We start from the raw sequence: 144,179 nt of genomic DNA on the forward strand, positions 1-144,179 counted from the left end.
TGGGATTTGAACTCAGGTCTCCTTCTAGGCCCTAGTCTTTCTTGATTTGCTAACCTACAGCAACTTTATAATCTTATCTAGTGATGCTTCTGTCAATAATTATTATCAGCAATTATTACTACTATTCTAACGTGGTGTAGTGGTTAGAGTGCTGGACTAGGACCGGGGAGACCCGAGTTCAAATCCCCATTCAGCCATGATACTAGCTGGGTGACTCTGGGCCAGTCACTTCTCTCTCAGCCTAACCTACTTCACAGGGTTGTTGTGAAAGAGAAACTTAAGTATGTAGTGCATTGCTCTGGGCTCCTTGGAGGAAGAGCGGGATATAAAATGTAATAATAATAATAATAATAATTACTAGTAATCAAAGTAATGACACTTAGAATAACAGTAATACTTATGGATAAATGTGTCATTAGATAAACTGGAAATTGAGACAGAGAACCTGCTGCTACTTCCCTGGATGTTTAGGTGTCTGTGAGGGTTTTTGATTGATTGCCGTCAAGTCAGTGTCGACTCTTAGCGACCACATAGCTACATAGATAGATTCTCTTCAGGATGATCTGTCTGCAACTTGGCCTTTAAGGTCTCTCAGTGGTGCAGTCATTGCTGTCGTCATTGAGTCCACCCACCTTGCTGCAGGTTGTCCTCTTCCTTCTCTTCAACTTTCCCCAGCATTATGGACTTCTTAAGGGAGCTGGGTCTTCACATGTGTCTGAAGTATGATAGTTGGAGCCTGGTCATTTGTGCTTCAAGTGAAAATTCTGAATTGATTTGTTCTATGATCCATTTGGTTGTTTTCCTGGCTGTCCATGGTATCCTCAAAAGTCTTCTCCAGCACCAAAGTTGGAGGGTTGGGGGTTCTCAAAATAACTCCCATCATTCAAACCTTTGGCCATTGTAGCTGGAGATGATGAGAGTTGTTGTAGTCCAACAACATCTGGGCACCTAAGTTTGAAAACACCCGGCACAGGTGGAGGCTACAGCCAATCACCTGTTTGTAAGTAGCTACTACTTAGCTTCCAGTTGTCTGAATCCTTCTTTCATAGATGGGGTGGGGATGGAGGAATCTTACAAGAAAGTATTGCTAGTCCAATGTCTCTCCCCTACCCCATTCTTAGGTGGCAAAAGGAAGACCACTTTGGGTGATTTTAGGGTGTGGCGGGGGGCAGGACCCACTGGTGGCTGCCATTTCCCCCTAGAAGTCCCTCGGACTCTCCCTCACACGTTCTGGGAGTGGGAGTGGTAAATCATGGCCACTGGTGGCTGAGAACAGTACCACAGCACATTGCATTCCTAGTCTAAAGCACAGATCTGACTCCCTGCATCAATTCCCATCAAACTGCACCTGGATCGAGAGCACTCTACAAATCAGTGTTATTCAAATGGCACAGCAGGCAAGGCAGATGATGATGATCTTTGGGGCATCAGTCTGTTGTGCCATTCCATGGGAGCTTATGGCAAGTGAGACCCATGTTATAGACCAAGAATGTAATGTAACAAAGTGCATTTTTTGACAGCTTAGGAATGATAGTTGGTGGGGAAACTGATGGAAGATGGGGTAAGGATTCCAAGCCCGAGTACGGAAAAGCTCACCTGTGCTACAATGGCACATTGTCACATTTCATTTTTGCCCCTCACTATCCCACAGTGAGTATTTGTGTTTCCCATATTGGCCATCTCCCTCTTTCCCCTGTGTAGGGACATAGAAAGCGGCCCTCTGCGGAATCATTCTAGTTCAGCACTGCTGGCTGGTAGCAGCCCTCCAGTTTCATATGGGTATTTCCTGGCCCTACCTTTTGCATGGTATTAGTTAGGGCAGGGATTGAACCTGGGACTGTCTGCATATAAAGCAGATACTCTTCTACTATGCTACAGTCTTTGCCAATCAGGCCAAGGCTGCTGCTGGTTTGGCATGTAGCCAACAAGATGCTTCCACGGAAGCCTACAAACTAGGAATCAAGGCAATGGCTTTCTCCAGCTGTCAATCCCCAACCTATCAATTATTCTGCCTTTGTACAGAGGAACTAGCTCCCATAGCCAACAGCCATATTTATTTTTACACAATACTTTGTACTGTTGCACACTTCTAAACAGTGGGCACAAAAAGAAAACCTTAGCTGCTCTTCTAGCGTTGCTTCTTTTCTTATGTGGATGCATCTTTCTCTAGTGGTCTCCCAACTGTCCAGCTTTCAAAAGCATATCCTTTCAAAGAGGTGGGCACACATGGTGTAGTGATATGAGGGATTTGAGGGAGGACTAGGCCTCATTTAGAGCAACTGCTGGGAGGGTCTTTCCTAATATGGGGGAAAGCCTGGGGAAATCAGAACAGATGGACTGATCCCAAGGAATGGGCAGGAACTTCACATACAGCCATCAGCAGAAGAGGAGAAAGCTTTGTTCTGTTTGTTTGTTCTGTCCCAAGAGTGCCCTGAAGAAGCAGCAAGCTGAGAAGCTGCTGGGAAAATGGGAGGCCACAGCATGGAGATCACTGCCTGTGAGTAATAAGATAGGGACCAGTTCAGTTAGACATGTGAGGGAAGTTTTTTTCCTTTATTGTATTGCTTGAATCTGAGTTGCCAGGTTAATGAGGAACTTCTCTCTCTCTTACAACGTGCTTTGTGAAGAGACTATTGTTCTTATTGCACACTTATTTTTCTTTTAAACCCTTGTTGGCAATGTGTACTACTCTTCATTTTAGGTCTGCCTTGGTCAGAAACCTTGCGAGTGGTTTGTCCCAGATTAAAATAAAGTGGATGGTGCCAGCCTACTGTGAATCCCTTACAGTCAAGGATTCGCCCCAGTGAACTCCACCCTCCCTCCTCTGGGACGAGCTTTGACACATGGCATAAGGACAAATGATGGGATAGTACAGCTGGATATCCTTCAAGCACAGCTGTAGTTCCATGGCAAAGCCCATACTCCTGAGTTAAACATCTGGTATTTTGGGAGGTGGACTCCTCTGAGCAATGAAAATACCACATGAAGAAGAGCTTCTGCCAACCAAAGTAACCAGTGCTGGGCAAGAGGGGTCAATGCTCATCACTCTAGCTAGGATTCCTGTACCAAACTGACTAAAAGAGGTTGTGTGGATTGTCCAGGCAGTAACAGAGAAGAAAGACATAAATAACAGCTTATGGTTGGACAGCCATGCTGAAGTGCAAAGAGTGGCCATAGCTGTCCTCTTTCCTATGTACTGGTGCTGGTGGGTTGAGTGGCTAAATGTCTGATGGTCAACACAGGAAACTGCCTTATACCGAGTCAGAACCTTGGTCCATCTAGCTCAGTATTGTCTACACAGACTGGTAGTGGCTTCTCCAAGGCTGCAGGAAGGAGTCTCTCTCAGCCCTATCTTGGAGAGGCCAGGAAGGGAACTTGGAACCTTCTATTTGCAAGCAGAAAAAAAAAAAAAGGGTGTGTGTGTGTGGGTGGGGTTGAGAAGCACTAACTTGAGAGCTTGCCATCCAATCCTTAGATTTTATTTATTGTTAGACTGCCCCACCCCAACAGTTTGGAATGGATAACAATAAATTAAGAAACAAAGAATACAATATCCAGTTAAGTTTTGATTAACACATCTACAAAGTAACAGATGCTAAAAATTCGGCACGCCACTGGAGGTTCTTCATTTCCATTCCCCAAAATGTCAGCCCAAATCAAAAGGCCTTACAATGCTTCCAAAAAATTATGCAGCTTTGGGCGAGTCTCCAGCATGAAGGAGTTCCCATAGATGTAGGGCAGCCATTAGGAATGCCTCTGCAAGGACCAATCGATACCCAGAAGGGAACCTCCAGAGGGCACTCTTGGTCAACGTTAGAGAGACTGATTATCCACATGAAAGGAGGCAGTCTCTTAGGTGTGTCGTGCCCAAACCCAGTGAAGTTTAGGCAAGACACTGATTTTTCTTTTTTTAAATAACGTTTCTGTACAGGAGCAGAAATCACTATCCTACATTAAAATAACTTCAGAAATATATATATAAATATATTACATGACACCCAAAGGCACTGATTTGCACTGGGGCTCAGCTCCTAATTCCCAGTTATATTGGAAACAAGCAAATGAAATTTTGGGCAAACTGTACAGAGCACAGTAGCCAAAAACTAATTAAAACCGCCTGCTCCATAAATTTAAAAACATCTGTCAATAAGGATGGGAAAGAAATCCTAGTCATGTGGACCCCTAATTCTATAGTAAAACAAAATGGTACACAGATGAACCATGTGAAATAAAATAGCTGGGATTTCATTTGCTTTAAAAAACATTTACAGGAGATCTACTAAAAGATCCACAACCTTGGTCATATTAGCAATGTCTACTGTAAGAATTGTAATCCAGTCCCAGTCAAGCACTTCTAAATCCCACTGATTTCTGTGGGAACTTTAAACATGTACTTAAGTATATCCCACTGAAATCAATGGGACTTAGGAGAGTACTTAACTTTGGATGGAACTTGTCCATCAATTTTAATCAAATAGTTCAAGTGTCAATAGCATTTGTGAAGCTCTTAAAATGGAGAATAATGGATGGGATTGGGTCTTAATTTTTTTTTTTTACTAGAAAGATACAGCTCTTTCAAAATAGCTGGTAGATACAGAAAGCATAAATATACAATAAAGTTTAGACACCGATTGTACTAAATGCAACAATACAAATAAGCAAACAGGGACACAAATGGTAACACAATAAAACTGTATTACATTTGTGCTTCAAATATTACAATACTTTATATACATTAGTCCAAAATAAGCATCTCATGCCAAATGACACAAAGAGGAAAAAAGAGAGAGAACCCAACAGCAAGCAAGAAAAAAAACCTCCAGCAGTATGTACATTATCTTTTAATAAACATTCAACTGTGAACTGGTGCAATTTCCACTACATATAGTTGCAGTCCGCCTTTTATTCCACATGACCATCCTGTCTCCCTATATCTACGCTATTCAGTAGGTTCCGCCATCATTTCTTATATACATGTTGAGCCAAGGGGGGGGGGGAGAATAAAAATGTAGTGCTTCGGTATTCTTAGTGATGAGGCATTGGATCAGCGAACCTGGGGTGCGTAACCTTCTTTCATTAAACCCTCCTCATAGTCTGTCTGGCACAGAATCATGTTGTTCTTTAGGAAAAATTTGTCTCCCACGCAAAATCTGGAAATGGAAGGAAAAACAACATGCAGAGCATTTAATGGACGTTTTGCATCTTATTAAACACACACACACAAACACACACAAACACCCCAATCAGAGAAGGGGTCTTGAACAATTGGACGGTTGTAATGAAATAATCTGCCTAGAATGCATCATTTGCCCCTTTTTGGACAGCTATTCCCACATTTTCAGTGAACAGGAAAGGGGAGAGGGGGTTTCCTGGGAGGTTCAAAATTGTATATGGATGCCTAGATTTAGACTTTGTGTGGCTAGTTAATTAAATATCTTTTATTCCTTATATGAATTATTACTACTTTTGTATCTTTCTTACGAATGGGGTTTTTTTTCTTGGATGGATAAGATCTTGTTTGTAAATATGTATTTTTGTTGGAATCTCAGAGATGTAACACTTTCTGTTTTTACTTATAATACTAATAAAAGCATTTTTTAAATCTAAAAATTAAAAAAAAGGAAAGGGGAGAGGGATCGCACCTGCTAGCCACATCATCTCTCACCAATGTGCCCACCTGGCCGTGTCCCCAGATTGCCCCATGTCCAGCATTTGTCTGCAAGGGGCTCTCCATGAGTACAAGTGTACACATGGAGCAATCCTCCCTCCCACTCAGAACCCTCACCACCCCAAGTTTCCAAATTGCTGAAAGGAGCCCTCTCCACATGCGGTTATATGTTCAGAAACAAAATGGCAAATGCACAACTACATCAGGTGCTACTTAATGCCCGCCCGCCCCAAACGCATTTTCTGAATGGGGGTGGGTGGGGCTGTTTGAACAGTGCGGTGGTGTGTCCTGCATCATGTATGTGTCATTTACAAGTTCTGACATCTGTGTAAGCCGAGGATCGTCATCGTTGCTTACCAATATTTGGACCATGCCACAAGTACTCAAGGGAAACTTGGTAAATAAGAGTCAGCAGCATGGTGTAATGGTTAGAGTATTGGGCTAGGGTCAGGGAAACCCCAGTTGAAATCCTCATTCGGACACAAAACTCACTAGCTGACTCTGGGCCAGTCACTCACTTCTCAGCCTGACCCACCTCACAGGTTTGTTGTGAGGATAAATATAACCATGTATACCACTCTGGGCTCCTTGGAGGAAGAGCAGGATATAAATGCAAATAAATTTTATTTTTAAAATAGCTATACCACCATCTGTATTGCACTCGGAAGCACAGCGGCACAATTCCGAGCAGCTATGAGGTCTTCGCGCGCTAGCATGACTTTGTTCGTGCTCAAGTGCAGCGTTTGGATTTCGGCCAGTTTTTATATTGTATATAATCTATTATTTACTAATAAATCCATGTGGCAACGTAGACTGCACTGAGATCGAGCCACTACTGACCATCACTCTTGACGGAAGCGTATGTATTCATTCCTTAGGAGCAATTATATCCCACCTTTTAGCTTCAGTTTAGTAGAATGATATAAGAGACTACAAGGCTCTGTGCCACCACAAAGGATTCATCACACTCTTCTCCACCATTCCACATTTCGGGGCCCCTTACAGGGTCATGTGAATCAGCCCTAATGTGCAGCCAAACTAATTTCACACTAAGTGTGGCATGATGGTGTCTACAATGGGTTCATTTTTTAAAAAAGGGAGACTTCTCTTTAATCGCAGCTTGGAGAAGGGGGTGGGTGGGTGGAGAACACACCAAGGGGTCTGCTGGCATACAGAAGAGTTTCACTAATGAACCATTTTGCTTTGGGGGTCATACTCTGTTTGTGGTGAACACTCCATCTATAAAACATATTGGGAGGAGCTATCCTCAGCCTTCCAATTAAACCAAAGAGTAACCCAAATGAACTTCTTAGCATTGATGCGGACAGATGAAAACTAGTTCCTCTCGGCTAATTATCCACTTTACTCCAGAAAGTATTGTTTAATTCAGTAATGGATTACAATGTTTTTTTCGCTGTACAATTTCCAAGCAGCGACATCTTGGACACAATTAGGAGCTGAAATAAATGCGTGCGTTGTTTACGGTAGATTTAACAACAGAGTAGCTGTGGGAATAGGCTGTATATGTATTTAATTGTAACTATTTAACCTTCAGATAGCAGTGTCTGGTGTAGCTGACCCCGTAAAAGTACATATAATTGCATACATCGACCCCCCCTGACCTTTGATAGCAGACCCCACTGCCCCTCTTTTTATCAGTCAGTCAGTTTCCAATGATGTTTGAAGCTGAAATCTGAGGGAATTGTCACAGAGTAGATTGTGTATTGAAAGGAGGCCTTTAATGTTTTGTGAAGTTGTGAGGTTTTAAATAGAACCGCAGTTGGACTGATTTACATTTGTAAAGATTGGAATGCTAGACAAACAGCGAACCCATTTATTTTTCAACTGGGTAGCTTTGGAAATTTATCCTTATGCTCACTAAATAGAGTGAGGGAAAATAGTGTAATAAAAAAAGTGGATTGAAAAGAATTAGCTTTGCTCCTGAAGGAAAATTGGGTTGTTTATTTGTTCGTTCTCTCTCTCTCTCCACACCCGCCTCCATTCCCTTCTGTCTCTCCCCCACCTCTGGATTAACGCCCACTGACAGTGTCTGACTGAAAATACAGATTATGAAATGGGACTGAAACACTGAAGTTATTTACGGTCAAGCCAGCTTCACACAAACACACACTTCCAGATTCCCCCACGCTCCCAGCGTATTTTTATATTTCATTATATTCCACCTACATCTTACTGAATGGAGCAAATGGAAGGCTGAAGAAGCAAGAAAAGTTATTTTAGCCCCAGAATAGTTGCTGCAAAAATAAGAGCTCGAGAGCTTTTTGCAAAGTTACACAATATTTGTACCATTCCTCCTCCAAGTGTACACATCACTAATTAAATTAAAAGGTATGAAAGCATTTCATGTGAAACACACTGAATGTGTGTGCCATTTGGGAAGAGGTGTTTTTTTTAAAGAGCTTTGGTTCATCTCCACCTGGACTCTAGCTCTTGATCTCCTCCTCACTTTCCTCTGTCAGTGCTACCTTGAGTAGAGATGGCCCCATGCTTCTTTTCTCAGCACTAGCTCTACTGTTGCACAAGAATGGGAAAGGTGCTTCTCTTTTCACTTGAGATAGTAGCTGTGGCAATGCTGTTGACAGGGCAGCCCTAGGCGATATACACTCTAAGATTATCTATTGCAGAGAGGTTAGACAGGCCTTCCCTAGCCTGGGGAACATCCCCTGTTTTAACTCTGAATCGAGTTGAGGAGCTCTGGAAAAAATTGAGGAACTCAGATCACCGTTCAGTTGTTTTTCCAAGCCAAAATGAGGCTCCGAAAAATGTGATCCATCCCTGGCAATTCTGAAGACCTCCCAGTCTCCACCCCTTTGATGTACTAGGTAGCAATGCACTGGGATGCAAAGCTCAGGGTAGCATGGGAGATGGAGTTCTCACTTGGGCAACTGCTTCTCTCCTGGAAGTAATATCAACTGATGCCAATGGGAAGATCTTCCCATTGTCAAACAGCGGCCAAGGGTGGTGGTGGAATTCAAAAAGGTGAGAGGATGATTAAAAATTACTTTCATATTCTTCTGCTGCAGTTCAAATTCTTGGGGCAGGATCTGATCCAGCTGCTATTTTTAGAAGCATTACACCCATCAGTACTTGCAATAGGCTTAATGAAGCACAGAGAGGAAGTCACTGAGCTAATCTATCCTCTTCTTTTCCCCCATCACCATTCACCCACCCTCTACATGCAGAGTCTAGATCACAGTAACTGGCTGACATCCCGCTTAAATGAAAGCTCAAGAGTTCTGTAGGACTCACATTTAGGGCGTTCTGTCGGACACCCAGAGATGCAAGTTTTGGGCGGTATGAAAATATGTTAATTTTTATTTTTTTTACAAATGTAAGGGCGATCTTGAAACAAATGGTGGATATAGTATTCTTACTCAGCTGGGGGAAAAAAATCAAGTTTGGGTTTGGGGATTTAGTTAGCTCCGACTTGAAACCAAGCATACCCAACATTATTCTGTAGCAAACAACTGCATTTTATCTAAGAGAAAGAGATCTATACTATAAGCCTCAAACCTATAGACCTGTGTTATAAAAATAGCTCTTTTCTACTGTAAAGCAAATGAGACTCCATTCAGTCTTAGCCTGCTAATAATCTCCATTATACCAACCTTGCATATCTTCTACAAATGCATTATGTGAGCAGCCTTTTGGAACTTGTCATTGCAGTTCTCGTCTTGAAACTTCTACCATGACCTAAGAAGATCTCAGCATGGATTGAACCCTTTCTTATGATCCGTGAGAAGGGCTCGAAGGGGCAAGGGGTGGAAGCCTTGAAGAGCTTATCTCCTCACAGAAGATCCTCTTGTTGTTGGGTGGCTGGATTGGCTGCCCAGACTATTGCAGGCTTCTGCCGGTAGCTCCAAGGGTTGGGGTGCCGGGATGCATCACCCTGCCCCCTGGAACCCTCATAATGCAGTGTTCAAGTGCGTGATGCATTATGGAGATCCCTTCCCCAAAGCCAGCCAGGAGCCCCGTTGTCTGCCAGTCCCAGCTGGGACTGGCAGATGATCAGTAAAATGGGATTAGGAGAGTGCTTGCTCTCCTAACCACATTTAAGAAGACGGCTCTGGATTTGCTGCTGAGGTCGGGCACAATCCCGGTGGTACACATGCACAGGCAAAACCGGGCTGGGCTTCCTTAGCCCAGTTTTACCTGCGCATGTGAATAGCTCCATTGTCACTTTTCCTCTCTACAGTAGAGAAGAAGTAGAGATGCTCACAGGTAGGGAGAGAAGACAGCAGTTCTGTTATTGCAACCTGAAGAGTCAAGAATTCCAGGTTCTGACCAATCGTCTCCTGATCAATTCTAAGGGCAGCTTCACACAACATGCTGAAAGTGGAACCGCCAGTTCCCGGTGAATGCACGCTCCCAGCATGAGCTGGCTCCATCCACCCCCAGCACAGTACCTCTAGTGACTGTTGCTGGTGTCTATCTTAGGTTTCTTTTTAGATTGTGAGCCCTTTTGGGACAGGGTTCCATCTTATTTATTTATTATTTCTCTGTGTAAACCTCCCTGAGACATTTTTGGAAGGGCGGTATAGAAATCGAATGAATGAATGAATGAATGAATGAATGAATAAAATACATACATACATTCCAGACATAAGAACAGCCCAGCCCAGCTTGATCAGGCCGAAGGCCTATCTAGTCCAGCATCCTGTTTCACAAAGTAGCCCACCAGATGCCTCTGAGAAGCCATAAGAACATAAGTCCCGGGATATCATCTGAGCCTGCCACGTTGGGTTGACAATGTTGATTGATTGATGTTGGGCTCCCCACTCCACCGATCATGCACTGCCTAACTTCAAGTGTAGGCTGCAGATGTCTGATGGCAGAGGGAACCCAACCCTGGCAAGTCTGGATGACACACTGGGACTTGCAGCTCATGCCAGGAGCGCGTACTCATCAGGAACCAGCAGTTCTGTTTTGCTGTGCAGAGCTGCCCTGTTATTTGTTACACTGGTTTCCTTCCCTCCAAGGAGGTGAGAGTGTTATTCATAGGTATTACTAGGCCTGTGCACCATGGCAGGTGTCAGATCCAAACTGAACAGACTCAGCAAGGAAGCTGTTGGGAGGACTGACACAGTCCCCCCAAAACTGGTTGGTCATTCAGCTCAGGTCAGAATTCCGGATGTTCTGTTGGTGTTTTTGAGAAGCTGAGCTGCAAGGTGGAAATTGGATCCTATGGGGGCTCTGGGGGAAAGTTAAAGTTTTGTTAAAATTCACCCACCTGCCCATTTCTTTTGTGGGTTGGGTGGTAGGCAGCACTCACTATGCCCTACCACCAACTCACTATTGTGTCCCTAGAAGCTACCCATGGGGAACAATGGGGTGTTTTGAGTTTTCCCATTGTTCCCTATGGCCGAAACACGCAAAATGTTTCAAGTTTTGTTTCATTGAAAAAACCAAAACAGCATCGTACGATTGCTGTTTCGATTAAACATTTCAGCCATTTTTGTTTCAAGCTAGAAACAAAATACTAGGGATGTTTACAAAACAGACTTTGCGAGTTGTGTGTAGTACTTAAGCCCCTGTTAACAACCAGTTTGGGATAGCATCTAGCTTTACCTCTAGAATGTAGTCCAAAATGTCTCCATTTGGAAGTAATGGAAATCATTTATGTACATATTGATACGACTATATTTAAACCTTACCTCAGTAGCAGGTAAGATCACAGCAATGGCTACTTAACATCTTGGTAGTTTGGAGGGCAAGAATATATTCACCCATCAGACCAGGTTCTGTCAACCATCCAGAAAAAGAAACCCACCACTGTGGGTAACAGAAATAATCTGCCTTGCTTGACTGATAAAGATTAGCTGACTTCTCGCATTAAAGAAGTTTGTCTTGTACGGGATGAAGTGACAAGACAATAACTAAGTGCTAATTGTGCATAACCAATGCTAAAGATATGCAGCCCCATTACGGCACGCGATAAATGAAGCGAACAACAAGAACGTATTAGGCACTATTAATGCCACTGGAATTGCTCCAAAACACTGGAACAGTGGCTTGGAGCAATAGGGATGGGGAAGGCTGTAGAGTTTCAATTCAGGAGTGTTCAATTATTTCTTACTTGAATGGATTCTACTGGTAGGGTGAGACTGACCTTATTTTCAATGCAGACGCTTTAGTTCTGCACCAAAACAAGGCTGATGTATGGGAACTGCAAATGGCCCTGTAACTTCTAATTGCTTAGCATTATTATATAGCTTAAACAGTGGTTATTACTTGTCTGATATTTTAATTTTCGGCACAACATGATGAAAAAGGTCAATTTGGCTTTGTTTTAGAATGTAATTGTAGAAAGCTATAATTATGGCAGCTGCACAATCCGCATTGCATTAAGGACGCTCCACTGTAAAAAAAAAAAAAAGTTATACTACAATGCTACCGAACAAAGGAGAACAGTAAGGGGCCTCAGCAAAGACGGCTTCTCCCACTATTCCCACACATTCTAACCATTCACAAGACAAATGCCCGAGCTACATATTACATGTAGCATGGGACTGCCGAAGAAAACTGCTGCTCCTCTGTGAAGTTACAGAGGCACTCAGGAAGCGGCCTTATGTCCATCTAGCTCAGTATTGAGCTACACCAGTGATTTTTCAAGCACGAGCCACTCTGTCAAAAAACCTTCAATGCGAGAGCCATTTCCCACTGTGCTGACATCTGCACAATACTATGCCTTTCTCAGTGCTGGAGAAGCCCTTTGAGAGATATGGAGTCCTCTCTCAAGAGCTCTAGGCAGCAAGTACTGGGAAAGGCTACACTGCCCAGCACTCTGTTCATGCCTTCCAGGATGGTGGAGGGGCTCAAGAGGGCTCCTTTAAAAGAGCCCCCCAAACCCGGTACTGGGCAAAGCTTTCACTGCACAGCGAGAATGATAGGCTCTGCATGGTGCCAGGGGGACTGTGCAGAGTGCTCAGGTTTGGCTGAAGCTTCTCACAGGCTCAAAAGTTAGTTAGGGAGCCACACGTAGGCCTTTTGGGAACCACTGGCCCCCCAAGACTTACAATGAAGTACACTGCTCTACACAGACTCGCAGCAGTTCTTCAAGATTTCTATCCAATAGGAGTCTATTTAAGACTCCTATCTTAAAAGATCTACACTGGCTGCCGACAGGTTTCCGGTACAAGTAGAAGGTTTTGGTTATAACCTATAAAGCCCTAAACAACTTGGGCCCTGGGTATTTAAGGGAATGCCTTCTTCGGCATGAACCCCACCGCCCACTGAGATCTGCTGGAGAGGTCCGTCTGCAGCTGCCACCGGCTTGTCTGGTGGCCACTCAGGGACGGGCCTTCTCCGCTGCTGCCCCGAGGCTTTGGAATGTGCTCTCTAGTGAAATAAGAATCTCCCCATTTCTTACAACCTTTAAGAAGGCTGTCAAGACATTTGTTCACCCAGGCTTTTAATTAGATATTGTTTTAATTGTGTTTTAATATTTTTAACGTTTTAAATGTTAATTGTTGAAATGTTTTAATCTTTTTGTTGGTTGTTTATTGTCAGTCCTGCATGCAAAGCAAATACTATACCTTTGAGCTATAGCCTCATCCCCTCTCCTCTGTAACATGGAGGGATGTTCCATGCTGAGATGTCCTCATGCAAGTTTTCCTGCTGCTGTGTCACCAGTTGGCAGGGAAACTCAGAGCATGATGCCATCCAATCGTCATGTTCCTCATGAGGGGAGGAGATATACCTTAATGGTAGAGCACTTGCTTTGCAAGCAGAGGCTCATTCCAGGCATCTCCAGTTGATGGAATTTGGGTAGTAGGGCTAAGAAAGGCTCTTGGCCAAGGCCTTGGAAGAGCTGCTAGCACCAGTCAATAGGGATGTACACGAACCAGTGGACTAGTTTGGACGTCCAGAAATGGACCTCTGAGCTGGTTTGTGCACATCCCTAACCAGTCAGATTAAGACCAATCATCTGCGACATGAGATGATGGACCAATGGTCTGACTTGACACAAGGCAGCTTCATGAGGAAAAGGGGGAGAATTCAACACAGGGATGCCATATTCAGCAACATGCTCACGACATCGGAATATGTAGTTTTGACCTATGTTTGTAGCACCTGGGGATAAGGAATCTCAGCCTTTGCAAGCCATCTGCGTGCATGCAATGCCAAGTGGCTGAAAGCAGTTTGCAAATCACCCTATAAATTAGTGAATGCACACCAAAAGCCAAATCTGGGTTGATTTAAGACCATGACAGTGAACACAGACTATCAAGTGGACAGAGAGAAATTCTTCTCCCTCTTACATATCACTAGAACCAGGGGTCATCCCATGAAATTGATTGTCATGAAATTTAGGACCAACATATGGAAGTACTTTTTCACACAATGCATAATCAACTTGTGGAATTCTCTGCCCCAGGATGTGGTGACAGCCAACAACCTGGATGGCTTTAAGAGGGGTTTGGATAACTTCATGGAGGAAAGGTCTATCAACAGCTACTAGTTGGAGGCCTATAGGCCACCTCCAGCCTCAGAGGCAGGGTGCTGCTGAATACCAGTTGCAGGGGAGTAACAGCAAGAGAGAGGGCATGCCTTCAACTCCTGCGTGTAGGCTTCCAGCAGCATCTGGAGGACCACTGTGTGAAACAGGATGCTGGACTAGATGGGCCTTGGGCATGATCCAGCAGGACTGTTCTTATTTTCTAACTTGGCACAGACTGAAAAAGCAGCAAGGTGACTGGCTTTTGCCCATGGTTGTCATGGGCAAAGATCCTTGGGTGAATCAGTCCCCAAATTCATGTTGGAAAGCAAGCTGAAGAGACTTGAACTAGTAGTTTGTGAATTGTCAGATGCAGAGTTTACTTAGCATATGGAGAGAGAGAGAGAGAAACAGACTCAAGCCCGGCTATTCACAAAGTACCTTTCCAACATTTTTACCAACATCATATCTTAACATGCATCAGGAAGAGTGAGAAACAGTCCCAGCTAAGACAAACTGAGTGTAAAAAGCGTAGAATCACCTTTGGGCTGCAATGAACTTGGTTGGTCAAAACCTGTTTAGTATAACATTCAGCCAACCAGCAAGCCATATATTGTGGTCTGTTGGGTGCTTAACAATTGCCCCTGTTTTTTGCAGTCCCAGGGCGGTGGTAGCAGCAAAAGATTTGCTGAGTCCCTAGCAAGACAGTGTTCATAGCTGGTGGACTGCATTTAGCTTGTTAGTTCACAATTTTTGTAGCCCCGCACTGATGTGGGCAACCAGAAGAGGGTAACCAACTGATGTACTATTGTGCTGATTGAACAGGAATCCTGACCAATCGCTTCTTGAAGTGAGTTGAAAGGTTTCTATTTAGTTTATTTTATGGCTACATCCACGGCAAGGAGAAGGGAAACCAGTTTATAAGAACCTCTGGGAATTCCAGCAGATGCCAGAGAATCCTATATTAGGGTTTTAAAGATGTTTCTAGACCTCATGACTGATCATTTTGGAGTGAAATAGTGATTAATTTTGGACTCTGCTCCATACAGGTGACAGCCAGGTAGGTACTAAACCCACACCAAGTTCTATAAAAATTGATAATGCCATTTAAAAATGGCCAGGAATCTTTCAGTTCAATTTCCCATTGCTTTCAGTGCTGTCCTAATGATTTCAGACACTGCTCTACTTGAGTTTTCCATACATATCTGATTAAGCCACTTGAAATACTGCATCCAGTTCTGGGCCCTCGCAGTTTAAGGATACTGATAAACTGAAATGGGTTCAGAGGAGTGTAAGCAAGATGGTGAGGGGTGTGGAAACCAAGTCCTCTGAGGAATGGTCAAAGGAGATGGGTATGTTTAGCCTGGAGAAGAGAAGACCAAGAAGAGATATGACAGCCCTCTTCAAACATCTGAAGGCCTATCACATAGAAGGGGGAGTGGACTTCTTTGTTGCCCCCAAGGGCAAGACTAGAACCAATGCATTGAAACCAATGTGGCCACTGCGTGCAGTTCTGCTCACCATATCTTAAGACGGACATTGTAGAACTGGAAAAGGTGCAGAAGAGGGCAACCAAGATGATCAGGGGCCTAGAGCACCTTCCTCATGAAGCAAGGCTACAACACCTGGGGTTTTTTAGTTTAGAAAAAAAAGACGACTGACGGGAAACATGATAGAGGTCTGTAAAATCATGCATGGTGTGGAGAAAGCTGATGGAATTTTTTCTCCCTTTCACATAACACTCAAACCAAGGGCCATCCCATAGAACAGATTGCCAAGCAATTTCGGACTGACAAAAGGAAGTACCTTTTCACACAATGCATAATTAACCTATGGAATTCTCTGCGATGAGATGTGGTGATAGCCAGCAGCCTGGATGGCTTTAAGAGAGGCTTAGATAAATTCATTGAGGACAGGGCTACCAATGGCTACTGGCCTGAGGGCTATAGGCCACCTCCAGGCTTAGAGGCAAGGTGCCTCTGAATGCCAGTTGCAGGGGAGCAGCAGCAGGAGAGAGGGCATGCCCTCAGCTCTTGCCTGTGGGCTTCCCAGAGGCATCTGGTGGGCAGGATGCTGGACTAGATGGGCCTTGGGCCTGATCTTGAGGGCTTTTCTTATGTTAAAATTACAAGGAAGCAGATTTAGCTAGATGCTAGGAAGCATTTTCTAACTGTACAAGCTGTCTGCCTCATGCAGTGGTGGCCTCTTCGCTGGAGGTTTTCAAGCAGAGGCTGAACATCTGTCTGTCAGGAAGGCTGCTGCAGTTTCTTGCAGTGAGTACCAGGCCGGGCCAGAAGACCTCCAAGGTCCCTTCCAACTCTACGATTTTAAGTTCTGCCACTTCCAGTCCCACTTTGTCTTCACAAGCCCTTTAATTCAGGAATATCTCAGATATTACATTCCACTGCAGAAAGTACTTTCATGCAGGAAATACTATTCAATCATGTGCACAAAGAGCAAAACATCTCTGTGTAATTAACACAGATGATTACTTTCGCCTAGCTTATGTGGCTTTTCCCAAAGAAAAGCAATTTCTGTAAGGAAAGAGAATAGAAGCATTCCCCACTGAATTTGTTGCGAATGAGAGAAAAATCCATGATGTGCTCGATTATTTGAACTTACTTTAGAAAGCAGACAGCTGGATGCAAAAAGGCAGAAATGGCAAAGAGCCCCGAGAACATGTGGAAGTTTCTTTGTTTATTTGATTTCTATACTGCCCTTCCAAAAATGACTCAGGACAGTTTACACAGAGAAGTAATAAATAAATAAGATGGATCCCTGTTCCCAAAGGGCTCACAATCTAAAAAGATAAGATAGACACCAGCAACAGTCACTGGAGGTACTGTGCTGGGGGTGGATAGGGCCAGTTATTCTTCCCTTGCTAAATAAAGAGAATCATCATGTTAAAAGTTTACCAGTATCCAAGCACCTCAAGGCTGAGCTTGGGGCCTGACGACAGATCATTGGCTTCTGGCTTGTTTTGAATTGGGTGTATGTGTGAGAAACTGTTTATCAGAGACCTGACCATTGTTCTCCAGGCAGAAGGAAAGAGATGTGAAGTGGATACTACTGTGGCGTGAAAACATCTAGGATGGAGAAGTCAACATGGAAAGCTTTTTAGTAAGCCCGGGGTGGGTGGGAGCATTTCATTCTGAGGCTTGCCTTTTGTATTTGTTCCTGTTCAATTTGCTAACTTGCTTCTGTACTTTGAAACTGCATACCTCTACTCAAGTATGTGCCTTAACTTTATGTCAATAACTGTGTTCTGCTTTAAAAAAAAATTCCTTTTTATTATTAGCAATAAAAGAGATATTAGGGGAGACAAGAATTCTTCTTTTCATTTTTTACTTGTCAGAACAATCATAAGAACAGCCCTGCTGGATCAGGCTCAAGGCCCATCTGGTCCAGCATCCTGTTTCGCACAGTAGCCCACCAGATGCCACTGGAAGCCTACAGGCAGGAGTTGAGGGCATACCCTCTCTCCTGTTGTTACTCCCCTGCAACTGGTATTCAGAGGCATATTGCCTTTGAGGCTGGAGGTGGCCTACAGCCCTCCAACTAGTAGCCATTGATAGACTGCTCCTCCATGAAGTTATCCAAACCCCTCTTAAAGCCACCCAGGTTGTTGGCCTAGCGACAGCCTAGCACCATAGGGTTTCCTTGGCTGGGCGGGAGGCCTGACGGGGATATGATATAAATCTCCCACAAGCTTATACCTCTCCCTCGAGGGGTGTCATATACATGACACGTCAACTATGCCTATAGTTCTCACTAAAGGAAGCCCAGGGTGTTCTTTTTGATTCTGTACCAAAGATAAGAATACAGAGTCTCTTCTCTTATGTTGGCAATCAGGGTGGAATTCACATTCCTATCAGTTGGGTCATCTGGACCCCAGTTCTCCTCTTTCGCCCCTAACGGTAAAGTGTGCTGTCGAGTCGATGTTGACCCCTGGGGGCCACAGAGCCCTGTGGTTTTTCTTTGGTAGAATACAAGAGGGGTTGACCATTGCCATCTCCTGCACTAGCATGCCTGAAAACTGAGCAAGTTCTTCACATGGGACATCACGATTCCTCTCTTTTTACTACACCATAGAAAAGATGCACTAAAGCCCTCCTCCTTCCTTTTTGTCTTTTTTCATGAGGGGCGGGGAAGACTACATAATCCTACTCTTTTTTTCTACTTTTAGAATTAGCTCAGTGGCATAACACAAGCTTTGCATGCTAGAAGAACCCAGGTTCAATTGCTGGCATCTCCAGGTACGGCTGGAAAATATTCCTATCTGAAACCCTGGAGGGCTTCTATCATTCAGTAAAGACAGTACCAATTACCAATTCAGGTGGACTGTCTTGGAACAAAGCAGCTTGAGATATATATATATATATATATATATATATATATATATATATATATACACATACATATATATATATATATATATATATATATATATATATATATATATGTGTGTGTGTGTGTGTGTGTGTGTGTGTGTGTGTGTGTGTGTCCCATTAAAGAGACTGTTAAAATGTTGAAAAATACACAGTATTAATTTCTTCAGTCCTGTACCAATTGTAGTTCACAGACCTGTTGATTAAAATTTGCATGGATTTTTATATAGATAAACACAACAGTCCTGAAGCAAGCAGCATACTTTATTTTTAGAAGGCACACACAGATACAGACATGGTCGTGGAAGAAGCATCCTACAGGAGAGAAAAAGCAAGGATGCCTCTTAAGATGGTGCTTGCTGTCTTCAGTTTAAGTACATTACTGTGTATAATAAACATATATATATAATGTTTATTATACACAGTAATGTACTTAAACTGAAGACAGCAAGCACCATCTTAAGAGGCATCCTTGCTTTTTCTCTCCTGTAGGATGCTTCTTCCACGACCATGTCTGTATCTGTGTGTGCCTTCTAAAAATAAAGTATGCTGCTTGCTTCAGGACTGTTGTGTTTATCTATATAAAAATCCATGCAAATTTTAATCAACAGGTCTGTGAACTACAATTGGTACAGGACTGAAGAAATTAATACTGTGTATTTTTCAACATTTTAACAGTCTCTTTAATGGGACACACACACACACACACACACACACACACACACACACACACACACACATATATATATATATATATATATATATATATAAAACTTGCCGCCTAATTAAAGGTATTTATTTATTTAGATTTATATGTTGCCCTACTCCCATAGGACTCAGGGGCACTTCTTCTTTTTAGTCGTTAATGGATTGCCCTAGCCCTACTTCTAGATGTGGTACTCAAGCCATTTAAAGCTCATATTGATCAGAGTTAGCCTCCTGTCCAGAGAATGGTAGGAAAGTCCTCTTGTTGTAGACCAGTGCCAAGTTGGAAGGAAACCAAGAAACCCGCTTACCTCTGATTACAAAGTTGACACGCAAAGCAGTCCAGGTGGTAAACATTGTCCTTGGCTCTCATGACCATTTCAAAAGCAGGAATGAGTTTGCTGCAGGCGGCACAGTTCCCCGTTACTCCAAATAACCTACAGAAAAACAAAGAGGTGGAGGCAAAAATTCTAGAAGAGGGTTGGTTTCGGGGGGGGTGGGGGGAGCCATTGCACTGAACAATTACACCTGCATTCCACGCTTCCCAGTAGTTCCCAGACTTATAAACTATATTTAATGTCACAATGAAATATCCCTTGGAAATACTTGGGCGAGGGTGATGGTGGGAGAGAATTAAGAGCCTCTTCTATACTCTGCATTTAAGCATTCTACAGTTGTAAAGCTTTCTACAATGACTCCTGGGAAGTAATTTATTATGTGTCTCCCCCTCTCCCTAGAAATACAGGAGGCCCTCTTTATTCACGGGGGTTCTGTAGCCGCCAAATAGCGTGAACATGGAAACCGCAAATAAGGAAACCTTATCCTATGGGACTCCATAGGAAAATGGGAATCCATTTTTTTAAACTCTTTAAAAAAAAAGTCAAAAAAGCAGGAGGGGAGCAGAAATAAGGGTAGAAAAGCATAGTACCTTGTTCTTCAGGAATGCCCCCTCCCCCAAATCCTCTTATATTTCATTTCATTTTTTAAAAAAACAAAGAGAGCCAAAAAATGGCATCCGGAAATGACACCAGAAGTCATTTCTGGCCACTCAGGAACCACAGACAGGCGAAAATCGCCTATATTTCCTGCCATGGATAAAGAAACTGGGTCTGACACTCATCCACAAGTACATGAAACGGCGATCTGCGGATAATGAGGGTCTCCTGTATACATAACTAGTTTTTAGTACACAAGTCTCCTTTGATCTTTCTTGACGAAACGGGGGGGTGGGGCGGGGGGAGAAGAGACACTCTCCTTCTTGCAAAGATAAATAAAAAGGAATTGCAACCACGTTAGCACAATGTTACGTAACGGCATGGATTTTAAGGGGTCGAAAGAGCAGTATGAAAATGGCTTCTTGGATCCCACTGTAAACACCAGAAAGCCATAAAACCTTGGCCTCGATACTATTTATTTATAACACACATACTTTAGCGCACAAGGAAATAATGCTGTGGCGGTGGGGAAAGCGACTACTCTAGTCATTTTTGACACCTAGTGCTAAAAGCTTTACCATTATTAAAGAACATTTTATGAAGAAGTCATTTAAAGCGTCAGAAAGCATTAGCGGTTCATGCACCTTACAACCCTACACCATGCTTATAGCTATGATTATGTTATTCAAGTAGCCCATTAAAGTAAATGAGGCAGTCAACTATATATAGCCACATTAAGAGTGCAGGTATATTATACTGTAGGAACAATTTCAAATCTCTTCTAAAATGTTTTAACTTTGATGTTAGAAAGTTTCTCGTTAAACACATGCAGCCCCCACCCCCCAGCTCCCAAGATTGTGGTCGTTTCCAAGCTGGTATTTTACAAACAGCAATAAAAAAATAAATCCTACATACATCTAGGCAGGAATTTAATTTTAGTATGAGAAGATTATAACTTTTGTTTTTGGCTGCACACACCACCGATCTTTGAAACCAACTTTAATGTAAAGCTACTTAATACATGCAAATGGATTTGTAAAAAAAAGAAAAAAGCCCCACATACGCTCTTCTCTGTGGATAGCAGTTAATGCCATTTTAAAGTATGATACAAAATAGATGAAAATGCCACATCTGCCGCTTTCCTTTTTGCTCTTCAACATCAGGCTGACAGCAGAAAAATATAATGGCTCTCAAGGGAAACACCAAATTAAAAGCAGTTCTAAGCTAATGAATCCAAAGGTGCTACAGCAGAAAACTTGGTTTGGCAACACACACACACACACACACACACACACACACACACACACACACACACGAATGCAAACCCTTCCATTCTGTAGGGCTGCAACACCTTTTATACACCCTGTACACCAGCTCAACATGCACATTTTGCATAATACATGCGGCCTGTTCATTTTTAAAGATCTAAACAGTTTCCCACTTATTGTCTGATGTCTTGGTTTATCCCAATTTTTTTTTTAAAAAAAGTTTTCGTAGATAAACAAAACCCAACAACAAAGCTTAATCATCAGCATCCCCGTGTTCATCAACTCATGTTAGATTTATTATTCAAGCTCATTTCAACTTCATTTTGCTAATTGTGAAGGCTGATGATTAAAATTATATGTATATGCATGTGCGTGCACACAGAACTGGGTCTCTATGCACTCCCTTCCCCAAATATCCCATACCTGCCATGATCAGGTCATGTGCTGTTGCAACAAGCTTCCTACATCAGAAACCAAATGGCTTCAAGTAGCCCCAGAAGCACTTAGTGGCCTGATCCTGCAACAGGTCAGGTTGCCACCATTGCTCATGAAGATCTTAATGGCGGTACAGAAATGTGTGCATTATATTTGGCACTGGGGCTCAACCCCAATCCAATCTTGGCCTTGGTGACACTAGGCAACACAGATGTGCAGTGATACTTGTGTGTGGTCTACTAGAGATGTGTATGAACCGGTTCGCAGGCCATGTTGGAGGCCTGGAAACTGGTTCGCTTGTCCAGCAGCCTGATGAACCGCCGGAGGGTGTGTGTGTGTTGCTTTAAGGGTGGTGGTGGGGGGTTGTAATTACCCCTCCCGCCACTTTCCCCCCTCCGGCGCTCCAGTTTCGGCAAAATCTTTGGGGCGGCAGCATTCCTCCCTGCCGCCTCTGCCCCCTTGTTGTTGGCCAAATCCAGAAGTAACATGGGCGCATGCACCCGCCACCGCATGGCTACTGTCTACTACCTTGTATAGCATCCTATGGGTCTTTAGAGCCCATACTGTAGGCATCAGAAAATGGGCCAAATCTGGCTCCCCAGTTGCCAATATAGAGTAGGGCTGTCGCCCGATTAAAACAACGTAGTTGATCGATTAAATTTGCATAAATCTACATAAAACCAATGGTTTAGGGGAAACTTACTTACTGCACCAGGCAATTTGGAAGCAAGTCCCACTGATTTTAATGGGGCTGCTGCCAAAGGCAATCTGTAGATTTGCAGCATTAGTGCCTGCTTAGAAGTGCCTAGGGTGGTGATGGTGGAGGACAGATTGATCTCCTTTTTTCCTTGCTGAGTTGACTTCTCCAAGAGACGAGGAGAGCTACTCTTATTCCCCTTAGGGGCTGGGACCACAGCTCAGTAGGAGAGCATCTGCTTGCATGCAGAAAGTTCCGGATTCACTCCCTGGAATCTCCAGGAAGTGCTGGAAGAGATCCGTCTGGAACCTTGGAGAGCTGCTGCCAGTCAATGTACTGCGCCAGATAGACCAATGGTCTGACCTCGTATAAGGCAGCTCCCCACGTGCTAAGGTGAGAACCAGCAGTGGCGCTGAAGAGCTCTTGTGTTCCTCCACTTAAGTCCAACAAGGTTTGAATGTCAATGGAGTTGTGGAGGAGGAGAAGGTGGATGGGAAAGAGAGATAAAAGGAAGTTCATCTAAAATTAAAAGTGGGTCCTAATTGCAGGCAGAAGCTAAAAGGGGGCTCTGGAGGTCAAAAGACTGCAGAGCACTGCAACCGACTGAGGTTCTTCTCATGCACAGGGAAAGCCAGGCGAAGGCAGCCAAGCCTGGTCTTGGCTGCATGTGAGAACCCATCGGAGTAGACGGGCTGCGGGCAGTGCTGCTGCAGCAGCAAACCTGCCTGTGGAGCCTGGCTCTTAAACAGAGTGCCCTGTTTTTGTGTGCAGCGCCAGCTGCTTTTAGCTTGTGCTGTAGCAGTGACGGCTGCCCGCCTGTCACCGTAGGGATCACCACAATGCACAGCACACGTGTGGGATTTCCGAGGGCCAGGATGACATATCCCGGCCCCGGACCCTCCACAACATTGAAGTCCTGGGGGCAGCCGGTGTCCATCTGGGTGGGTGAGCTGCGTGCCCAGCACAGACCCAACGACAGTCTGCGGAGGAGGTAAGCTCCTCTAGCCTTCCTCCCCGTACGCTCTCAAGCCCTTCTGGCTGAGTGCGAGAAAGGAGTCACTGTGTGCCACATCTATGTTGCTGTTTACTACACAAATTTTATTCACCTTACATCAATGCTGTTCACATTAGCTAAAACCTCGCCTTCCAATCCCTAAGGGCTGCTAAAATAACTCAACAAAAACAGGGTCAAGTAGGTAGGCAGAGCAGATGTCTTACGATACAGGGGCATCGAGGTCATATCGCATCACACACTAGGTCAGAGTGGGCTCTCCAGCTGCTGTTGAACTACAACTCCCATCATCCCCAGCCACAATGAATAAATGGTGCAAGAGACAATGGGCCCGGCAGCTATATACAAAGCCAAAGCTCTCAACTTCTTCAGACCAGAGGCACATGCACACAAGCCCTCCTGGCCAGGCAGAGGATGTGTTATGGGTGTCTTGCGTGGCAACAGCATGTGCTGAAGTCAATCTGAACAAACAGCTTTTCTTATACCATCACAGAGGCTCAAATAGCTATTCTATGCAAAAGCAACGCTTTGGGTTCAGTCCCTGGCATCTCCAGGCAGAGCCGAGGAAGATCCTGGCTTGAACCCCCGGGAGAGCAGCTGCCATTCAGTGTTGACCAACCAGTGGTCTGGGTCCGTACAAGGCATGTGTTCATATATGTTTAATCCAGGCAGGCTTGAGCACATGCTGCTGCATACATACAGCCAGCTCAGGTGTGCAACAGGCAGCCCCAAACCAGAAACTGGCCGGCTAAAAACTAAAGCCACTGAGCAGCACTGAGAGACTTTTGATGGGCTCCAGTGAGGAGACACACTGGGCGGCGGGGATGAAGCATGGCTCTGATCCATCACATGCAGTATTGAATGGCCTTGCTGTAGCAGATTCCTGTAGTGACCAGGGGGGAGTGGACAAGAAGACCTCCAGGGTTGCTTCCAACTCTTAACATTTCATGATCTTACCAATGGATTCGAGCCCTTGCTTTTTATTATATTATATTATTTATTTGATCTCTATATAGCTCTTCCAAAAGTGGCTCAGGGCAGTTTACATAATACTCTGAGAGTGTTTGTTTTTGCTAACCTAAACTACCCTTAGTTTTGTGACCGACTGGATAGGATTGTATTTTCCATCTTCAGAACAAAAAGTGCAGAATTAGACTCCAGCTAGACAAATATGGGTTCAAGTAGGTTTCACTTCAGCCTGGCCTTGTGGTAGCAAGCACAAATTGTCCCCTTAACTAAGCAGGGTGCATCCTGGTTTGCATTTGAATGGGAAACATGTGTGAGCACTGTAAGATATTCCCCTCAGGAGATGGGGCCACTCTGGGAAGAGCATCTGTCTGCAGAAGGTTCCATGTTCCCTCCCTGACACCCTCAAAATAGGGCTGAGAGACACTCCTGCCTGCAACCTTGGAGAAGCCGCTGCCAGCCTGGGTAGACAATGGTGAGCTAGATGGACCAGTGGTCTGAATCAGTATAAGGCAGCTGCCTATGTCCCATCATCACTAAAGGAACCTCTGATCTGAAAGAGTGGTATATTTCTCAGTCATGAAGGCCTGGGCAAGTTGCCCTGCCTCTCCCACCAACTTTGCAGGACTGTGGCAGAGATATGCTCCTTGGAAGAAGGGCAAGACACAAATGTAATACGTAAAATCCTGTCCAGAAAGAGATCGACTAGGTTAAGGTTTGAGAACTTCTGCACAATTCCACTTCAGTGTTGCCCTTAAAAGATAGCTGACCAATACATATTGGAATCACACTAGTTGCTGCAAGGAGCAATTGATTCCCCCCCCCCCCGCCATTACCAAGGTCTCTCCACTTTTGCATGGTGGACAACAGAAGTCCGTGGTGAGAAGATCCGGTGGATTCAATGGCTTATCTGTGGATATGCAAGAAGTGCATTAAACAGAGTCAGAATACTCAGACCGTCTATTCCAGGGATGGGGAACCTTGGCACTCCAGCTGTTTTTGGACTACAACTCCCATAATCCCCAGCCACAGAGGCCAATAGCTAGGGATTATGGGAATTGTACGCCAACATCTGCAGGAGTGCCAAGGTTCCCCATCCCTATTCCCTTGAACAGGGAGCTCTCCAAGCCTCGTCCTTCCTAGCCCTGTTACCAGAGATACCAAAGACGTTCTATATGCAGAACATATGCTCTGTTGCTAAACTATGGCTGCGCCAACCAGGTTATAAGGACCTGGGAAACAGCAAGTTGCATTTTTAAAAGGCAAAGGCCGTAGACAAGCGCTATGACAGCCTGGCATTTCGTTCGGGATAGACAGTGATTTATTGTCTCAGGGTGGCCCGAGGTGTTGTGGCGCAAAATGCCACTTTGCCCCATGTGGGGGCCACCCTCTTTTCAACACGAACCCGTGCAAGCTTTGAAAGTGGGGCAGGGCAGGGCGGGAAGGAGGGAAGGTTGCCAGCAGGCTCCTTTGCTCTCCTTGTGCTTCTCTCAGGTTTTGTGAGCAGTGCAAGGAGAGGTGCTCTTTGGGAGGAGCTTGCAAGGGTCAGTTCAGTCCTCAAGAGCTGCTCCAATGGCGGTGGTGGTGAGGGAACAGAGGAACCTGCAATTTACTGAGTCAGACCATTGGCCCATCTAGCTCAGTATTGTCTTCACAGACTGGCAGCAGCTTCTCCAAGGTTGCAGGCAGGAATCTCTCTGGGCCCTATCTTGGAGATGCTGCCAGGGAGGGAACTTGGAACCTTCTGCTCTTCCCAGAGCGGCTCCATCCCGAGGGGAATATCTTCCAGTGCTCACACTTCTAGACTCCCTTTCATATGCAACCAGGGCAGACCCTGCTTAGCAAAGAGGACAAGTCATGCTTGCTACCACAAGACCAGCTCTCCATCTTACTGCCTTGTGGGTACCCCATTAATGGGCCACCGGAGCCAACTGCCTCTCCTCATGGAAGAACCACTCCCAGTACTGTCCATGAGCAATACCCTCCTGCATCTGACTAAACAAGTTCACCTAGCCTAGAATTCTTTTTCCAGCAGTGGCCAGTCTGATAGCCTAGAAGTCTCATAGAGCAGAGAGGCAATAGCTGCACCAGGCTGATCCCCATCATCTGGTCTTGAATGTATGCAGCCTTGGACTTGGAGCTTCCATTTCTTTGTTAGCCACTCACAGCCCTAGCTTCAATGAATTCATCAAGGGGCCTCCCCCTTGGGTCCCCAGAGGCTGTTGGACTACAACTCCCATCATCCCCAGTCAAAGTGTCTTCAATGGAAGATGGGAGTTGTAGTCCAACATAATCTGGGGGGCCCAGGTTAGGAACTCGGGGCTTCAAGCCTTCTAAAGACACTGGCCATACAAGAGGCCACCCTTCCTCACTGAGACAGGGAAGGATACAGATGACTAAAATATTTTACCCAGCATGGCAAAACTTCCACAAACTATTGCTTCACTTATGCAGCCTGCTCAAAAGCAAACTTTAGCTGTTTTAAGGCTCGGCAAAAATTCTTGTGGGGCTATGATCCAACTGCAGATACGTACCATAGCTTAACATTAGCTGCTATTAATTCTAGATAAAGCCTTTTGTTTATATAAAGAACATCATTTCCCTAACAACAACAGTAATAATCCCCACAACCCCATGTTGAAATTCTCAACCTAGTTTTCCTCTTCTACCTTCCCCAATTTCAACTGCTTTCTTTCCCTGAGCATTTATCAGCTACCTGATTAGAATTTGTTTCCACACAAACCATTGATCATCAGCCTATTACTAGGCAAATGACAGTTAATTACCCACTACATTAACCACTGGGACCCGAGACCTGCTTCTCCTGCCATCAGTCAACATGATAAATGTGGCAAGTTCAGTAATGCATGGCCAGCCCCGAGCTGCCTGCTATAGTGTGAACAACCCTCAATCTCACTTCCAGGCCCAGGAAAATCTATGGCAATCTGCATAATTACAAGCTCTGGGTTAATAACAGACAAATGATTTGTTGCATCTAAACAAAGTCCTTGGAACGGGCCTGGTCTCCTGTGGCTTCCCCGGGCCGGTTATGCTCCTCCATCGGTGCACTTTCCAGCACATTGTGCATTTATAAAAAAGGAAGAGCGCGAGAAAGAAACATCTCCCGATGCTATACCTTTCCCAATTTGTTGCTCTCCAATTTATGGATTCTGCATATGTGATTTTTAATCATTAAAGAACTCTTGGAGCAATATTATCTTAATTATTCTCTGCTGTAACCAGGGAATTAGGCTTCAGATAAAATTTTCTTCTTCCGTGCACTTTCCCTGCCTCGCTGGAGGCTCCATCAGTTTTCATCTGCACCTGGACTCTGAAATCCTAATGATGAATTATTGCCCCTTTTCCTAAGAGGGTGAACCTTACAAGGGAACATTTTACTGAACTGTCAAGCTCACAGACCGAGTGCGGAGATGCGGAAATCTGATCTAATTTACTGCAAAACGATGCACTTGTTAGACTTTCTCCCTCAGTTTTGTCCCAAGGATCAAGAGATCAGTCAGTAGCCACCACTGCCTACTCCTCTGCTGCAGAGCGCGGGGCGGGGGTGGCATCTCTTGCCTTCTTCCAGGCAGCTCAAGTTAATGGAAACTGAAAACCAGTTTTTGTTTTCTTGGACAGAAAGAACAATTCTACTTAAAATAAGCAAGTTTTCCTCCCAACAGGCTTATGCTTGGAGTTCTTCCGATGCAAAGGCATGTATCTAGCAATCCTCAATTTTGCCTCACTAGTCTACTCCTTTTATCGGCCCCTTTCTTTCGTCTCCACCTCCAACTTGCCTAGGGTTGCCAGTTTTTGATTTTGCAAATGAGAAGTCTGGGGGATGGAGCCAGAGTAGAAAGTGGCGATTCTCTCTATGGAGCAGCGGGAGAGCAATTGGCCCTATCCATCCCGAGCACAGCATCCCTCCAGTGGCGGTTGCTAGTGTGTCTCTTATGTTTCTGTTTTATGAGCCCTTTGGGGACAGGGAGACATTTATTTATTTCTATGTAAACTGCTTTGGGAACTTTTGTTGAAAAGCAGCATATAAAAAATCACCATATTTGTAGAAACCAACTGGGAAGGAGCCTGGAGGAATCTGGCAGGTCATCACGGGTGGGGCCTGAACACAATTTGACAAATCAGGGACAGAGCAGAAGTTGGTTATGAGTGAGGGCTGGCAGGATCTAGAACTGGAGTAGGTACCCTTTGGCACTCCAGTTACTGTTGAACTTTAAACTCTCACCACTGCCAGCCACAATTTATTGGAGTACCAAAGGTCACCTACCCCTGATCTAAACCATTTTCTTCCTAAGGCATTGGGGAAGGGATCTAACACACTCCACATGTATACAAAGAGCCTCTAACGTCTTCAAATGTTCCAGAGCAGAGTCATCATGTCTTTGAAAAGAGATTCTGGGATAGTGAAGTTGGTATTTTACTCTAGTGGAAGAGTGTATGCGATGTACTAGGGCTGTGCAAGTCCAGATCAGGGTGATTGGAAATGCTCTGATTTGGGCCACGCTGGAGATAACCCAAACCCGACTTTGGAAGCCTAGGTCAGTTACGAGTTCCCCAATGTGCTTCGATAAATTCTGGAGCATTTCAGAGCTTCAAATGGCAGCAGAAGTCGACCTTTTTTTCTGCCGCTGATCGTGGCTTGGTTAAAAAAGACATCTTTGGGCCTTTTTATCTACCCATCCACTTCCTTGTCTGCCTGCCTATGCATTTGTGTTCTAATTTTTTTAAAATTTGAAGCCTGTTTTTAAACTTACAGTTAAAAAAAAGACACAAAACAGCTGATTTCCGGGCTTCTCCTGTGGTTCTCTGATTCACTTCCCCTTAGATTTTCTGATATTACATCACTTTCCCTGCGATTCTCTGGTGTTATGTTGCTTTTCTTCCGTGTTTCACAGTGAGTATCCTGATTACTTAGAAAATTAAAATGAAGGCTAGTTGGGAAAATACCTGACCCCGACATTCAGAAGGCTCCAAAGGACCCTGAACCAACATTTGTGGGACTGGGTCAGATTGGGTTGGACCCCATCCTGACATTTGTGACCGTTCACAGCCCTATCATGCATGCCTAATAGCTGGGCAAAGAGGCACCTTTTAAAGTGTTAGCTCTTATATCTAGTTGGGAAGAAGAGCAACTATACCCACCTAGCTTGGGCCCTGGGTATTTAGGAGAACATCTTCTTTGCTATGAACCACACCGCCCACTGAGATCATCTGGAGAGGTTCGTCTGCAGTTGCCACTGGCTTGTCTGGTGGCTACTCAGGGGCGGGCCTTCTCCATTGCTGCCCCGAGGCTTTGGAACACACTTCTTGCTGAAATAAGAGCCTCCCCATTTCTTACAACTTTTAAAAGGCAGTCAAGAAACATTTGTTCACCCAGGCTTTTAATTAGATACTGTTTTAATTGTGTTTTAATAGTTTTAACTTTTTAAATTTTAATTGTTGAAATGTTTTGATGTTTTTATTGGTTGTTTTTATTTTCTTGTAAACTGCCCAGAGAACTTGCATTTTGGGCGGTATAACAATTTGTTAAATAAAATAAAATAAAATAAAATAAAATAAAATAAAATAAAATAAAAATATTCCTCTTTACCCCAGCAGCTGTTACTGTGTTCTCTCCCTCTTTCCATTGTGAGCCCTTGGGGGAAAAGGAACATTTTCTCATTCCCTTTATTATATAACCCAGACATAGTCCATTATATTAATAAAATAAAATAATAATAATTAATAATAATAATAATAATAATACATACATGAGAAATGTAATGAAAACGAGAGAGAGAGAGAGAGAGAGAGAGAGAGAGAGAGAGAGAGAGGTGTAGGCAACAGATAAGAAGGTTTTCCAGCCAACACAGCAATATTGCATACCATCCCAATATACAATCTGAGCACGCAAGAGGAACTAATAGCACCTTCACAGCCTCACACCACATCTACAAATTAAACTGTGTACTCAATAGGGTGTGTTCAATATCTTTCATCAATACTGATTAACTGCCACCATGTCTTCTTGGCCCATAATAAGCAGGAGAATGGCTTGGGTTTAAACGCATGGCTAGAACCCAGGATTTAGATCACTCTACTTGAGCACTGGATGGAACAGAAGCAACAGCAGGAAGTGAATGGGATCCTTCACATCCCAATTGACTCCAAGCACCTAGTGGCTGAGCTGGGAATCTGGGTGGGGCTATCCCTGCTGCTGCAAGCCTACTGCACAGAGAAAACTGCTGCAAAGTAAGAGGACAGGGATTCTCAAGGCAGGGATTCTCAACGTTGGGTCCCCAGATGTTACTGGACTTCAGCTCCCAGAATCCCCTGCCCCAGTGGCCTTTAGTTGGGGATTATGGGAGCTGAAGTCCAATAACATCTGGGGACCCAACATTGAGAATCCCTGATCTAAGGAACTAGGCACACAAGGGAAGGGAAGGAGTGGAAGAAGGCAGAGGAGGAAGATGAATTTGAGAATGCAAGATGTGTTGGAAGTTTCTTCATCAGCCCTGGGACTCTCAACTGGGCATCCAAAGTTGGCAAGAGACAGAAGACACCCATGACAACCTGCATTATTGTTTTCTGTAGTTCCAGGTAGAGTCTTAATGTTAGAATCACAACCTTTTTGCTTGCCTTGGAACTCTGCTGATGTCCTTCACTCAAGTAGGAAAGTCCAAATTAATCTCAGCATTTCACTTGAGGAAAAAAAAATGCAGTGACAACTTTAGTTGTACCACAAAAAGACTGGGGCTGAGGAAGAGAGTTATTCTGTTGGTTCATTTATTTTACCCAACCAGACACCCCAACCAAAAAAATAAATTATCCAAACAGCTTACATAGAAAAAGAAAATGATGGTTTTCTGTCCCCCAAGGGGCTCATTGATCCCTGCTAACTGAGCAAAGAGGCCCCTTTTAAACGGGTGATTCTCTTATATTTAGGAGGGGAGAGAGGGGACAATCAACCCCAGCTCAGCATCCCTCCAATGGTTGTTGCTGGTGTCTAGCTTATGCTTCTTTTTAGATTGAAAGCCCTTTGGGGACAGGGGACCATCTTATGTTTCTATGTGAACCACTTTGAGCAACTGTTGAAAAGCAATACAGAAATATCCATAGGAGTAAGCAGCAGCAGGTCACAGTCTAAACAGAAGTACAAGGCAGACGACACCATCAACAGCCACGGAGAGAGGGCCGAACAGGGCCAGATGCTCTTCCCTTGCTAAATATAAAAGAGAATCACCACTTTGAAAGGTGTCTCTGTGTGCATGCATACACACACACTTAAAGAACACCCCCAAATAAGTGTTGTGCTCAGCATTCTGCAAACATTTACTCTGTTAATATAAGGAAGTTACCAATGATTTCTAGATGCTTGAGGTTTGGCTTTGCTCTACCACTCATGCGCCCAAGGGATCTTTAAAACCTCTGTGGATAAAGTCAATATCAATATCCCATCCATTTTCATGCACTTCCTCCATTCTGGCTTCCTCCTCCTACTCATGAACATTACACCAGATCGTGCACATCTATCTGTACACAGGGAAAGCATTGCAGGAGCTGGAGACAGTCAACCAGCGTATTTAAATGGTCAAATTAGGGTACTGAAAATGTCAAGATGAGGGGCTAGTGACTGGTTACAACATGGCCAGCAAATATCTGAGCTCTGGCTACTCAAAACCATTTAGGGCAGGGTTGACTCACTGCACTGGCCCCAAGGAGTATATGGTTTAAGCTGCAACTGCCATACTGCAAGCAGCCCGCAAAACCCACTCCTCGCATCAAGCATGAATGACAAGGACACACGGGGATATTTCAGGCGCTGCTTCTATGCCTCTAGGAATGCCTCTCTCTAAAGCCCAAAATCCAGGCACAGACATGGGCAGTAGAAGCCACTGAGCAGGAACCAAGCACAGGTATGTGGGTGGTTAAAGTTCTGTTAATGGTCAGTTTTACTGATTCCTACCATGCAGGTAGCCACATCAATGCTGGAGCTTCCATTAATAAGGCAAAAGGTGAAGAGATGGGAAAGACCCTGGAAGGCCATGATTGCATAGTGGGCAGGTTCAGACCATCTGTTGCAAGTAAGCAGAAGGGAACCAGAGGTTCGCGGTGAGTGCACACCCAGCACCAAGCTGGTATTTCCATCCTTTTTTGTGGTGTTTGAACTCATCAATGTAGAGAGGAAACATTCATCTCACTCACTGCCGGAGGCAAGGAGAGCTGGTCTTGTGGTAGCAAGCATGACTTGTCCCATTTGCTAAGCAGGGTCTGCCCTGGCTGCATATGAACGTTGCATATTTCCCTTAGGGCATGGAGCCGTGATCATCTGCATGCGGAAGGTTCCAAGGTTCCTCCCTTGCATATCCAAGATAGGGCTAAGAGAGACTCCTGCCTGCAACCTTGGAGAAGCCGCTGCTGCCAGTCTGTGTAGACAATACTGAGCTAGAACAACCAATGGTCTGACTCAGTATATGGCAGCTTCCTATGTTCCGATGACATTCTCCACCCAATTTCAACTCTTGGTTGTGAATAGGGGACAGTGGAGGGAACCCACTTGACATTGGCAGGTTCAGATGACATGGAAAGGGCCAGAAGTACTGGCTTGGTACCAGGAAGGTGTGCTTGCCAGAAACCTCTGCTTCCCTCCTACATACTTGTAGCAGTTCTGACCCTGCCCAGAGAAACATGGCTACAGTACCAGGAGCTGGCCAGACTCTCCGTTGACACAGTGGGGAGACCTCAAGTCTCTAGTCAGCCTTCAAATCTGCCAGCTGACCTTGGGCCACTCACAATCTCTTAGCTTGCCCTGCCTTACAGGACTGCTCTGGCGATAAACTGGAAGCAGCAGTTCATAGGCACCACCCTGAGCTCCTTAGATACAATGAAGGACACCAAAAGGTGATAAATGATGCCAGCTACATTGTTCTACAACAGCCCGAGCATGGAGGCCTTAAAGATCTACGGTTGGAGACAGGGGTGAGGAAGAGTCAAATTAAGATAAATTACTTACCTAATTAGCTAACTGAGGAGTGAAAGAGGAAAGCCATTTTTCATGCATCCCAGGAACCAAGAAGAGTAGAGAGCCACAGGAGAGATCTCTACAGTGGTTATGAAGTGAACTCCTCTTGAAGCAGGAGGGAGGTGGTGCGGTGGGTTAAACCCTTATTCTATGCCTAACTCCAGTTGTGACTGCAAAGACTGTCACTGCTGAAATCTCTCCCCTTGGTATAACAGCCGGGACGGCTGCTAGGCTCTGAAATAAATTATGCCATGCTTTATTAAATGGTAAACAGCTGTTTCAGCCACAATACAGCACATGCTAATTGAAGAATGCCTTGAGCAGGTCTCTGCTAATAAAGGGCTTTTAAAGAGCTCGAGGAGGAGGGCGGGGGGGGGGAATATGTACCACGTACAAAATTACTTTCATAGATTCCCTTACTTTGACTTTAAAACACAAAGGTCATTCTAGGTGTGAAGTACATTTTGAAAGGCGATCTCCAGTAATGAATGTTCAGTAATCATTAGCAGCTTCAAGGCCCACGGTGTCAGGGATAAAGGCACGCCCCTGTAGCAGAAGGAAGAGTGGCACGACTCCGCTCTCATCACACTTCTGAGGCTCGGCTCGGCTCAAGGAGACGGATTTGTCAGCAAGAGCTGAGCCAAGGTGGAGCTGCCACCGGCCAGGCCACAGTTTCCCCTCTCACTCCCAGGAATCACACCAGAGATCTCGCCCAATTAGGAACATAGGAAGCTGCCATATACTGAGTCAGAGGATAGGTCCATCTTGTTCAGTATTGTCTACACAGACAGGCAGTGGCTTCTCCAAGGTTGGAGGCAGGAATCGCTCTTTAATACATTGCTTTCACACAACCGAAGATTGGGAGCACATACAGCTCCCAAACCTGGGCAGAACAGAGTTTCTGATTGTGTGAATGAGCTCCTTGTCTTCCCTTTGACAAGCTTACCTTATCAAAATGCATTCTGAATTTCCTTCCGGGGTTTGCAACTGAGAGTTGCATTGGTGCATTTGTAACACTATCCGATATGCAAACAAGGATGATTTTTGATGGCGGTGGCATAATGCCAAACTAGTTGGGCTTTTAAGCCTCATCTGTTGTCTACAGCCTCTAAGGTTATACCTCCTGCCATTAGAAGCCAACTGTTTCAAAGCTTCTATGAATGAGCATTCAAGGACTAACTTGAGATACCACCCTACATAAATCCAGGACTGCGCTGACCTGACTTAATTTTGCTAAATCTCAAAATAGTTTCCATAACAGGATTTATACAGTCCAGGGGTTCCCAACCTGTGGTACTCCAGATGTTAAACTACACCTCCCACCAACCCCAGCTACAATTTATTGTACATCTGGAGTACCACAGGTTGGGAACCCCTGGGTCATTGCAACATCCAGAGATCCAAAACCTGGTATGGGACTACAGTGTGTGCGTCTGTGTGTGTGTGTGCGCGTGCGCAACCACACGGACAAATGCGGAGTCGTGCGAGATCCAAAAGCTGTTGGGTCATGCAAGCTCCAAACGCTGATATGGGAGACAGACAAATGCGGAAACCCATCCAGAATCAGGTCTTCCATTGGTTGACGAAGAAAAGGGCATTTCTTCTCTTATGGCATGTGCTAAGTATCACAGAAGAAGTCTTTTAATCATCCTATCTCTTTCAAGCATATTTCCGCGTTAGTGAGGTGTGGATTCTTAGCTGCACTGCTGCAGGTGTGGAATCAGGGACTTTACATTCTCATGGATTAGCACACAGGGCTAGTTTGCATACACAAGCAGGCTAAGTATTTTCTCCTCTGAGCTGAAGACACAAGATGGATCATGGAGAACAGGGTTGCACAACTTTGGCCCTCCAGCTGTTGAGCAGTACAACTCCCATCATCCCTGACTATTGGGTACCGTGACTGGGGATGATGTGAGTTGTATTCCAAGAACAGCTGGAGGGGCAAAGCTGTGCAGTCCCACTACAGAGAAATCTTAGGAGGAGCCAGGCTGAATGCAGGCAGAGGATGGATTACAGTTAAATTCCTCGTCTGCATGTATGAACCAGAATACAAGGTGTTAGGGTTGCAGTGAGCAGATTCCAAAAGTTTTCCTAGACATAAATACAAAGAGGCACTTTTTAACGTGGTGATTCTCTTTTATTTAGCAGGTGGAGAGTAACTGGCCCTATCTACCCCCAGCACAGTATCTCCAGAGACTGTTGCTGGTGTCTATCTTTTTTTTTTTTTTTTTTAAAGATTGTGAGCCCTGTGGGGACAGGGAACCATCTTATCTTCTTATTTATTATTTCTCTGTGTAAACCGCCCTGAGCCATTTTTATAAGGGCGGTATAGAAATTGAATGAATGAATGAATGAAATGACTAAGGGAAAATGTTGCTATGAGTACCAGATCTGATTCACATCCATAGCTGAAAAAGAAAATCTTTACACTATCTCTGTATTATGAAAGTCCCCAAACTTTTGGCATTTTGGGTATCAAATGCTCAAGTCCCAGTTTTGTCAAGAAACCTGGAACAGCAGAAGTAGGATTTGTATGGCTGTCAAAAAAGGTACAGAATTTTTTTTTTTTTACAAAGGCAACATTATGCTGGCGGATTATTATGCCATAATTTTATTATGCAGCAGATTATTATGCCAGCGGAAAACTAGCTGCACTACGCTCGTCTGGAACAACACTGTTCCAGACTAGTGTTGTGCAACTGTGGCATGCCTCATTAGTGTTCATGGGAACTTTTGAGCAATTATGCTATAGCACAATGGCAGTCTTCTGCAAATCCCCGTTTTCGCACAACTAAGACATCCTCTTTCTTGCACGGGTGCAACAGTGCTCATTCCTCACGTGACACACTGCTCTGTATTAGAGATGTGCATGGAACTAGTATGGCTGGTTTGGTTCGAATTTGAACAGAATTCAAACCCACCCGGACCGATTCTGGCTGAACCGGTCCTAGTCCGGTCCAATGCTTGTAAAGGGGTATCTGCTGAAGATTCCCCTTTACAAGCACAGGGGGATTCACTAAGGGTGGGGGAAGAGGGGAGCTTCCCAGTGGTGGCGAGATGGTGGCGGTGGGATGGTGGGGAGCTCCTCTAACCACCAGGTTGTCAGACTCCTCAATGGTAGTCCGGGCCAAACCTGCAGTCTGGTTCAGGCCCCGTGAGGTAACTGGAAAGCGCGCAGCAGGCCTCCATGCACACTTGTGCAAGAGCACTGGGCTACAAATTCTAAGGGCCTTCGCGCATGCTTGGAGGCCTACTGCATGCTCTATAGTTACCACACAGAGGCCTGAACCAGGCTGCAGCCGCTAGCCTAGGCTGCTACTGCAGAGGCCGGCAGGGGGGTTTAGAGGAGCCACTGCTGCCGTTGTCCCACCGGTGGCAAGAAGGTAAGCTCCCCGCTTGCCCCCCTGCCCTGAGGGAATTCCCCTTTCCTTGTAAAGGGGAATCCTCAGTGGATCGCCCTTTACAAGCATTGCCCTGAACTGGTTCTGTTCGAACCGGGGCCGGTCTGAACAAGGGGTGTGCACGGACCTGTTCCGTGTTCTATTCTTAGAACGCCGAATGGGTTCAGAACCCCCGTGTTCGAACCAGTTCGAATGTGGGGGTGGGTTGGCTTTAGGGGTGTGGGAGGGTGCTCCGATTCCCGCCGCACCACGCTCTGTGTAGAAATAGTCCCACGGGGTGGCAGTGCACCTCCTGGCCGCCCCGTTGGTTCAGTGACTGGAAGTCACCAGAAGTGCGGTGCCTGGGGGGGAGGGGATAAGTGCAGCAGCGGGGGGGGGGGAGGGATACGTGCAGCAGCGGGGGGAGGGATAAGTGAGGCAGTGGGGGGGGGGTAATTGCACCCTCCCCCCTCCTTAAAGCCAGCCCCACCCCGCCATTTGCTCAAAGGGAGCCGGTTCCATGCACATCCCTAGTCTGAACTTAGACTGGTCAAACTGGGCCAGTTTGACTCGAACCAGGGTTTGAGTTGAACCAGTTCACACACCCCTACTCTGTATGTAAGCCACTGTCTTCATCTGTTCTCCTAAACTGTGGCAGGGATTGCATCTAAAGTTGCCAGCTTCAATTTTGCATGTGTGGCTTCAGCTCCATGTATCTTTTGAACACTGCATAGCACCCAGTATTTTTAAACCAGTATAACCCAACCATAATCTTGTTATGGTTCTAATCAGAATTTTTTCCCTAGCCCCCTCCAGCAATATACAGTGTGGCCCCAAGCAACAGCTCTGCCCCTCCGAACATTGAAAGGTTAAACTTCTAAAGATGGTGCCACTTAAGAGGTACTTTACAAGACTGAAGACCTAATTAAGACTAAAGCCAGATCTACTTTCAGACACATAGTGCCAAAGATTCCCCCGCACCCACCAAATAGCTACCCAACAGATGCTCTTTGCACAGGTAGAAACAGGGCAATGCTTTACATGTAGATGGAATCTTGCATCAAATTAAAAATAGATTCAAGAACAAAGAGCAGACATGAATTTGTTATGACACCCTATAATTACATCCAACACAGTCTGAAATGTCCCAGCCTCTTTTGTAGAAATTTTCAAGGAAACCAGATTCTTAACACTGCCTTGCAATGGAACAAAACCCAGGAAAATGGGAATTCTCTTTGGGTTGCTCTCTAAAATTCTTCCAGCAAAGCTGTTTCTTAATACAACTTGCTATTTTCATAGGGAAAGTCCCCCCACCCGCCACCAAATCTTTGGTCTGCGCACGCCTGCTTTTATAAATAAAAGCAGTAGCAGCATCCAAGGTATTGCCTTTGTTGTGTCACCTTTAGGACTTGCTGTTTGAAGCTACACTACACAGGCTGTTCAGAATTTTAAGCAAAACCTTAAACAGTTACAAAGATCAAAGCATAGGGCTATTCTGAAGAAGTGCACCCACACAGAATACAGGATGCCTATCGATAGAGGATCCATCTGCTGATAGGATCGTTGCTATTAAGTACAGACACACTGATGTTAACCTTGGAATATAGTAATTCCAAGAATGAAATAACATACGTTATGAGGTGAGATTTGAAAATTATTTTGAAACAGCTATATTAAGTACTGTATTAACCTGAATCCAAGACTAGATTTTTTCCAGATTCTTTGATGTTAGAAATTGGGGGCTCATCTTAAATTAAGAGTGCTGCTTCTTCTAACTTCTATTTTGTAAGGGGGTCCTCTTAAATTCAGGGTCATCTTCTATTTGGATAAATATGGTACCAAATGGAACAGAAATGACCCTCAAGTTACAGAATTGCTTCAAGGAACTAAATCTGAACTGGCAACTTATTTGACTGGGGGAAGGTTGGAAAACAAATCTGGAATCCACATAGGAGTATTCCAGGCCAACCTTGCATTTTACATCAAACTGATGTGTGTCAAAGACAATCTTATTGATACAATTGGGTTTTTTTGATAATTATGTGGACGGCGATATTGTACACCGGATTTTATTTTTAATCTCTACACTTTTATGATGGATAGTCACTACAAAATTGAAATCTGTCATCCCCAGTTTCGTTAACTGATTTAAATATGTCCTAGAATTATGTCGGTTTCTTTATGTAATAAAGTTGTAGAGCCACACGAGACCAGAGGTACATTTTCAAATACGTATCTGAAATACGAAAGAACAGCAAAGAGTCTGGTAATGGTAACATCTGGAAGGCTAACCAATTCAGCATAGTATAAGCTTTCATGGACTAGAATGAAACTTTTTGTCAGTTGTAGCAAACATGGCTATCCTTCTAAAAGCCAATACAGAGTAGGCAACTTCCTTTCTCCGCTGTCTAGCAAAATACAGAACAAAATAAATATTCCTTACATAAGGTGTAATGAAGTGTTGTTCTCCTATTAAATGGTTATGGAGATTGTTGTGGAAGTGTATTGAGCAAACCTAGGTGAATGGAATATCATACCAAAAAAACCCCAGACACACACACGCACACACAGCGCCAGCCCGATACATACATTAGTAAACATCTCAATTATTACATCCATAAAGGCACCTTTTAAAAATAATTATTAAAAAGCAGGTGTCACTTTGACATATATTCCTCATTTTTAAAAGGTGCTATTTCTATGTGGCTTGCAATTCTTCACATGTATGAATATTAGTAACACATTGCAGGAAAGAAAAAACCCTCGAGATTTCATGCTGTTTGAATATTTAATGTAACAATAGCTGGATTCTGAACAGAAGAAAGGAAATTTGGGAGCACAAGATAGGCACTTTACGCACCTACCTTTGCTGGTTTGCTTTTTATATTTAACACTGCCAGCCTCTCAATAGCTCAGTTTGTTTGCAAACCTCAAGAATAATCGCCCGCATGGACAACATGAAGCTGACTGCACTTCCCCCACTCCAAGAAAGAGCCAAGATGCATTGCTATTTATCTAGTGTCCATGTAGGTAGTGCTTTGGAGACTAAGATTACTTTTGCACTTGAGAGACAAGTTGCTGCCCCATAGCTGGATTCTCTGCTGATAGTGAGCACAGTAAGAAAACGGCCAGGTACCAAAGTGATACGCCACCTAATGGTGCAGCGGGAAATGACTTGACTAGCAAGCCAGAGGTTGCGGGTTCGAATCCCCACTGCTATGTTTCCCAGACTATGGGAAATTCCTATATCGGGCAGCAGCAATATAGGAAGGTGCTGAAAGGCATCATCTGATACTGGGCAGGAGATGACCATGGTAAACCCCTCCTGTATTCTAACAAAGACAACCACAGGGGTTTGCGGTCACCAGGAGTCAACACCAACTCGACGGCACACTTTACCTTTTACCAAAGTAACAAAATGGGCAATTCAAGAGAAGATACTGATGCCCCAAGCTTCTTCATGTGCCAAGCAGGAGACACAAGAACAGCCCAGATCAGGCTTGAGGTCTATCTAGTGCAGAATTCCACCAGATGTCTCTGGGAAGTCCACAGTCAGGAGATGAAGGCATGCCCTCTCTCCTGCTGTTGCGGGCCTTCAAGAGAGGGATCCAGACTCTCAGCCTAGGAGTAGCCTAGAATTATCAAGACTAGCAGCCACTGATAGACCTCCACCCTCCACAAATTTATCTAAGCCCCTTTGAAAGCCATCCAAGCTAGTGGCCATCACCACATTCTGTGGCAGAGAATTCCATATATTAATTATGCGCTGTGTGAGAAAGTACTTCCCTTTGTCAGTCCTCAGTTTCCTGGCAATCGGTTTCATGGGATGACCCCTGGTTCTAGCGTTGTGAGAGAGGGAGAAAACGTTCGGAGGGCTATAGGCCACCTCCAGCCTCAAAGGCAGGATGCCTCTGAGTACCAGTTGCAGGGGAGTAACAGCAGGAGAGAGGGCACGCCCTCAACTCCTGCCTGTGGGCATTCGAGAGGCATCTGGTGGGCCACTGTGTGAAACAGGATGCTAGACTAGATGGGCCTTGGGCCTGATCCAGCAGGGCTGTTCTTATGCGCTCTCTCTCTCTCTCTCTCTCCACATCATGCATAATTTTATAAACCTCTATCATGTCTCTCCTTCATCGCCTTTTTTCTAAAGTAAAAAGCCCCAGATGTTGTAGACCCATGGAAGGAAATAACTTGGGGGGGGGTTATTAGGAAATCTCATCTTTCTGTCCCCCCCCACTCCCCCAGTACTAGAGTTCTCTCACCCTAATCTCTCTCACACACACACACACACACACACACACACACACACACACACACCCCTCCATGAAAACAGCCCAGAGGGATTGTGGAACAAGGCCGTTACACAAGGCAGCTTGCTAATTGGGAAGTTGATCAGGGGTAGAGGGATCCTGCTTTACCACGTTAAGCGTTGAAATCAAGCATGACTGGATTGACGCCGCCAAATCGCCGTCTGGAGGCCACTCCATGCCAGGAGCAGCCGGGCTTTTCACACCTGATAGGCCCTCACTCCATCTACATCAAGTCACATTAAGAAAGGAATGGATTACAGGACTGGAACTCCTGCCCCTAAACAGCGTGTCTTGGACAGGCTTAATTGCTGCTCCTTAAGTCCCTGAGAAGTATCAAATCCCACTCAAGCGTCAGAATGATGCCATTATCTATTCCACTTACTGACGCCACCTTGGTCCTTTGCCCTTAACAAGGAGAACTTCACAGCTCAAGAGGGGAAAAGGAGGAACTTGGGCAAAAACATGTTATATTCCACATTGGTACGCATGCCGATCAGTAATAACCCCTGGGATTTAACATCGTCTCCAATGTGACTAGCAAGCCAGAGGTTGCCGGTTCAAATCCCCGCTGGTATGTTTCCCAGACTATATCAGTCAGCAGTGATATAGGAAGATGCTGAAAGGCATCATCTCACACTGCGTGGGAGAGGGCAATGGTAAACCCCTCCTGTATTCTACCAAAGACAACTACAGGGCTCTGTGATTGCCAGGAGTTGACACTAACGCGACAGCACACTTTGCCTTACCAACGTTTCACAGATACCGAAACAGTCAAAATATTCTTCTGCTCTCAAAACACCCATATTCCGAACCACCCACTCCACACCTTACACACAGTTGTAGGTTCTTTGCTTGCTGTTCGCCATATTTGTTTACTTTGCAAAAGCCTGTCCTGCCTTGGCTTCTGAAGTGATGCAAACACTCTACTACTACTACGGATATTATTTATATACTGCTCGTCAACCAAAGTTCTCAAAGAGGTTTGCATAGCAAAATACATACATAAATAAGATGGACCCTGTCCACAAAGGGCTGACATTCTAAAAAAGAAACACAAGGCAGATACTAGCAACTGCCACTGGAGGGATGCTCTGCTGGGGTTGGATAGGGCCAGTTGTTCTCTCCCTGCTAAATGTAAGAGAATCGCTACTTTAAAAGGTGTGTCTCTGCTCAGTTAGCAGAGGGGTCTGGTGCATAGCTGGCCCTAGCACTGATGAAATTGGTCTTAGCTGCTGGAGGGGGCAAGAAGCTGGTTTCCTCTCCTCCCAATTGGGTTACTATGTGGAGAGAGGACCTAGCCACCACCATCTCTTCAGTTCATTACATCCAATCACCACTCTCTGAAGGAAGTGCTCCTAAATCACATATCCAGCTAGATATGCGCCCCAGCATCTCTATAGCAAGCACTACTTGGATGGAAAAGGAGAGACCAAAACATACCACCATCAACAGGCCCTGGAAAAACTTCCATTGGACCTAGGAGCCAGCCCCCAAATTTAAGTTTCAGACAATGGACACTCCTGTTGTGGGGAAGGGTCAACAAGCGTCTCTTTATCCCCTTTACTAGTAACATATTTAAAACAGGAACAGGGATGCATAGGGCATAGGAAGCTGCCATATACTGAGTCAGACCACTGGTCCATCTAGCTAAGTATTGTCCACACAGACTGGCAGCAGCTTCTCCAAGGTTACAGGCAGCCCTATCTTGGAGATGCCAGGGAGGGAACTTGGAACCTTCTGCTCTTCCCAGAGCAGCTCCATCCCCTGAGGGAAATATCTTACAATGCTCACTCATCAAGTCTCCCATTCAAATGCAACCAGGACAGATCCTGCTTAGCTAAGCAGACAAGTCATGCTTGCTATCACAAGACCAGCTCTTCTCTCTTGAGAGATGGTCTTGAGACAAACACACTCTATTAAACAAATATCTCCATCTCCGATTGCTTTAAAGGAAGACCCTTAAGACACATCTGTTTTCTCAAGCTTTTAACTGAAATTTTAAACTGTTTAATTGATTTTATCTCATGAAATTGTTTTAATGTTTTTATTCTGTGAAATTGTTTTGTTTCTACTGTGTTATATTTGTTGTGATTTAAATTGTGTACAGAGATGCATATATCAGCTGGTATAGAAATATAATAAATATAACAAACATCATAGTTGCTCAAATTTCTAGGCACCAGGGTTCCCTGTTGCCTGGGACTTGCCAAGCCCAGACCAACACTCTCTCTCCTCTCAATGGCACATTCACTTCTCCAGGTTTCCTCTCTCGCAAGTTGGTGAGTAGATTTTCAGAAAGTATTTTGCATTCCTGTGCAAATATATTAGCAAACTGACACGGCAGCTTCCTTACAAAAACAAAAGAGACCCTTCATATTCCATAGAATACTTATTCTTCCAGTGGAGCTGGTTGTGCTTGCTACAAGTTGAGCTGCAATTGAAACACATTCCGCAGTTTTAAGAACCCCTACACTGCCTTTCTGTTCTAAAGTCTTCTAGATAACATATAAAACTCACTGAAGCCAAATAAAGTTGCCAACAAAGGTTCAAACAAATTTGCATGCTATACAGAAATTAAGAAGAGCAGTACCTCTAGACTAAAAGCAAATACAGCTAATAGCCTTTGGTGTGTTGGAAACATCAATGGCAGTGAGATTATTCCCAGCCAGGAACAAAAGGGTTAATCCTACCTTGGACCTGAAGAAGGTGCAGAAATTCATATGTAAAATGGATTCTCTGTAGAACTGCTTTGTATACCGTTGACACACACAGACTTCTCTCTCTATCCGGGACATGTATCTTAGCTAAGTTTTTCTTCTTTTAAAGTAAAGTTTCTTATAGTTATGAATTATGGTTCCGAGTGGTTCTTCAGAACCCACCTCTGCTAACAAGGTCAGGAACATGGCATCTAAAAGCTAGTCAAGATAGAAGCAGGTGGATTTGCCTGTGGAAAGAATTCCACAACCATGACACCACTACAGAGAAGGCCCTACTTAGCTACCAACCTAACCTCTGCAGCAGGGGAATCCAGAAGCGCCTCTCAGGTGAATAGCAGGGTCACAAAGGGAAGTGGTGGCTCGGAATGGGCAATTATGCTCGAAAGAAGTGGTGGTGTGCTGGAATGCATATATTTATAAGTATATATTTGCACATATGTATACTCGAGTTACAATGTATATCTACATAGTCACTCACAGACCTGCTAGTGCCCAGATTCCAAAACAGAAATTTAACATCCAGATCTCCAGATCAGTACAGGGGGTAAGGGGAGAACAGAAACAACTACTAGAGTTGTGTTTTGCCAAGGTTTTAATACCCATTGAGAAGCAGACCCCCATTTTTGACCATTTTTCCAAAGGGGAGCCACAAAGAAAGAGAATGTGTGTGCAATTGGGATGGGGGGTGGGGTGGGAGGATGTGTCCCCATTGCCAAGTAACACTCTCCGATTTGTTGCACTGGGGCCAATGAAACTGCCCACAGCACCGCATAGGAAGGCAGAGAGGGCCAGCATCCCTCATTCTAAGTAATGGTGCAATGCTTACCCTTGCTGACGACAACACCATATAGTCAAATCTGATCAGGTACAGAGCACTGCAAGATTTCTTGCTTACTGTTGGGTCCTCCATTAGACCCTGCTTAGCAAAGAGGACAATTCATGCCTGCCACCACAAGACCAGCTTTCCTCCCTGTAAGGCCTAGGAATAAGAGGATTTATTCTCCTAACTTAGATTAGTAATACTAAATTAGCACTTTACCCTACATAAGGACCACACCCCCTCAAACGTTTAAAATCTAGGTATATCAAACATTAGAAGAATAGGCACAGATGCATCCATGGATGTTGGCCAAGCATGGGAAAAGGGAGCACACACAAAACGGGGGGGGGGGGGGAGGGAGGAGAAACAGAAGTGTGCAAGCACGGTCCATGTCTGAAAATCAAGTTCTTAGCAAAGTAATTGTACCTAGCCAAGAAAATGGGACTAAATAGGGCATGTTAAACTGTATGACTCTACAACCAACTCATGGAGGAAAAATGAAGACAGATCACGGGCATTTAGATTGGGAATTTATATATTTTGGATTTTTAAAATAATCTTGCACCATTTTAGGCCCTAAATACATGACAAACTTAAACCAATATACAAAAACCAATATGGTTTCCCTCAGTGAACCCTAATTATCTTAGGCCACATTCTGTGGCAGATTCCTAGCCCTTCCTATTCACAGAAGTGCAGTCCCCAGGGTTTTCTAGAAAGAAGAAAATACTGTTAAGCCGGGTTAAATCTGTATCGGAGACAACCTTTGGCAATACAGAGATAATTGTATTCCCAGGAGATAAATTCTGGGAGCTGATTTTGGGAGAACACACAGAAAGGAAAAAAATGCTTAATGATGACAATATGGAAGTAAACTGTTACGGGTTCTCCCCTCTGCCAATTGCCTTCTCAAGGGTTGCAGTATTTCACGGGGCAAGAGGTAGCCACTGTCCATACTGGTCATTTTGACCAAGCCATAGGTTTTAGGCCAGTTTAAAAAGAAAAAGAAAAAAAGGCAACAGCATCCACTGGGGGCGGGGGGAACAGGAAAAAGAGAGCAACTCAGAAACGTGGAAACACACAGGGGCTGTTCACCAGTGTTCTCTCTAACAGAGATGTTGTTCACTACAAGTCCCAGCATCCCTAGCTGCAATGGCCTTTGGCTGGGGATTAAGGGAGTGGCAGTCAACAACATCTGGGAATCCCTGCTAGAGGGAACACTGCTGTTCACATGTGCAGCCAAGCCCACTCTTGCCTCTGTGTGTGTGTGTGTGTAGCTGCCACGGTAGCTGAGTGGCTGTAACGTGCCTGTGCAGCCACCCTCTTAAATGAGATTAAGGGAGCGCCTGCTCCCTTAACCCCCATTTGCTCGTGAACAGCACCGGCTGCTTTTAGCTGGCGTTGCAGCAGGGATGGGCGCCCACCCATCACTGCTGGGATACCCATAATGCACCGCACACTTGCACAGCACTTTATGGGAGTTTGAAGGGCCGGGAAGATGCATCCCGTCCAATTCTCCGCGCTGCTGGGGGCTGCCAGTGGGCGCTCTGCCTGCCCACGGAACCACAAGGGATTGTCTGCGGGGAAGGAAATTTGAGCAGCCTTCCCCGCCTCCCTCCACCAAGCCCTTCTCACTGATCGTAAGAAAGGGCTCACAGAAGTGGTCGAGGTGATCCCCATCCTTTGGTAGGGCAATGCAGACAACTGGGAAAGGAATTTGAGGTTCTGGTCCTTGCGCTCTACACCATCCTTGGAGAGAAGACCACAGACTTTCCCAGCCAACACACATTTTTGCTAATTCACTTGAGTTTGTCATCTGCAATATAAAATGATGGCCTAAGAGAAAACCAGCCAACCAACTCTTCCAGGCATAATGATTTTTTAGAGCTGGTGGTAATAAATTTCCAAGCCTGCACTAGGGCTGCAGAGCTTTTCAAATGTAATTATGGGCGGGGGTGGGGGGAGAGAAACGGGACGGGACTAACTTTTCCCTAGTGCTTGAATTACCGGGGGGGGGGGGGGGGAGGCGTCCTCAGCTTTTTCAGTCTTCTTAGCTACGCCTTCCAGAAACAGGAAGCTGCCTTATACCAAGTCAGACATTGGTCCATCTAGATCAATGTTGTCTACACTGACTGGCAGCAACTCTCCAAGGTTTCAGGCAGGAGTCTTTGACAGCCCTATCTGGTGTTGCCAGGGAGTGAACCTGGGACTTTCTGCATAAAAAGCAGATGCGCTACCATTGAGTGATGGCCCAGTGAAGGGCCCAGTTATGGCCACTGCTAAAAGGGAGTCACAATTTGGCTAAAATTGGGAGAAGCTAGGGATGGGGCTTGTGGATGTCAAGGATCTCCTAGTTCTTCCCACACTAATTTAAGCATTGCTATTTCCCTCTCAAAACACTGCCACCAGCACTGTTCATTCACACAAACCTTCTAAAAATGGGAACAAATCAACCAGGTATCCACGAGTACTTCACAGACTTGGTGCTAATTATTTTCAAGACATGAGATGTTGGGAGGCAGGATGGGAGGGAAACCTACCGTGCCCTCCCCCCGCTTTAGATCTGGTTCTCTGAAATGTGAAGTTATTTTAGTGCTGAGATTGGGTTTGATTTCCAAGATGAAAAGAGAATCATGTTCATCATCGGCAGTCACATAAAGGGAGGGGGGGGAGAAGAGAGAGATGCAGAATCTGCTCACACTACATTTTAATTGACACTCAAGAGGTTCTAATCAGGGGGCAGACAAGCATTTAGGACAATCAGCTTCCATTCAGATACATGCTGATGCTCTGAAGTACTTATGCCATTGCAATGGCGCAAATGTTTCAAGAAAGCTGTTGTGAACTGAAAAGACCTGCCCGTGCCATGAGAACCAGTGAACAGATTTCTCTCTACACTCTTACATATTGCAGAACCCCTGACTTACTGAAAGGAGCCCTATAACAGAAGTGTGTGTATGGGTATCCATTTATTAGTCCATCACCATCATCATCATCACACTTTTTGCTGATGCCATTTTGCTTAGCATCCATTACCAGTAGCTTCATTGCATGTATGCAGGGCAAGAGCAGCTGGGGGACAATTTGATGGGGGGGGGAGGCAGGTGAGGAGAGGCATAAACAGACCCTCTTCCTCTGATCTAGTCTATCATCAGTCCACCCCCAGAATATACATTTTCCATAAACAAAAGCTCTTACTAGTATTTAAACACCACAAATTTGTGCAAGAACCTCCGAGTATTGCTCGCTACACCTTGACCATTTTTTAAAAAAATCTAGGTGCCCAAAAATTTAAGAGCCAGACAAATGACACTTGACAAAATTCCTGGACTTAGTGATGGACAAGATGGAGTGGGAGGGGAAATGGGCTTTTCTTTAACCCATTTGCAAGAAGTATACTTAAAAAGAGAAACAGGGATGCCTGGGATAAATAAAGGTAGAATTATTTAATTATACTAATTCTAAATATCCTAACACTATCCTAGCCTAGGTGCCATGGTTCTCTGGTGCCTGGGATTTGTCAAGGTCTGGCTCAGTATAATCACAGAATCAGAGCTGGGCATCCAATTCCTCTCCCGACATTAAAAAAAGAGACCCATTCATAAATCCATCCCTCATTGATTAAACCACACAATACAGTCTAGTCTATCACAGGCAGCACACAGATGCAGTGCTTTAAAGGTGCCAACAGTACTAAACAAAATTACTTAAAATGAATGAACACTCCCTTTAAAGAAAGACAAAACAAGATCACGCAACCTCCAGAATCACTAGGTGGCTTTACATGGAAGAAAAATCTTTCATGCTCCCAAATACGATGATCAGTCAGGCTCCAGAGGCAAATCAAATCCATGCACCAAGTATCTCTATATGAAATATCTGGAAAGGAATTAAGAGATTTTCAGAGGTAAACAACAGAAGACCCCTACCCCATCACAAACTTTTGAGCAAATATTCTAGAACTTCCTTGGGAAATGGTTTTAAATGAGACAACCAATTAAGCACCGACTGAAAAATCCTAAACAAGTTGAACAAAACCCTCATGCCAAGAGTAGTAAAGTTAACTTATTCAGAGAATTTGCATTCACAGAGTTTCCCGTAGCTTGTTTCAGAAACTGCAGTCTGTTCTTTGCTGCTTGAGAGAGGTGGAGGTATCTGAAGGCATTTGTTATGAATCACTTTCTCAGCGCAACGATCAAGTGGGGAAAAACGGCAAATACCAGGCAGTTGTTAAAATAAATAAATCTCGTTGGCTGCTTTCTGCAGAGGTTGCCAGCGACCCTCGCAAATGCAGGCTGCCACTTAACATGACAAAACACAGATGAGCGGTTCACACAGACGACTTTCAAACGTGTCAGCAATATAATCCAACCAGTGGTTCTGCCCTGCCTCTTACACAGGTCAGGGGAAGTGCAACATGATTACAGCATCACATTTCCCTTGATGTACATCACCAGCAAGTCAAAACTGCTGCTTGGATTACATTGCTAATGCACCAGGAGAAAGCCCGGGCGGCTGGCATTTGCCATGTCAAGAGGCAACCTCTATTACTTTAATATGGATTGTCAGAAGGATAGAGAGCAGCACCCTTTCAATAGGGTCGCAAGGACAAAGACGGCAGAGCCACCTTCAATACAAAATACTTTATTATGGCAGGGGATTTCGGAGCCAACAGTCTACGCTAGGCCGATTCATGAAGCAGGCTGAAAATATGGAAGGTGCAGTTTTTAAATTTATAAACGACCCTTAACAAAACACTGCAACACTGCCACACAATTAATATGCAGTAGCCAGAAATGCATTATTAAAACAATACTAAACCTAGACCGATTTCTGGTCACCAGGCCCTCCCTCTCAGGGGTTCAGAGAGGCCCTGCTACTCCAGCTTTTGAGGGCCCTAGCCATAATAAAAACTAAAAATGATCAAGCACAAAAACAAAACAAGGCACCAAAAACAAACCATACTTTGAATATTTTTAAAGAAATGCTTTCCCAGCCTTTTTCGGTGCCAAAAAATTAACAAGGGTCTAAATTTAGAGGCCCACTAAGGACAAACCAAAGGGCCCCCTCTTGCCCACCCAGCCCCTCTGTTTGGCCCTGTTGGTCACCACGAAACAATGATCCATACTTTGTAAACACAAACGGGTGGGTTTGCAACACAAGCAGGAGCTGACTCCTGCTAAATGAGCAGAGAAGGTGCCATTTATAGTAGTGACACTGCCGCTAGTATCTGCCTTATGTCCCCTTTTAGACTGAGAGTCCTTTTGGGAAAGGGGACCATCTTTTTTTAACATTTTATGTAATCTGCTTATTGTATCCTATCTGATAAGCAGTGCTGTTATTTAGAAGCTTTGAGAACCTTCTGTTGAAAAATAGTGCATTATTTTTATGAATATTTAAAATATGGATGAGGACAAGAGACCTATGCATTGCATTAGCTCTAAAAGGTTCATATGTCTAAAAGGCTGCTGGTATTTATATCAGAGTACAAAAAGAAAAAGATGTGTGCATCAAGCTTCCACACCTGCCCAGAAGAGAAAAGCTATATATTACCTTTAGAAGATGCTCTGCTGAATCTGTCTCTGCCTTCATTGTTCGAACTTGGTATTAAAAAGACACCTGCCAACATCATTTCAGTAGTGAGGGCTAGATTCTCAGATTTAAAATGCTGATCTTGGATATAACCAAGATTATAGACGAAGGAACTATTATTGTAAGATTATCAATATAGATTTCTTAAAAATAAAAATAAACTATATCTAGTAAACAGGCCCATTTAATTGTTTATTGGCACCAGGGAATGGTTCGCGGGCATGCAATACACCCACTTTGCTGAACCTAAGCAGCCCTAGTGCCTGGATGGATGACTGTGTGGGAATCCCATGGACTCTGGGATTCCCAGCATAGAACACAGGAAGCTGCCTTATCAAGTCAGGCCACTGGTCCATCTAGCTCAGTATTGTCTACACTGCAGTGGTAGCAGTTGCCTTTTGGGGCTGGGAGGGAGAGGGGGCAGAGGTAAGCACAGGTGGGGCTAATAGCAGACAAGTCCAACCCCAAGCTAGAGAGAACCAGCCCATGGTTTTCTCCATCTGTAAAGTTGTTTAATTGTCTCAACCAAAATCTCCGTAATTCACACCAGGAAGTTCTACGCACAGCAGTTTTACCGCGAGGTTTTTGCTTTTAGCTCACACCTCCTCCAGAACGGAGGGTACAAGTACACATATCGGCCAGATTTCCCCTAAAGTCCCTGCGAGTTATCAGAGAGCAGTCCACACGTACAATTCAGGTTTTCCACTGCACCCGAGTGTGGCCTGATTGATCTCTGGAGTAAAAAAGTCCACTATTTTCAGCGGGTTTTTGAGACAGCTGTAAGTTCACAGTAAACCCTCCCGGTAAAATCTGCTGTGCGTAAAACCTCCAGGACTTGGCAGCTGGCTGTTTTAGCACTAATTTAGTGCTAAATTAACCCCTTGGTCGGTTTTGAGCAAAGGAATCCTGCCCTTAGAATGATTCATTGTAGGTGTCCCTGCGAAAAGTAGCAATGCCTTCTGCCTCTCTCTCAGGTCCCCATGCCTCTTCTTCTCCCACTCAGTAGCTCCATCCCTCCTTCCATCAGCATTGCCTCCACTTCTCCCCTTCCTTGCAATCTCAGCCCTCTCCTCCTCACCCCATGCAGGACTAGGCTAAGAAGATCAACTGAAGGGGCGGGGTGTGTGTGTGTGTAGTCTTGAGTGCCTACTTGCAGGCAGCACCTGCATACACACGTTTCACACTGTTTGAAAATACTGCAGGGTATTTGGCTGCACGCAGAGCCCACGAGTTTCTTTTCTTCTCACAAATATACACACACGGTACATACTTAAATAAAAAACAAGCCTTATTTCCTCCTCTCTCAAAATGTAAATATTTCTGGGATATATCCTTGGGCTGCAGTCCAATGCACACACCAGTTACCTGAGAGTTAGCTCCAATGGCTTCATTAATGCTTTACTTGGGGGGGGGGGGGACTGTATAGAACTGGCTGCAGTTCTATGTAGCATTTACTTGAGAGAATCCTTTATCAGATTTGAAAATTAAGCCATCTAAAACAAAAAACCTGTCCAAAGAACTTGCGCTGAGGACCTCCCCTTTCAATACGACTATCACTCAACCCCACGCCCCCTAAAGGAAAGGTCACACACACACACACACACACACCAACAGCTAACAAAAACTGGAGTAAGGGCTGTTGAATGGTGGAGCTACTTTATATGGGATTGGCCTGGTTTCCAAGGTGTGCCTGTTAAGTTGCCTATGAAGAGAAGGCAGCTATCTCAGAATTCTTAAAAAACAAAAACAAACATTTCTGCCTTTAAGACATACACATTTCAAACAGGATAAGTCTGACATTATCCACTTAGTAATTTCAGCTAAAATGCCTTGTTTTCTTTGGAAGTCATAATCCCCTCCCTCTCCTTCACCCCTGAGAGAGGAGAGATGAAGGAGACTAAAAGAAAGATAAGGGAGCCAGCAAGAGGCTCTGTTTCCCAGAACAAGAGGGAAGGCGCATGGGGTGGGCGGGTCTCTGCTTGCTTGCTTGGACTCGTACTACAAAGTCCCAGTCCACCATATCTCCCACTTGTCCCCTCATCACTGAATGTTGCCAAGATTTTCAAGTGGCATTTCCCCCCCCCCCCAAGAAAAGGATCTCCAAGCAAATAATGATGAAACCCAATGCCTGCCGAGGGCTTCGTTGGGATGCTGAGTGTGGAGAAAAAGGCTGGCTTCCCTCTGGAGAAGGGAAGGCTGGAGGAAGATAGGCAGGACTCCTACCTTCTGAACTCCATTCGTTTGCAGACCAAGTGCTCCCATTTTGCACACAGATCTCCAGAGAGTCTGCTCAACCTGCCCAGAAGGATCTTGGGAAATCCGAAGACAGGGTTGGGCCTTGTTTGCTGGCTATTGGTCTGAATAGGCCCACCACGTTTTGCACCAATCTGACTTCTGATTGGTTGGGGGCAGGACTAGACCCTGCCCACCCTTGGTGGGGAGGGGAAGAAAAGAAATGCACAAACTGATTGGTGCTGGGGCACTAAATATACAATTTGGGTAGTGACTCAGTATGGTAATTACTTCATTTGGGGGCAATGGATCTCACTGAATACCCTAAGAGGAAGGGAATGGATTTACAAAAGAATTCAGAAAAAAGACCAACAGCCAGGGCCATCTACTGGCAAGCAGTGGAAATGCAAGAGCAACATTCAAGCAGGGGAGAGAGAGAGAGAGAGAGAGAGAGAGATTGAGAGAGAGGTGGTATGTTTGGTGAGAGAATGGGGGGCTGGCAAGAAGGATGGGCAAACCCCCGCTGCCCCAAATGAGGAGCCTCCATTGCTGCAATGACTGGAAGTGGCTCTTCAAGGTTTCAGGGAAGAGCCTTTTCCAAACCTACCTGGATATGGCAGGGATTAAACCTGGGAACTTCTGTATGCAAAACAGATGCTCTACCACTGGACAACAGACCCATCCCCTAAGGGGAATGTCTTACAGCAGACAGTGATCACATGCAGGCACCCATCCAAATGCAAACCAAGGCAAATCCTGCTTATCAAAGGGGACAAATAGCACCCACAACTAATTGTGTTATGAAGGCAATGCCTAGCAACCTCTTTGTTGCCTGGGCAATCCACCTCTATCAGGATGGAAGCCACCACGTTTTGCACCAGTGAACATTTCTAGACAGTCAAGGGCATCCTTTGTACAATGCTTTAAACTAGCCTAAGAGTCAAATCAACACACAATGCATGATTGCGTCCAGGATCCACAAACTGGAGCAGAGGAAACCACTGCTCTCTAGCCCACATCTCTGACAGATGACAAGCTACATGCCAGGAAACCATAGCAGTTAGGGATATGCCCCAACTACTGTGGCTTGCTAATGGCACGTGGAGAGGGGCAGCAGGTAGCATCTGCTCTCCTTTGTCTTAAAGTGCCCTTGCTAATTTCCTTAAAAGTACTCAAACTGCGGTCCGAGCACATCCCTAACAGCTGTGTCGGTGAAATTTCGGTGAAACACACAAGAATCCAACATTTATTTGAAAAACACACAAAGCAGGCTTCCAGTGTCCATGGGTCCAGATGAAAAGTTACAGCTTAGAGTCTGAAGCACATTTCTCAAGTGGGAAGCAATTCCTACTAAGGAAGATTGATAAGGGACAATATTTCATACTCTCATCCCCTCTGCCTATGCTTGCAGGCCTATTCTCTTTTCTTTGCATTTCCCCCACTAACTGGGTGAAGAAAGAATTTTTAATGTGGCGGCACTCCTGTTTAGGAGAGGGTCAGCAATTGTCCCTATACCACCCAGCATATAGCATCCATCCCAGTCTCACTTGCATTTCTGTTTAAATGGTAAGCCCTTTGGGCAGGGAACCATCTCCGCAATCTTTATGCTGTACAAACCACCTTGATAGCCTCTTTGTTGAAAAGTACACAAGTATTCTAAAATAAATATTTGGAAGAAAATGCCTACTCCCAATTCACTTTTTATGAGCAGTGGACCCAGAAGAGTAAACACTGGCTTGATCATGGAGTAAGAGCCCTTTATATTTGCATGGAAGACCTATGCCTGATATCAGCCCTTAAATGTGTTTTTGGCTTCAGCTGGTTTAAGGCATCAGGTGGCTGACTAAAAAGGGGGGTTTGTTTTATTTGTTCCACATTGCTAGTTCTAGGGGACCTACCTAATTACTACTACAGCAGATTATATGGAAACATGCCTACCTAGAGGAAGTCCCATAAAACCACTTGCTAACTCTCAAGAGATTATCTTTGATTCTATACTATAAACTTCAACTGATCTGACATGATCAACCCTGGAGAATTCTGGAATTCTGAAGCCCCCTGCTAACTGAGCAAAGAGGCCCCTTTTTAAAATGGCGATTCTCTTTAATTAGCAGGGGGAGAGCAACTGGTCCTATCCATCCCCAGCACAGTATCCCTCCAGTGGCTGTTGCTGGTGGTTTGGTTTGGTATGTTGGTTGGTCTCTTTTTCCCTTTTCTTTTCAGATTATGAGCCCTTTGGGGGTGGGGAACCATTTATGTATGTATGTATGTGTATCTGGGTAAGCCGCTTTGGAAACTTTCACTGGAAAGCAGTATATAAATATTTGTTGTATTGTATTGAAGCAAAATCATGACAGCTAAACCCAATTTAACAGGTTCATGTTATGATTCGAATAGCAAATGACACAAGTAGTAATGTATACATTAAGAGGAGAGAGGAGAGTAGAGCTGGTCATGTGGTAGCAAGCATGACTTGTCCCCTTAGCTAAGCAGGGTCCACCCTGGTTGCATATGAATGGGAGACTAGAAGGGTGAGCACTGTAAGATATTCCCCTCAGGGGATGGAGCCGCTCTGGGAAGAGCAGAAGGTTTCAAGTTCCCTCCCTGGCTTCTCCAAGATAGGGCTGAGAGAGATTCCTGCCTGCAACCTTGGAGAAGCCGCTCCAGTCTGTGAAGACAATACTGAGCTAGATAGACCAAGGGTCTATCTAAATAAAGCCTATGCTTGTATTTACTCAAAAGGAACGGGACTCTGAATTTAAGATGGCCCTCTGACTTCTAACATTAAAGAGCTTGGAGAATACCTAGTCCTGGATTCAGGCAACAGATGAAGTGTCTTGTGCTGAGCCTGCCTGTCTAGGCCACGGTGGTCCATTCTGGCAAAGATCTTTCCCCGTCCTACTACCAGAGGTGCTTTGAACAGAGATGGCAGCGAGGTTGCGCCCGGAACCTTCGTCAAGCAAAGCATGTGCGCCAACGTTAAGCGATGGGCCCTCCTCCATTCTGCCTACCCATCTGAATCAAGGCGCTGTGTGTGTCTGGCATTCAACAGTTTAGGAATTAGAGGGATATAATCCTTTGAACGACAGCGCTTTCTGAACATTTCAGTGAAAGGTTCCTGCAATAAATCCTTCCTGAACTGCTGTTTTCACTAATTTCCCTACAGGTGAAAGTTTGAGTCTCTGAGTTCTTTTTTATTTTAAAAGTTCTCCTGCTAGCAGCAATGCAATTGCGCACACACTTTTCTTTTCAATAAAAACCCTGGCCTTGAGTTTTTGGCCCCTTAATAGTAGCCTACATGGTTGACTACCCTTGGCATTAAATTTTCTTAAATTGTATTTTCTGTCAGTATATCATTTTTTTTAAAGCAATAGACCCTATCACAGCAAGCACTGTTCTGTCAGGAGTACATTTTAACAGCATGACACAAGTATTTTTCACTACAGGAGACAAACAATGATATGTATTACATGCAGTAAACATTGCCTTTGGTACACAGGGTTCTCATAGCATTCATCTGTCTAAAAAATCTCATTGCGTCCTGGACGGGGCAGGGGGAACCTTGCCTCATTAATGATTGCCGAAGGCTGGAGCTTTGTAAAGTGTCAACAATGCATTGTCACATTTTTCACAAAACAAGAGCTTGATTGACTATTATGTGAGACTGCAGGAAAACTCAAGCAAGGTGGATTAGGGTATATTTAAAATGCTGGGGAAGGGGAAAAAGAAAAGGAAAATAAATCCTGTATGCCTTCTCACCAATAAGCATACCAAGTAATTCAAGGGGTGGGGGGAAAGAGTGGGGTGGGGAACAGGAATATAAGTCCAATGGATAAAATGTAGAGGAAAATAAGGAGTCCACAATCCGGTTCAGACAGGCCAACAATTCATGGTTCCTTGGAATGCAAGTGAGCAGTCAATCAACATGCTCATCGCTCTCCTTATGCACTTAGCTGGGAGGGAGAAATCCTTGCTAGTTACATTACAGTCCCATATGACGCCGAAACCTAGATGTGGTTTAATGCTGGTTTAAAAACCAGGATATGAAATTTGGATTAGATCCGAATTGCAGACCCTGGTTGCTAACCCTTTGTTAAACCACACTGCTGGGTTGAGGCAACATGTGGAGCTGTGATGCAAGTGCCACACCTCCATCACTGCTGGGTTTGCGAGGCAGGAGAAAGGAGGAGGTATATAGGTGCAGGCTTGGAGCTCCTTAGGCCCACAATACAGCAAACCATGAATCGTGTGAACCAGGCCTATCGCCAAAGGTTCCATCTCCTGTGTTACTTCCAAATGTGCGTCACTGGGAACATGTAGCCGTGTAGTATCCTTTTTGCAAGGTTAAAAATCATGTTAGACAAATTCATGATCATGGCAGGTAGGTCTAATCAATGGCTACTAGCAGCAATGACTAAATGCAACCTCCACCTTCTGAGGAAGCATGCCACTGAATACCAGTTGTTGAGGGGCAACAGAGTAGGAGAGCTATTGCCTTCGTGTGATTTCATGCATCGCTTTTGGGCTTCTTAGAGGCATCTGGTTGACAAGGCAGTGGACTAAATGGCTATGTGGTCTCATCCTATAGAGGACACCACATAACTAGGTTCCTATAGACATCAATACTGGCAGCACTCCAAGGATTAACTTCTGGGCTCCCGCTGTCTGGCCAGGCTACATTGTATGGGAATCACAGTGGGTGGGCGAGTCTTGAATACAGGGAAGACTCCTGATGAATTACACAGCTTTGCTCTCTTTCAGGTGCTGAGTTACCCTCTGCATTCTTTGTTTTCTTTGGGGTGAATGAACTCTCAGCCTGCTCTCTGGAAGCTTCTGGCCTCCCTTGAAATTTCTGGAATGTTATACCATGTCCATAAAATCTGCACACCATCCTTCTCCCTTTCATGCCTCCTTGCTATCAAGATGGCATGAATACAGAATAATATTGGGAGACTACATGCAGTGAACACTACAAGATATTGCCCTTAGGGGATGGGGCCACTCTGGGAAGAGCACCTGCATGCTTGTATGAAGAAGGTTCCAAGTTCCCTCATCTGGCAACTCCAGGTAGGGCTGGGAGAAACTCCTTCCTGAAACCTCGGAGAAGCCGCTGCCAGTCTGTGTAGACAATACTGAGCTAAATGGACCAATGGCGTCTCAGTATAAGGCGGCTTCCTATATTGAGCTAGCCTTGGTCCTGTTCCTCTGTCAGTTTCCAAAGGAAAACCTGTTAACATTGCCATCTCCTTTTTAAGCTACATTCCTTTACCAGTCTGGATGTTGCTGCTATTGCCTCCATCGATGTATACAAGATTCTGGAAAACTAGACCCTACCTTTGTTGTAGGTTGTGGGCATATCCCATTTTCTTCACGGCAGTTCACAGCCAACTAGCCTGCCCTTGAAAAGTGTTATACGAAGTGTTGTACAATATACTGCTTTGCAGATGAAGGGTTGTGAGTGCAATGAAAAATCACTCAAACCACAGACCAGTTTCTGTATCTCAAAGGGCCAAAATTATTCTTGTCTTGTAAGTCTGCCCCTGTCCAAACCTGCCCATGGCTTTGTGATCTGGCGAGATCCTTTCTCCAGGCCTTTTCTGCAGGGTCACCCTGCTTGCAGACTTCTCTCCCTAGATCTGTGCAGCTGGCACCTAAGTTTCCAGCACAAGGGTAATATTACTATTATGAATATTTATATACCGCTCTTCAACCAAAGTTCTCAAAGCGGTTTACATAGAAAAAAATAATACATAAACAAGATGGTCCCCTGTCCCCAAAGGGATCACAAGCTACAAAGAAAACATAAGGCAGATACCAACAACAGCCACTGGAGGGATGTTGTGCTGGGGTTGGATAGGATTGGATAAGATTTGACTGACCAACCTTGGGGTTCCCAGATGATGTTGTCGATGCTTCCCCAATTTAGTTGTTGCTGCTACTTTTAAGGTTTGGGAGTTTTTGCAACGTTCCTCTGCCACTGCATTACTTGTAGTACAGTTTTGCTGCTGCTATTTTTATTCTATTTTATTATTGTTTATTATTATGTTTATTATTTATTCATTATAAGCCATTCTGAGACAGTTTTTGAAAAGGCAGGAAATGTATTAAATAAACGATCAGGGGGGCTATAGAAGAGACTGCAGAATATTAATCTGTGAACATAGTGCAAATTGATGCATATAATCTTGCTGAGCAAGGAGGCACCTTTTATGTGATGGTTCCCTCATATTTAGCTGGGAGAGAGCAGTAGTCTCTCTTCATCCCAGCACAGCATCCTTCTCAGTGGCTTTTGCAGATGTCTTTTTAAAAAACACACACACAGAAACCTTTGTGAACTTTTGTTGAACACAAAATTTGTTTATAGAACATGTTGTTTATCTTTCTATTGGTATTGTACATTTCTCAAATAAGTAAGCTTGGTCAAAACACAAAACAATTGGACATAAAAAGTATGGACAATTCAGTACAGAAGGTTGTCTAGAAGCTTGCCAATGAGCATTTTAGAGATAAGTAACCAATTCTTGATCCTCTTCGAAAATTACACCCATTAGGCAACAGGAAAGAGCAATCTTAGGATTAAGAGATCCCTATACCTCAGCTGAGATTCTATAAGCCCCCTTCCTCCCAATAAAATGCCTCACACCAGGGTTTCGCTTTCCATTAAAAACGTATCTATGATCATTGCAGTTCATAAGAGCCATCACCGTAAAACCTACATGAGGTTATCAATATGCCCATATCTATTAAAATCAAAATAACCCTTTGCCCAAAGCAAAAGCCTCTCTTTCAGTACGTATTCCTCACCTAGTCCTATATCTGGCCACTTTTGCTTCAACTCAGCCAGAAGGCACCTGCACAAAAGTTTGCCCCAAGTTTTCATAGCTTACACTGACATTAGCAAGAAGTCCAGAACATGCATGGAAATCTTTTACTAGGCTATGTGTACTTTGTGCAGAATTTTAACCTTTCAGTTCCCCACCACATACAGAATTCAAATTCCATCTCCTGTGCCAATAATGAAAAAGCAAAGTTTTGCTAGCCATCATCAGGCCCAGAAAACAAAATGAAAGCAGAGACTCTTTGGGAAGCCAAATCCTCAACCTAGAATCACATTCTGTGCTCCTCCTCTATCTACAGGGAACTGGGGGTGGGCACACAGTCTTGCCTTAGCTAAACTCTAACATATATTCTAACATGTATATGGCATGGCCATGCAGTTCATACACAAGGGCCAAGGTCACCAATATTTCCAAAGGACTTGGAAAACCCCATAGACACATTCACCTATTGGCAGCTATATTTTGAAGAGATTGCCAGAGAGTACCAAAATGGGATCCACCATTATTTCTTCCTGTCCTTACAGGACAATCATTTTTATTTAACAGTCCATTAACTTCCTCTTTGACGCTCTTGTATTTATAGTATACAGCTGCATCTTTGGCATCACTTCCTCTCCCTTGTCCCTTGAGCTTCCTTCTGCTCTTATTGTTTGATCTTTTCCTAAAAGAATGAATACCAAGTGGCAACACTAGGAACAGTAAGGAAGTATTCGACAGGGAAGCTTACCCCTATGCTTTCTCCCTGGAAGATGGCTATTGATAGACCTGTTAGCCACTATAAATAAATGGGACTTCCATGTACAGAGTATTCAGTACATGTCTGAAAAACAAAGAATGCAACCTTCACGCCCAACTTGAGAAAGCCAGAACTTTTTACTGGCTACTGCAGGAGACCAAAGGCTGAAGCTGATGGCCCTGCAAAGCAATCCTGATGCTCTTAAGAGGCAAGGCCACATTATCTTGATAGGATTCTAAGATAGTGGTCTTAGCAAGACCCCTCACTCCAACTGCACAGTGCTGCAAGTTGAACAAGACTACTGTCAAGTTTGCAGAGCATAATACAGTATACACTTTCCAGCTCCAAGGTTGACTAAAGGGCGTAAGAACTTGTTAGAAGCAGAAGTGACTCTGCAGTTTACAGTTGACACCAAAAACTTAAAAAAGGGAAATATACTGTATATATACAGTATATTTCAGATTTTCTCCCATAGAGAAACTGAGAATTAAAAACAACAACAAAAACAACACAGAAGCCAAGTAAGTTTCTATAAGATACATGAAATTTATCAAGGGTCATCTGCCCATCCCCACTCTATGGAGGGCCTTCAAAATCCAAGTTTTCAAGCACTGCAGCACCCATTAATTTTCCATCAGAGAATGACATTCTTATTTCTAAATGAATACTCCTACCTAAAGTAGAGAGATCTTTCAAACTAAATATTCTCAACCCATCTGGCCTACAATGAGATCTACAAGGAGGCAAGAAATAGATAGTTCATGCCTTTTTCACAAGCTACAAAGGGACCTGGTGCTAGCACTGCTTATGCCTTGAATTAGCCATTCTAATTGGCAAGAATCCCCACCTCTGGCTTAGTATCACACTTAATAGGAACTAAAACCATTTGACTTTATTCCAAAAGAAATTCAGGTGGATAAGATACTGAGTGTCAAAGAATTAAGAGAACCAGCAGTGCGTGCTCCTGGGGGAAACAAATGTCTTAGAACTTTATAAAGAAGCCCTTTTAAGAGGACTTGAGAGTGGGGACAGACTCCTTTTCATGTACTAAGATAGCAAATCTACCTGTGCCAAAAGGCAGCTTATTTGGCTGAAGTTTTCTTTGACATACCCAACTTCCTGTGGAATCACAAGCTACCAAACTCCAGTAGATTTTGCAAGTAGGTCAGCTCCAGCAGCAAATAAGTTTTTAAAACCGAACAAGCTGCCTGAGTAAATGGAGAAGGAGCTGCCTGCCCAAGCAGCATTTCTTATCCGCCACCATCTTTCCTCAGCCTGCTCACCTGGAGAAACTCCATCTTCTCAGCCACAAAACTCCAAGTGAGCAGATGGTGCCAACATTCTCCTAGTAGCAGCACTGCCGCCGCCACCATCCAGCATCCTTGAAAAGATACCCACGTGCATCTCTCTCAAGACAGGATTCCAAGTAGTCAGGCTAGGTAGCCTGTCCTCCTGTGCCCCCAATTGTGCTCTGCTGCAAACTGAGCAGACCGAGCTTTGTGGTTTGAGGTCACCATCTGGGCTGCAATATCTGCCGGAGCACCCTGCCAGCCAAACCCAGGGTGCAATCCATGCCTGCCACATCTTAACCAGCTTAGTCCTTGGTCTAAAGCAGGGATTCTCAAACTTGGGTCCTCAGGTGTTATTGGACTTCAACTCCCATAATCCCCAGCCTCAGTGGCCTTTGGTTGGGGATTATGGGAGTTGAAGTCCAATAACACCTGAGGACCCAAGTTTGAGAATCACTGGTCTAAAGCAACCTGTTTCCGAACACTGGCCAGGTGCTCGTCTTGAGACTTAGAGCCTCTTCTCATGATCTGTGAGAAGGGCTAGAGGACGATCTGCGGGGAAGGTGAGTTAAACTTACCTTCCCCGCAGATGACCGCAGCGGTGTTGCTGGGCATGCTCCCCGCGCACCCAATTACCCGCGTGCTGAGGCAGCGAGGAGGGTCGGGGGCCAGGATTTGTCATCCCGCCCCCAGAAGTACCGTGATGCACCACGTGAGTGTGCGGTACATTACGGAAATCCCGCCTCCCCTCCCGGGGCTCCTCGCAGTATGCCACGTGATCAAAAAAACGAGGTCAAGGGAGCGCTCGCTACAATACCAGTTGTAGGGAAGTAACAGCAGGAGAGGGAGCATGCCTGCAGCTCTTGCATGTGGGCATTCGAGAGGCATCTGGTGGGCCACTGTGTGAAACAGGATGCTGGACTAGATGGGCCTTGGGCCTGATCCAGCAAGGCTGTTCTTATGAGGCGGTGGGAAGTTGAGAGCACTCCAGCTAAAAAAGGAATTTCTAATATATTTTCACAGCCATCCAAAGATCCTTGTGAGAAGGAGCAGAAGGTGCATGCAAAAATTCTGCATCCCCACCCACCAAACAGATGGTTGGTGCTGAGCTGGGGAGGGCACTTGAAAGTGGGACCAATTTAGAAGGTTTAGCTGTCTCCCCAGTTAGTTTGAAAAAAATCATTGCATGCACCTGCTAAAGGGCTTTTAAATTAAAACCTAAAAAATGACACCTACCTATTCCAATTTTATAGGCTTCTAAGGCAGTGGTGCTCTTAGGTAATTCTGGCGCCCGGACTGCCCCCGCCACAAGCCCCACCCCCATTTAAATTTTGGGGAGCCTCTCCTGCCACGTTTCCATAATTTTAGGCGCCATATTCGCAGCGGTGGCCGCTAGGTCTGCTTGTCCGGCCCACAGCAGCATTTGAGAACTGCGAGGCGCTCCAGCGCGTCTGCACAGTCCGAATCGAGGGTCACAGGCTTAACTGCGCAGCTGTGCCTCGCAGTTCTCAAGCACCGCTGGGCCAGATGGGCAGGCCTAGCGGCTGCTCCACCCACCACTACCACCATTGTGGGGGGGACGACCCGGGGGAGGCCTGCTCAGCCACGCCCCACCCAGACTGTGCACATGGTGCCTGAAATTAGGGAAACGTGTGGTGGTTCGGTGCAGTGGGGCGGGGGTGGGATGGTGGCAGGAGGCCCTCTCTTCCATTCGGAGGCCCGCCTGGAGGCCATGGACCTGGGGCCCAGGGGTAAGACTGCCTCTGTCCTTAGGAGTGCTCAGACCTAGTTTATGCCATTCTACAAGGCTATTGCAGATCAGAATTCCGACTGTCTGCCTGAGGCCTGGTTTTCCCTCTCAGCTTTTTACCATAGAGATACGGAAAAATGTTCAGAAGTTTGAGATTGCTGTGATTAACTTACAAGATTTTTAGGTGCAGCGGGACATTTCCTATCTGTGTCCTGCATTTCAGGGGGGCTTTACCTAGGTTCACTTTTAAAACGAATGCTGGTACAATCATTCACACAAAAACATGCATGTGTGTGTATAAACATCTGAACACTGGCACAGCAATGTCTGAACAGGGCTTCTGTCTCTTTCAGAAGACAGTCTGCTTCTTCCCCTTAGCTGAGTGAGTGTCAGTTCCCCGAGCTCCTATGGCTCTCCTTCAAAAGACTCAAGATCCCTAAAGATAAGGAGGCCGTCCCTTACAAATGGGAGGAGAGCTGGGCTTCTGGTAGCATGCATGAACTGTCCCCTTTGCATGGTAGCATGCATGAATTGTCCCCTTTCCACCCTGGTTTGCATTTGAATGGGAGAATGTGAACACAGTAAGTTATTCCCCTTAGGTGATGGGGCCGGAGCACCTGCCTGCTTGCATGCAGAAGGTTCCAAGTTCCCTCCCTGGCATCTCCAGATAGGTCTGAGAGAGACTCCTGCCTGCAACTTTGGAGCAGTCACTGCCAGTCTGTGTAGACAATACTGAGCTAGAAAGACCAATGGTATATGGCAGCTTCCTAAGTTCCTAAATTACCTCCTATTGACAAGATACTTAACCAACAGTCTACCTAGCAAAAAGGATGGATCATCCAATAGCCCATAACAGAGTAAATTTGTGTACACTCAGGTAGGAGCAGCAATCGTTATTCTGTCCTGGAACAACCAACCATGATTTCGCCCTGTGCAAGGCCTGTGCAGCAGCTGTAACATCCAATCCAGAAGCCACACTATTGAGGATTGTGGAATGTCCCTGCATCTTCTGCCCTCAGACTTGCATGACGACATCCCACATGATCTTCCTCAACAATGTTTTGTTACTGGGTCACACAGTACTGATGCTGCCACAGGACCCTGTCAAGCAGAAGCATTCCCCCCTCCACGACCCAACAGCAACAAGACTGCAATGATATAGACAGAAGTTAACCTGAACTGCACAAAATGTCCTTGCTATGATTGAAGCTCTTCATCCTTCTTGGCATTTTGGACAGGGTGCAAAGTCTGTTTGCATTTTTGCTCTAACTAAACAAGAGTCTTTTCATCATTTTAAATGTGTTATTGGCATTTTTAAAAATGCAAGTTACTCTGGAAAGGCAGAATACAAATGTCTACAGCAACTGCCTTTAAGTTACATGATGTTTTGTAAAAGAAAGAACAGGGAGACCTCAAGCTATTTGCTGGTTAGTGGAGCCAGCAATTTCAAGTTCTTCCTTGTACATGGAACATTTTACTTCACAGAAGCATAGAGACAGAATCTCATGCAGTAAATAAGTACGTCCAACAGCACCAACTCAGCACCATTCCTGTTAAAGCAAACAACTGTTCCATTGGCATTCAAGAGATCACCTCTTAGGAGGAGACATTCAAAATCATGGCTACATCTGTCATTTTCAACTGCACTAACTTCCAAGCAAGTAGGCTCATAAATATAGCCTTGATCCCAGTATATGGCCCGAGGGCACATGATACAGTCACCACTCTGAAGATAAGCAAATCTAGATTTGGTTGGTGCCTGGATGGGGGATAGCAAGAGGGCTCCATTTATTTATTTGTTAAATTTGTATACCGCCTTTCATTAAAACAATCTCAAGGCTCCTCAAGTTCCATGATGGAATCAATGTGAGATATATAGGAGATAAATATGAATAATCCTGGGAGTTGACTGCACTGTACAAACACTATGCGTTCTTGAAGCAACCAGTCAGTCACGGCATGTTTCCAGTGGTGTTGCTGGTGTCTTAGATTGTGAGCTCTTTGGAGACAGGGAACCATCTTATTTTAGTTGGCTAAGGAGAACTCTAGAAGATTTGCAAGAACCTCTAGTAGCGCAAGATGAAGTTAGATCAGCACTTCGGTCATTACCAAGTTGGAAGGCTACAGGAATTGATGGAATAGATACAGAAATACCACAGGCAACAGAAGAAGAATCAGTCAAGGCTCTAACCAAACTATGTCAGCAAATTTGGAGAACGCAATGGCCAGCAGATTGGAAGAGGTCAGTCTACATACCCATACCAAAGAAAGGAGATTTAACAGATTGTGAAAACCATCGCACAATATCCTTAATTTCATATGCTAAGAAAATAATGCTCAGGATCATCCAACGCAGATTAGAGTCCTATGTGGAAAGGGAAATGCCGAATGTTCAAGCTGGTTTCAGAAAAGGCCGAGGAACAAGATACATCATTGCTGATGCACTCTGGATAACTGAGAAAGCCAAAGAATACAAAAAAGAAGTCAATATGTACTTCATTGACTACAGAAAAGCCTTTGATTGCATTGACCATGTCAAGTTTGGAATATCCTTGGGTACAGGGTTCTGTTGTTTCAGAGGTATTCTGAGTGTGGATTCTATGACAGCTAATGAGATTTTCAATGAAACCCCATGAATCCACTCTAATTTGCTATCATAGAATCCACACTCAGAATACCTCTGAAACAACAGAACCCTGTACCCCATGGGTTAGAAACCCATGGGGGTGGTTGGCACACTATGTGCACTACACTACCACTCGCTCTGGGCCACCCCAGCACCCCCCAAGTGCAGTTATGGGGCTGCTGAAAGCTCCATGTATACCCTATGAGGAAAAACCTTAAAGACGCGTAAACTTTAACAATTCCCCAAAAATCAGCCCTCTGCCCAAATCCTTTGAAAAAATTCAGGTAGCTTCCTTGACCCTACCTAGCACTACGACCAACCCCACACTGCTCTAGGTCACCCCTTTGCCCCCCGCGTGAAGCTATACATTTGCTGACACCTCAAATCTTCTCTATGGGGAAAAACCTTAAAGACGCGTAAACTTCAACAATTCCACAAAAATCAGCCCTCTGCCCAATCACTGTGAAATTGGGGTGGTAGCCTCCACCCATTAGGCACTACCACCCCACCCCACTCTTTTTGCCCAGATCCCACGCTATGCCCCCGAACCGCCCCAAAGACACTAAAACTTCCAAAATTCCCCCAAAATCAGCCCTTTGCCCAATTCCCCTGAAATTTGGGTGGTAGCCTCCATCCATTAGGCACTACCACCCCACCCCACTATTTTGCCCCTGGGACCCGAAATTCGAGCTGACGTCACATCAGACCTTTTTGCATTCAAATCAATGGAGGCAAAAAGGCGGGAAATTCAAAGAGACGTCATCCTGAATCACCCGAATTTTGGGGGCACGAATCAGGGGTGATTCGGCTCGGCCCCGAAAAATATTGGGGGACATCGGGGGTGATTCGGTTCAGACCCAAATCACCCGAAATTGCTCGTTTCGGGCACAGATCAATCTGTGCCTGAAATTTTTTGCACATCCCTAGTCAACAACATCTGGGAATCCCTGTTACCTGGAACATTGCCACTGATAGACCCTAAAGGCCAAGTTGAAGACAGATCATCCTGGATAGAATCTATCTATGTGGTCGCTAAGAGTCGACACCGACTTGATGGCACTTAATCAATCAAGGAGAACTTAAGTGTTATATTAGCTGGATAACCAGAGTAACAATGTGGGAAGTTACTAACCAGAGTGCTAAGTGACTGAAGAAGGGTGGAATGAAGTTCAAAGCTGCATATTCTTTTGTATTTGGATTTCTAGGGCTTAAAAAAAATAAACCTCATTTGTGTGTACCAACTGACTACTAAAATCCTTCATCAGCAATTTAACCATTTCTGCAATTTAATCATTTCAGTTTTTTTAAAATCCATCTTAAAAGACCCCCCCCCCCACAATTTGTAGCCCCTTTCCTCTTCAAGTGACAAAGTTACTTTTACATCATAGCTTAACATATTTGGGGGCCTGCCCCCCCCCCCAAGCCAAGAATCTAACTCACTAAATAAGCACTTCTGCTATGCAGCATTTCTTCAGCTCAGATCCTCTGCAACCAATGATTTACCTGACTGGTTAAAACAATAAAAGATTACTGACATTTCATATGGCATCACTTGCTTTAAGGCACAAACTTCATCTAATGCTCTTTAAGTGAACATCCCTATTTACAGATGTAAAAGCTTTCCCTACAACTCTCATTTGACAATCAAGGACAAGATGGCTCTGTTCAGTCATGTTTTGTGTATTAATCTGCTGCGCTTATTGGTCATGACTTTTCCCTCTACGGTTTTACTCCCCTCAACACCTACTTTTCTATACAGCTTTGCTAAACACATTAAAGAAAAATGTGCAGGCTAAGCAGTGAAAGAAGCTACAATAGTTAAAACTTCTGCCTGCATTTAATCTTAATCTCAGTGATGTACTCTAGAACAGAACACACTTTCCTCCACCCCAAAGAGTCAGGTGTACCATGAAGACTTTCACCTTGAAAGATGCAAAAACAGAACCGTTTAAAAGGATGTCATCTTGCCGCTCTAGAAGCATTAAATCCATCTGTTTCTATGTCTCTCTCCTGACTTGGAGACGGTGAAAGAAATCCAGAAACAAAAAGAGCGACCGAATGATTTGCAATTTAATTAAGCAAAGAACAACTAAATATCACACAACTGTCAAGTTGCATGCCAACACGTAGCTTTATTTAAGTCTGGCTTCCTTGGGTCAGCCACTTGGATTAAAAAAAAAAACACCAGTTTTTAACTTGAATTACGAATATTTTATACCACTTTTCAACACGAGTTCTCAAAGCAGTTACATAGAAAAATAAATAAGACAATTCCCTGACTCAAAAGGCACTCACAATCTAAAAAGAAACCCAAAGACATTCACACATTCAAAAACTGTGTCCTACCCAGGTTTGGGAGCTGTGTATGCTCTCAATTTTCGGTTGTGTGGAAGCAAAATAAGAGGGAAAGGGGTGGGGGGCCCAAGGTAACTCCTCAAGAAGCACCCAGTGGATGCTTGCTGGGGGTTATCTTGGCCCCTCACACCCTAAATTTGGGGGTTCCACACTTAAAAACTAGACTGAGAGCCAGCTTGGAGGTAGGGATGTGCACGGAACCACAGAAGCGTGGTCTGGCACTGGGGGGAGTCTCTCTTTAAGGGGGGGTTTAGTACTTACCCCCCCACCCGCCGCTCTTCCCCCTCCGGCGCTGGTGCTTTTAAAAATCTTCTTGGGGCAGCAGAGTTCCTCCCTGCCGCCCCTGCCCCCGTCGTCGTCTTTCTAAGCCTGAAACGGAGAAGAGCTAGCGGCGTCTTCTGAGCATGCAAGCCCCCTCTTCCCTTCAGCAACGTAACCAAGCATGACCGGCTGAACACTTTTAATATCATTTCATTCATTGTATCATGTCCAACTGGGTGCAATCATTCTTGCAATTGAGCTATGGGGGTGTAGGAGTGAGAAATAGCCCTGAAGCAACAACAGCCAGGGGAAACAATGACAAACAAGACTAACAAAGGGGGAAAAAAGATCTTCCTTACAAGGTGTGATTTCTCAACAGAATTTCTACAGCACCAGGATTACAAGTTTCTGCCCCCGCGAAATCAGAACTGTTCTGGATAATATTCAGGGTAGCTCTAACTAGGATTCCCAAACATTCGTAAATAATGGTAGGATCAGATGATTCACTGTTATTTTCAGAGATCCTTACACCAAAGGGCTGTCAACTGACCAGGGGCATCCCCGCCACAGCCTGGTCGCCATCGACTCCTCCTTCTCCTTCGCTTTACGCTTTTTTGCTCTAGGCTCCACCTTCAGACCCACCTGAAAGCACTAAACTCGGAACCCCAGATTCCCATTGGGCTCCAATCCTAGAATTTAGAATTTCCAATGTCAAGAGTTGAGAACCCGATGCACTGACTTAAGAGTATAGCGAAAAAATAATATTTGCTTTGCTTAAGAGAAGAAGCAGAAAGCCTGCCAGAACACTTTGCAGCAATTCAATTTGTTTTAAGCTAGAAGAATTTGCTGTTAACTGTTAAATGCATAACGTGTTATAACTCAATTCAATATGCCTAAGTGGGATTAAGTGAATTGGTTTAGTTCTACAGTATTCTATATAACTCTTCTTTTAAGAAGTTACCAACTTCAGTATACACCAAAGAAGAATCCCATATGAGACAAAGAATCTGTCTCATATGAGACAGATTCTCTTGCTGTTGTTCAGATAATCCAGAACCTTAGAACTGATAGAAATGAAAAAAGTACTGCAGCATCAGAACACTGTCAGGTTCTACAGAAATCATCATTATTGAACCTAAATATATAGGATGACATTATTATGGGTTTAATGAACTATTGCAACCCACAGGTCTTGAATCACAATTTCAGATTTTTATATTTATATTATACACACATGCACTCACTCTCCCCTGGCTTCAGTATCAAGACAACAAGTAGGCAGCACTCAATTTGAAGAGGTCTCCCCACCTAACAACAACTGTGGGTCTCATTAATCCAGTGCCCCTTCCTGAACAGTATCTTTTGTGACACTCCCAAACTCATCCTTTTTTTTTTTGAAGTGAAGTGTGCCATGGTCCTTATGAATTGTAGCCTGCTTCTCAGTATGGCACACATGAGCCTGCAGTTCAGAGTCAACAAAGCAACAGTGCCCACAGACACCAAAAGGACAGAAGATAGGAACACAGGAAGCTACCTCATACTAAATCAGACCATTAATTCATCTATCTCAGCATTGTCTACACAGACTGGCAGCAGCTTCTCCACGGTTGCGGGCAGGAATTAGGGATGTGCACGGAACCGGTTCGGAGGCCCTTTATGGGCCTCCGAACAGTGACCGGTTCCATCGGTTTGAAGGCAGAGGGGTCTGCTTTAAGGACGGGGTGGGGTGCACTTACCCCTTCCTCTGCTTTCCCCCCACCCCCCATTTTAAAAGTCCACTGGGGCGGCAGGTTACCTCCCTGCTGCCCCGTTGCCACCTTTACTGGAAGTAGGTGGAAGTATCAGATGCGCTTGTGCGTGCCAGATGCATACACGGGCATGTCACAGACGCGTGTGTGCATGGTGGGTACAATGTGCCCATGCCCGGGGGCATGTTGGATACTTCCGCCTACTTCTGTTAAAGGTGGCAACAGAGTAACACACAGAGTGCTGGTGGGAGTAAAGCAGAGGGAGGAGTAAGTGCACCCTCCCTCGCCCTTAGAGCAGAACCCCCCCTGCCTTCGAGCCTCCCCCGCCCAGTTCCATGCACATCCCTAGCAGGAATCTCTCTCAGTCCTACCTGGAGACAGAACTGGAGGGAACCTGGAACCTTCTGCTCTTCCCAGAGGGGCTACCTTACAGTGCTCACAAACGTAGTTTCCCATTCATATGCAGGCAGATCCTGCTTAGCAAAAGCAGACAAGTCATGCTTGCTACCACAGACTAGAAAAGGAAGTTTTTTGGAAAGATCTACATAGGGATTCTGAGGGACAGCAGGTAACTTCATGGTAGCAGATGGGAGAGACAGATCACTCCTGAACTGCAAGTGCCTTGTGACCTCCTGTGTGTGTGCATACACACACCCAACGGCACAACTGGAGAACCTCAGGATTCATGTCAGAGACAGAGAGATTGCAGCTGGTTGCAGAGTTCTACACAGACCAAGATATTCTGCGGCCTGCAGAGATAGCAGTCCTAACCAGTCTGCTTCTTTGTGGCAGCACATGGAACAGTTTATTTAAAGTGTTGTAGGACGTCAGTCCTAATCATGAAAGCATTTTCCTTTAATGTTTTTAAGCTTTTTATTTGTTTTTAGAGTGTGTGTGTGTGTGTGTGTGTGTGTGTGTGTGTGTGTGTTTTAAAGCTCTCATTTTGCAGTTTGCATCAGACCAATTTTAAGGAAAGGGCATCTTATAAATTTCATACCTTCCAATGCTCGAGGGAAGATAAGAGATACTGAGTATTATGATGCATCAGTTGAAATAAACCAAAATATGGGTGTTAGAAAGCATGAAAACATGGTATACCATACCTCCACAGAACATAATCTGGGCTTTCCCCGTGGCTGCCCCAGGGCTTTGGAATGTGCTCTCTGTCAAAATAAGAGCTTCTCCATCTCTGGTTGCCTTTAATAAATCACTTAAGACAAACCTGTTTTCTCGAGTCTTGTGCTAAAACTATTTTTAATGGTTTTTATTAAAAATAGTTTTTACTGAGTTTTATTTATTGTTTTAAGTTGCATACATTGCCTTGAGATTTAGGTGTTAGGCAGTTTATAAATATAATAAATAAAAATAATATTCTATCACATCGACTGATTTCTACATCCTGCTCTGATGGACTTAGAGCATTTTTTAAAGTGCTTCTGTCCCCAAGAGGCTCACATTTTTTTTAAAAAAAAAAGTTCTCAGAAGGGAGGGGCTGGATCGCAATTGGTCCTCCTCAGGCCAATGGAGAGCCCTCACGGCTTTGCCTCACCCTCTGCTGCAGCCTGAGGGCAAATTTCTGAACTTCAGGATGGAATCTGTTTCCTGTCCAAGTGTTGCATGCTTTCTTTGATTTCCAGTCTGCTCTTATGCAGAAATTCCTTCGGATTCCCTGCTACCCATTACCAGAAAAACAAATGCATATTTTTCTTCAAGTATTTTCACACATATTCCCTACTCAAATAACTGGTGTGGCAATACACTGCAAAGTATGCATTTAAATAACGTGTTTCTAAGCAAACATACAGAAGGCATGGAATGCATAAAAATCTCTCTCTGTAATCTTATCAAATCTAATCTTCTTGGAAGTAGGAAAGAACAACAAGCACGTGGTCTATGGTAAAATTTTGTCAGAGTGGAATCTGAACCCATGAAAGAAAAATTAAGAAATTAAGCCTGTCATTGGTAACTAGGATAGAGTCCTCCAAAACTGCTAACACATGCAGTTCCATGAGAAACTGCACCTCACTTTGCCATGAAAGAACTGGAGTGTTCTTGTTCCTAGCCAAATAATTCCCTAGGTCAGATTTTAAAACAGAATGAGATACAGTCAGGTCTGATTCAACCGATTATTCTGTCAGGAGGTTGCCCTGTGCAAATTCCATGGAAATGAATGAAAGCCCCCGTTCATTTCAATGGGACTTGTGGAGAGAACCTTTCTACGGGTTGCGTTTTGTAATAATTATTGAAAGAAGGGGTCCCCCGTGTGGTTTCTGTCTCCAATACTGAAGTCTCTGTGTGGGGCCCAGCTTTCTCCACCCAATAGCAAGCTTATGGCACTAAAACAGCAGTGGTGGGGTGTGGTGGGGGGGAGAAGAGTTTTTCTTTGGGCAAGCCCTTAAAGCCTTCAATAAAATTTACAAGCCCAATTATTGTCAGGCCTATAAAAGAACACTTTTAAAAAGGAGAGAGGACCACTAAGCTTCTAGATGTGTTTATAGGGCAAAGAAACTTCTCTCACATTCTGCTCGATAATCCTTTCCCTAGGAGCCATTCTCCTGGCTAGAATATTTATTATGACGGTTGCTTACAATGTACTAATTTAATTTCTATGCAGAATGGGATTTAAAAAAATATATATGAAAGGCACTATAATTTCTACGTTTACCAAGACACGTACACACACACACACACACACACACACACACCATTTAGCATCCTAGAGTCAAAGCCTGAAACAGCAAAGATAATTTAGCTGTGTGTGAATCGCTGCTCTTCGGCAAAACGCTGCCAAAATTAAATCGGAAACGAAACGGCACTTTGTAGTCATTGGCCGCTCAGCAGGGTACGCCTAGTTAAAAACCTGAAGTGAAAAGGGTGATTGACCTACATTGCTACCAGCTTCATGCAGCTGCACTTCCGTATTTTCATCGCATTCGATGAAGCTCATTAGTTAATGCAACTGAATTACCTATACTTGCCAGGCATTCATTTATTTCATACCACATGGCCAGATACTAACTGCAGCACCGGAGCTACACAGCCCCCTGCCAGGCAGCTGTCTGGGTGAAAAAACAAAAAACAAAAATGGAAACTCATGTGCCTCCGAAAGAGACACGGTGTGTTGGGATTGGTTCTGAATCTGCAAGGGGACAAAACAGAGCATTTGATCTTGGCAACACCCCAAAGTAGGTGTTAAAAGGCAATGCCCCAAAGTTTGAGGCAAAGGAAGGGGTTGTATACCATTAGTAATTTCTAAGCTCTAGCTTTTTAGAATAAATTGGATGGCGTACAATGTATGTTATAGTGTTTGTTCATCTAATTCTTAGGACATCTCTGCGCCACAGAAATAATATAATGTAACATAATCATGACCATTTTCCTCAAGAAACCAGAGAATCGTAGTTCCGCAAGGGAGAACGGGCACCTCCAAGAAAGAATTGTCAGCATCTTCAATAAACTAGGATTCTTCAGGATCCTTAGGGGGAAGCTACAACACTTATAAGTGGTGTAGCACAGGGATTTGTATTTTCAATCCAAGGCAATACCAAATTTTGTCTTTTCTGCCAGCACAAGAATGTAGTGCAGTGGTTCTCAAACGTGGACGCCTGGATTTTGCTGGACTTCAACTCCCATGATCCCCAGCCACAATGGCCTTGTAGCTGGGGATTATGGAAGCTGAAGTCCATCAACAGCCGGGGATCCAAGTTTGAAAACCTCCGACAAAGTGTGTTGGTAGCTCCTGAAAATGCTCATCTCAGAGCTAGTGGATCTGAAATATTTCTCAATCTCTATTACCGTATTTACCCAAATAAAAGGCAATTGAATTTAAGATGACCCTCCTTAAAAAAAAAAAAAAAGAGGTTAAATGCAGCTTATACTTGTGTTTAGCCAAAAGGAACAGCACTCTGTATTTATGACGATTCCCCCAATTTCTATCATCAAAGAACTTGGAAAAAACCTAGTCTTGGATTCAGGTAAATACAGGACACAGGATGCTGAACTCATTCATGCTTTCTTCCTCACAATGACCCTGGGTTTGGGGACCAAGATGGATACATACCGCAGAGGTCACCCGACACGTTCAAAGCTGAAGGGTAGATGTACACTTTTCATGGCCAAGAGGACAGATAATGTATACACTGTGCTTACTATTTCCATCAATGCAAGGGGGAAATGCAGTTCCCCACAAACGGTCAGCAACATGTAGGGTACCCAAGACAAATGGGCTAATCACAGCTGTCCCCAGCAGAGCCATCTCTAGCTTTTGTGGGGCCCATGGCAAAAAGAGTTTGCAAGGCTCCCCACGGTGGATCAACCTGGCTCTGCCAGAACTGGAAGATCTCTCGCCATGCTGCCGTGTAGGACCTCGTGGGCAGGAGGCCCCTGGGTGACTGCTCCCCTGGCCCACCCTCCAGACAGCCCTGCTTCCCAGCTTATGTCCACTGCAGGTGGAAGTGTTTGGGAGACCATGTCTCCATTTCACATTTTACACCAATGCACTGTACACACTGTATGAAGTACAATGGAGAAACACTGCTGAAAACTTGGGGACAATCGGTGAAACCAGTAGATGGAATAAAGCCATTTCCTTCCATTATATAGCAGTATACTGTGGTTTGCCACCCAGCTTAACTCCACAGGGAGTCACAACCAGGACGAGTGTCAAGGGCCACCACTATTGACGTAACTGCTAAGGGCCCACTGCTCAACCAGGAGACCACCACATGAAGGCTATGGGTACAAGATAGTGGCAGAGTGAGTTTCTTGGGACCCACACTGATGAGGAGAGGGCCTACGGAAGGTAGTTTGCCAAGGGTCCCCTGTAAGCTGCAGCTGGCTCTCTGACGAGCATATCTGTACGTTACACAAGCTGTGAATGTGGTAAACAGACGACACTTTACATTTTTTTGTTGTGCGTTTATCTGCATTGTGTGCACTTCAAGAAATGCAATGTGCGAGGCCGCCTTTCTAGTCTGTTGTACATAGTTACAAGTACATCTCATAAGGCACATACGACTTGCTTCCAGCAGACAGCCTTCAACATGCAAGCTCGTGCCATCATTTCCACAACTGGCCATTCGGCCAGGTGTAACAGACTGTACAAGTGAATACTGTTTTTGCAAGACGACACATGGCCAATGAGAATGGAGAGAATGCAAGAGATCCGCCCACTGCCACTTCTCATCTCTGGGGGGAAATATGCATCTCTATTAGTAGGCTGCATCTAGTAGGCACACACACCCACACCCCTCTAAGAGAGAACTCTGGTCCCAATTCAGGCACATGTTTTCTGAAGAATGCTAGGGCTCCTCAAAAGCTTATCAGGGGCACTCAGTGAGAAGATCAGCAATGGCAGAGAAGGTTTGTCCATAAGATGGCTGGGCATCACTTTCAATTTTCCCCTACAGCAACTCAAGAGTGTTTGCAATGCCTTATAGGTTGCACCGTCAGATAGGAACATAGGAATGTCAGGTTTTTATATTTATATTTATATTATACACACATGCACTTGCTCTCTCCCCTGGCTTCAGTGCCAAGCCAACAAGTAGTCAGCACTCAATTTTGAAGAGAACTCCCCGCCTAGCAACAACTCTGCGTCTCATTAATAGAGTCCCCCCTTCCTAAACAGTATCTTCTAAGACACTGTTTCTCAAGCACCGGTCTGTGGACCGGTTCCGGTCAGTGAGGAGTTGAGTGCCGGTCCATGCTGGTCCATGAGGAATTAATCCCCCCATACAACCATTTCAAGCTGGTAGGGTCCGCCGCTGCTGGGAGCTCTCCGGAGCTCATTTCTAGGCATGCGGCCCTCACTGCTGGGATAACGTTCATTTCGAGGAAGCTAAATGAGTGTTATCCCAGCAGCGAGGGCTGCCTGCCTAGAAATGAGCTCTGGAGAGCTCCCAGTGGTGGTGCCCCCACCCCGGCTTGAAATTGTTTTGGGGGGTGCCTGGGGGTGGGGGCAAGTGGGGGGCAACCCCTTTACTAACTGCTGGTCCAGGAAACTGCACACAAAGACTGTACTGGTCCATGATTCCAAAAGCGTTGAGAAACACTGTTCTAAGACATTCCTAAACCCATCTCAACATTCTTTTTAGCGGGGAAGTGTGCCATGGCCCTGGTCCTTATGAACTGCTGAATGCTTCTCAGTATGGCACACATGAGCCTGCAGTTCAGAGTCAACAAAGCAACAATGACCACCTGGCTGTTTTAGGAAAAGACACCCAGATAGAAAATAGGAACATAGAAAGCTGCCATTAGGGATGTGCGAAACGTTTCGGGTACAGAACGATCTGTACCCAAAACGGCTGATTTTGGGTGATTCAGAGCTGAACCGAATCACCCTCGAAGCCCCCCGAAATTATTTGGATCCGAAACGAATCACCCGTTTCGGATCCGAAATATTTGTTGTTTCGACCCTCCATTTTGTGGCTGATAAATGCCTTCTTCTTCCCCCTCCATTTTGAGCAATGACATCAATTTGAATTTCCCGCCTTTTTGACTCCCATTGACTTCAATGCAAAAAGGTCTGATGTGATGTCTACTCGAATTTCAGGTCCCAGGGCCAAAAGGGTGGGGTGGTAGTGCCTAATGGGTGGAGGCTACCACCCAAATTGCAGAGGGATTGGGCAGAGGGCTGATTTTTGGTGAATTTCTGAAGCTTTAGTGTCTTTGGGGCAGATTGGGGGCATAACGTGGGATCTGGGGCAGAAGAGTGGGGTGGGGTGGTAGTTCCTAATTGGTGGAGGCTACCACCCCAATTGCAGAGTGATTGGGCAAAGGGCTGATTTTTGGTGAATTGTTGAAGTTTACACATCTTTAAGGTCTTTCCCCATTAGGTATAATGGAGGGTGTATCACTTCACGTCGGGGGGAAGGGGGTGACCCAGAGCTGTGTGGGGTTGGTGGTAGTGCAAGATAGGGGCAAGGAAGCTACCAGATTTTTTTCAAAGGATTTTGGCAGAGGGCTGATTTTTGGTGAATTGTTGAAGTTTACACGTCTTTAAGGTTTTTCCTCATAAGGTATAATGGAGGTTTCAACAGCCCCATAAGTGCACTTGGGGGGTGCTTGGGTGGCCAAGAGAGAGTGGTGATGTAGTGCACATAGGGTGCCAACCACCCCCATGGGTTTCTAACCCATGGGTTATAGGGCTCTGTTGTTTCTTAGATGTTCTGAGTGTAGATTCTATGATAGCAAATGAGAGTGGATTCATGGTGTCTCATTGAAAATCTCATTTGCTATCATAGAATCCACACTCAGAACACCTCAGAAGCAACAAAACTCCAACAAATGAAACCACCAAAAATCAGCCCTCTGCCCAAATCCTTTGAAAAAATTCAGGTAGCTTCCTTGCCCCTACCCTGCACTACCACCAACCCCACACCGCTCTAGGCCACCCCCTTCCCCCCGACGTGAAGTGATACACCCTCCATTATACCTAATGGGGGGAACCTTAAAAACGCATAAACTTCAGAAATTAACCAAAAATTAGCCCTCTGCCCAATCATTCTGAAATTGGGGTGGTAGCCTCCACCCATTAGGCACTACCACCCCACCCCACTCTTTTGGCCCCAGGACCCGTTTTTTAATCCGAATCGATTCAGATTCAGATCCGGATTAATTCGGATCCGAATCGAATTTGGGGTGATTTGGAAGGGCCAGATTCGGATCTAAAACAGATCGGGGGGTGTTTCGATTCGGATCCGAATCAAAACACCGAAAATCCGAATTGCACACCCCTAGCTGCCATATACCGAGTCAAACCATTGGTCCATTTAGCTCAGTATTGTCTACACAGACTGGCAGTGGCTTCTCCAAGGTTGTAGGCAGGAGTCTCTCTCAGCCCTGTCTTGTGAGGGAACTTGGGACCTTCTGCCTGCAAGCATGCAGGTGCTCTTCCCAAAGCATCCCCATCCACAAGGTAAATATCTTACAGTCCTCACACATCTAGTCTCCAATTCAAATGCAAACCAGGGCAGACCCTGCTTAGCAAAGGGAACAATTCATGTTTGCTACCACAAAACCAACTCCAAGCGAAGGCAACAGCACAGACTGAGATGCACTCTCTAGAACAAGCTCCATAATCCTCAGTGCACTGGGGCACCATTGTAGTTGAGCAAGAGTTCCGTGGCAGATCAATTGATGTGGAATAGATTCCTGGAACGCAGAAGTTTTTAAACCACTGTTTTAGAATTTCAGCAAAACAGCAGGGCCAACACAGGCCTCCATTCACCCAACTCTCTTTAAGAAATACAAATCTAATACTGAACCCTGAAAATAATATACATTAGCCCTCTTCAAACATGCACATAGAAGAAAAGGATGCTGTCCTCATGCACAGCATCCCAAGAGCACACCCAGAAGTCTCGCCCTAGCACTGACGTGCTGAGCAGCATCGCCCTCCTCACATCTCCATGCTTAGTGCTTTGGTCTGACGAGGCCAATGCTGTAAAGGTGCTGCCAGCCCTTTCCATGACTGGAAGGCTGGAGCGTCCAGCAGCTCACAACACTAAAAAAAACCCCACAAACCACCACTATTAAAAAGCATAAGACAAGCACCCAATATTTTAAACTAAGAGACAGAGAAATCTAAATCGACCTTAATTCCTTGAACAGAGAGTACTCTGGTTAGAGAAAGTGATCTTTGACTACGTTCAGAAACCCTGCAGGTTGAGACTATGATGGACTTCACTAGGTAGAGTGTTCCATTAAAGGAGGGGCTACCACTGAGCACATAAGGTGGTTGTCTCAATCCAGGGCCATACCACTCTAGCCCCCCGAACTTCCATCATCCCTGACTGGTGGTGGCCCCTATGGCTGGGGATGGTGGGCGTTCAAGACCAGTAAAAGCTGGAGGGCCAACACTGTTCAGCCCTGTCTTAACTCATCTAACAGTGTGCAGATGGGATTGTTTTAAGCAACCAACAAGCAGAGCAAAGTGATCTCATGGGCACCTCGAGACCAACGACAACTACAGTCACATTCTGTAAGCTGGCCGTGCTAAAGGACAAAACTCACAATGCTCCAACTAGAACCAGGAAATATGGCCGTGTGCCGGGGCGGGGTGGGTGTCCAATAAGAGTCACAGAATCTAGCTTATTTTTTAGGTTAGGATCAAGTTAGCAGGAGGTTAGATCAACATTTTCCAGGGTAGATGAGCAACTAGGAATGGTGCTACTGATTAGCAGCCATATTGGGTTTTTAATTAGGGCTGTGCTTAGTCATTAGTGATTGTTGGCATGAAAGTTCCTCTTTCAAAAGGAACTGGATTTTTCAGTAAGTGTCAAATCCTCTTCTGGAAACAAACAAAAACCCCAGATGTGTATGAAGAAAGTCGTGTCCCCCCACCCTTGGTATTAAGAGCTGGGGCTCCTTTATTGAACCGGTTTAGCTGTTATCAGAATAAGATGGTGGCAGCTTTTGCTCTTGAGGAGGAAAAAAAAAAAAAGAGTACTGTTGAAATGCACTGAATATTATCCATCACAAAAAGTTTCATTTTAGAGGACCAATCCAAGGCTTCATCACTCTCTTTAAAACAAACAAACAAACAAACAAACAAACAAACAAACAAACAAACCACTTATTGTACAATTCCACCATTAATGACCCCCCACCCCATTCTGATAATTAAAGCAGGGCTTGCCAAAATCCAGGTGCAAGGGAGTCATGACACCTAGAAATTTAACCATGGTGTGAAGTCTAGGATATTCAGATACTGATAAAATCTTTACTTGTCCCAAGCAGCCACGTTTCTGTTCTATGTTATTTGTAAAAGGGATAAAGTGAAGCCCTTTTACCATGTCAAGTGTCCATGTCTGTCTCCTAGATCCATATAAAGTATGTCAAGCCCTTCATTAAGGACCACAAATCTAAAGTTGAGATGTCCAGGAAGTTGAATTTTGCACTCATTATTACAATCAGCACCTTCTTTGCACCTCTGCAGAAAACACTCACAACACACAAAACTCTAGTTATAACAATTATTAGAGATTTGCAACCCTCATTTCCTTGTTAAAACAAGCCCAAGGCGGCTCACGAAATCGATGCCACATTAAAAACAGCATAACAAATGAATATCAATCTTCTGCAAATTTAGATCTTGCAACTTCTACAGAAGGGAACAGGAAAACCAAAAAGGAGAGATGTTAATAAGTTTTAGTATTATTACTATTTAAGAGGCCACACTCTCCCTAGAGGGCACTACATATTAAAAAGTAAAATCGGTGTCACACACTGCTCAAAGATGCTTAAATAAGGGAACAAATTCTTTTAAAAGCCTGTTAACAGGAGAGTCACTGGAAGCTACAACCTAACCCTAATCTGATCATTAGCACATGAAATTATTCTTCATATCCCTATCAAGTCGGTTACTAAATATGGAAGCTTATTTGCCTACAAAAGAGAGCACAGTTAACTACCTACAGGATTAGCATTAAAATGGAGATTTCTTTTTACAGGTTCACGGCATAGCTAAGTACATATGGATGCAATGAGGCAAATGACTGTCTGTAATTACGTTAAGTGCATCAGCTTGAAGTTTAACATAAATAGCACATTTAAGTATAAGCATGCAATTGTGACTGGGAAGATCCACAGCTAGATCTAGAATTGGCAGTTGAACCTCCGACTGGATGGTTTTTGTGTATATGAGAGCTGATACTCGTAGGCATTTGAATGAGCAATGTTGGGTGGAGATATTTCCACTGCTGATTTTTTCAGAAAAGTTTTCCATTTCTAAAAAGACTACTCTTCCCATAGGGTGGAAGGGCTATTTCAGGGGTGGCCAACCACAGGCTCTCTGGCTGTTTGGGGACTACAAACCCCACCCACAATGCTGCGGCAGGGGGTGATGGGAGCTGTAGTCCAACAGCAACTAGAGAGCCTCAGGTTGGTCACGCTGGGGATATTTCAACACCTAAAAAGCTGTCCTGGACTGTCAAAAATCCAAAGCATTCTATCAGCTTCTTGGGAATGAAACTGGACACCTTTCCATATAATCAAGACAAAAGCAAGACGAATAGACTAACACATGAAGGCACTGCTAAGCTTGTTTCTGTGTCTCAAGATCTCTTGCTGCCAGACAATCAGTCACCAGCGCAACTAGTGAAGGGGATAAAGTGTGATAAGTAGCCCTTGCCCATAGACTTACAAGCAGATCCATCCATGAGTGAAAAAGAATGTGGCTCAAGCAGTTCTGAATCAGTTTGCCACAATCTGAACTGGAATTGACAAGCAATGAAAAGTGCTTCTACAGACTGTGAAAATAAAACTGAAGGAGGTGTCCCTAACAAGAGAGAGTTTAATTCTGTTCAAGGAGATGTGCATATCATGCACAGCTCTCTGGGTCCTAGAATTACTATGTCAACAATTTCCAGTGCCTTCTTTTTTTCTTAAAATTTGAGCAAGCAAAGAAATTGCAAGCTTTTAGAGCTAAATAAGACCCAAGTGTTCCAATAAAAAAATATTTTTCAACATTTAAACCACACGTAGAGGTCATTCACACAATCAAAAACTGTGTTCTACCCGGGTTTAGGAGCTTTGTGTGCTCCCAATTTTTGGTTGTGTGAAAGCAAAGTAAGATGAAAACCTGGGCTGAAGTGACTGTAAGGAAGCAAGGTAGGAGGAAAACCTGTGTAGCTTTTCCTCCTACCTTGCTTCCACACAACCGAAAATAGGGAGCACACACAGCTCCCAAACCAGGATAGAACACAGTTTTTGACTGCGTGAATGCCCTCAATATGTAGTGTGGGAGGGGGTACTGTTTATGCAGAATATTTATAGTGCTGATCTGAAATGCACCTCTAATTTTCTCTTCCATATTCTCAAGGGGGCAAAGAGGGATCAATTTCAGCCATTTCTCTGACAGGCCCATGCAACTCTGAGAAACGTCACGGCCTATCGACAGCCATGATTTCTTCCCCAGAATCCTACCACCACTGCCACCGTCACCTGCAGCAGCATGGCATAAACTGGTTGTTTGTGTGTGTGTATTTTTTAAGAAAAGTTATATGCACTGCCACCAATGGTAGCAGGCTGCCCCCTCAAAACCCTGCAAGACTTTCACAGACACAACCTGCAATTGCCTTGCTTCATCCCCAAACCCTTTACAGCTTTAAGAAAATTTCCAGATCTATTTTAACCGAATATCAAATACGAGAACACGCCAAACACACTACTTCGTTTCTGCACGATCAAGCTATGCCACACACAACATCTTATGCAGAAGAACACAGCAGCCTGCCAAGCGTACAACCAACCATTTCAATTACAGCAACCAGCACAGGCCACTGGAGAGATTGTTAAAGGCTGTTGCCCATGGGCAGTGTGACAGCAACCGTGCGGCATAGGCCAAGCCCACCCACCTGCACCCAACTGTGGCTTGGTGGAGACTGCTGGGAGCTAATCAGCCGCTGACCAATGCCAACGTCAACAGCTGCAGATTATCACTCTCTGAATGAATTGTTGGAGTAGGGATTTGTTGGCATTTCAGGGAAAGATGAGGAAGAAGCACCAACTCTCCGCTTCAGATCTGGACAGTGTACTGTATCAAAATTCACATAATACCACATATTCTTACAGTGACACCTGTCTTTTCAGGAACACAGGAAGCTGCCTTCTACCCTTGGTCCATCTAGCTCAGTATCATCTACACAGACTGGCAACGGCTTCTCCAAGGTTGCAGGCAGGAGTCTCTCTCAGCCCTATCTTGGAGATGCTGCCAGGGAGGGAACTTGGAACCTTCTGCATGCAGCCGCTCTTCCCAGAGCGGCTTTATCCCTAAGGGTAAGATCTTGCAGGGCTCACCCATGTGGTCTCCCATTCAAATGCAAAACAGGGCAGACCCTGCTTAGCAAAGGGGCAATTTATGCTCGCAACCACAATACCTGCTGTAGCACACTCAGTACTCTTTTCAGTTTGGCCCGCAGAATGCCGACTTCATTGCTCTGCTACTATAACCAAGAAGCTCATTTGCACACAATTTCCAGAAGCTGTGCTATGAACACCTGGCTCCTAAAAATAAGCTCCAGACTAGGCCCTGCTCTCTGACCTGTCCTCTTTAGAAGACAGGGTAGGCAGGTATAAGACAAAGCCTTTTTTGTGGTGGTGTCAAGATACTGGAATGCCCTCCCTGGGTAGAGGAGTCAGGCTCCCAGCTCTTCCTGTGCTTAGATGGGCACTAAAAACCCACTTATTTAAGAGAGGCATTCGGTGCTCTGATGCTTTCTGAAAGTGTGTTTATTGTGGTGCCATTTTAATTTTGTGATTGCAGAAATTTTTGTACTACGCATTTTTATGCGTTGTTTTAAGTTGTTTAATGGTAGGGGCTGGTTTAAGTGTTTGGACATTTTGGGAACTGCTGTGAATACAAAAGGAGTGTGTGGTGGTGGTAGAACAGTATTATCTCAGCGCTTTGTTATTTAAGACCTCCTCTTGAGGACAGGGACCATAGGAACCCCGAAAACTGAATCAGACCATTGGTCTATCTAACTGAGTACTGCTTGCCAGTGTTCTGGTAGAAGAAGAGCAGAAGGAAAAACAGAAGGTTCCAGGTTCCCTCCCTGGCAGCATCTCCAAGATAGGGCCCAGAGAGATTCCTGCCTGCAACCTTGGAGAAGCCGCTGCCAGACTGTGAAGACAATACTGAGCTAGATGGACCTATGGTCTGACTCAGGATATGGCAGCTTCCTATGTTCCCTCTAACAGGGATTCCCAGATGTTGTTGACTACAACGCCCATAATCCCCAGCCAAAGGCCACTACTGCTGGGGATGCTGGGAACTGTAGTGAACAACATCTGGGGATCCCTGTTAGAGGGAACAGTGCTGTCTACTCAGAATGGCAGAAGCTTCTCCAAGTTTTCAGGCAGCCGTCTCTTCCAGCCTTACCTGGAGATGCTGCCAGGGACTGAACCTGGGACCTTCTGCATGCCAAGCAGATGCTTTGCCACTAAGCTATGGTCACATCACCTGGAAGCAATATGCACTTGGGCATCTTGTTTGGTGTGCCACACAAACTTAGTTCCCAAATACTATTTATGCCGTTCCAGTCATGGCTACCTGCAAGTGCCAATCCAATGCTCTGCCAAGAGAGGAACTGCTCACACTTGTTGCCTTACAGAACCACCTATAAGTTCCTAGATTCCCCTCCTAGATTCCCCCACATCCCAAATCATTACACCAACATATCTCCAGGCACTTTCCTCCCTCAACTTCAATCTCAGTGGGATGTTACCTAAACAAAACAAAGAGCAACACAGAATACGAGAATCCAAAGGACGTATGAGACTGTTGAAGTCTGCATAATTCATTTCCAATGCAAAACATTCACTCCTTAGTATAATGCAAGAATGCAAGTCAAGCCAAAGATCACAACCATGGCACAGCCCACAGACTGCTGAAGTTCAGACCACTACCCCTGCATTACCTCTCCTTCACGTTAGGACCTATAATCTGCATTATCATCGTGGATTGCAATGCCCTAGTCACAACCACCAAATCCAGCGGTAACAATGAGAGGACAATTCCTCCTTTGCTGCCTCGGACACACTGCAGTTCTTTTAGAAAATCCTGCCACAGTTCACCATCAGACATGGCACTGTTCAGACATTAGGGCAATTTGCACAATCAGACCTTGGGTAGGAGGTGAGTCCTACCCATGTTTTTGAGGTGTGTGTACTCCCGTTTTCTGATCACATGTGAATTAAACACAAGATTGGAGATGAGGACAGTCATTTGCAAATGATCTTGATCATTTGCCAAGGCCCAGCAAGGCAGGACAAGCACATCCTACCCGAATTCCGACCTCTACTTCGGAATGAGGTAGGAGAAAAAACCCTTCTACCCAGCTAGTGCTTGGCAAACGATCAAGCTGCCCACCTCTGACCTTCCGTTTAACTCACTTATGATCAGAAGATGGGAGCATGCACAACTCCTGAACTCGGGCAGGACATTCCACCTACCCAAGTTCTGATTGTGTCAACTGCCATATTGTGTTGTAAAGGTGGCTGCAAACATGTAGATGCCGTTGTGTGAACGACTGCATATGTCTTCATCTTAAAAATGAACTTGGATACAGGCCCCCTCCAGTGCAGGCTACACACTGGAAATGTACTGTTGTGCATGCATTGAACATAATGAGGTCATTCACACAATCAAAAACTGTGTTCAACTTGGGTTTGGGAGCTGTGTGCTCCTCCAATTTTGTTGCTGTGTGGAAGCAAGGTAAGAGGAAACCCTGGGTAGATGTTATTGAGGCTATTCACACGCACGTGCAAAACTGGGCTAAGGGAGCCCAGCCCAGTTTTGCACATGCATGTGAACCACCAGGATCAGGCCCAGGCCCGATCCTGGCAGCTACACGGCAGCAAACCCACCTAAGTAGTCTCCCTCTAAAATGAGCTTAAGGGAACGCGAGCTCCCTAACTTCATTTTTTTAAAATTGTGGGTCAGCTGCGGCTGATTGCAGCCCTGGCTGGCACACGGGGGTGGTGTGTGTGTCCCAATAATGCACCGCACACTCGCATGGTGCATTACTGGAGATCCGGGGAGTGCCGCGGCAAGTTGCCAGGTGATTCACCTGCCCAGGGAAGGAACAGAGATCGTCTGCAGGGAAGGTAAGTCAAACCTACCTTCCCCACAGACCTCCCTGGAGCTCTTCTCACCATTGTGAGAAGGGCTCCATTGTGTGGAAGCAAGGCAAGCGGAAACCTTGGGTAGAAGTGATTGTGTGGACGCAAGGTAGGAGGAAAACCTGGGTAGCATTTCCTCTTAACTTGCTTCCACGCCAACGAAAACTAGGAGCACCCACAGCTCCCAAACCCAGGTAGAATACAGTTATAACTGTGTGAATGTCCTCAATGTATAAACGACTGTACATGCATCCGCCCTACTCAGATTGTAAATGTGCTGAATGTAACATGTGAATAGGGTTAAAGCACACAGGCATCCTGATGGCATTCTTGCAAGCCAACAGGACAGCCTCGCAAACAATGTCGTGGAGACAAACATACACAAACACATACCATTCCCAATTCCCATGTCAGGGTATTTCCGTATAACAGTATTGTTGGGGGGGCTCTGTCTTCTTAATCTCTGGAGCCATCTCAGCAGATCAAACCCAGGTACAGGTAGATTGATTGATTGATTGATTGATTTTTAAGGAGAACACGTGGATGTTAACTTTAAAAGCTAGCTTCCACATGGGCACCTCTGGCATGCAGGCTCAGGCTAAAACTAGACATGTGGATAGGAAAGAAAGAGGGCTGAATGAAAAGAGTGTACAAGCTAGCTGTACGATGCTGGAGCGTAAGAGTGAAAACAAACTGCTGACAGCTCTCCAGGAAAAAGCTTAACCGGTTTAGGTAACCTTCAGCAATCTGCATTACCACAACTCTAGCAACAGTTTTTAACAGGCGAATTAAGGCCAAATTAAGTACTGAAGTGTGTCGTTGTTATCAACAGCATCATCTGGTTGCAGCCTTCTTTTCACTTTGAAAAAACAGCAGCCACACAGGAGCCTGATCCAACTGCAGGTCAACCAGCAGGGAGGTAGATGCATTTAACCCTGCTGAAAATCACCCTCCAGACTACTATGAGTTTCCCAAAGGTGCCATTTGCTGCGTTTGCGACCTTCGGGGGCTCACAACTACCTTGGAGATTTTCAGTGGGGAAATGGCATGCAAGTAGGTTAAACACACCCCTGCTTCTGTGCAGTGGTTCCAATCTGGATTTGACCAACATACGGCTGCTGTTTTAAAGTAAAAAGAAGGCTTCAGGTAAACAAGGGTGCATTTAATGTCTTGTCTAGTTTGGCCATAAGTAAAGGAGAGAGAAACTGTAGTGTTTAAAAAAAAATCAGCCTAGAATAATAGCACCCCAGTGCATGTGGCCCTTATTATCTGAAGTCCCTGCACCCACGGTCTTGCATATCCGCGGCTGGGCAATGTAGACCTGACCTCAATATCCGCAGTTTGAGAAGTTGGCAAAATCCGTCTATCCACGGTTCCTGGGAGGCTGGAAATGTCCTCCAATGTTGTTTCCAGCCAGCATTTTGTAACTCTTGGGGGGGGGGGGCACAAAAAAAAAAGTCCCGTGATTTTTTGTGGGAAATCAAAGAAATTGGAGTTTTGGGGGGGTCTAAAAAAGTTCTGGAGAAAACTGAGATCTCACAAGCACAATACCACTGTTCCCGGAGCTAGACAGGACCAGAACTGGGTCACATAAGGAGGAGCGCGAAGGGTAGAGGACTTGGTTGAAATCTGATTGGCCCTGTCTCGGAGCATGCAGAGCTACACAACCCATCACGTGACGGATGCCCTCCCCATACCCTGGGAAAAAAAAGTCCCATGATTTTTTGTGGGAAATCGAAGAAATTGGAGTTTTGGGGGGTCTTGCTGGACAGCTGGAGAACATGTTACATTACATTGTTACATTACCTTGTTTCACTTATTTATCCCTCCTCCCTGCTTTTTTTTTTAAACCCTTTTTTAACCTCAAGGAACCTCCCCCCCACCTCCCCAAATTCCCATTGTGTGAATGACCTCCCAGAGTAAATAAAAAACTGTGTTCTTCCCAAGTTTGGGAGCTGTGTATGTTCCCAATTTTCAGTTGTGTAGAAGCAAGGTAGTAGGAATACCTAGGTAGAAGCGATTGTGTGGAAGCAAGGAAAGAGGAAAACCTGGGTAGAAGTGATTGTGTGGAAGCAAGGAAAGAGGAAAAGCTACCCAGGTTATCCTCCTACCTTTCTACCATATTATCACTTCTACCGAGGTTTTCCTCCTGCTTCCACACAACCGAAAACTGGGAGCACATACAGCTCCCAAAGCTGGGTAGAACACACTTTTTGGATGGTATGAGTAACCTCAAGGTTTTGTTATCTACAGTTGTGGGCTAGAATGGAGCCCCCGCAGAATATAATGAGTGCCACTTGTATATCTTCTGTTGGTCTTCTCCCCTCACATTCTATATGCAAGATTACTTCCTACTGGGGAGCATCTGACCATGTAATCCTACCCCACACAATCTGAACTGGTATAGATCGACTCCTGCACGGATCCCTCATTTTTAATAGAGCTGCTGCGATCTCAGCCACACACTTCTGTTGCCGGGGAGGGGGGGGGAGAAACATGGAGCTAAATGACAGGGTCAAGTACAAGGGTCTAAGCACAGAGCTCCTGAAAGTTTGTGGGAAAACACTCTTTAATGATATGGACACTCTCGAGAATCTGCTAATGGACTGTGAACTCCCCTCCCCACCCCACTCAGTACAATTTGTACGCTTGCCGTATCCGTAGCAACAGTCACATATGGCCTGTCTTGTGTGGGCTACACAGTGTACAGTGTGAGGGAAGAGAACCAAACGAGACTGAAGTGCTTTGTGTATGCAAAAGAGAGCCAGTTCCTACCTCAGGTAGTCTCTGCGACACAGGATAAGGTTGGCTTTGGTGTACAAGGTAGAGCCTACTTCTCCCAATCTGCAGTCACAGCAGGCACACTTCAGACAGTCCTCATGCCAGTATTTGTCCAGGGCCTTTAGAAGATACCTGTCTTTGATCTTACGGTTGCAGCCAGCACAACCTTTCGGTTTGGTGTCTGGCTGGACTGAGAGCATTTGTATACCTGAAATGAAAAGAGAGAGGAAGGAGGAAAAGAAGTCACTATTGAGTTAAAGGTTCTGCAGAAGGCCACCCCACCCCGTAAAAAAGTGGCATTTGTATTAATGAGACGAACACTCTTCTCGTTTTGAAATTCCTTGCATGTTTCTCTGGAGTTCTACAAAATTCAACTCAAAACTTTCGTCGTCGGTAGGGCTGGTATGCCAATCAACTGACCAGTCAAATATTGTCAACTGACCACAGTGGTCCCTCTAATTTTTTTCATCTCTGTGCGGAATGAGTTTTGTTCTGGGCGGCAGTATCAAGGCACTGCGTGTGCAAATGCATTCATAGTGGAGCCTTCCTGATTCAACCTGAGCGGGATCTAAAATTAACTGTGCGGACATCAAAAAACCGTGTGCGCGCACGCACGCCTTAGAGGGAACAGTGCACATAAAGATATTCCATGAAACCATCATGCTTGAAGAATGGGCTTGCAGACAATTTAGCAGACTGCTTTAAAAACCAACTTAGCTGTTGTTGCTTTGCCTTATTTCCATTTTAAAATTACTCTCTTTTTAAAGTTTGTAACTGTATGCTGATCCTGGTGTTCAGGCATAAATGCCAAATAGAGCTATTCAGAGAACGGCTCACATTTATAGAAGACTTGCTGAACATTGTTAAAAGTAGATGTCATGAATTATTATAACTTAAGAGCATTAATTTGTTTCAAAACTAACAGTGACACAAACCACAAGCACAGATTAAGGTATCAAATGCAAATGATTAAGGTAGTTTTTTGTTGTTCTAATACTCAAGGTTCGTTAAAAAAAATAGTATCAGATAATGATCATGTATTTGACCGGCCTCTCACTTAGCAGCTTTCTCTGCCCCATAATAGCTTCAGCAGCTATAAATTCTTAACCAGGACACCAATTTCTTTCTTTTTAAAGATTAAGATTGCCAAGAAAATAAAATATGAAATGTGTTCATAGGAGTGAAGAGTCACTTAAGTCCAACTAAATTAAAAATATCTGATAAATCAGAGGCTGAATGTGCTTTGTTGCCTCCACTATGTAACAAATGTTGAATTATATGTAAATCACCTAATTGTCTCCCTTCTTTTACTCAGTTGCAATTCATCAGTTTAGACACGATGGCATGTCTATATAACTTGTTTTCCCATTCAGATGGTTGAAACCCATATTTGAGCTTCTAATATGTGCGACCTTTTTGTTCACTCAGACCTTTGAAATTTAAATGTTGATGTTTAAACTCATTTTAAAAGAGCTTTCAAATGGATTTGAATTGTATTTTGTATTTTCTTCTTCCCCTTTTGGTCTGTCATGATTTAATGCATTATGTGGTTTTTATTTTATGTTTTAATGTTGTGTTGTGAATCACCCAGAGAACAATTTGTTATGAGGCGGCAAACAAATGAAAGTTTATTATTGGTATTTTCCATATCTGGCCCTTACAGCAACTTCAACATATATAATTATTTTTCAAAGTTTTACAGGTATACAGTATTCTTGGTGTACGTCAACTAGCAGTCTGCTTTAAATGTTTGCTGTAGCTCTAATGGAGACACATATAGAAATTGAAATTGTTATTATTATTATTATTATTATTATAAGGGGACCCTGCGTTGATACTGGGCTTATCAGAACTTCTTGTTTTCCTCAAGAGTCCCCAGGCGCTTCTTTTAATTTACCTCAAAATTTCACCCAACACACAAACATTTTGGATGGCAACTTATCTCTCAGTCCTTTCCCCCACTCAGGGTACAGATTCTCTTCAGATATGTGACCACCACAATATCAGACCGCAAATGCACTGCACTCATATAATCTTCAGCTCACACCCAGTTTTTTTAAAACAGTTTTCTATCTTCATTTAAAAGCCAACTGCAGCAACAATTGGCACATACAAATACCATGGAGTTTTAAAGGCAAGAGGAGCTATGCTCATGTCCTCTGCTAACTGAGCAAAGAGGCACCTTTTCAAAGTGGCGATTCTCTTTATTTAGCAGTAGGAGAGCAACTGGCCCTATCCATCCCCAGCACAGCATCCCTCCAGTGGCTGCTGTTGGTGTCTATCTTGTGTTTCTTTTTTAGATCGTGAGCCCTTTGGGGACAGGGAGCCATTTTATTTATTTCTATGCAAACCGCTTTGTGAACTTTTGTTGAAAAGTGGTATATAAATATTCATCCTATTCATATGTTGATGGAAGAAAGACTTCAGACAGAGGAATGAAGGAATGATAGCTTTCTTTTGCTATATTTACCTGAATCCAAAACTAGGCTTTTTCCAAGTTATTTGATGTTAGAATGGGGGTTTGTGTGGTCATTTTAAATTTAGGGTCCTCTTCCTTTTGGGTATATAATATAACCTATATTTCTCCCATATTTTTATTTAACCCATCTTCTATTTGGGTAAATCTGATATTTTAAAAATATACACTTTTGGGATCCCAGAGGCATGGAATGCATATATCCAGGGTGTTTTTTAAAAAATGTGCAACCAGACCCAAAACATACAGTCCTCCTCCCCACAAAGTGTGCAGTTCTAAAAACACCGGTGCACTTAAAGCATTCAAGTCATGAAAGTGTTGTGCTAGAAGTTGTAAGAAGTGACTATTAACAATAAGGAAAGCAAAGTTTGTCGTCCAGGCTCCCCTAGAACCCAGGCCCTGATCAGGCATGTTTATTTCTCCTCCCCCTTCCAAAAATGCTTCCTGCAGACTCCACAGCTATTCCCTACAGAGTCTTTACAAATGAATCTAACACGCTTCTGCAACCGTGCTGTCAAATTCCCAGTTCCAAGGACTTTCTCCCACTCAGTGTAGGCTTGTAAATGTCAGGGAATGTGACTCTAGGCAACCAAATGTTTGCACACAGGCAAGACAAATGCACAGGTGTGTGATGCAGTGGTGCATGCCATGCACGTGAATTACGCTCACATCTCATTGTGCAATTTTCATTGTTTATTTATCATTAGATTTTTATACTGCCTTTCATTAAACACAATCTCACGGCAGTTTACAAAACATTTAACACAATATAAAACTATTCAACAGTTACAGAATAAACATACTAAATTGGAATATAAAAATACAAGTCTAATTAAAAGTTAAGACAAACAGACACACACACATGGCCATACAATACAGAGCAGCAGCAAAAACAACACTCATAATAGCCTGGGTAAAAAGCCAAGATTTCACTTGCTTTCTAAAAATTGTGATGGAGACTGAGGAGCAGATCCCTGTTGACTAAGCATTCCAAGACCTGGGGGCAATGACTGAGAAGGCCCTGTTCTGCGTGCACGACAGTTGAGCCTTCATTGTCGGCACACTATGACCTTGTAAAGTGAGCAGAAATCCTGGGGAGCAGGCAAACCATTAAGGGCTTAGTCAAAAGCAGCACCTTGAATTGGACCCAGAAACTAACTGGTAGCCAGTGCAGCTCTTTCAGAATGGGTGTCATGTGCTCCCACCAGGCAGCTCCAGATAGAACCCTAGCTGCCGCATTTTGCACTAGCTGCAGTTTCCGGATATTCTTCAAGGGCAGCCCCACGTAGAGCACGTTACAGTAATCCAGCCGTGACGTGACTACAGCATGACTAACTGTGTCCAGATCTGCCTTCTCGAGCTTCAAACCTAGCAGTCATGCTCAATTCCCACTGAGATTTAAGAACTGCTCACACAGGCACATCCTTTCCCCCAAAAAAGTTATACAGGATCTGAATGTATGTAATCAACTCCTTTGAAAAGGAGTAGCTTATTTGAATTAAGTTGGTGTAATTTAAAGCCTGCGTTCTCTCGCCCAAGTTTGGGTGCTTGGGACGACTTCCTATAAAAAGCCAGGTAACACACAAGATCCACAAACCATCTCAAAACAGCACAGCAAAGAAACAGCACCAACCATGCCGAGGAGAATAAACGTTCTAGGTTAGAACCCTCAGTTCACCTTCATTTCTGGTGCTTGACTGGGGATAAAGTAAAGTGTACTGTCAAGTCACCTAATGGTATATAGCCGTTGGCTGATAAATGTGCATGCATCAACCAGCCCTTAGCAAGATAATTTTCTCCGAGGTGAAAATGGCACCTTCAGAGGGGCTGCAGCTCAGTGGTAGAGAATCTGCTTTATATGGAGAAGGACCCAGTTTCAATCCCTGGCATCTCCAGGTTGGGCTGGGAGAAACTCCTGCTTGAAATCCTGGACAGCTGCTGCCAGTGAGTGTAGACAATCTTGAGTAGATGAACCAGGGGCAGATCTTATCTATGGGCGAAGTGGGTGGCGCTCACCTTAAATTTCTCAGTAAGCCATGTTGTCTCTGCCTCCGTTTTGTGTGCTTACTGCCTCCCTCTGTTGTTCCCTGCTGCTCTTGCCTGCAGCTGCTTTAAGAGTTGTGAGGGAGGAGATGGTAGTAAAGAACAAATGAAAAGCCACCGATCTTTTAAAATAGTATTAATGTTAATAAGGCATGCTTTTTGCAAAGTAAGCGGTCCTAGGACCACCCTATAAACCAATCAGAGAGGAACTATGCTGATTGACTCCTCAGGCAGCCAATCGGAGTGTCCAGAAGATGGGGAAGTCTCTCTTTTAGCTACTCAGAAGAATCCAATCATCATTTTGGTTAGAGAGTAGGTAGGCTGGCTGGCTGTTGGTAATTCTGATCTTTTGCTGACTTCTTTGTTTGTGTTTGCTTGGAGATGAGGAAATCAATCTCTGCTTTCTCTCCCTTGCTCTCTGATCTGATCTGTATGCAAAGCATTATGGCCCATTCCAAAAAGTGACATGCCATAAAACATTGGAAGGAACAGCAAACCATAAGACTGCACTAATTGAATTAGAAACTGTCATAACTAGCCAGAAAGTTCTTTTATGGAGTATGAATGGATTTCTGAGTCCAAACTGCCTTTCAAATAATTGCAGAAGTGGCTTTCCATGTGGGTGTGGTGTATGTAGAGAAGGAATGGATACTATTGGAAGGAAAATATATATATATTTAAAAATCCATTTGCTATGCAGAGAGCTAACCAGGTTTTTCTCTGGATTGTGGCCAGTGTCTGTTACATTAATGTGTCAACTGGGGGTTATGGTTCATTGGGCAAGGGTTAAGGAAGTGATACATTTTAAAACATTTGTTGCTTGCTAGGATGGACAGCCAGGCTACGTGGTGGGCACCCAAGGTGAGCAGAGAGTGGCACCCAGCTGTTCAGCAGGCATAAAGTAACGAGAGGGTGTCCCCATGCACCTTTGCTTCCCATGGTATCCTCTTAGTTGCAGGAGATGGTTCATAGCTGCAGTAAGCATCATTGAAAACCTTGTAATTTTTCTATTATTTATGTCTGCATTTTTGAAAGAGACAGGCAGAGATGCCTTATAACTTCAGAATGCATTTCTTCTCCACTTTCGTAGCTGGTCTCAGCTTTACCTGTGGCTTATATACATTTACTTACTTTTACATGTACAGCCTGTGCTTCCTCCAAGAAACCCAGAGTGGTGCACATGGTTACATTTATCCTCCCAACAGCCCTATGAGAAAGGTTGTGCTGAGAGATAAGTGACTGTCCCAGGGTCACCCCGTGAGTTTCATGGCTGAATGGGGATTTGAACTTTGAATTCCCCAGTCTAAACCAGTGCTCTACCACTCTAGCTCAAAGTTCTTTCCTCTTATTTATCAGTAGTAGTATTCATTTTTGAAATAATCAGGCAGATAGAGCAGCCCTGGTGATTTCAGAATGCATTTACTCTCCACAGAAGCAGCCTTTTGTAGCTGGTCTGTGCTTTACTTGTGGCTTGTACAGTTCTTTTCGTGTGTGCATGTGTGTTTATGTTTTGATCCTGCCATGTCAGATACAAATCTACACACTACTGTAGTCCTGTTAAGCACTATAAAGCAACTGATGTTTTTCATACTCCTCTGCATCTCTGCTGATGAGCAGTTGAGACTTGTGTGTTTGTATTTTGATCCCACTTGCTAGCTACAAATCTACACTATGCCAATTATTGCTAAGGCACCCACCTAGTTCTGGCTCCACCTCTACAGCTGCCCACAATTGGCTCCACCTCTCACTAAGCATGGCTCCACCTATCACCTGCCCTGCCTAGCACCCCCCCAGTCCCAAGAACCACCAGCCACCACCGAGATTAACCAATGGTTTGACTTAGTATAAGGCAGCTTCCTACATTTCTGTGTAGAGCTGGAATTATCCAAGTGATAGGAAGGGGTCCCTAAAGGGGTTGCATACATTGGAGGAAGCATACAGGTCGCTGCAGAGAAAAAGGAAGAAGAAGAGTGGGAAATGGAAGACGACCAAGACCTGATGCTTGCCGATGTGCATACCAAATGCAAATAGGAACCATAATGCAAGACAAGACCAACAGACTTTATACAGATTGGGTCCCTGAAAACAATAGCGAGAGATCTAGAGCCAGCTCCAGAAGCGTGTGCTCCATCACCTCCAGAGCAATCCCCCTCAACTTCCTAGCATTAGCCACCGTTGCATGTTGCACATGCAGAGATGCAGATCATGGCAGTCTTGTAAACAGGAGACTGAAACCTTGGTTTGGAGAGGGTTTTGCAAGCAAGAGTTCCAATGGAACAAATTCCACCCATGGCAGAGTCAACTTGTAATTGTGGGTGTTAAGGGAGCTTTCTGGGGAGACAATAGGCTGAATTAAGGAGTTTTGTTCATTTGTTTAAAATAAAGACTTCTTTTATCATATATTTCATTTCTTCATAGACTAATGTATTGAAACCCAAATTATATGCAACACCACCTATTTACAATACAGGGCTGACAAATCCCAGGTGCCAAGGCACTTAGAAACTTAACCATGGGGCCAAGACTAGGATTATCCAATAACACATTTGTCCCAGGCAGCCCCGTTTGTGTCCTAAGCACATTATTTATGAAGGGGATAAAGAGAAGCCCATTTATTCTCCCCTAACAATGTTCATCATGAAGTCTGGCAATTTCTCGTCTGGATCCTAGATCCAAAGAAAGTTAATCAAGGCCTGTTATAATGTGTTGTCAGAGTCCATAGTGCTTTAGAAAGTAACAAGGGTCCTTGCTCCAAGGAGCTTATTCTAACTGAACAGGAGTGAATTAGAATAAGTCGAGTAAAGACTGAGATGAGGGCATGAACAGAAGAGATGGGGCAACAAGGGAGGAATGCAGTTACAAATACACAGGTGTCGGTTTGGCTGGGGATGAGGATATAATAAAAGTTCAATAAAAATAAGAGCTAAGAAAATGGGCCCACTTGGGGTTTTTTTAGAAACTCATAACTGCTTCTCTCAGATACTTAAGTTGTGATCCAAGGCATACTTAGTGGAAATAACTGCAATTCCTACTGCAATTCAAGAAATTTCTGCTCTCAAGAAAGCTGCACACACACACACACACACACACACACAACTCAAGGAGCATATTTTATTTGTACAGACACACCTTTTTTGTATTGTAAGGGGAACACATAGGGTTGTGTCATCCTACAACTCCTATCCAAAAAAAAGAAAAGTAAAGTAAAAAAGACCTATCCTGATGTGTTAGCTCCATCCACTGTTCCCATTTTCTTGGGGGGAAAGCTTGGAAAGACAGATACATACACTTTGCAAAGGTCAGATTGGCATCTGTCAGAGGAAGGTGGGGGTGGGGTGGGGGGATGCCAGGCAAGAGCCTCCTACAAAATAAATGCCTTTCCACCCACTGTCAAGTCTGGGGGCAACCAAGATTTATCTTTTTCAACTGTTGCAGCAGGCAAGTCAGCTGCAGTTAGCTAGAACCCAGTGTGTAAAATATTAAGTACCTTTGAGCAAAAAGCCAGTCCAATAGCAGTATGCCTTTATAGCGAGTAACATCAAGATTAGAAGTTGCTCAATACTGCAGCAGCGGTAACTTTTGACTGGCCTCAAAGGGCCCCTCCATATATATATATTTTTAACCTGCATTTTTTTTATTAAAAAAAACCACCAAAACCTAACAACATGGAGTGTGAATGCAATGGACAGGTTTTATTACAGGTACATGTTCCACAGCCAGGATTAGCTGGGGCTCTGTTAAACATACACTCTGTGGAAAATGAACCCAGATTTGTCCCTGTAACAGAGAAGCACAGCACACTATCACTTCTGAAGAAAACACCAGAGTATTTCTGCAGACGTGTAGTTTGTGGACATAAGATCATGCACCTTTTGTAAATTGCCAATAGGGGTTACACTGGAGAATCTGGTAGCGCAGACCAGGTACCTTACTCTCTGCACCAAGACCGATCACAGGTGGAAGACACTATACTGGTCTGATCCTTGCTGCTCTACAGCAACACCCTGGTCATGGCTGGAAGGTATACTGCTCCTTGTCAACCTAACCAGATCAGGTGACCTGGGGAGCCAATAGGGGCCTGGCTTATCTATTAGAACACATGTATATCCTGCCCTTGTGTCCAAATAGGACTCTAAAGCAGCCAGGCAAAATGTTACAAGCATGTAAACAACAAAACCAACACACAAACATAAAAGAAACCAAGACGACAAGAGCTGTAGCAAATGCAAAATTTTGGATCGCCCAGCCAAATGCACACCTGAAAAGCAGCGTTTTGGACTTCCCAGTCAGGACCACTTAACAGAGGAGCAATGCTTTCTACCATCCCAACAAGTCTATCTGCGGCTATAGGCTATGTCCAGGTTCTTCTGAGGTAGGACGCTCTGAATACTCTGATGCAGGGGAGCAGCAGCATGAGAGAGGGAACATGCTTTCAACTTCTGCCCCTGCTAACTGAGCAAAGAAGTGGTGATACCCTTATATTTAGCAGGAGGAGAGCAACTGGTCCTATCTAGCCCCAGCACAGCATCCCTCCAATGGCTGCTGCTAGTGTCTACCTTATGTTTCTTTTTAGACTGTGAGCCCTTTGGGGACAGAGATCCATCTTATTAACTGATTATTGTTTTCTCTATGTACATCACTTTTGTCGAAAAGCCATATATAAATGTTCGTTTGTGGGTTTCTTGGAGTCATCTGGTGGGCCATGGGCCTGATTCATCAAAACATTTCTCATTGGGGGGGTACTAAGCAGTGGTTTACGGGTGAAGAATTTCCCACTACACCCTTATTATTGAAGCAGCGATCAGCAGTTCCACATACGAAACCGGACACCTTATGGAGGCTGTGGGAAGACGTGAGGCTCATTGGTTCTGCTTTGTTTTTCACTAGAACTTGGAAATCTATCAACGGGAGCCAGGTACAAAATATAGAGGCACCAATGGAGAGCCTCAATCAACTGAGGCCGTGGATGATGGGAGTTCAAGTCCAACAACAGGTGGAGAGACTCAGGTTGGTCACCCCTGGTACAGACCATGGTTGGCTAATGGAACTTGGCCAAGTAGCACATATTTACGGCAAGCCTTACTTGATAGGACTGAATGGCCAAGAGACCTATTGATTCATTCATTCCTCTCGCACTTACTCTCACTCTCCCATTGTGCTAACTCTATGTCACTGCTGTACAAAATTGTAGCCAAATAGGTGGGGGCTGATCCTCTGGGTCCTTCCCACCTGAATGGAACCATGCTAGGAGAGAGGATTTAAAACTGGGTTGAAACTGAACAAGGGTGCAGAAAGAGAAAGCTTGAGGAGCAACTCCATTTCTTGCGGGAGGCACTATGAATTATTAGGTTTGGCAGCAGGAGTCTGGTAAAATGGGGAGGGGGTGCTTCTCAAATGCTTGGGGGGGGGTCTATACCCCTGGAATTGAAGTTTCTTCAGAGTGTAGCCATTTCAGGCTAGAATGTGGAGAAATATTCTGAGGATGTTCTCAGGCAATTCTCTTTGGAATGAGTTATTTTTAAAAAAAAATCACTGTGGAGAAATTTGGGTTCCAACCCTGGTTTCAGGGATCCACGCAAGGACAAATTCTGGAGAATTCTCTCAGACCGTTTATCCACTTTCCCACCTAGGACACACCCAAGACCCCCCGACCCCTCCCCTGGCTGCACTGTGCAAAAGAAGAGGGGTAGTAGAGTTGTATTATATTTTCAGTTGGCATTTTAAGAAGATAGGGTAGATTAAGGTAAAGCCGTCAAATCGATTTCGACTCCTGGCACCCACAGAGCCCTGTAGTTTTCTTTGGTAGAATACAGGAGGGGTTGACCATTCTTGCCTCCTCCTGCACAGTAGGAGATGATGCCTTTCAGCATCTTCCTATATCACTGCTGCCCAATACAGTACCAGCAGGAATTCGAACCGGCAACCTTCTGCTTGTTAGTCAAGCATTTCCACCCTGCGCCACTTAAGGTGACTGGGTAGATTAAAGAGGCTCCCCAATTAAAAGAATTTACTCAGATTAAAATATTTTTAATGTGAGGACTTGAAAAAATATCATATGGCAGGTGCTTTCGAGGCAGCAGCATTCATTATTCTCCCTCACGTTGAATGCTTTTCCTGACATTGTACACTGCCTAGAGATACACATATCAGGTAGTATATAAATAAAATAAATAAAATAGTGCCAGCTGTGATGATGTGTGGGACATCTCAAAAAGTGTGTTTTTTCTGCATAACTAACCTATCATCCCATGCAGATTTTAATTGATCATGTATGATACTGTTCAAGCAACCTCCCTTGACACATTTGTGTTGGACATCTCCATGCCCAGTCATGTGCATAAGGGCTTCCACAAGATCAGGAATCCTGATCTTATTGAAGACCCTGTGTGTGTACTGCAGGGAAAGACCAGGACAAAAACCAGCCATGCTCACATGCAATATCCTCTCTCTTTCTTGCACACATAGGGGCTATTCACACGACCAGGCAGGCGGCTTCACAAACCTTGCCTCCCCCCCCCCCGCCCCCGATGATAATTCTTTGCTTGGTGGGAGCAAGAAAAACACACGATCCCATGCAAAGCGGATCGCTCCAAGGCTGGGACTTTTTGTCCCGGCCTCTGGGTATCCCACAGTGCTCTGCGTGCCGAGTGCAGTGCGCTGGAGGATTCCCTCAAGGGACGGGCGCTCTAGGCACTTGTCTCTGTGTTAGCGTGAGCTGCAAGAAGCTCATGCTGACATATATGATCCTGACACCATGAGCCAGGTTAAGGGTGCGATTGCATCCTTAACCTTGGCTAAGAGCTGGGCTACAGCACAGGATTTGGCGCCGAAGCACCGCTGGGATACACATGGAGAAAAGCCTCACAGTGTAGCTGTGTGGGAGAGCATCCTAGAGAAGTGGTCCTTACATGTCTTAGGTGTGTGGGGAGGAAAGGAAAGGAGTGGGCTACAGAATGCTGCAAACTTATTTCAAGCAACGCAGGAACCAACACCAGCGAACACACCCCTCACTCCAAAGCTGTACACAATGAGCTGCCAGGAAAACCATCAGGTTCTCAAGCCGTGTCCCGCGCATGCACCACTTACTGATCAAAAATCAAGCCCCTAAGAGTGTCTGATCACAGTCCCTACGCACTTCTGCAATCCAATCCAAATCATTCACAGAAGGATGAAAGAGAATGATGCAGAGCACCTGAATTTTCCTGTGTGGGAAAACACCAAATCAATTATATACAAATACAATAAATACACACACAGAGAACAAACTTGAGAGTACTTTTTAAGAAGGAAACATATGAAGCAGAACCTGGTGGTGTCCAATAGGGCACTCTGAGCAGGTGTTCCAAAGCAATTTGGAGAACACCCTGCAGCTAGGAAAGCTTAAAAAAAATTTTTTTTAAAGAGTCAGCCAATGAATAATCAAGCCTTGGTATTAAGATCAGTCTTGCAGATATGAGGTCATCATGGCAGACATAAAGGCAACCTTGCATACAGTCTGCTCTTTCCTACCGCATCTGATTTGCTGCTTTCTTTTAACAGCGGTGGTTTTCAGAAGTGATAAAGAGGTTTACCTCTGTTTACTGCTTCCTTGCAAGAAGTGGGAAACTCCTCATTAACACTACGCTCTGCTACATTTTCTTTCTCTGCACTCGTATACGCCACCACACCAATGGCAGCTGGCAGAAGCATCTTTTTAAGGCAGTTCCTAAAGCTGGATTCCAGCACCACAGAACCCAATGCACAAAGGTCTGCGGGAAGTTAGATGGAGAACTTAGATTTGCTCCTAAAGCCCGAAGTGCAGCAACCATTTTGCTGAGCATAAGTATGGAGATGTGGAAATTGGGTTTCCCTGCAACTTGCACAGGCAGCATCAGAGTTCTCACATATCACAAAAAGGGAATATTGGAGGAGGTGGTGCTCTTTGATTTACAGCTCTTGCTAACCATTCACAAGCAAGAGTCATATTTTACCTACAAAGCACAGATTGTCACCACTGTCAAACGAAGACACAAATCTGGAACATGGTCTAAGCACTTCTAGTCAGTATCAGCATATTCCAGAAAAAACAGTGCGGGTGTTTACACACTGGAATATACCCTATGAAAATCCCCAATATATATATTTTTAAAGTCTAAGCATTCACATAGCACTTCTCCATTATTCAAAAGACCTTATAACACACCTGTAGGGGAACCCGTCTTATCCCCAATATGCAGGTTGAAACAGAGATGATTAAGCCGACCTTGCAGTAACAAGCAGGAATTGTCCCCTCTGCTAAGCAGGGTTTGCATCTGGATGGGTGACTACATGTGAGCACTGTTAGATAATCCCCCACAGGAGATGGGGCTGTAGCTCAGGCTTTCTATTAACTGCTTTGCAAATCTGCTTTTTAATCTACTTTGCATGCAGAAGGTCCCAGAATCAATCCCCGGCATCTCCAGGTAGGGCTGGGAAAAACTCCTGGGTTTCCGATGGGCCAATGGTCTGACTTGGTTTAACGCAGCTTCCTATGTCCCTATGGTGTCCAAGAGGGGAGGAACAAGTTGGGACTTAGACCAGATAACTGTCGACTCCTGGTGCCCACAGAGCCCTGTGGTTGTCCTTGGTAGAATGCAGGAGGGGTTTACCATTGTCATCTCCCACGGAGTATGTGAGGATGCTTTTCAGCATCTTCCTATATCGTTACTGCCCAATATAGGTGGATGGAAAGTGCCTCGCTCTCTTCCAACTCCCTGTGCTAAGTTTTGACCATTTTCCTTTGGATCTAGGAGCCACCCCCAAAATTTAGGAGCCAGACAAAGGAGATTTGACAAAATTACCAAACTTAGTGATGAACACTGTGGAGCAGGGAGCTAAATGCTTCTCTCCTTATCCCCTTTACTTAGAACAGGAACAAGGCTAGACAAATCAATACTTTATTAAATAGCTCTGCTGCTGAAATATCCTGGTTTAGGTGCCACGGCCTCCAGGCACCTGTCAAGCCTTGCACTAAGCAGTGCCAGCATGCTCGCTCATGCGACTGTAGCCCAGCTCTTTAACCCACCCGACTCTCCTCTCCTGTGTACACGAGGCCAACTCACTCTCAACTTTGCAAGGGGAATGATAAATCAAAGCTAAGCTTCTCTGAAGATTGCAGTAAAGAACTGACCAGACTTCCACAAGCAGGCCTGTGGTTTTGACATTAATACAGCCGCAGTTCAACAGCCTCCCCAGTTTTCAAATGAGAAATAGTCCTCTCAGACTTGCTTGACTTCAGATGGAAGGTTCTTGGGGGTTTTCTGTGCGTATGAACATTGTTGTGTCGCCTGCCTGGGGCACAGGTTTTGCTATGCAGAGATTTCAGATGCATAGTGCAGAAAGCCTGCAACTTCTGCAGCTCTTTCAGACGTACTTGCTGCACCAGGTTAGGATGGGTTAGCCCCTTTGCTTTGCCAACTGATCACAATACTATGGTGCAATGCTGGCACTGCAGGCATAAACATTGGCATGCATGGTTTAAATTCAGATTGTTCAAAAATTCCTACAATAGTTTCAGTTTCATAGACACATAAGAAGCTGCCAAGCCGAGTCAAACCCTTAGTCCATCTTGCTCAGTACTGACTACTCTGACTGGCAGCAGCCCTCCAAGGTTTCAGGTAGGAGTCTTTCCCAGCCCTACCTAGAGTTGCCACAGATCGATCCTGGGACCTTCTGAACGCAGAGCAGATGCTTTACAACTGAGCTATGGCAGGTGAAGGGTATTCAAGATACTGGCCATAAGCCAGACAAGTTTGAGCACCTTTCTGTCTCACTGATTTCATATTAACTTTCTCTCTTTGTAATCAGTATGATATAAAGGCCCTTAGATTTGACTGGATCATGCTTAGAGTTTCCAGACCATGAATGAAGACTCCAAAGAGTAAAACTGCTGTGTCCCCAAACACTGGGTCCTACATTTAACTCTCATCTCATACACATCCTTTCTTCACTTTGGAGGAAAAATTTGGGGCAACTGAGTTGCAAGAATTTGTTCCAGCCTGGGGGTATCAATCAGAATGACGTTTATGCAGCATTTCTTGCTTCATGTTTCAATACTAACCAAGCCCTCTGAAAACTCAATTCTCTCATATATAAGCAAATGGTCATTTAAAAGGTTGAAGGCAGCATTTACTTGGGAATAAGTCCTACAGCACCCAGAGGAACTTACTTTAAACTGGCATAGCGTTGAGCTGCAAGACTTTTCTCTCTCATGGCAAAACTATGCAGCTTCTCCTAAATTTAAGAATGTGACTGTGCCCACTGATGAAGGCCCTTTATAAACTTTCCAGATTAAATATATCCAGACACAGGCCAAGGAAATATCAGATTGTTAAGGAGTGATATGGGGAAAATGAGTCAGACAAACAATCAGATGCAAGAGCTCAGTCTACAATGCACCATTATTTGGGATGGGGGTGGTGATGGTATTTTGAAAAGAGCCATCTTGCTAAACAGACACTTTCTTAAATTCTCCCCAGCACCTCCAAACAGAACGCAAATTGCTCCTAGAAAAATTCCTGTTGCCTCCCAAGGCCTCTGATACTTTTGGAGTTATTGGACAGTTTAAAAGAAAATCATAATTAAGGGAATTATGACACACAAAACACACACACACAATAGCCTGTGCAGCCATGGTGAGCAGGAATAAACGGGGCCATTTCATTTTTAAAACTCTGGTGAGCTTTTAATTGCCTGGATTGCATTGTGAGCCCCCCAACGCTCGATTGCCTCCATTATGTGCTCTTGTTCTGCGCCATTCAACCACACACACGCACATGCGGATTCTGTAGTTAACCCAACAAAGTAACTGCAACTCCATCACACCCAGGAGTTCCCCACCAGCACCTTTTTTAAAAGCGCCTTGGTTCAGAATACAGGACTTTTGTCTACTGTTGTACTAATTACTCCCCCCCCACACACACACACAAATAGCACAAAATAAAAATTCTCCCTCCCTCACCCCAACAGCTCCCTTCAAGGCATGCCAGGGACTGGGGTGAGTTTAAAAACAAAAAGACGGGGGGGGGGGAGAGAAGTGTTCTGTCTAAGGAAAAAGCAAGACTTGCAGCCCAACAGCTGGGAGGAGGCACCAATTCAGAAGAAAGCATTTGGCAACTGCCAAGATGACAGAGGTTTTATTCCGCTTCTCACTCCGCTCCACGCCCCCTCACCTCGCCACCTCCTCAATTTCTCAAAGCTAGTTTGGGCCTAAAAGCTTGTTTCTCTGTTCACTGGTTCACATCTTACTGCACTCTAAGGGGTAACAAGTGCAAACAGCTTCTCTCTCTCTCTCCATCCCTCCCACACCAAGATCTCAGGAGCGGATATTTTTCTTTTAAAGTCTCTGATACCCCTACACTCCTTCCTCACACACACACCATCCTTCTCCCTCACCCCCCCCCCACCCACTCTGAATTGAACTGTGGTGCTTGCTGGAAGCCAATTTTATTCACTCCCCCCTCCTTTCTTCCAATGCAGCTGTAAGACTCGGAGAGATACTGACATTTTTCCACTCTTATCAGTTTAATTACAGTTACCATGGCAGCAAAGTGCTAGTGGTTGGCAAAGGCCAACAAGAGATTTGCAAGACTGAGCTCAATTTTGATGCAGTTCACATGCAAAAAAATAAAAAAAAATTAAAAATTAAAACATTTTTAAAAGCCACGACAGAGGAAAACACACTCTTTAACAACAAAGAATCTCCCTTTGTGCGGTTAGCAGCACCAGCTAGGCGCCACTAGTTTCTCCCCACCCCTGCCAAAGCCACACAAGAAACTGATGGCGAGTGGAGTGGGCTCGCTTTGTTGTTGTTGTTGTTCTGCAGAAGGTGTTGCGGACGGGGGGGGGGCGGAATAGAGCTTTTTTTTTTTTTTTTTTTTAAAGAAGAATTGAGTTTAGAAAATAACCCAGCAGCCTGCCTTCCAAGCAGCTCTGGTTCTAAGCAAGCGCAGATTTCATAAGACTGCAGAGATGATCGGTTGGGCTCCAGCCATTGACTCTCCCCCACCCCGCGCGCCGCCCTCCCCAAATGCCCCAGCCTGAAAACGCACACCGATGCTTCCGCGCCCGACCGCCAAAGCAACGCAGAGCAACGAGCCGCAAGCCGACGCGACGGCAACCTTACCAAAACTTTTCTCCTTTTTCTGCATGAGTTGATCTAAGGACTTCCCGGATCGCGCCTTCCTTTTGAGCCAAGCAAGAAGTGGCAAGTGTTCTCCCCCACCCCCCGGCCGCCCCCACTTCGGGTCAAGTGGAAGCGGGCTGGCTGTGTCTGCGCTGCGAGCAGAGAGAGCCAGAGGGAGAAGGGGCCGCGCTATTGTGCAGAAGCACTGGGGCAGCGGCGGGTGGAGGTTGAGGACCCCGCCAGAGAAGCGACGCGCACCAGCGCTTTGCAAGCGTGCAGTCGCTGTGGAGTTACGTGTGTGCGGAGGACGAGGGCGAGCCACAAAAGCCACCACATGCTTCCCTAACTCCGCGCCGTCGCTTTGCTCGCGGTCCCAGCGGTCTCTTTGAAGCTGGCTGGTAACAAATGAATTTGATTAAACCCTCGCACGCAGCGCTAGCACAAAAACCCATCGCGGGCAATCGGAGGTGGGGACGGTGTGAGTGAGAGAGCGCGCGCGCGCGAAAAAAAATGTATCCTAAAAAGGAACGATATTGCAAATCATGCCGATCGGATGGTTGGTTTTCTCGGCCCCCCACCCTTCTACCGCCCCCACCACCACCACCACCACCACCAGCGCCTTCTCCAGCTTCCACCAACACTGCTGCTGCGCCGCTTCGCGATCCTCCTCACACGAGGAGTGTTTACGAGGAAGGGGCGAGCTGGCATTTCGTGCTGGCGTTTCATTGTTTAACTTTGCCTGCTTGGATGGCTCCAGCCCTCCAATCGCGCGGCTTTTCCTCCTCAGCAGCCCCGGCGCTCGCACTCTCCGATTCTCCTTGCATCTCTCTCTCGGCGTCATCATAAAAATAATGAAGCCTCACATGATTTAAACACACACACACACAAACGCCACAACACCAGGCGAGCACCGCAGAGAGCGACAAGCTTCTGAGCCCGAAGTTGCAGAGTGGAGGAGGAGGAGGAGGAGGAGGCGGGGGGGGGGGGGAATGAGGGGAGATCCAGAGTTTATGACTCTTTAGGAAGAGAGAGAGAGAATCTGACCCAGAGAGCCGAGCTGTGGACACTGTTGTTGCCTCAACTTACCTTCTCACTTAAAGCAATGCCAGGTGAGTGCAAGACACCCAGAAGATGCTTTGTAGCTCTTCTCCTTGGGGAAGGTCAGAATCGAGCATTGTTTGCGGGGACGAAAGAAAATAAATAAAGGGCGCGTGGGGGGGGGGGGGAGAAGAGAAGGGAGTGGATAGAAGGGGGAGAGGCGAGGCTGTGTGGAAGGGAGCAGATTGCCCGTCTTTGGTTGTGTGTGTTTTTTAATAATGAGGTCCTCAAGGATCCGCCAAGTAATTGGGCTGCCCGCTTCAGAGCTACAGGTGTCCTCCCCCCCCCCACCGCTCTCTATTTTAAAGAAGTCAAGATGGATCTTGGCTGTCCAGGGCTGATTTCCCAGCCTCCCCCTAGCAGCCAGCCTTCCCTCTCCCCCCCCCCCCACCAGCCCCGCCGGCTGAAAACAACTTACCTAAAGCAGCGTGCTTGGTGCCGAGCTGTATGAAGTCTGAGGCTGTATCAACTGCAGAACGCAATCCCTTAACCAGCCAGACATAATACAGCAAAGGGAGAAAGGTCACTCTCGTTATATTAGGGAGACAGCGGAGAGCCGGCTGCGTGCTTGCCAAAGCAGAGAGAGCGACAGAGGGACGCTGCTGCAGCTCGTGTGGCCGGTTTCAGGCTATTTACTGCTCCTCTCTGTCTCGCCCCCCTCCTACCTGTCTCACCCCCCACCGCCCCCTTTCCCTCCTCCCTCTCCTCTCTCCCACGCCCCCCACCCCCTCTCCCTCCCGATCTCGCTTTGACTACAGCCGCCCGCTCGGAAAGTGCCATGCAGCCAGCCGGGAGACAGATTGGGCTTTGTCGCTAATTTCCCAGGGTGAAAATTTGCAAGCCGGCGACGAGCTCAAGTCAGCAAAAAGCATGTGCATATATGCTAGACGCCAGCAGCCGAGACTGGCGGCGGCGGCAGCAGCGAGCGTCCCCCCACCCCTCGCCGCTGACCCGCGCACAAAGTGACCTCCACCGCGGAAAGGCTGTGGAGAAAGACCTTTACCCGGGAGTCAGCCCCCCTGAACTCCCTGGCTTCCGCCCGAGTGTGTCTCTGGGATCGGGCTGCAAAGTTCTCTCTCTTGGTAGTCTTCCGCGCTAAACATTTTTCGGGGAGCCCAAGGGGTCGACCCCACCTCGCCCGATAGAGGCGACTGCTGGTGCTGTGATCTGCAGTCTGCTACGTCGAGGCGGAAGCCCCACTGAGCTCCATGGGGCTTATTACTCTCAAGAAGCTGGCTGTAAAATGGTCACCTCCTAAGTGGCGGGGTGTGTGTTTAAAAGGCTGTCTGCAAGACGGCGGGTCGCAGAGGACAGGAAAGTCCCCCGTAACATGAACTTTGCGGCGCGAACTCGAGAATGGCCATTCTCGAGATCTGACGGAACCGGGACCAGAGAAGCCTCTTCGCGTAGAAAAAGAAGTTTCCGCCGCATTTTCATTTCCACAAAGAGTAGATCCCGCAGCACGTGGATTACTGTTTTGATGGCCTGGAACGGTGAAGGGATCCTGTTTCCCTTTGCACTTTGGGGGAGAGAGAGGGAGAAACTCAGGAGCAAGCGACGCCCCAGCCTCTCCCCCGCTCCAAAAAGACACCCCCCCCAGAATCTAAGGAAGGGGTCCAGAAGAAAGCAAGGCTGCAGCCCTAACCCTTTACCTGGGAGGGGCACTGAACTCAGTGGGGCCGACTCTGTCCCGAGTATACATGCATAGGATGGCATTTCCACATGGTTGCTGCCCCGGCCTAGGGCGCTTCCAAGATTTCAATCCCCCCTCCTCACAATCACACAACTAGGACACTGCATATTTGCTAGTCGGACCATCGTAGTTTAAAAGTACCTTGCCTTCCCAGCATCGAGGCTACTTATTGTGTAAATAACCGCCGCCCTCTATTTATGCCTCAGGCACCTTCCATTTTTAAGAGTCAATCTGCAGCCGGAGTGGGGGGAGACCGATTAAGAATTTGTGAATGCAGTTTGCAGACTTCAAAGCGATCTTCTGTTGTCTGCCATTAGGAGCTTCACACTAAGATTGCCACAAAAGCTTTTTCTTTCTTTCTCTTTTTTAAAAGATGTCAGCTTAGAATCCCCCCTCAAAAAAAAGACACACAAATGAATGACACCCATTATGAGAGAGGGTGCTTTCAAGACCCCCAAGAAAAGCTTTTAAAGCCGTGAAGAGATTTGACACCTTCCCTCACCCTCCTCTCCCCTCCCCCCCCCACGATAATCCAGCAATTCTGATCGGAATAATTATATATATATCAAGAGCTCAGCAAGGGCTCCAAAGCGCAGCCAGGAGTTCGTGTGTACACACACCCCTGCTTGATCCGATTTGCACACGAGAAAGGCAACTTGTGGCGTAATCAACTTGCACAACCGGTTCCCTGCAACCAAAGGGCAGCGCTCGTGTCCGGCCAGGAACTTGCCTCTGTTTACACGGTACCTCTGCAAACAGCACTTTTCTCCTAAAGTGACCCAGCCTGAGATAGTGTGTGTTTTGTCTCTCTTTAAACCGTGCAGTCAAGGGGCGGGGGGGGGGGAGCGGGCGAGCGAAGTTGTGTGTGAAGAAAGGGAGAAATAAAATCAGAACAAATGGTACAGCTAATGAGGACAATTAAATTAATTATATTAAAGGAGATGAAATTCTCTCTTTCTCTCTCTCCCCCCTCATCAACACCCCTCCCCGTATGATCTGCTACCCCTCGCTGGCAACAGCTCCTCCGTAATTCATGGCAACTGATTAGTGCATCTATGCAAATCTTTGTTTAAATCATTCAACTAATTAAATGATGGGATTATTCCTCTGCCTACGGTGACATCATGCGCAGTAATTAGTACTCTATTTGGACTGTGGCAATAAGATACCCCGTGTCAACACCAACCTACAAGAGACATTAAGCACTTTGTCACTTTTGTGAGTGTGTGTGTGTGTGTGTGCGCGCGCAGAGAACACAACTGCTCCACATCTAATTGCACTCCTTCCCTGCCATCCCCCCCCCCACACCAATCAAGAGCTTTTTTTTTTTTTTTGCTTTTTTTTTAGAACTTGGTGAGTAATATGCCAAACCACATGTGTAAAGGAATAAAATAGAATAGTTAACATTCAACACCATGCCATTCATTTCCCCCTAAAATGTAATGATAATTAGATGGGTCATAAAATGCTCTTCTTTTCATTATGACTGATGAAATGCATTAAAGCTGACAGGGTATTACCTGACAGTAATTAGGTTTTGTCATGAATTAAATTATTTGAAAGCAGGCTCGCTCTCCCCAATCATGCAAGTTACAGCGAGGGTTTTTTAAAATATATATATATATATATCACACACACACATATATAAATAATCTTGACTATAGTAAAGTTTTGTGCTTAAAAAAATAGCAGTTTCTGCTTGCAGAATCATATGAATTATTCACGCAAAAGTAAGGTGGGGGTGGAGAGAGAAAACAATAAAGTGAAGTGGATAGCTACTTCCGATGCGATCGCTGGTCGTAAGAGCCAAGTTGGGTGGTGGGGGGAGAGGTGGTTATGGATGGTGGAGAGAAAAGTGATCTGGTGAAGGGTGTGTGTGTGCTGCCGACAGTTTGGCGAACAACCCCGTTCGCCCTTGCCAACTCCGCAGCTTTTCAGCGTCCCCGCCCCAAATTCGCTTGTGCGAGCACCTAACTAGGATCCCCATCAAAAATGAAACCGAATTTCCTCGGCATTGTTTACTCAGCCGAGATTCAGGCTCAACCCAGACGGACGCACAGTTCTTTATTTTCAGGCTTAGATACAGGAGGACGAAAAGGTTGAGAGAAAGAAAAAGAATACAAATGATACTTTATTTGGGGGTGGGTGGGATTGCTTTATTTTACAAAAGTCTTTTTTTTTTAAGAGAGAGCCAAGAGAGACCCTGTTTTGTTTTGAGATTGCCCTTTGCTTGAGCATCTCCTCTAGATTTTCTGTTTCACTAGCCAGTTTGATTAAAGGCCATGTTAAAAGTCTTTCTCCTGATTTACAAGGGTTTTATTTTAAAAGGGTGGGATCAGATAGATTTTTTTAAAAGGACTTACCTTTGTGCAAGATGCGCCTTCTTCAGGGTGGGAAACAAAAAAATCAAAAGGATTCTTCAAGTTTCACAGCTTGGGCACTTATTGTCCTTTAAGGAGAGAAACTTGCCAGTTTCTGAAGTTTTCTACCCCCTCCCCTCTGATCAGTAATATTTCTGTAGCATCCCCAAAAGGTGCCTGTTGTGGTGTGCCTCTCGGCTTGTGCAGCAAAAGACAAGGAACAGACAAGATATAAAATCCTCTTTTTTTCCCTTTGAGGAGGAAAAAACAAACACCCCAACCACCTCAGTTCAAGAGCAAAAACTGTCCTTGATCCTTGTGCCCCCTTCCCCACCCCCCCAGCTTGAGTTTCAGGAACATCAGATGGGAGCAACCCCCAGCTCAGCTTTGCCTGCCTCCCTTTCCCCTGGTCTTCCTTTCCTCCCCCCACCCTTCCTTCCTTCCTTCTTTCTTTACTTTCTTCCCTAGCTGAACGCCAGACCTGAGTGGGCCAGCTCTCTTCCTTCCGTATTTAAACACCTCCACCAGGTCCCTAGTTAGCAGCTCTCTTCGGCTCATCCAAGAAGCTGACAAGTACGGTTAGAGGAGGCTGTACATGTTGCTCTAATGGACCTCATTAAGTTCTACTTACAGATGTTCTCTTAACATAATTGATCTGCGGTGAGTTGAGAGGGCTGCAACTTATTCCCTAGCCCCCAATTATGGTTGGGTAATTAGATCCCCAACCTCCAATTTTTCACATTCACCCTTCTAACATCCCAAAATATCAAAGTATCTCTTTCTCACCAAAGCTCTCCTCCCTCCCCTTACCGGAGTCCACTCCACTCACTGTATTGACAGTTAGATCTACGCTAACCTTTGTAGTGACGCCAGTTTTAATGGTGCATTCAGTCCATTGACAGAACTCTGGGATTCCCCCCCCCCTTTTTTCCCCCTTTCTCTCCTTTCCTCCTCTTCTTCTTCTCCTCTCTCTTTTTTTTAACCCTCAGAAACAAAAGGGTAAAAGAAAAAAAGAAACCTCTAGCTTGTATAGTTTGTACTTTTGATAAAAGGTTTCGCTGATGGGCTTTGGCAGTAGAGGTTCTTTTCTAATGTCTTTTTATCTGAATTAATTCCTCAGATGAAAACTTTAAGGAACAATGAAGAAGAGAGGTACGGCTCTGAAACGGTGAGAAGAAGGGGGGAAATTACACAGCACACCTGGGACAGATGAAGCCAAACTGGTGCTTTTATAATGCCAATCAGCGGGGCTGTTATCATCCCTCTAATTAGGAAAGCAGCCTAAAACAGAGAGCACTTGGGGAAATGGTAATGTTATGGTTTTGCACTTAAAAGAGGAGACATTTCCTGCACTGTAAGAATCCAGGATTGGGGCTGACAAGCCCTTTAATTAATGGGCAGGATTCCCTGTGTGTGTTACGTTGGAGTGCATGTTCCAATTCATAAAAGTGGACAAAGGGGGCTATTTGGGGAGAAAGGGGGGCCAGTGTGTGTGTGCATGAACGAGTGAGGAAAGCACAGAGAGAAGGAGGAGATGGAGAGAGAAAGAGGAAAAAATAGTCCATTAGTTTGAAGGAGAACAGAGTTCACAAGCTACCTTTATTTTAACCCCCAAAGGATTTGCATGCAGAGCTGCAGTGAGCTGTTTGCCAGCAGATTTGAAAGCTACAGCAGGAAAAAGCCCAAGGCCATGAGGCAAACAAAAAGTTTGGGGGAGAGAGAGAGAGAGCGCATTTGGAATCTGAGCATACCTCCCTTTTGCAGTCTTTTCTCGAACTTTTCCTTTTGGTACTGGGTTTGCTTTTTATGGGAAATGGACCCAGGCTGGCCCAGTAGAGGGGGCTCTTGGGAGAAAAAAGATGACATGCAAAAGTTCTCTACCTTGCTGTTATTGTTGCCCTCCCTAAAATTACTCCATTTCTTGATGCTGCCCCAATTAAGGGCCAATCCGTTGACATTTCTCACAAGCACATAGCTGTCTACTCTTGTGTTGCATTTATGGGAAGCGGCTTGTCTGAACTGATTGCTGTGAGCAAAAAGACACAAGTTCACCTACCAAGACAAGGCAGACTTTCTGAATTGGGGCTTAACAGTTGCAGGCCAAATCATAGAGAATGTTCCTACAGAAAGATGTAGACATCCCATCTGCCATGTGTATGGGTCAGTTCTGACAATACTTTCCCTCTCACACAATCAAAAAAGGATACACTGAGATCATGGCCATTGTGTTGTCCTCCATGGACTTCCTGATGCCCTCTCAGCACATTCCTGTATTGCAGTGGTAGAAATGTCCCAAAATGCAATTCAGCTGTCCGGATAGTGGGCACCACCCCTTAAAATACATACACAGCCCCTTTAAAGCACGGCAGAGCAGGTCCGTACCTGCTCCTCCTCCACTCATTGCCATTGCTGCCATCCTGGCATTCCCTCCAGCTATGCCCGTGTGCCGGTGGGGCATCTCCCAGCAGCCCCTTCATGGCACTGGCACACATATGGCCTCAGCACATGCACAGTGGCCATTTCTGTGGCCAGAGGCCATGTCCATGCTGCGGAGGTCATGTGTGTGCTGGCACTACGCAGGGGTAGCTGGGAGATGCCCCACCAGTGTGCAGGCATAGCTGTGGGGAGTGCCAGGATGGTGGCAGTGTTGGTGAGCAAAGGAGGAGCAGGTATGGACCATTTTTCCTCCATTTTAAAGGGGCTGTGTAAGCTCTCGATTTTAAAGGGACTTGCCCACGATTCAGACAGCTGAATGGTGTTTCAGCACATCCCTATGCAGCGTTTCCCTACCTTTTCCTTTATGTGGACCACTACATAGTCATCGAAAGCTTTTGCAGACCACCACATATGCAAGCCATTTTAAACATTCCTGTTTAAATGTTTTTAATTCCGGTGTAAATGTGTTTAAATGTTAAACGTTTGAACATTTAAACACAGCCTATGGCTGGTGGGAGTCAAATATATCTATCAGGAGGTATTAAAAATGCAGCAATTTCTAATAATTTATTGTGCCCACTTGCAAACATATTGCACTTGTCATGGTATGTTTACCTGCAGCAGGTCTCCCAGCTCTTACCTAATGAGAAGGCTGATGCTGATTATTATTAGCTGACTGGGCGCAGAATGTCTGCACCCCTAGTTCTCCCTGACTCCCCCCCAGTTCAGCCCCTTCTCCCTGACTCTTCCCCCAGGCATCTCTGACACCCACCCAGCCCACTTCTCCCCCCTCCCCACCCGTGGTTTCTGGCCAGCTTTCAAGCCGCCCCAACCCTCCTGCTGCCGCCTCCTCTTCCTGGTGGCTCAGCAGCCACCTCCTCACCCTGGCGGCCAGGCCAGGCCCGCCACCGCCTCCTTCTCCCGTCAGCCACCTCTTCAGGCCAGTTTCACCCGCCATCCAGCCACCTCCTCAGGCTGGCGGGGCTTTGGCCACCGGCCAAAGTCAGGAACTCTTGTGTGTGGTGCCGCCTCTCTCACCAGAGGTTGCCACGCATCCCCACGCATCCAAGACTGGCCCATCTTGGAGAAATATAGATCAGGGATCCTCAACGTTGGGCCCCCAGATGTTCTTGGACTTCAACTCCCATAATCCCCAGGCCCAGTGGCCTTTGGCTGGGGATTATGGGAGCTGAAGTCCAAGAACATCTGGGGGCCCAACGTTGAGGATCCCTGATATAGATGATCTCTTTTCTTCCCGTCATGGACCACCTGCAGTACCCTTGTGGACCACCAGTGGTCCATGAACCACAGGCTGGGAACCACTGTTATATTATGGCTATTCTACACTTGCTAACTAAGCAAAGAGGCACCTTTTTAAGTGGTGATTGTCTTATATTTAGCAGGAGAAGAACAATTTGCCCTGTTTAACCCTAGCAGAGCATCCAGTGGCTGTTGTTGGGTCTGCCTTATGGGTTGTTATTTTAGTTTATGAGCCCTTTTTGGCGGGCAGGAACGGTCATTTATTTTCTATGTAAACTGCATTTAGAACTTTTGTTGAAAAGTAGTATATAAATAGTTATAATCATATTTATACTCCAGATAGTTTTTAATTGCACGAGAGGGAAAGTATTGTCAGAACCAGCTCTATGGTGCAATGCAGGCCAAAAAGGATAATAAAGGGACTGATATACAGAGAAGAGTTAAGTGCATTGTCCTTCGCACACCTTATGGTCTTGATTTCAAATCAATCCATCCTCCCACTCACCCACCCCTGCCATGAACACTGGTTGAATTTGAGAACCATAATTGGATAGGAACCTAGGAAGCTGTCATCTACTGAGTCAGACCATTGGTCCATCAAGCTTAGTATTGGCAGCAGCGCCAGAGCTTCAGTTAAGAATGTTTATCAGCCCTACCTGGAGATGCCGGAAATGGAAACTGTGACCTTCTGCAAGCTATTCAGCTGCACACTCGCTTTACTAAGTATCTTTAGGGTGTGAGGTAGCCCACCTTTGGTGCAGTTTGTGAAATACAATTAAAACACAGCCCATTATCAATGCTTGAGTGTACTTTTGTATTTTTATCACAAGTGCACCTGCTGAATTTCCAGGTTCCCCCTCCCTTTCCTTTCTACCCCACCCCCCGATCCCATCTCATGTCAAGAAAGGAAACTTACATATTCCCTTTGAGGACTGTACAAGACTGCAGTTTCCCATATTCATCTAAAAGAGGAAACAAAAACTAGAAAAATCCTAGATGTCCTAGTTTGATTAACAAACTAGGATATCTTGGTTTGATGTCTTGCTTTGATAACTAACTGTGGTTTGTGGAATTCTCAGTTTCATGTATTTGGATTAATTTTGAGACTGCGGCTTTTATACAAACCCCCAATGCAAGCATCTAGTCTTCTTCTTTCTTGCACCAGGGAGAGGGTAGCATTGCCAGTCTATGGATGTGCAGAACGTTTCGAGTTGGAAACATTCCGACAAGTGTTTTGAGCTCAAAACAGAACACCCTTCAAATGAAGGGCCTCTTTCAACTTTGAAACAGAATGACCCCATTCAAAGTCAGAAGTGTGTTCTACACTTCCATGAGTGTTCCACGAGTGTTCCAAGCGCCATTTGCAATACCTGTTTTTCCCTTGATTGGCTTTGGCACTGGCTCTCCTTGCTTCTTGGTTGGCTTGTTATCATGCAAATTTACTTGATTTGTATGAGATCAAGCCAACCAAGAAGCAAGGAGATCGCAAGCCAATCGGAAGCCATTGCCAAAACCAGTCAACAAGGGAAAGACAGGATCCAAAATGGCACTCAGGGCACTTGAAACATTCCAAGCTCACTCCGTCAGAACAACTGGCTCAATTGCTTGTTCTGATGAAACATTCAGGGCATTTGCATTCCATTCTGAGCTCGGAACAGAACGCAAATCCCATTCCGTGCACATCCCTATGCCAGTCCCTAGTCCCTCAGTAGCAACCCATAATATAAGTGCATGTATGGTAACAGTGTAAATTACTGATTTTCACGTGATTTGGATGCATATCTTGAAGTTTTGTTACTCACATATTAACTCTTTTCAGACAGGTGTATGAGTGTACAGATTGCCTTGCAAGCGTTCTCTTAAACCACAATATAGATCAATCATCAACAGTTTGTTTGAGGACGGGGTTCTCCTTGCAGAAACAAAACTCTACTTAGCTCCCTACAAAAACTCTAGGGTTTTGCATTTGAAATGAGCAATAACACAGTGCCAAAGTATAGAGTAGATTATGTTCTACAGTACTGCTGATAGAGAGAGAGACTGCCTCTATATCAACTATATGTATAACTGTTACCAATAAGCGATGTTTCAGGATAGTGTTGCAAAGAACTCCTCTATTAGATGGCTCAGCAGCACTGGATCATGGGATCATGACCTTAGTGAACTTTTCACCCTGGTTAGTCAAAAAGACTTGGCACAATGCAGGTTTGTGGTGCAGGGTATGCTGGCAGTGTGCCTTCAGGTTGAGCTGCCAAACATACCGAAACAGGGCATGTCCACGCCTTTTTAATGCTATACAATCCCATTGAAGGCAAATCACTCAGAGGAGGAGTCTTCCCACTTGAAAGCTAACATGAAAAGCTCTCAAGCAGAAGCACAGATGAATGGCACATATCCCAACTCATTACCATTAATGAATTGACTGATAAAGATAAGGGAGGAGTCACTAGTTAGTATACTATAGGAGCATATCTTCGCACCTGGGAGTCACCGGAGGCTTGAGATAAACTAAGCAAGCACAGACCCATCTCACAAGCTCACACTGGCATTTGCATAGTTGCCCTTGCCTTTGCTTAGCAAGGCACACCTAGAGTGATTGAGTCCAACCTGCAATAGACACCTTTGTCTTGCATGGATTCACCCGCCCTACAGGGAGGGAGAATTGCTTGGGAAACAGCAATTTTGTCTCAGGGCACATTTTTGGATATAAGTACGCCAGCCAAGCCACAATGGCTTCGGATTCTGGAAGATTGAGTTCAGGTTCTACTTGGACTCTACAGATTCCCATAAACGCGCTGTGGTTACTGCTGTCCCCTCACTCTTTCTCCCCACTTCTACCCCACACTTTGCTCCAGAGAGAGGCCTGAGAGAACAAGCCACCACGCATTGAACACGCCCAGGAAGGATCGTTAATAACTAATTTCTTGCCTCTCCCTAAGCTCTCCTTCTACTTGTCCTTCTGCTTTCCTCGGGTCTAGCCAGCACCATGGGACAGTTCTGGTAACAATAACCCAAATATAGTCATTGAACCCTTTCACATGACCATCACATCCCTATGCCAGTCCCTAGTCCTCAGTAGCAAGCATAATAAAAGTGCATGTATGGTAAGAGTGTAAACATTGTACTGATTTTCATACGATTTGGATGCAGATCCTGATGTTTTGTTGCTCACATATGAATTCTATACAGACATTATGGTGTATGAGTGTACAGATACCTGTATACTCATACATGACTGTACCTGTGTTCATTTAAAAAGTGATCCTGGGTACAGGTCCCTCAAATCCATGGTACATACAGGAATTGTACTGCTATACCTGTGTTGAGCATAATATATGAATAACTACCAGTGTGCCGAAACATTGTCTGGATAGGACTAATATCTGAATAGGCTATTGCCTGAACAGTCTTCAGACTGGCAACCCTCATTACATCATCAGCTGTCCTCTGATTGGCTGCAAAGGGGTAAGAGACAGGCCCAGTCATACTAAAGGCATTGTAAGCAAAAGACCATAGAGTGTGCTTTGCAGAGTGGCGCATTCACAGATGACACCCTGTTATCCACATAGGCTGCGGCGACCTAAAGCAAATGCACCCAGACAACTGAAACTTCATGGTAGCACTTAGCGATGTGTATGAACCAGTTTGGTGGTCCTTTTACAGACTGCTGACCCAGTTTATAAGCTCTCTGGCTGGCCTATAGTCTTGCTGACTAGTTTTGGTAGACTTTTCAGACAGAGGCCGTGATGTTTCTTCTGGATGCGCCAATGTTTGTTTTTTGCAAATAGCTGGGCAAAGAGGCACCTTTTAAAGCAGTGTCTCCCTTATATATAGCAGGGGGAAAGCAGCTGCCCCTATCCAAGCTTAGCACAGTGTTTCTCTGGTGACTGTTGCTGGTGTCTCCTTTCTGCTTTTTCGAATGTGAGTCCTTTGGGGCTGGGTCGGCCTTTCCATAAGGCAAGGTGAAGTGATCCCCACGGGTGTGGGCACGGGGAAGGACTCAGGGAGTGTCAAGAGAGGCAGCCCCCCACAACCACAGATGCCATTCCCACAAGGCTCCCTTCTGCCACTCCCTTTCCTCATCCCACTGCACCATGCGATTCATTTCCCCCTCTTTGCCTCCCAGATACATGCCTCTCCATTCCCTTCTTACCTGCTGATGTGAGATAAGAACAGCCCTGACGCCACTTCCTGATTTGCCGGCATAATCTGAGCATGCTCACGGACCACCACCACCAATGCAGCAAAATGACTTGAACCACCCCTACTTGTGGGAAAGGAAACCATACTCTACTTATTCTTTTTTCTGTGTAAAACACTTTGAAAACTGTGTTGTTGTTGTTGTTGTTGTTGTTGTTGAAAAGCAGTCTATAAATAATGATGATGATGGTAAACTGGCTGGAGCCATGGAAAGGTGGAATAGATGTGATTAAAATAAATAAATGAAACCATAAATAAAGCATTTATCCATCCGTGTGTGTGTGTGTGTGGTGCAGGACTTCGCAAATCCCAGGCGACAGGTTGCCATGCTGCCTAGAATTTTAACCAGAGCACCTAGTCTAGGATATTCAGAGGTAGAGCTATTTAATGAAGTGTTTATTGGTCCTAGGCAGCCATATTTCTGTTCCAAGTGTATTACTTGTAAAGGGGTTAGAGAAGCCCATTTACCTTCCCCCTCCACGATGGTCCGTCACTAAGACTGGTAATTTTGTCAAGTGTCTCCCATCTGGCTCCTAAGTTTGGGGGCGGGTGGACTCCTAGGTCCAAAGAAAAGTGGTCAAGGCTTGGCATCGTGTATGCACTGTACACATCTGGGCTGAAGAAATCCACACACAAGTAAGTTTCAATTCTCATTTAGAAACTGAACAAAAACTATAACAAAACAGCGGAGGGAAGTGGTGCCTGAGTTTATAAGGCCAACAACAGGTGACCTCTTGCTGTGAGGAAACCCAGACAATAAGTTTTCAGAACAACTGAAAGCTATTCCTAATGAATTGAACAAACTTATCTGCAAGGAGGAGAGTTAACAGAGTTCATGAAAACACTGTTCAAAGACTGAAATTGCAGTGCGCGACAAAAGTGTTAGCAGGGAAAACTTTAAAATACTGCCAATTTTCTAAATGGCCTTTTCACGTACATTAGCAATTGCTACCCCTCCTCTCTGCCTATGGATATCAAAGCAAATGTTGCTTGTTCTTTGGGAAATTATGTATTGCACATGGTAATTTCAAATATCAAGCATACAAAGCAATTGGTGTAATGACACCCCTGCCACACCTACGTGCACTTGGCAATTTGAAAGGTAGTAGGGTTTGCAATCCAATCCTCTCCACATTTTCCTGGAGACAAGTCCGCACTGAGTTTAGTGGGAATTACTTCTAATTAAGGGTGCATAAAATTGCCTCCCAAGACATCTAGGCTAACGTTGTGCTCGCAGAAGTACTTTAGGGGGTAGGGACAATTTTTACTGCCCCCCCCCAGATATGTCCTTGAGGCTTGGGGAACCTTCAGGGGCATACATTTGGAGTGGCATCAATGAAAACCATCCCTCCCCCTTGTGTGAGCAGAACCGATTTCTGCAAATGGGACATTAGGCTGGATGTTGCCCTCTGTGCCTTCTTATTTTATTCTTGGAATAGTTCTACATGGTCAAAAGGCTCTTTCTTTTCAGTGGAATAACCAGATTGGCCTCTTCTTTCTGAGATTTCCCTCCTTCCCACACAATCTTTTTCATCTCAAACAGGCCTACACAACTTGAGAACCACCATTTTGAGAACCTGAGACCCACCAAGCTGAGCCCAGCCCTCCAACCATGTATCATGGACCTCCAGATGTTCAATCCTTCCTCCCCTGTTTTTGCAGTGCCATGGCGGCAGCAAAAACAGAAAGTATGTTGAGCCCTTATGTCCTGTCCTCAAGCAGGGACTTGAGGGTCAGGATGAGGTTCTAAAGCCCAGATCCATCCACCAAAGGTCAACAGAACGACTGGCAGGCAGCCAGGGGACCGAGTTAGCAGGCTTGTTCCCCAGACTGGGGCAGCAGAAACTCAGAGGACTCCAAGTCTGAATAGCTTGCTCCAACAGGATTGGAAGCCATTCTGAACCTTCATAAAATCCTCTGGCCTAGCTTTGTATCACAGGCTTTGTCATCAGTTGGATGAGTGGAGATCTTCAAAAGAGTAGTTATCTTTCCGGGAGCCTTGCACTCTGTGGACTGGTTAGCAGGACCAAAGCCATCCAACCAGGCTCCAAGTCCTGTGTGTGTTCCTGGGAACTGGCCGTGTGTCAGCAAAAGTCAAGGCAGGAAGAAGGGGAAGTGATCGTCTCCTAGGCCTGCTCTGGGTCGGATGGCGATGGCCAACCAGCACTGTGTATGCAGCATTATTGTGAGGGGTGAGGAAAACACACATTCTGCACCGTCCTACCCAGATGGGGCTGGCAGAAAATAAGGTCATTCACACGCCCCATTTGGGCTGGGGCAGGCTCCTGCTTACCTCCCCGCTATTCGACCAGTGCTCCTTCCTTGGCGCTACTGCTTGTGCATCCACACAACAAGTGGTGTGTCGATGCAGAGGCTGGGAGGAAGAGTGTCCCAGCCTCCAGGAATACCACAATGCGCTGTGTCAGCAGCATGGCACTTTGTGGCCATTCTAGAGGTCAGGACAAAGGGCTGATTTTTTGAGAATTTTTGAAGTTTTAGTGACTTTGGGGCAGTTTGGGGGCAGAAAGTGGAACTGCCCCAAAAGAGTGGGGTGGGCTGGTAGATAGTGCCTAATGGGTGGAGGCTACCACCCGCCCCCAATTTCAGATTGGGCAGAGGGGTGAATTTTGGTGAATTCTGAGGTTTGTCTTCATAAGGTGAAGTGTGCTAAATTGATTACTTCCTCATATTCATAGTAAGTGTGAAAAAGTGAAAGTGGGGTCATGAGAGTTGTCTAATTGAAAAAAATCTCATTTGCTATGATAGAATGAGAATTCACACCTCAGAATTTTTTTCTGAGGTGTGAATTCTCATTCTATCATAGCAAATGAGATTTTTTTTCAATCAGACAACTCTCATGACCCCACTTTCACTTTTTCACACTCTCAATTACTATGAATATGAGGAAGTAATCAATTTAGCACACTTCACCTTATGAAGACAAACCTCAGAATTCACCAAAATTCACCCCTCTGCCCAATCACTCTGAAATTGGGGACGGGTGGTAGCCTCCACCCATTAGGCACTATCTACCAGCCCACCCCACTCCTTTGGGGCAGATCCACTTTCTGCCCCCAAACTGCCCCAAAGTCACTAAAACTTCAAAAATTCTCAAAAAATCAGCCCTTTGTCCAATCCCCCTGAAATTGGGGTGGTAGCCTCCACCCATTAGACACTACCACCCCACCCCACTATTCTGCCCCAGTCCCCACTTTATGCCCCAATCTGCCCCAATCTGCCCCAAAGACATGAAAACTTCAGAAATTCACCAAAAATCAGCCCTTTGTCCAATCCCCCTGAAATTGGGGTGGTAGCCTGCACCCATTAGGCACTACCACCCCACCCACTCCTTTTGCCCAGATCCCATGATATGCCCCCGAACTGCCCCAAAGTCACTAAAATTTCAAAAATTCCCCAAAAACCAGACCTTTGCCCAATTCCCCTGAAATTGGGGTGGTAGACTCCACCCATTGGGCACTACCACCCCACCCCAAAATTTTGCCCCTGGGCCCCTTTTTTACCCCCGAATCGATTCAGATTCAGATTCGGATTAAATCCAAATCCGAACCGAATCAAGGGTGATTCGGGTGGCCCATATTCGGGCACAAAACAGAACAGTGGTGATTCGGTTCGGGTCCCGAACCGAATCACCGAATTCCCAAATTGCACACCCCTAGTCAGGACGCTCTTTTCCCTGGCCTCTATGATAGCATGGGCTGCCACAGGAGTGTGCCTAGGGAAGAGGGGGCCGGTGTTCACCCCTCTCCCCAGCAGCCCCTCGGAGTGAGGGAGATAATGAAGAAAATAGGGAGGGGTGGAAATGGAAGGGCCCTCAGGAGCTGCCCCCCCCCCCGGGTTTTTTGAGCCCATCTGCTCAATTATAGCTACACCCCTGGGGTGCCAGCCGCTTGGATGGGGCTACTGGCAGTCCGTGATGCAGGTAGGAGGGCACTTTTAGCCCGGGTAGGAAACCCTGACTACCCGGTGAGGGAGCACCAGGATCCATTCCGGTCCCGGCACTCCACGTGACCAGCCCTTCCCTGGTAGGGCTATGCAAACTCAGGTAGGGCTGATTCTGTGAATGGCCCTGATTACTTTCCACCTCCTCCTAGCTCCATTTCTGCCAACACACAAGCATTTCTTGGGAGCAGGCATGGGGCTTGGATGCTCCTCCCACCCTGATTTTGGTCATGAGAACCAGCTTTGAGTGTCCGCTCTAATATGTCTAGCCAAGAGCATTCCCATCTTTGCCAGCCAGGGCAGGGCAGAGATCAGCAAGGTGTCGTGATTAGTGTTGGACCAGGAGTGGGGAAACTTGGGCTCAAATTCCCACTGAGCCATGGAGCTCACTGGGTGAGTTTGAGCCTGTTGCTCTCTGAATGTCACCTACCTCACAGGGCTGCTGTGAAGACAAAAAAGGGGTGTCCCTGATCTCTATGGTGGAAGGGGTGGACATCATTGTGAATCATAGATCTTTGCATAATACATAATAATAGATGTATACATGTATACTTAGGACAGTGACTTCTTAGAGGGTCCTGGCCCAGGCCACTGTTATGCCTCAAGTTGATCTGACTGGCGGCGGCGGGGGGGGGGGGCCTTTGGGCTACTGCAGCCAGGTATTGTGTGCCTGGCACCTCTGAAACCCATAACACCAGACCCTCTTTCACAGCTTGAAACCAGGGTCATGACACCCTTAAGCAGCTACATGCTAGTAGGGGTTTGTTTTTTTCTGATTGGGGGAGGGCATATTAACATTGGTGCTGATTTGTCACTTAACCATGGTTAAGAGGAGGACAGGGGAATCAACACTGGATAACGGAGGGGTTGGGGGAATGAGCGCATGATTTCATGGTCCTTTAAGAGCTTGACCTGACCAATGCTCCACCCTCACTGTGACATGCTATGATGGAATCATCTCCCACACAATGGCGGGCTTCTGCAGGATAGACATGAAGATCAATGTTGGAGAAAATGTGTTCTTATCTGTTTTTTGCCGTTGCCTTCACCTTGTATATACTCGAGACATTTTTGTCAACGATTTACTCTTTCTTTGGTAATTACATTTAGGAATAGATTGCCTTTTATGTTTACTTGAGCTTCATTTTGAAGTGTGTTTTTCCTTTTCTGGCATATCAAAGGGAATCTGTTGATTTTAATTGGGCTCTCCTCAGGCTCATGATCTGGCTTGCCAGACCAGGCATTCAGAGCTCTCTTACCTGTACTAAAAAGGCTATGAAGCATGTGGTTCTGGCTGAAATTGTTCCATGCAGCCTTTCGAATGGCTAGGCCGGCTTCTTGGCAAGTGAACCGAACTGTTCCATGAGACCTGTTCTTTGGCAATGGGGCCTGAGCGTTCCAAGGCGCCATTGTGCTTGCGTTGTGTTTGAACAGAGACAGGGATTTATTTGGCAGTTGCATCCAACTCCACGCTCCTGTGAAATGTCAATGTGGAGATTTCAGCTACAGGGCTGCAGGTTTTTTTGTTTTGTTTTTAATTGGCAAATGGCTGCACCGTGGTGGATTATGAAACGCTCTTAAAGCACAAACCCAACCCAAACAGACAGGTCTGGCCTCAGTTCTCTTGGTGTCTGCAACAGAAAATCAAAATGGCGCCCCCTCCTGCTAATTAACATGGCCCAGTGGCCTTTTTTTGATGGCCCTCCTGCTTCAATCAATAGGGGAACGGGGTATGGGGGTATGCTTTCTCTGCCTGCCAAACTCCACATGCTGATCTGGGCAGAACATAAGCATGTGAAAGCTGCACATTTATAGGGTTCCTTCATGCTGTGCATACCTGGCACTTCTGCAGGATATAGATCACACCTCTGTGCAGACTTTTAGATAAATTTGTGCTGTCACCAGCACAGCTCCATTCCCTCACTCCATGTGCTGATTGTGCCACAAATTGTTGTTTGAATCATAGGTGATGGTGCCGGGGGGGGGCACAAGAAGGAGCAAAGTGTCTCCCCAAAATAAGAAGCTCTCCCTCTCAGCTGCCCTCAGTTGGTGCACCCATTGGTGGACCCATAAACTGGAGAGTAACGAAATCAAAATCACTAATTTTGATTTTGATGAAAGATAACTTCATCAAAATCAGTAGGACTTACTTCCGGGGTGGATGAACACACAGGCAAGATAGTCACTTGCCTACAGCAGCAAATTACAAGAGGTGGCAAAGTCGGGAGTCAGGGGCAAGTTAAATCTTTTTTAAAAGCTTTTTTCAACTGCCGCTGTGTGGCGGGGATGGATGCTAGCGGAGACAGGGGCAGCCAGTGGCTGTGGGCACTTGCAGAGGTGAGGGGATACCGAGGCAGGGAAGGTGGAGGTGGCAGCAAGAGCTTTCCCTGAGCCCACCTGCTACCCAAATGAGAGGTTGGACCATTCTGCACACATGTGCAGAGGGTGGCAGAGATGGCAGCAAGAGCTCTTTCCCTGGGCCACCTGCTGCCCAAATGACGCGTTGGACCATTTTTACCCATTGCATGTGTGTGCACAGAGAGCCCCCCAAAATGGATGGAAAACTGCCCAACCTGTCATTTGGGCGGAAGGTGGGCTCAGGGAAGGAGCTCTTGCCACAACTGCCACCTTCCCTGTCTTGGCCTCCCCTCCCCTTCCCATGCCAGCCACCCCCTGTCTCTGCTTTCATCCCAGCCGCAGAGTGGCAGTTGACAAAAGTTTTTTTTAAAAAAGATTTAACTTGCCCCTGAACCTTCTCTCAAGCCCTCAAGCTGGTGTGGCAAATCTTTTTTTCCTACAGGCAGCAAAAAGATTAATCCACCCCTGCTTACTTCAGGGGGGAATGGGTTAAGGATGGAGAGTGGAAATGTGAAATAAACTATTTCCCGCACTGATCAGGGAGCTGGAATAGAAGACTTCTGAGGTCAATTCCACCTCTAAAATTGTATGATTCTATTCTCGTTCAGAAATCTAACATGTGGAACAAGCTCCTCACACCAGAAATGCACTGTGGCCCTTCTGTGCCCACCTATCCTAAATATGGATGGATGGATGGATGGATGGATTGCCTGCTGGGAAGTTTTCTGGTGCAAGCCCCATTGAAATGCACAGTGCCCAGTCATTTCAGTTGGGTTTGCAAATCAGAACATCCTGGTGGATTGGTGAGTAAGATCTGTTTGTGTCCCCTAAACATATGCATGTATAGTGAGTCAAACTATAGTCATTCATTTATCACAGTACTGTCTACTCTGACCAGCAACAGCTCTCCAAGGAGGGGGTCTTTCCAGCTCTGCGACCTGAGAGCCTTTTAAATGGAGAATCAAGATTAGAATCTTGGACCTTCTGCAAGCAAACCATATGCCCGTCCAATGAGCCACATCCCTCTCCTGGGGTTACACTTTGATCCCCTAGAGGACTCCCCAAATCTGCTCCCTGGGGCAACCTCAATCTGCCTCATGGCGGGGCCAGCATAGAAAACAGATGCATGGTGTGTGTCTGTGTATGGAGCAAATGAAATGTGGAAGATTTACTTGTTCACTACACTTCTATTCTGCTCTTCCTCCAAGGAGCCCAGATTGGTATACATGGTTATGTTTATCCTCACAGCAACCCTGTGGGGTAGGTTAGGCTGAGAGATAAGTGGCTGGCTCAGAGTCATCCAGTGAGTTTCATAGCTGAATGGGGATTTGAACTCAGGTCTTCCTAAGTCTTCCTAATACAATCTTGAATTCAGGTCTTCCTAATACAATGTTCTAACCTCTATACCACATTGGCTCTCCCTGGGAGAACCCTGTGACTTTCTTCTTGTTTCAGAGCCAACTGAAACTTCTCTGTTTTGGTAGGGTGTCTTGTTGTCAAGACATCCTGTCTTGTTGTATGTCTGACCTGATTCTGATCAGCACTCTGTTTATTTGCTTTTCAGTCTCATGCTTTTAATAGCCTACTTTCCAAAGGAAAGGAGGCTTAAGAGATCACCATGTCCCTGTGTGTTTGTGGCTGTGAGTGTCCCTAATTACTTGTCTGTCTACAGTCCAATACAAACCAAATATGCAGCACAAGGAACAAGGCCTTAGGGGACCCTTACAGGGGTATTTACCTCATCTGTTGTTATCTTGATTGAAAGTGGTGGCTACTCAAAGTACTGTATAAGCAGCATCACCCTTTTAGAATTCTTATGTTGACAGTCCAATTCAAACCAAATTCACAGTGCATGGGAAGGGTCCTGGAGTTTGCTGATAGTAGTATTTCCCCATCATTTGCTATCTTGAAACAACATGGCCGCCAATCAAAGTCAGGAGCGTAGCTACTATTGGACGTGGGGGACAAATGTCTCTGTGCTGCTTGGGTTTGGGGAGCCCCCACGACATGCCCCTTACCCCTTCACCAGGACACCTCCTGCACCCAGCTGGCAAATGAAGCACCCACTAGCTGTGAGTGTGACACGTAGCCCCTCACCCACTCCCAGCTGGCAAGCAAGCTGGCTGTTCTTTCTCTCTCTTGCTACGAATGAAGCAGAGGAAGCACCCAGCTGGTGAACAAAGCACTTGTGGTTGGGAGAGACAGACATGACCTATCGGTCCCTCCCAGCTGGAGAGCGCTTGGTTTGTGACTGTGTGCTTTCTTTCTCTCCCTCTCTCGGTGAGGGAGAAATAGAACTCCTAGCCGGTAAACAAAGTGCCAGCTGGGAAGAACTGAACGGCCATTCATCGCCTTGCCCAGTTCTGGCCATGCCCCCTGTGTTGGCATGTGCCTGGAGTTGGCACAAGGGGTGTGGCCGACGTGGGGGGGGGGTCTGCTGCAGTGGGCGGTGCTGCTGCAGCCGTGTGTGATCTGCATCACTTGTGTGAACCCACTACACTTCTGATCAAAATCTAAGCTCCTTAGAATTCATGTATTGATAGTCATAGGAACATAGGAAGCTGCCCAACTGAGTCAGACCATTGGTCCATCTAGATCTGTATTGCGTACACAGACTGGCAGCGGCTTCTCCAAGGTTGTAGGCAGGAATATCTCTCAACCCTAGCTTGGAGATGCCAGGCAGGGAACTTGGAGCCTCAGATGCTCTTTGCAAAGCAGCCCCATCCCCTAAGGGGAATACCTTACAGTGCTCACACATGCAGTCTCCGATTCAAATGCAGGGTGGGCCCTACTTAGCAAAAGGGACAATTCATGCTTGCTACCACAAGATCAGCTTTCTTCTCTAACATGGGTTTGCCCAGCACAAACCAATTCTGCAGTAGAGAAGATAGGGTCTTAAGGTTTCCTGATAGGAGTCTTTTGGCGACAATCCAGCATCTTGAAAACAGATGGCAGTCACACACATTATAAGCACCTCCCTGTCAAAATAAGCCACTTTGGATGTTTCTGTTGTGATGGAAAGGCGGACTTTTATTTATTTATTTATTTATCTACCCATTTATTTATTTATTTATTTATTTACCCATTTATTTATTTATTTTTAAAAGGCACCTCTGCTTTCTATGTCAGGCTGCATTTATTGCTTTGCCTAGGAAAAAAAATAGCATTTCCAAATACCACATTTTAATAGTCCTTGTTGTGAGACTATTTCTTATCCTGTTGAAGTTGGTGCTCTTTTTGGTTTTACATATTTCTAATCTGATCCTACAACTTAAAAAAATCTTATGAAAATTATTTCCCTTCAGTAGTGTTCAAGGTGTTTGTTGCCTCTTTTTTATTATTAATATACATATAACTGCAGGGGAGAAAAAGCCTGCACTGATTCATAAAGTAGATACTCTGTTCGAAATCCCACACTGCCACCTGCACTTTCATAATTCTAAGTAGCGTGTTTATTTATTGAAATTTGTAACCCACCGAGGGCACATTAATCTCTGGGGAAAGTAGCAGGGGAGAAGAGAGTCTGAGTCTGAAAAAAGACAGCTCTCCGTGGTCTGCAGATAAGAGAATGCTGATTAAAAGCATACTCAATAGAACACTTCTGTGATAAAACTAAATTCCCCCATGGAAACGCCTCCACTTAGGAGCATAATTCTCTGGGTAAGTGTATTACTTTAGTTCCTCTTACTTCAGAGATTCTCAGACTTGGAGTCCCAGATGTTGTTGGACTACAACTCCCATCATCTCCAGTCACAATGATCTGACAACATCTGGGGGGCCCAGGTTTGAGAGGCCCTGTCTTCCTGTCTTAGGGTTGGTTCACATATAATGCTTCTGCTGTAGAGGTGAAGGAGAGACAGAAGAACATAAGAAGAGCCTTGCTGAACCATGCCAACAGCCCATCTATTCCAACCTTCTGTTTCCCACAGTGGCCCACCAGATTCCATCAATTCCACAGGCAAGAGGTGAAGGCATGCCCTCTCTCCTGCTGTTGCTGCCCGGCAGTTGGTATTCAGAGACATCCAGCCTCTCTGAGCTTGGAGGTAGCCTATATTCATCAAGATTAGTAGCCATTGATGAGACATTAGACCAATTCTTCTATGAGTTTGTCTAAGCTTCTTTTAAACCCATCCAAGCTGGTGGCAATCACCACATCCTATGGAAGAGAATTCCATCAATTAATTAATTATGCACTCTGTGAAAAAGTACTTCCTTCTGTCAGTCCTAAATTTCCTAGCAATCAGTTTCATGGAATGACCCTGGTTCTGGTGTTGTGAGAGAGGGAGAAATTTTTTTCTCTGTATCCACTCTCCCCAAGCCATGCATAACTGTATAGACCTCTATCATGTCTCCCCTCAGTAGGGATGTGCATGAACAGTGGTTTGGGCACCAGTTCGGCACCAAACTGGTTTGGACAAGGTCCAAACCAGTTTAGCACCGTGGAGAGGTGAGTAGGAGGTTTAAGAAAGAGGAGAGCAGGAGAGTATGTCTCCCCTTAGTAGGGATATGCATGAATGGTGGTTTGAGCACTGGTTCGGCACCAAACTAGTTCGGACAAGGTCCGAACTGGGTTCACCACCGTGGAGAGGGCCGTGGGAGGTTTATGAAAGAGGAGAGCAGGTCCTTATCTGCTTTCTGCCACCCCATGCAGCTTCCTGCTGGGAGGATGCTCGGCCCATGTACCCCCAGGCAGTGCCAGCATGCACATGGCATCTGCGCATGCACAGATGCCATTTGCATGGTCAGCCTGGTGTTGCTGACCATGCAAATGTGCCCACGCATGTGCGGGGTACTGGGATGAGCGCTGCCCCAGCTGGAAGCTGTATGGGTTAGCAGAGAGCAGGTAAGGACCTGCTCTCCTTTTTCTTAAAGTTCCCACTCCCGGCTACCCTCCTTGTGGCACTGAACTGGTGCTCAAACTGTGGTACGTGCACACCCCTACCCCTCAGTTTTCTTTTTTCTAAACTAAAAAGCCCTAGATGTTGTAGCCATGCCTCATAAGGGAGATGCTCCAGTCCCCTGTTCATCCTGGTTGCCCTCTTCTACATATTTTTCAGCTCTATAATGTCCTTTTTGAGTTATGGTGGCCAGGACTGTACAGACCAAAACCACAACTCCAGATGTGGCTGCACCATTGATCTGTATAAGAGAATTATAATATACTTAGTTTTATTTTCAATCTATTTCCTAATAATCACAGTCTTGGAATTTTGCCTTTTTCACAGCTGCTGCACAATGAGTTGACACTTTCAATGCAGAGGCGTAACTAGGGAAAACGGCGCCCGGGGCAAGCACTGAAATGGTGCCCCCCCCCGTGCCCCCCGCACCCCCCAACATACTACATTATACTTAGGTTTTTCCTCACAAGCGCCCGCCGCCGCCGCCAAGCCAGGCCACTGACTGGCCGCCAGGCGCCAGCAAAGCAATGGGGGGGGGGGCGCGGGGGGTGGCGCGGAAGGGACCGCTCGTGGGGGAGGGGGCGCCGACACGCTCCCTTGACTGCTGCAGCGCTGCTGCACTGAGCAGGAAACATTTGTATTAACAAAAAATTAAAAAAAAAATTTTTTGTCATGGCGGCGCCCCCCAGGTGCCCAGAAAAGATGGCGCCCAGGGCACGTGCCCCCTGCCCCCCCTATAGTTACGCCTCTGTTTCAACGAACTGTCCACCATGACCCCAAGATCCCTCTCCTGGTCAATCACTGGCAGCTCAGTCTCTGTCATTGTAGATGTAAAGTTTGTTTTATTTGGTTGTTTTTTTTGTCCCAATGTGCTTTAATTTACACTTAGTTAAACTGAACCACATTTGCCATTTTGCTGTCCACTCACCCAGTTTGGAGAGAACCTTTTGGAGCTCCTCACAATCTGTTCTGGATTTCACTACCCGGCATAGTTTAGGGTCATCTGCGAATCTGGCCTCTTCTCTGCTTACCCTAACTTCTAGATTATTTATGAATAAATTAAAAAGCACAGATCCCAGTAGAAATCCCCGGGAGACCCCAGTTCCCTCCACTGTGGACACTGTCCATTTATTCCTACCCTTTGTTTCATGTCCTTTAACCAATCCACACATGAACCTGTCCCCTTATCCCACGACTGCTGTTTCCTCAAGAGCCTTTGATGAGGAAATGCTTGTCTGCAAACTGGGTATGGAAGCAGGCGGCCATGGCAAGCCCAGAACTTGTACCCAGCTCCAGAATGTTGGTGAAGGGAAAGCGCTCCCCCCGTCTCCCACCTCCATATTCAGCTCACAGATGAGCATGCCTCCTCCTCCTCCTCCCTCGCTTGTAGAATGATCATGATGGCCAATTGGAAGCATGCCCACCCAGCTCCCGAACTTGGGTAGGGGGCATCTTCTGCCCTAATAACTATTGTGAGAACAGCTTTACTGAATGTCCAATATTGAACAAAAGTGATAAAAGTGTATTGCATATCGAACCAAACATTACAGTATATCAGTTCTACTGATAAAGAAGCGTAGCCTTTTCAAACACTGAAAATCAAGCACTTAACGTCATTGATTGTCAATGACGTTAAACACTATCACATGCTGTCGAGAAGCAAATACAAGAGCCTTCAGTTGTCAAATGCTATCAGGTGGCAAATATTGGCTGCAAAGATCAAATACTGTCAAAATTATATCACATATTAATTTGTCAGATGTCAGATATGAATGGCAAATGTCGGATTTGGCATGTTTGGCAGTTATTTGACATCAAAAGACAGGAGATGAGGATCAAGTATAGAGTTTGGTGTATATTCACCCTCAGTGACTGATTCCCTTGGATTCCCGTCCCTTACCAGCGTAGAACCTCAGCAAAATGAGGGATGATGATGAAGAAGAAGAAGAGGAGGAGGAGGAGGAATATTTATATACTGCTTTTCAACAAAATGACTATCAATGCAGTTTACATAAGGCAGTGTCACAGATAGAGCCCATTCACACAACCAAATTGTGCTGGGCTGGGGGAAAGTCAGAATCCTACTTGCCTTCCCCCAGATGATTGGAGTCTCCTCTGGGCTCTGCCACTCACGCGCCCACATAAATGCAGCAGCAGACTCTCGAAGTGGGATCGGGAGGAGGAAGTTCTTTCATATCCCACAGTGCATTGCACGGACAGCAGAGAGGGGGCCCTCAGCAATGCATCAGTGTGCCTCTCCCTGGCCATGCTATCGTCTGGACTTTCTTGTAAACATGGCCGCCAGCTCCTGGGAGCTGCAGAAGTGGCCCCGATTACCCACACAATAAAAAGCTGAGGTACGACAGCGTGGGTCCAAAAGCTAGGCTACTCACAGCTAGGAACAGGGTACGAGAGGTTTCCATGGCTCCAGACAAACCTTAACCCTTTCCTTCCCACAAAAGGCTGGTTGTGAAAATGACCTCATAATGTGGCAAGTAAGATTGCCACAAAAAGCCAGTTTCCTGCAACCATGAGTTGCCAGCACAAACCACTGCTTTTGTGCCTGTTGTGTCATCTGAACCCGGAACTATCAGCTTATCCTACAGCATTTCCCGCCGGCAACCCGACATAGGTAACCAGGATTTGAAGTTGGTTGCAGATGTTGGGCTGCTGGAGGGAGGTGCTGCAGGATAAGCCAACGTGTTGGGGTTCAGACAACACAACTTGTGTGGAAGTAGTAGCTTGTACTGGGAGCTTGTGGGGAACCGGCAGGCTGCAGTAACCTTCCTTGCCACATTATGTGTGAAGCTGCCATAGAAACAAAGATCAAGAGGCTTCCCTGTCCCAACAGGGCTCACCGTCTAAAAGGAAACACAAGGTAATACCAGCAACAGCATACTGTTAGAGGGATGCTATACTAGGGGGTCATTCCCACAATCAGAAACTGTGGGAAACCCAAACTTCCTGGGTTTCGGAGCTGTGTGTGCTCCCAAGTTTTGGTTGTATGGAAGCAAGGGAAGAGGAAAACCTGGGTAGAAGTGGTTGTGTGGAAGCAAGATAGGGAGGCTATTCTGATGATCAGGTGAAATCGGATTAGGAGACCCTAGCCCGATTTCGCCTGACCGTGTGAGCCATCAGGCTCACAGGCGAATCCGGTGGCTTCCAGGCAGTTAACCGACCTAACTACCCTTCCCCTTAAACCAGGTTTGTGGAGTGAGTGCTCTGCAAACCCGGTTTTCAAAATCATGAGTAGCCGCGACGTGGCTCTGCGCTGTGGCTACTCATGAGTAGACCCCCAGCCGGGAGGCTTAAAAGCAGCCTCCTGGCTCAGGCATCTCTCCAGTATGCCCTGCGCCCTCATGCAGGGCATACTGGAGCGTCCGGGGGCCGCACGGCCATGGATCCTCCCAGCCCCCACCGGCTCCATCACGGAGCCGACAGTTGTATGGGCGGCTGCTGCGGCCGCCCAGAGCAGACTGTCTGCTCGTCTGCGAGGAGAGCGAGCTTAGCCCGCTCTCCTCACAAACCGCCTAGAGGCTCTTCTCACCGATCATGAGAAGAGCCTCAGGAGGAAAAGCTACCTAGGTTTTCCTCCTACTTTGCTTCCACCAAATTACTTCTACCCAGGTTTTCCTCTTAACTTGCTTCCACACAACTGAAAATTGGGAGCACACACAACTCCCAAACCCGGGTAGAACACAGTGAGGCCAGTCTCACAATCGGTGAGATTTGCTGGAGAGGGTTCTGCGTGGAGAGCAGGCTTAGCCCGCTCTCCCGGCAGACGATCCAGGCTGCAGCCCTGGGCGGCCGGATCGGCCACTCACACTACTGCTGGCTCCCTCATGGAGCTGGTGAGGGCTGCGGGGATCACGGGCTGCGTGGCTCCTGGAAGTTCTAGGATGCCCTTTGCAAGCGCGCGGGGCATCCTGGAGAGACCCCCAGGGCTGGGAGGTTGGTTTGCCTGCCAGCAGGGGTCTCCTCATGTGTTGCCATGGCGTGGAGCCGCGCCACACCAACGCACAATAAAAAAGACGGGTTTAGTGGAGCGCTAAGTGGAAAGCCCAGTGGTTCTCACAATCACCCAAAAGCGGGCTAGGCTCCCATAGCCTGCTTTCTGGCGATCATGAGAATCGCCTCAGTTTTTGATTGGGCGAATGGCCTCTAGGATGATTAGGGAACAGGTGCTTTCCCCTTGCTTTATTTTATTTTATTTTATTTTATTTTAGTTAATTATATTTGTACACTGCCCCAAACTTGAGTCTCTGGGTGGTTTACAACAACAACAGACAAATTAAAACAAACATTAAGCCACCAAAACAATGTAAAACTGCAGTTCTAGTTTAAAAGCTTGAGTGAAGTATGAGAGTAACCACTTTGAAAGGTGCCTCTTTGCCCGGTTCGCTAGGGTAAAGCTTGTCTGCTGTCTCCTGGGCTGGCTCAATGTACTTCCCCAGTTTTTCAGCATACTCTCTGTAGGATTTTTGCCACCGACATGGATACAACTGTGGCTTTTGTATATCTAGTGTTTTCCTGGTGGTAGGGGGGAGAGAAATCCACCCATCTATTTAACTGTACTGAGGTTTCTACAGTTAGCACGGTGTCTCAGTGGTAAACACAATGCTTATAACTTTTCATAATGCCCCTGTCAATTCAACGTTAAACAGCAGAGTCTAACATATGGACCAGTCTCAGGAGGTAACTCCAGCATGCGTAATTAGCATGATTTGTCACCGTGTACGTTTCAGACTGTACAGTTTAATTAAAACAGGTAACGGTGATGGGGCTATATATTCTCATCAGTGAAATATGTCTGCTTTAGGAAGCATAAGGACTGTATTCTGAATTTGGATTATGTAGTTATGTTGAAGACATGTCCCGCATAAGAGCTTTTCTCACTCTCAGTTCAAGCAGGTTAACATATCCTTGAAAGAGCAGAATCTTTCTGTGATATGGGTTCTGCCATTTGGGATAACCCTTTAATTCCCTCTTTTGGGGATAGCTCATTGGCCTGGTCCACACAGTGATTCAAATCTAGGTTTAAAGTCAGTAACTGGCATTAGTGTGTTTATGTGAACCCACACCATGATTACTGATGTTGGTTTGTGTCCTGAGATTAATCTGAGTTTCCCGCCTTGGCATAGGTTTACATGATCCCACTAGTGTCAGTTACCAACTTTAAAGCTAGACTTGAAAGATTGTGTGAACCAGGCCATAGAATCATAGAAAGTTAGAGTTGGGAGATACCTTGGAGGCCTTTTAGTCCGGTCTCTTGCTCCAGTTTCCCCAAAACCGATCTCAGCTGGACCTCTGGTGAAGAGATACCCACGGTCAGAGAATGGAGGAAGAATAAGGCAGTACTGTTTTTCTGTGTCCAACAAGGATTCACCCTTGGCTTTGTCAGGGTTCACCTTGCCTGACCCAGGGAAGATCCTGTTGTAGGAGGAGCCCACCGCAGCCTGAATCTCTGATCCCAACAACACTCCTCCAGATCTTCTGAAGCCAGAGAAGACAGAGCTGGTCACTCCTTTGGAACTACCCTGGAACAGTGGGGACTCCTGCCCCTTCCTTAGAATTCTCTCCATGCCCCCTGAGCCTCCAGGAGTGACGATGATGCTGTACCACGGCTGAACTGCAGTTCTGAAGGGAATGTTTGCAACGGTTTGCTTGGGGCCTCCAACCCCAATGGGCTTACTCAGGAGGAGGGGGAGGCTAGCTCAGGTGCCTCCTGCAGAGATCTTCTGGCCTGAGGATTCAGGAAGCTCTTTCTGGGTATAAATAGCTCCAGTTAAAGTTAGAGCCCTTTCTCACGATCCGTGAGAAGGGCTCAAAGGGGCAAGAGGAGGAAGCCTCCAAAAGCTTACCCCTACCCCCGACAATCTTCTTCTTGTTGCTGGGTGGCCGGATCGGCTGCCCAGATGATTGCCAGCTTCTGCCAGGAACTCCGAGGGCTGGGGTGCTGGGATGCACCACCCCATGTTGCCCTGCCCCTGGGACTGTCTTGCCAGGACTTGTGATTCAGCACTCAGGTGCTCCTCCCTATGGGCCTGTGTCGACACCCAGCCTGTCATACAGATTGCTGAAGACCCAGATGTGGTCCATATGGATACACTGAGGTGGGTCACACGATCTGTGAGACCCACTTTTGCCAAAACTGTGGGGAGAGTGGGATGAGCCCGCTCTCCCCACAGATGATCGGGGCAGTAGATCGGCCACCCACATGATTGCCTGCTCCGTGACGTGGCTGGGGAGCTTGGGGGCCGCACGCCCCCCAGAAGCCCCAGTATGCCCTGGCAAGCATACTGAGGAGACCCCCGGAGCTGGGAGGCAGCTTTTCACCTCTCCTCTGGGGGTCTACTCGTGAGTAGCCACAGCACGGAGCTGTGGCACGGCTTCTCACGATCAGGGAGCCCGGTTTTGTGGAGCACTCGCTCCGCAAATCCGGGCTAAAGGCAGGGGTACTTAGGCAGGTTACCAGCCTAGGAACCACCGGGCTCACAGCCAAGCCCGGTTGTTCCCACGATCAGGAAAAATCAGGCTAGGCTTTCCTAGCCCGATTTTTCCCGATCATGGGAATAGCCCCACTGTGTCCAAGCAGACCTGTTAGGATGGACGCCTCTGCTCCCAGGGTCCCGAGGGGAATGCAGCAGGGGGTCCTAAGGATAGGATGGGTGCCTTTCTGCAAAGCACTGAGTCTTCAGGCTCCAGGGCTCCCCCAAGCAGAAAATAGACATGTTCTGGGTGCTCAGGGTCTGATGGATTGGGGGGGCTTTTATTACGGCCAGGGGTCTCATAGTGTGCTCCTCCTCCTCCTCCTCCTCGAGGGTCCTCCTTCGGTCAGAGTCTGGGTGAGTCTCATACTGGTACTCAGAAGGACAGACAAAGTATGTCTGACTGAGGACCAGACAATCCTGGGAGAAGATTGCATGGGGCCAGCCCTACCAGGAAACAGGATGAAGTGGGCTGCTTCCAGGGCCAAATTGTGGGCCAATTCAGGGATCTGCAGAAGGAAGAAGGAAGATGCAGTGACACCACACTGTTCCCCCCACTTTTTCTCTTCCATCTCAGAAAAGAAAGAAAATGAGGGGAGAGACATGTGAAAGGAGGATGGAAGGGGGTGTGCGATTTTAATGGAAACATGAGCAAAGGGATGGGAGAAAGTGGGTGCTGTTTTGTGCTCTGTTTTGTGCAGCAAAACACGATGAGCCAAGACTGAGGTCATGCCTTGCTGGCAACTGCTTGCCCTTCCCTGGAAGGAAAACAAATGGCGGTGCTGGACAAGAATCTAAATAGCCAGGATAAAATTCAAAGGCAATATACAGGTGAAACTCGGAAAATTAGAATATCGTGCAAAAGTCCATTAATTTCAGTAATGCAAATTAAAAGGTGAAACTGATATATGAGACAGACGCATTACATGCAAAGCGAGATAAGTCAAGCCTTAATTTGTTATAATTGTGATGATCATGGCGTACAGCTCATGAAAACCCCAAATCCACAATCTCAGAAAATTAGAATATTACATGGAACCAAGAAGACAAGGATTGAAGAATAGAACAATATCGGACCTCTGAAAAGTATACAGTGTACTGTGCTTGACTGGCCAGCAAACTCACCTGACCTGACCCCATAGAGAATCTATGGGGCATTGCCAAGAGAAGGATGAGAGACATGAGACCAAACAATGCAGAATTGCTGAAGGCCGCTAATGAAGCATCCTGGTCTTCCATAATACCTCATCAGTGCCACAGGCTGATAGCATCCATGCCACGCCGCATTGAGGCAGTAATTGCTGCAAAAGGGGCCCAAACCAAGTACTGAATACATATGCATGCTTATACTTTTCAGAGGTCCGATATTGTTCTATTCTACAATCCTTGTCTTCTTGGTTCCATGTAATATTCTAATTTTCTGGGATTGTGGATTTGGGGTTTTCATGAGCTGTACGCCATGTTCATCACAATTATAACAAATTAAGGCTTGACTTATCTCGCTTTGCATGTAATGTGTCTGTCTCATATATCAGTTTCACCTTTTAATTTGCATTACTGAAATTAATGGACTTTTGCACGATATTCTAATTTTCTGAGTTTCACCTGTATATATACTTTATTGCAAACAAACCCAACATGCTTCAAATGATGCACTCTCCTCTTCTTCTTTACTCTGAAGCATGCAGAGAGCTTGGGGTGGTACACCTTCTTCTCTAGTTCAGAGTGTGCCTCTTGGAGAAGGTGTGTTGTGCTTGTTTGTAATGTAGCATCTACAGAGCATCTTTGGGTTTTACCCTTGTACTTTGGGAACTCCCCCAGGAAGACCGCCTACCTCACACTTTTAAGAACTCCTTCTTAAGTATCAAGGAAGGAACCCTCCAGGGTGGAGCGTTTCTGTAAATCATGTGCCAATATAAACCTTGGATTTCCATGGAGAATTGGCTTGGCCTGTTGGATTCTGTATGGTCCAATCTATGCTCCATCTCTTCCCATCTAAAGCTAAGCTGGCCCTGGATTTTGTATGCATCTGCATTGTGATCGCAGCCCTCCTAAATCATGGGCTTAGTAATAATACATGTCTGCCTTTGCTTCCTCTAAGAATAGTGGTCTTGAAGGGTGACGAGGGTTCTCCAGTAAAAAGCAACAGTGGTCTCAATGAAGTAGTTCTTTGATAACTTGGGAGGAAGGCACTGGTTTTGCCTCTGAACGTAAATGAGACAAGGACCATTTGTGCTCGAATGCTCCCAAAGCTCAAGTCTAATGTTGTTTTCTCTTGGAACAAAACCCAGCACATGATAAGAAGTGGGCTGTTATGTAAGGATTTTATGAAGGGAAGGGAAATAGCTCAGTAGTGAAGTACAAATGCATCACTTGTATACAAAATGCCCCCAAATACCAGTTGTAATGGAGCAACAGCAGGAAAGGGGACATGTCTTCATCTCCTGGTTGTGTCCCTTCTTGCAGCATCTGGTCAATCACTGTGGGAATCAGGGTGCTAGAACAGATAGGCCTTGAGCCTGATCCAGCAAGACTCTTCTTGTGTTCTTATTCTTAAGGATGCAAAAGCTTCAGGTTCAATACCTGACATTGCCAGGTAGGGCTGGGGAAGGTCCCTGACTGAAAGCCTGGAGATCTGTCTACTCAGTGTAGACAGTACTGATCTAAATGCACCAATGATCTGATTCAATACACAGCAGCTTCATATGTTAATGAATACCAGCATTAACAAAAATTCAAACTAAGGCTATGTTCTTAAGCAGCCTTGGGCACATGTTCTATTTACATCAGTAGGATTTACTTCTCACTGTTGGGCAGTAAGTGTAATTTTCCTTCAAGTGAACTGCCCTGGATATTATAATTTCCATTTATTTCTGCATACAATTATTTTTGGATAATCACAATATCTTGAGACAAAGACAAGACATTTTGTAGATAGCTCTGAATGCTATGTTAGTGATCTTCCATGGAAGACATCAGTATTTATTGGGGTTAACTACAACATTTCTAAATGGGAGCTGGTGGTCTCAGGATCTGAATTATTTATTATTATTATTTATTATTTATTCAATTTCTATACCGCCCCTCCAAAAATGGCTCAGGGCGGTTTACACAGAGAAATAATAAATAAATAAGATGGATCTCTGTCCCCAAAGGGCTCACAATCTAAAAAGAAACACAAGATAGACACCAGCAACACAGTCATTGGAGGTACTGTGCTAGGGGTGGATGGGGCCAGTTAGTCTCCCCCTGCTAAATAAAGAGAATCACCATGTTTAAAAGTGCCTCTTTGCCAAGTTAGCAGGGGTCTGAATCTCAGAATGGGGACTCTGCCCATTTCACCAGCCACAATTGCATCCAGCCCTCACCTCCAAAACACAGTGGCACACAGGGATGGATCCGCAGTAGTCACCACCCAGGACCGTCCTGCACACATACAGCAGATGCCCAGGGCATGCAGACTCCTCTTTTCTGCCCAGATATCTGACTCCTCTCAGCACTTCATCATTCTCTTCCCCTCCAGCAGTAAATTCCAGGCCCAAGGCAGTTTCCTTTAGCTCCAGAAGTCACAGCTGCTCTGATAGCTACCCGTGATGTGTGAAGTATAAATGCTCAGATAGTTACTGCAGATAGGAGTTCTATTACGGAAGTTCAGTCTATCTATCTACTGACTAAATTGTGCTTTGGCAGGGGGAGGATGGAGCAGTCGAGCTACCATTGTCGATCTTTTTCTTCCACTCCCTAATGCCTCGGAAGTGATATTTACTATTGTCCAGCGTCTTCTCATTCTTCTGTTTCAGCAAATAAACTGTGGGAAATGGAATACTCTGTTGGAACCCAGTATCGCTGAGCACTGCTTCTATCGCAGGGACAGCTGGAAGTCCTAACCTTATGAGCAACATAAGAAAACCTTCCTAATTCTTACATGGCCCTCACCTAAGCATGGTGAGTTGTAGGAGTGGGCCTTGGGCTTGTACCTGCCACCTCCCCAGTATGCCATATGGGTCACTACCCACACAATTAGGTCCACCCAGAAATGGTGGATGGATGACATGAACAGAGCTCATGTCACACATAGAGCCTGTTCTCATGACCACATGGGGGTGGGCTGGAGGGAAAACACATTCCTACCTCCTGCCTCCCAGATGACCAGAGCTTCCTCTTGGCTCTGCAGCTCATTTGCCCACACAAATGCCACAACAGCTTTCTTCATTGCTGATATCAGGAGATGGGTCCTCCTGCTATCCCACAGTGCATTGTGCGAGCAGCAGAGAGGCAGCACTCAGTGCTGTAGCAGCTCCATTCTACCTGGCACTGCAAGCGACAGGGATCTATGGTTAATAAGACCACTGGTTGCTTGGGAACAGTCTAAAACAACGCGGCAGCATAAACGACCCATACAAAAAGTAGGAAAGGCTCCATTTTTGTTCTACCTCACTTTTAACCTGGGTAGCAGATCTGGGCTACCCAAATTCAGAACTGCTGGCTTGGGAGGACTCCTGGTGTCCCAGATGATCACAGATTCCTAGGTTAACCCTCTCCTATACAGGAATCTCTGGTCATGAGAACAGGCGCATTAGGTCCAATCCTGGCAAAGCTGAGTCCACAGAAAACTTGGGAGCAGATCCAGGTCTTGAATGCATGGCATAGGCTTGTTCTCATGAAAAAGCTGGAGAGAGGAGTGTCTAGCCTGTCTCCAAGCCCTGTGTGTGATCCTGAGAACCAGTCATGTGTTGGCAAAAATCAAGGTAGGGGGGCAGGGAAGTGAACATGTGCTAGCCGCGATCTGGGTGGGGTAGGAGAGGACATGTTTCCCCTCCACTCTCAATACAATGCTGGGTCAACAATATCAGTTGACCACCACCATCTTACCTAAATCAAGGTTAGCAGCCCATGATCGCTTCCCTGCCCTCCTACCTTGATTTTTGCCAACACATGATTGGTTCTCAGGAGTGCGCACGGGGCTTGCAGCCTAGCTGGATGCTCCTTCCACCTAGCTTTTGGTCACAGGAACAAACCTGTTAACCATCAAAGTCTAATAGCTATGGGCTGGAGAACAAAGGCAGACAGAGACAGGTCCTTCAGGAATCTGGACAAACCACAGGGAGCAGACCACTTATTTTGACAGGTGGCAAACGCGGGTCTCGTCCTCAACACTTCAAACTGCCATTCAGGGCTCACATGACTAAAGGTGGGAGCAGAGGTGCACCTAGGTAATTTTGGAGCCGGGACCTAAAGGCCTTTGGAGGGCCCCCCTCCCCTGAAAATTAAGCATCATCATGCTCAGCCGGGCAACCACACCACCCAGGAAAGCCTAAAATGATTTGGTGGGGGAGGGCAGGCCCTGGACTTTGGCCCTGAAGTCCAGGGGTAAGAGCACATCTGGGAGGGAGTGGCCCAAGATCTGCCACTGTCTGAGGCTTCCCCTGTCTGTGGGTGGGCCAGGCTAGTGTGGCAGCAGTATTGACATGTGGGCAATTTCAGACAACGCCCGCCAGACAGTGGTGGCAGGGGCATTCCTTGCTCAAGTGGGGATGGAGGAGAAGAGGTGTGTCCCAGTAGGGCGAGGAAGGGGAAGTGAACAGTGTGTCCCAGTAAGGTGGAGAAAGGCAGCACTAGTGGATAGTTCAGTGGCATCTATGGGCTTGCATGCCCCTTCCTGCACCTGAGGCAACTACCTCACCCCGCCTATAGAAGGGCCACCCCTGACTAACAGTTCCTCTATCTAAAACAATTCCCTCCACAGAAAACTGGGTAGAAGGGAGGCCCTATGACTAGTTTTTGCCCTGGTTTGTGGATGATGATGAGGAGGAGGAGGAGGAGGATGATGATTTGCAATGAGATGTTATTCCATTTTGTGAGCCCCTCTCTATGGTCTGAGGTGGTACAGCCCAGACAGAGGTTTATCCCCTCTGTAAGAACTAGGCCTTGAACTCAAGTTTTAGTCTGAAGACCGCACAGGGTTGCCAAGTAGGGACTTTTACAGAGGACATGCGACTATTAAATTAGACTACATCTTATTTATGTATTATTTCTCTGTGTAAACCGCCCTGAGCCATTTTTGGAAGGGCGGTATAGAAATTGAATTAATAATAATAATAATAATAATAATAATAATAATAATAATAAAAACACCTGACAATAAAATTCAGCCATCCCAGGTCCTTGGGAAGGACTCGATGTCTGGATAAAACAAACCAGTCAATAACACCTGTCTGACTGTGTAAACAAGAAATAATAATAATAATAAATATTTGGAGAGGGTGAAATGACGGGTTTTTTGCACTAGGAAGGATAGAGACAATTGTGGGACCAAACAACTTTTTTGTATGTGTTGTGGAGTTCTGGGGAGCAGCTGGAACATTGTGTTTGCTCAGAACACTTTGCTCTCATGAGCAGCTTCTCTCACTCTGTCTCCTTCCCCTGCCTACTGACCACCAGTCCAATGGGGCAACCAGAGTGGAGGTTCTGCTTCAGTGGCAGGTTACAGAACCACATGATGCAGGAGCACAGATTGGTGGGCCCGGCAGATGCAACTGGCTTCCTTCATGTGGTGGCAGTGTCAGTGAGAAGTTAGCAGTTAGCCAACTAACTTTATTCAATTAGCTGCTACCTCTGCTAACTGAGTAAAAAGGCACCTTTTAAAAGGGTGAATCTCTTCTGTTTATCATGGGGAGAGCAACTGGCCCTATCCAACCCCAGCACTGCATCCCTCCAGTGGCTGATGCTAGTGTTATCTTACATTTCTTTTTAGACTCTCAGCCCTTTGGGGACAGGGGAACATATTGTCATTTACTCTTCTTTGAAAACCACTGTGAACCCTTCTGTTGAAAAACGGTCTACGGAGGCTTGTAGTCATAGAGAACAGTGCACATACTGCTGGGCCAGCATGCAGAGGGGCTGGCTCACTAGCTAGCTGGCCACCCTGCCTGGAGCCCAGAGGTGAAGTTGCTGGCCTGGCTGGAGAGAGCAGGCTGGGTGAGCCGTGGGGAGGAATCAGAGGGCTGTGTGTGTGCTAACCCTAACCAGGGGGTGGATTCAGTGAAGAAGCAAGCAGGGGCCTTGAGAACTCTGCACCTAGTCAGCAGACTGAGCAGACAGACAGCTCACCTGGTCATCCGCTTCCCAGTGGTGAGCTGTATTCTCAAATCGCCCTATTTTTGTCAAAATATACATATACTAGCCAACCCCGCACAGAGCATCTGTGTGCTCTTTGGGACCGGCGATTACCCCTTCCCCCCATCTTCTGCCCCAGTCTCCACTTCCAAGCCCAGTTGCCTCTCCTCCCCACCTCCACTTCTGCCCCCACCCCACTTTATCCCCCCTCCCTGGGCCTTGCCTCCATGGCTGGGCTGGGCCTGCCGCTGCCTCTAGCCTCTGCGGCCAGGCCTGCCGCTGCCACGGCGAACAATCCTCCTGGGTGCGCCTCAGCCAATCAGGCCTCTCCGCCGCCCAGCCAGTCAGCTGGGCACTGGGACGCATATTCCAAGGCACACCCAGGAGAATTATATATAGAGATAATACCAATAAACGTATGCAGATTTTATGTAAAGTGGATACTTTGGGGAGACTTTTTTTTTTTGGTGAAAAGTGTCCTCTGTTTCTACTTTTTTGGTGATCTGGACCGGGCAATCCTAAGACCACATCCGGAGTCCTGGTGCTTTGCCCTACACACGCCTCCTTTTGACACCATCACTGATCTTTCAATTGAAACATTAGCTCCTATTCTGCCGCAGAACTGCATGATGGGCCATGCCCACCCTGTTGAGAAGGTCACTTTTAATTTAGTTTTTTAAGAGCTGACTTCCAAAGCTTAACAACGTGTCACGGTTAATGGCATGTTCTTGTCTTAACATCCTTTCTTGCTGTAATGTGCAGAGAGAGAGAGAGAAAGAGAGAGATTTTTGCTGAGATCAGATGGGACTGGCAATAATAGCAAATAAAAATCCAAATTAAGGGGAAAGAGTGAGTAAATAAATTTTTAATCATATAAAATTTAATACTTATGTTAAGGAAAAGAATATTAAAAGTCATTTTATATAGAGTGAATTTATATTGGAGCTGATTTTTTAAAAGTTGTGCCGCTTTGAGTGATATGATAATCATGTGCTTTACCCACCCCGCTCCCTCCAGTTGTACGTGGGGATTGAAAT

General features: G+C 45.5%; 1 protein-coding gene and 2 long non-coding RNA genes across 8 annotated transcripts; 1 reads left to right on the forward strand and 2 right to left on the reverse strand.

The window, feature by feature from the left end:
• Nucleotides 1-3,463: 3,463 nt before the first annotated feature.
• Nucleotides 3,464-110,741, reverse strand: LMO3 (LIM domain only 3). Of its 6 annotated transcripts, none has more exons than XM_053252099.1 (4): nucleotides 110,430-110,741; nucleotides 88,609-88,822; nucleotides 19,531-19,656; nucleotides 3,464-5,150 (listed from the first exon to the last, which is right to left on the reverse strand). In XM_053252099.1, exons 2-4 carry the CDS (start codon nucleotides 88,812-88,814, stop codon nucleotides 5,045-5,047), a joined length of 438 nt encoding a protein of 145 aa, XP_053108074.1. In that variant the 5' UTR covers nucleotides 88,815-88,822; nucleotides 110,430-110,741; the 3' UTR covers nucleotides 3,464-5,044. The 6 variants fall into 6 exon arrangements, with proteins under 6 accessions (XP_053108074.1, XP_053108073.1, XP_053108075.1 ...); XM_053252098.1 differs by lacking the exon at nucleotides 110,430-110,741 and adding an exon at nucleotides 106,792-107,025; XM_053252100.1 differs by lacking the exon at nucleotides 110,430-110,741 and adding an exon at nucleotides 106,362-106,390.
• LOC128326046 (uncharacterized) lies at nucleotides 25,377-52,977 on the reverse strand. Its single transcript, XR_008307825.1, has 5 exons — nucleotides 52,597-52,977; nucleotides 50,335-50,400; nucleotides 48,541-48,660; nucleotides 33,543-33,785; nucleotides 25,377-25,442 (listed from the first exon to the last, which is right to left on the reverse strand). It is a non-coding gene; the product is annotated as an uncharacterized LOC128326046 (long non-coding RNA).
• LOC128326045 (uncharacterized) lies at nucleotides 106,242-118,594 on the forward strand. The gene is made up of 3 exons (XR_008307824.1): nucleotides 106,242-106,384; nucleotides 111,547-111,594; nucleotides 118,249-118,594. It is a non-coding gene; the product is annotated as an uncharacterized LOC128326045 (long non-coding RNA).
• The last annotated feature ends 25,585 nt before the right edge of the window (nucleotides 118,595-144,179 follow it).

Source organism: Hemicordylus capensis, chromosome 5 (genome assembly GCF_027244095.1).
Source record: "Hemicordylus capensis ecotype Gifberg chromosome 5, rHemCap1.1.pri, whole genome shotgun sequence".
NCBI classification, from domain to species: Eukaryota; Metazoa; Chordata; class Lepidosauria; order Squamata; family Cordylidae; genus Hemicordylus; species Hemicordylus capensis.

Excerpts from the sequence above, each read along its gene's own strand:
- LMO3 (XM_053252095.1), bottom strand. The coding sequence starts at position 106,099 with ATGCAAGGAGAATCGGAGAGTGCGAGCGCCGGGGCTGCTGAGGAGGAA. Across the intron at positions 88,823-106,014 it reads GGCTGGAGCCATCCAAGCAG|GTATACAAATGCTCTCAGTC; the intron begins GCAAAGTTAAAC and ends TTTTCATTTCAG. Across the intron at positions 5,151-19,530 it reads TGTCAACTTTGTAATCAGAG|ATTTTGCGTGGGAGACAAAT; the intron begins GTAAGCGGGTTT and ends TTCCATTTCCAG.